The sequence below is a fragment of the Phodopus roborovskii genome, unplaced genomic scaffold, assembly GCF_943737965.1.
Source record: "Phodopus roborovskii unplaced genomic scaffold, PHOROB, whole genome shotgun sequence".
Taxonomy (NCBI): Eukaryota; Metazoa; Chordata; class Mammalia; order Rodentia; family Cricetidae; genus Phodopus; species Phodopus roborovskii.
The window spans coordinates 10,159,786-10,301,427 of record NW_026126546.1 but is presented as its reverse complement, the minus strand read 5'-3'; the positions used below and the strand labels follow the sequence as shown (position 1 = coordinate 10,301,427).

The following is a 141,642-nucleotide window of genomic DNA, read 5'->3' as shown; positions in this document are numbered from 1 at the left end:
CCAGGACAGGCTCCAAAGCTACAGAGAAATCCTGTCTCAAAAAACAAAACAAAACTCCCCATGTCAATGTTTGGGAGCAGGCTGGCTGGACAGAAAAAGACTTGTTACATGCCTCCCTCCTTTCCCCCTTCTTTCCTCTCTTCCTCCTGTCCTCTCCCTCTCTCCCACCCTCTTTTCTTCTCTCTGCCCCTCCCCTGTCTGTGCCTTTCTATCATTTTTGGAAGGCAGGAAAGCCTTCACAAGAACCAACATCCTAACCTTGGAACTCCCAGCGTCCAGAATTATGAGCAATAAATTGTAGCCCATACCTACTTCTGAGTAATTTATCATAAGAACACTATGGTGGTTTGAAAGAAAATGGCTCCCAAAGGGAGTAGCACTATAGGAGGTGTGGTCTTGTTGGGGAAGGTATGTCACTGTGAGGGTGGGCTTTGAGGTCTCTTGTGCTCAAGCTTCCCTCAGTGTGACAGTCAGTCAACTTCCTGTTGCCTCTTAAGTCAAGATGTAGGACTCCCAGCTCCAGCACATATGCCTACATGCTGCCATGCTCCCCACCATGGTGATAATGGACTGAACCTCAGAAACTGTGAGTCCTCTCAATGAAATGTTTTCATTTATAAGAGTTGCAGTAGTCATGGATCTCTTCACAGCAATAAAAACCCTAACTAAGGGGCACAAAATGGACTGAGACCCCTATTCAGAGCCACAGCTAATATTTCCTTTGCCAATTGCTTGATCTTTTTATTATTGAATGACCTTACAGTTGCATAGAAGGAAGGATGGCGATATTCTGCCTTGGCCCCAGAATGCCAATGCCTTTGCTTTGTAATCTGCAAGTTCCTCCTGGCCATTACTGTTGGTAAGAAGCTTGACTCCAGAGTCCTAGTGTAATACACACACACACAAATAAAAGACCTAGAAATAGATATTGGGGGTTCAAGCATCAAGCTGAAGACTAGGGAAGCAAAGTAGCTAAGCCAGTAGATCTTACCTCTACCAAACTGAAATGGCAATCCTGTCTCCACAAATCCTCAGAGGCAAAAGTTTCCCTCCTTATAGTCCTCTCTCCCACCCAGCCATATCACTTCTGTCTCTACCTTCCTAGTGCTGGTGATGAACTAGGTCAGAGGCAATTGTGTCCATGCCTGTGGTGTGTGCATATACATGTGTGCAATGTGGAATGTGTGTGTTCTTAGAATCAAATGTGTGAAGCAAATTCTCTTCCACTGAGCTATATCCCAGCCTTTTGTGCTATCTGTCTAGGACTATTTGGGCACACACATTCTCAGTTAACTCAGATTTGCCCCTCTGATTACACCTGTGCCGAACTCTGGCATCCTGGATGACCTTACATCTCTGTCCCAATTCAGGTGACTAACAGCCTCACCAGGACCACCAAACAAATTTAGGGCCTCAAATGTAAATGAAGCAAACAGTTCCACCCAAGGGAAAGTCCATGTTTCTTCAGTCTGTAAGTCTGCTTCAGAATACACCTGCCCATAGATGAGGAAACGGAGCAAGAAATTGTCTGAAGCCGCACAGCTTATAACTAACTGGGTTTGAAACCTGGATCCCAGGCCCGGTACCCTTTCTTTCCATACTGTGATAGTTATTTGTAATACAACTGTCACAATATTTGTTCATCTCTGCCTCTTACTGTTCACAAATTTCTTTAAATGAACTCATGGATTTTTAAAAATTGTTTTTAAATAATTAAATATTTATGGGAAGGTAAAACGAAATCCATAGAAGTTCCGATTCTCTCCTGCACAGCTTCCCCCAATGTTAGCACCCTGCAAAATGGGACTGTAATAACAACACCAGATAGCTAACATCACTGCAATCTACAGGCTGATTCCAGGCCTGGAGAGACAGCTCAGTGGTTAAGTGCACTTTGTGCAATTGAGAGGTTCAGAACTTAGTAATTCAGCACACACAGAAGCAGCCAGGGGTCTTAGTGAGGGTTTCTATTGCTGTGAAGAGACACTATGACCATAGCAACTCTTTTGGGGGGAGTATTGGGTTATTTTACTTTACTATCCTAGGTTACTGTCCATCATGGCAGGGGAATGAACCTGTCAGGAGCTTGAAGCAGCTAGCCCCATCACATCCACAGTCAAGAGCAGGGGGGAAGCAAGTGAGTGCATGCTCGCTGGTGTTTGGTTCCACTTATCTTGGGTTCTCCACTCTTTAAAACGAAAAAACATTTTCTTATTGATTTATTTTTTTACCCCTCCCTCCTCTCCCCCGACTTCCCTCCCACCCCACCTCCCATCTGCTCCTCAGAGGGTAAGGCCTCCCCTGGGAAGTCTACTGAGTCTGTCCCATCAACTCGTCTCACTGAGGCAGGACCAGGCACCTCCCCGCCCCCACACCTGTGTCTAGGCTGAGCAAGGCATCAACACTTGGTCCCCAGTTGGTGGCACTGTTCGGAGAGGTTTGGGGAGATGCAGCCTTGCTGGGATAAATATATCACCTCGCTTTCTGCTTCATGGCTCTGATTGAGATGAGCTCTCTCAGCTTCCTGCTCCTGCCACCATGCCTGCCACAAGAACCCCCTAGAACCATAAGCCAAAATAAACTCCTTTCATCACAGTGAAAGAACACCCAGGTTCAGGGAGAGACCTTACTTCACAGGACTAGGGAGAGAGTGAGGAAGGACATGCAGCGCCCTCTTCTGACCTACACAGGCACCCACACTCCTGCATTCACAGACACGTACGTACGTACACACACACACACACACACACACACACACACTAGGATATTCACTTTGTCTCCTTCTGTGGCACTGACCACGCCCATTGGGGGTGGAGCCAAGGGCGGAAGTGACCTGTGGAACTAGGTCTGAGGAGGAGCAGAGTAAAGCTCTTGCTTGCAGCACAGGGAGAGGAGCACTTCCAGAGGTATCCTTGGGACCAGGAACCTGCTGCTGGTGTTAATCTGTCTAGTTGTGAGTTATTTCTCCCTGAATAAGCATCTGTTTGGCCTAATTGTTTGTCTTGATCCTTATTAAAAAACAATACACACACAGTAAACAAATAAAAAAAAACTTTAAAAATGGGAGGGGGGTATTGAGACAGGGTTTCACTGTGTAGCCCTGGCTGTCCTGGAACTTGCTTTGCAGATCAGGCTGGCCTCAAACTCACAGAGATCTGCCTGCTTCTGTCTCCAGAGTGCTAAAATGTGTGTGTGTGTGTGTGTGTGTGTGTGTGTGTGTGTGTGTGTGTGATGTATGCAGGTGGTCTTGGAGGCCAAAGGAAAGTGCCAGATCCCCCAGATCTGGTGCTGCTGAGCCAAACTTTGTCCTCTGGAAGAGCAGTGTCTGTTCTTAACCACCCAGCCGTTTCTCCACATTCTAAATAAATCTCTTTTAAAAGAAAATGTTGAACCCTATGTGATGGCATGCCTTTAGTCCCTGCACTCAGGATGAAGACACCGGTGTATATTTATGAGTTTGAGACCAGCCAAGGCTACATAGTGAGATCCTAGCTTCAAAAATAAGTTGAGGGGATGATTCAAACTTGTCTACTTTTCCATTGACTTGTGTGCGTGTGCGTGTTCTTGCTCGCTCATATGGCTGTATGCAATTTTATAACACATGTAGCTTCAGTCAGTATACTTAACTATAGACCACAAAGCATTCCCTACCTCCATCCCTAAGCTCTGGCAACCAATAATTTCGCCTCCACCCCTGTAATTACAAAAGTCACATAAATAGACTCATGCAGCACGCATACTTTTGAAGTTGACCTTTTTTTCCTCACACACACAGCATACCTTTTCTAAGGCTCATCCAAATTACTGACTATGGTCGGGGTTTTTTGTTGTTTTGATGTTTGGGGTCTTGGGGGTCAATATGAGTAATACATCATGGTGTACCCTGTACATTGGAGGGGTTTCCACTTTGGGTCTGTTACAAATAAAGCTGCTATGCATGTCTGTAGATGTTTCTGTAAGGAAAGAAATTATAATTTTTCTAAGCTATATGCCTAAGGTTACAATTTTTGGGTCATGTTTTTAGTTTTAAAAGAAACTACCAAATTATTGTTGCATTCTATGTTTTTTTTTTATTTTTTGGGTTTTGTTGGTTTTTGTGTTTTGTTTTTTACTATTTATTTATTACTTATTTTTTTGCATCTTATATTCTCACTAGCAATACTGGAGCCCTTTTGTCCACATCCTCAATGCCATTTAATGTTATCCCTATTGTGTTGGCCACTCTTATCTACACACGCATTACAATTGTAGCTCTCACTTATTCTCTCTTGTAGCTAGGACCATGAATACCCTCTTCAAGCCTGTGTGTACCCTTTGGCTGAAATGCTTGCAAAATGCTTCTTATCTATTTTCTATTATATTGTTTGGTTTTAGACACTCAGTTGTTTTTTGCTGTTGTTTGCTTGCTTGCTCTTCTTATTATGTGTATTGATGTACGAGGAATGCAGATGTTCAGAATGGCCAGAGGAGGACATGGGGTCCTGTGGAGCTAGAGTGATAGATGGTGTGAGCCTCCTGTTGTGGTGCTGAGAATTGAACTAAGGTCCTCTGGAAGAGCAGTTTGTGTTCTTACCTGCCAAGCCATCTCTCCAGCCCTTTAAAATAGACAGTTCTGAAAATTCGGGGTTTTTATTTTTTTATTTGTCTTGGAAGGAACTACCCTTGGGCATGCACGTGGAGGTCAGAGGAAGATGTCATTCCCTTGGGATAGGGTTTCTCACTGCACCTAAAACCTTTCCCATTAAGCTGTCATCCAGCAAAGAACTCAAGGAAGAGCCTATTTCTGCCCACAGTGCTGGGATTACAGGCAGGTGCAAAGCAACACCCAGCTGTAGATACCTGAGTGCTGGAAACTCTAATTCAGACCCTCATCCAGCAGAGATGCACTCTTAACCCCAAGCCACATCCCAGCCCCGAAAACTATATATTATAGAAACCACACCTCTGTCAGATACATGACATTTCCCCCCAGCCCATATTTTTTTTCTTTTCATTTCCTTATCAGTCATGCATACAGATTTTTTTTTTAAATTCTAGTGAGTTCAACATCCTTTTATCTCCTTGTATGGGCCACTCTTATGTCACACCTAGTAACGCATTACCTAGTTCTTCCCAGGATGTCCTTCCGCATTTCCCTAGAGGTTTTATGCCTTTGTATTGCACATAAAGCCATGATCCTTTTAAAGATAATTTTATGAGCTCTTAAGTTTAAGATCTGCCTCTTTCTTCCTTTGTGTTTTGGTTGGCAACATTTCTTGAAAATAGTCTCTCCAGAGTGGGCTTGATTTTGCTCCTTGTTAAAACAGAATCTCTCTAGCCACAGGCTGGAGAGGCGGCCAAGTAAGTAAAGTCCTTACTATGTGAAACTGACAACCTGGGTTCAAACCCTGGAGCCTACATAAAGATGTAAGGAGAGAAATGACTCCATGAAGTTGTCTTCTGATCACCATGCTTGCACCATGGTGTGCATGTGCCACCTCATACGTCACTGACACGTGCACAAACAATGGTAGAGTGTTTGCCTCCATGCACAAAACCCTGGATTTCATCCCTAGTAGCACCAAAGAGAAGGGGGCAGGAGCTGGGGTGGGGCTCGGTGTAAAGTGCATGATTTACCACATGGAAGTCCCAGGATCACAAGAGCTTTCTGTTGTGTAATATTATTTTAACTATGCAAAGATGTATTGTATTTGCTTATGCTGCAGGATATTACTGTGTTAAGGTGTGTTACTTCTGTTTATGTTGCATTTGTTTCAACTTGCCTGCCTAAGGCACCTGATGGGTCTAATAAAGAGCTAAACGGGTAATAGCTAGGCAGAGGAAGAATGGGCGGGGCTGCCCGGCACAGAGAGTAAATAGGATAAATCTAGGCTGGAGAGGAGAGAGAAGGAAGAATGAGAGAAGCGAACAAGGGTCGTACCTGGGGCAAGAAGTCAGGCAGAAGCCAGACAAGAAGCTGTGAAAGTAAGATACAAAGTAAGGAAGGCAAAAGGCCCCAAGGCAAAGGTAGATAAACACAAACAGGTTAATTTAAGTTAAAAAGAGCGAACCAGAAATGTGCCTAAATTAGTCCTGGCATTGGAAACTAAGAAGTCTCTGTGTCATGAATTCAGAGCTGATGGTGACCTAAAAGAAAGAGCCTGGTCCAGCTTCCATCAGGTCACAGTTTGTTGCACCGACTCCTCCTAGCGCTACAGTGCCTGAGTGTTACAATAAGTTACCCTGTCCTGGAGGATGAAGGACAGCTTACCAAGGCTTGGACGGTACTTCTGTTAGCTGGAAAAATGAAGTCACAGAAAAGGGCCTACTGCATAGAGCCTTTCAGTTCCTGAACACAGAGTGACTTCTTTGACTTTTTTCCTCAAACGGTTGTAATTTTTACCAGACAAGTATTCATTTTTTCTTAACAAGACTTATACCAGAGTATATCTCTTGTATGTGTGTGTGTGTACACAGGTGATAGAGCGTGTGCACATGGGTGCACATGGGTGAGTGTGGATGTGATGTGTGTATGGACACCAGGGGGCTATGGTCTTATTCAGTTGCTCAGCATCTTATTGAGACAAGATGCCTAATTGTATGTCTAACAATACATGTCAAATGACACTTTAATAGAGTGACTTGTATAGTTATAAAAAGAGAAAGGGGAGATTTTTTAAAATTTTATACTATTATTTTATGTATATGGCTGTTTTGCCTGTATGTATGTCTGAGTAGCACACACTTGCAGTGTTAGTGGAGGCCAGAACTCCAAAATCCTGGAGTTCCAGGATCTGAGCCACCATGTGATGCTGGGAATTGAACCCAGGTCCTCTAGAAGAGCAGCCAGTGCCCTTAACCACTGAGCCAGCTCTCCAGCACCACCACACATGGATGGGAAGGGGGATCAGGTTACAAAACCGCTCCCCCAAAACAAACAAAAATTTGATCACTGTAAGTGGCAAGTGGGTTGGTGTGGAAAATACATTCTGTGACTAGTCATGCCTAAGTCCCAGTGCACTAACGGTCCATGGAGTGAAAATTAAAGCCCAACTTTCACAATCACTACCTCAAAGGGTTCTTACGGAAGTCAAAATGGATTGTATTGCTTCGATACTCCAAAACTTAAATTCACATTTCCACCACAATTTTTTTAAAAAGGTTTGACACACTTACAACTAGAAAAATGTAGCATTTTATCCCCTTCCGTGATTCACGTGTGCTTTCGCCTGCACTCCGTCTCCCCTCACAACCTACTGTTTCCCCCTTGTAGACTAAGCCAGGTGCGGTGGTGCACACCTTTAATCCCAACACTTACAGGCAGAGGCAGGTGGATCTCAGAGAGTGAGGGGCCAGCCTGGTCTACAGAGCTAGTTCCAGAGCTGCATAGTGAGACCCTGTCTCAAGAAAAATTGAAAAAAGAGAAAAGAAATTCTAGACTATACTCACACTTGGGCCTGTTTACATGTTCTTATGTGTATTCCCATGTAAACATATGCACACTATAGGTTAAGATCTGAGTACATGGTTTTGGTTTTTTTCTTTCTGAGTTTGGATCAGTTCACTTAATATTCTATTTTCCAGGCCCATCCATTTGCCTGCATATTTCATAATTTCATTTTTCTTTACTGACAAATACAATGCCATTTTCCATATATGCATATATGAAAATGTTTTATATATATAGTTGTGTGTATTCATTATCGTTTCATGTGTTGTTGGACATCTAGGCTGATGCCATTTCTTGCAATGAACACAAGTGTGCAAACATCTCCATGGTAGAGTATGGAGTTCTTTGGGTGTAGTCAGATTTTTCTTTGGGCTGCCAGCTCACAAATAATGACACAGAGACTTATTATTAATTATGAAAGCTCTGCCTTGGCTTATGCTTGTCCCACTCGCTCGTATAACTCAAATCAATCTGCTTTAATTAACCTATGTTTTACCACATCTTACCTTTCTTTCATGCTGTACGGTCAGCTCCCTCCAGCTCTCCCTGTCATCTCTTCTGTGCCTCAGTTATCTCCTACTTCCTCTCTCTGCCCAGCAGTCCTGCCTATATTTCCTGCCTAGCTATTAGCCATTCATCTCTTTATTACACCAATCACGGTAATACATTTTCACATAATGTAAAATATCCCACGTTTCCCCTTCTGTCTAAATCAAAAGGAAAGGTTTTAACTCAAATACAGTAAAATTATATACAATAAGAATAATTATCAAGTGCTCTTCCCCACCCGGGAAAGAGCCATGGAGGCCGCTGGAGAAGAAAAAGAAGGTTCCTGCTGTGCCAGAGACCCTTTAGAAAAAGCGAAGGAGCTGAAGGTGAAGCGCTTCCAGAAATCTAACCCTAACCCTAACCCTAACCCTAACCCTAACCCTAAACCCTAAACCCTAAACCCTAAACCCTAACCCTAACCCTAAACCCTAAACCCTAAACCCTAAACCCTAAACCCTAACCCTAACCCTAACCCTAGAGTTTGCACTGAAGACACTACGGAAGGCACGGAGGAAGCTCATCTATGAAAAGGCAAAGCATTAACACAAGGAATACAGGCAGATGTACCGGATGGAGATTCGCATGGCTAGGATGGCAAGGAAAGCCGGAAACTTCTACGTGCCTGCAGAACCCAAGCTGGCATTCGTCAACCGAATCCAAGGTATCGATGGTGTGAGCCCAAAGGTCCGCAAAGCGTTGCAGCTGCTCTGTCTTCGTCAGATATTCAATGGCACCTTTGTTAAGCTCAACAAGGCTTCGATTAACATGCTGAGGATCATAGAACCATAAATTGCATGGGGGTACCCCAACCTGAAGTCAGTAAACGAGCTCATCTACAAGCATGGCTATGGCAAAATCAATAAGAAGAGAATTGCCTTGACGGACAATTCCTTGATTGCTCGATCTCTTGGTAAATACGGCATTATCTGCATGGAGGATCTGATCCATGAGATCTACACAGTGGAGAAACGCTTCAAGGAAGCCAACAACTTCCTGTGGCCTTTCAAACTGTCTTCTCCACGGGGTGGGATGAAGAAAAAGACCACTCACTTTGTGGAAGGTGGTGATGGTGGCAACAGGGAAGACCAGATAAACAGGCTTATTAGACGGATGAACTAAGGTGCTGACTGTGGTATTTTTGTACTCTGGTCAGTTAATAAACAGTCACAGCTTGGCAAACTGAAAAAAAAAAAGAATAATTATGAAGTAAGAATTACATTCACAATGTCCAGTCCATTTGTGTTTGTCAAATTTGGAGAAAATTACTCTATCTTATCTTGATGAGTCCAAAGTTTTATACCTAAACCATTTTCTGTCATAACTTGTATTACCATCTTAAAAATATCTTTTCAGACCTAAAAATATCTTGGATAAACAATATAAACTTTTATGTTTCTCAACCTTATAAACTTCACATCTTTTATGTAACTTTCTTTTCTGCATTTAAATGGTAACAAGGAAAACCGTAACTATAAAAATCTAGTCTTCTTCCAGACTAATGTGGTTTGATCAAGCCAGACCGCCTGAAACAGAGTACTAGGTGATCCTACATTCAAAACAGCTGGACAAAGCAGCCTTGCAGACTACAGCCAGGATTTCTGCATCTTCTTAGAATCCCCCATGACAGCGCCCCTTATCAGCAGGAAGTAGTTTGGAAAGAATGATGCCCAAATTCCCAAATATTGTCTATAAATGTTTTTTTTCATTTAAATGGACTTGGTTATAAAAAAAAAAATCTAGTCTTCAACCCTATCAAAGACTTGAAAAGGATATAATATTACCCAATGCAGAGCAAACAATTCCCAAAACTATAAAAAATGACAGAGACATTTAGCTATGTGGACAGTCACCTCAAGGTTTCTCTACAACATTGGGGCATCCATATTTGGCCTGCAGGCCTAGACTATCTGACAGACTTTTCTGTGAAGCAGGAATATTGAAGGACTGTCTTTTCTTGTCTTGGCAAAGTCCAGCAGTCTTCCTCTTTTGTGTCCTGTTTGTCCAGTTTGGACAGTAACTGTCAGCAGTTGAGGCAAGGGCAGTTTCTCATCCAGTGGCTAGCTTTGCTACATTGAAAGCATGCTTCATATGGAGGTTCTTCAATGCCCATCATCCTCCTTTGAAGTAAACTGGTGCTACCAGGAGCACTCGTGAAAAGCCTTGTCTTACTAAAACATTTAACTAGACCATATTCTATAGATCTCTGAATTGTTTGAAGACCATCTATCTATCTAAAATATATTTCTGTATGACCATAAAAACATAACTAACATGACTACAAGTTTGGTTGTTATAGATGACTAACTACTAACCTGCATTTTTTTTTGAGACAGGTTTTCTCTGTAGCTTTGGAGACTATCCTGCAACTAGCTCTGTAGACCAGGCTGGTCTTGAACTCACAAAGATCCACCTGCCTCTGCCTCCCAAGTGCTGGGATTAAGGGCGCATGCCACTACCACCCGGCTAACATGCATTTCTTAATTATCCTAAATGGTTTATAATAATAGCTTTACTGGACTAGAACTTTACATTACATTTTAAAATGAGTTGCATAGGTACAATACCATAAACAAGAATAGAAACATATACATAGTATGTTATAGCAAAAATAACCTTCAATTTCTATCAGTATATAAAACTCCACACTAATGAAAAATGTTTGAGATTACTAGTTGCTTTTTAGTTTAAAGTAGATTTAATAATAATACCTTTTTATCCTACCATCCTTATATCCCCCTTTTTCTTTGCAGAATGAGATCCCTGAATCTAATCTCTTTTGTTCAGCTTTCTCCCTGACCAACAACTTGTAAACAACCCTCTACATGAGGACAAACACCCATAATTCACAGGACAACCAAACAGCACCCACCTCGCCTCTTGGGACTATGGACATCATGTTTTCTAGGTTGCTTCCTGTTATCTGGGGGCAACGGCACCTTTAGGGGACTATGAGAAAATTGGGATAATGGTCAAGTCCTGGGAGAGCTAGTCGTATTATGTTTTGTTTAGTGTCTGTGTGATGGGAAAGTATAGGAGCTTATCTGAAGACTTGGCTGGAGTAGTCTGTGAGACTGGACCATCTCAGCTAGCAGCTTTGAAGTTGTTCTGGAAAGTGTAGAGCTTATCTGAAGACTTGGCTGGAGTAGTCTGTGAGGCTGGACCATCTCAACTAGCAGCTTTGAAGTTGTACTGCAACAGAAGCTCTCTGAGAGGCTGGATCACCTGGACTACTTGTTCTTTTTTTCTGAAAACATAAATTTTTAAGATAACATATGTATCTGTATTAACACAAGTATGGAATGTGTGGTGTACACAAGTCAGCTAAAGGTGATTTTTGTTGTTGTTGTTTTATGTTTGAGCAGGTGAAAGGCATCTGCCAACTTTATTAGTCTTTTTGAACTGTGTAACCATCCATGTAATAGGAAAGGATGGCTTTTAATAATAAATCATGAGGACTCTGTAGCCAACAAGATTTATCATGTCTCATCCAGTCTCAGAGCTGTTCCCCTTGTCCTACATAGTCTCCTTTGCTTTTTTTTTATTATGTCTATAGCCAAGATTTTTCAGGACATCTCCCCAGTCAAATCTGATCTTAATTAATTTTGAAGAGAACCATAACTTGTTGTTTCCCAGAAAGAAAGGCATAACCCAATCAATGGTCCTTACTCACCCTCAACATTAATGGTCTTAACTCACCTATAAAAAGACCGACTAACAGAAAGAAACCATCCTGAATGAGGTAACCCAGTCACAAAAAGAGGAACATGGTATGTACTCGCTCATATATGGATTTTAGACCTAGAGCAAAGGATCAGCAGCCTACAATCCACACCACCAGAGGAACTAGGATACAAGGTGTATTCTAAGAGATTCATATAAGGTCCCTCACAGAAGGGGAAAGGAACAAGTCCCCCAGAGCACAGGGGAAGTGGGGGGGCAGCGAATGGAGAGAGAAAAGTAGGAGAAAGAGAAGGGGAGGAGAGGAAAGCACGTGTGACTGGGAAGATTGAGTCAGGGTAGGAATAGAAGACAGGAGAGAGAGAGAGAGAGAGAGAGAGAGAGAGAGAGAGAGGGAGAGAGAGAGAGAGAGAGAGAGAGAGAGAGAACATAAAAGAGGGAGCCAATATTGGTTTGAAGAAAAAACTGAACCTAAAGAAAGGTCTAGAGACCTACAAGACTGCTGCCAACTAACAATTTGAGCAACCGTGGAAAGGCTACCATAAACGCCCTTCCTGGACAGTGAGATCAACAACTAACTTATCTACCATAATGGAGCCCTCATCTAGTACCTGTTGGAAACAGAAGCAAACACCCATAACTAAACACTGAGTCGAACTAGAATCCAGATGTAGAGGGAGAGGACAAGACCAGGCAGCAGAAACACATAGAGACAGCTGACCTGAACAAGGAGGAGCTAACGGGCACCAGACTGATGGCTGGGAATCCAGCATGGGACTGACTCAGGCCCCCCTGAATATGGGTCTCAGCCAGAAGGACTGAGCAGTCTAAGGGACCTCAGACAGTGGAACCAGGATGTATTCCTGGTGCACAAAAGGACCTTGCAGACACTTCCCACATGGAGGGATACTGCCTTAACCTAGAGACAGGAGAAAAGTCCTAGTCCCTACTTCAAATGACCTGTCAGATCTACATGACCCCAACTGGATGGCATTGCCCTACATGTGGAATTGGGGTGGGGGGATGGGAGGGGAGGGTGGTCAGGGTGCATGTGAGGGGACAGAGAGGGTAAAAGGGAGGGAAGGAGGGAGGGAGCGGGAACTGGGATCGACATGTAAAATAAAAAATACATAAATAATTTTTTTTAAAAAAAGTGTTCTGTATGTAGAAAGGAAAAGAACATTGTTGTAAATATCAGATGGTTTATGTCATGTCATGCCAGAGGGAAGACAATAAAGTAGGACCATATTCTGAAAAAAAAAAAGAAAAAAAGAAAAAAAGAAAGAAAGAAAAAAGAAAAGAAAAAGAAAGGCATAACCTCTCCCCCAACACAACATATTTTACTTCCATTCTGAAGTGAAGCCATTCTTAAAGTATTTAGGTTTGATTCTGGGTAGTGGTGGCACACACCTTTAATCCAAGCACTTGGGAGGGAAAGGCAGGTGGATTTCTGCAAGTTCAAGGCCAGCCTGGTCTACAGCATGAGTTCCAGGATGGCCAGGAACCTTGTCTCGGAAAATACATTTTGGTTTAATTTAGCAGTTTCAGTTTCCGTAATCCAATGTCTCTCAGCAGCTAGTGTTTTTTTGTACATTAACATTTAAGAAATTCAGAGTCAACAAAGCACCAGGATCCAGATACCCTGTGTATTTCCCCTTGTGGCTTTTTCTTTTTATATTACTTTATATTTATATTTTATAGACTTTATAAAAGTGTATATATATATTATACTTTATAGTTATATAATTTTACTCTTTTCCTTTTTTTTTGAGGGGAAGGGTGGTATTATAGGTTTTTTTTTTTTCCAGACATAGATTCTCTGTCCTGGCTGTCCTCACTTTGTGGACCAGACTGGCCACAAACTCACAGAGATCTGCCTGTCTCTGCCTCTGGAGTGCTGGGATCAAAGGCATTCACCACCACTGCCTGACTACTCTTTCTTTAAAGACTTTATTAGTTTTAAACTATGTTTTCTATTACTATCTATACCCATTTTCTTTTTCTTTAACATCTAAGCACATTTTTAAACACATTGTTGCCTGTTGAGAGGTTTTGTCAACCTGGACCTGGTTTTGTTTTGTTTTTGCATGTCTGCAGTCCCCTCTGACCACATGAACCAAACCTTAAGTTGCTAAGGGATGGCTAGGTCCTCTGCTGTGTGCCTCTGCTTAGCACATGGCCTGGAGGCTGGCTTCGGGTTGTTGAGAGCAGAGTCTCATGCCAATAGGTCCCAGCCTGGAGCCACTCTTTCAGTGGGCATTTCTACCTGGTCTCCTGCCACTGCATAGCATGCTGCCTGTCACTCATAAGCCCCATTCAAGGGCTCAGGAGCTGGGTCTCTTAACAGAGCCTTGCCTCTGTATGTGCAAGCACTGAACCCACTCAGAACTCATTTTGTTGTTGTTGTTTTACCTTTCTCAAGCCCTGTGTGGATTTACATGCTACGCATCGGGCACCAGATATAATGAGTTTTTCTGCCCCACCAGCCAGCTCCCAAATAATGACACAGAGAGTTAATTGTGAAAGATCAGCCTATAGCTTAGGCTTGTTCCTAACTAGCTCTTATAACTTACATCAACCCATTTATACTAATCTTCATTCTATCACATGGCATTACACCTCTTCCATCTTTCCCCTTCTGTTTCCTCTCCTTGCCTCCCAGCATATCCCACGTGCCAAAATTCCTCCTGGAATTCTCCCTGGAAACCCTCCCTATGCCTCCCGCCTAGCTATTGGCCATTCATCTTTTTAGTATACCAGTCACAATACACTCCACACAATGTACAGATATCCCATAACATTTGGGTGTTACAGGGAGCCCACCAGACATGACCACTCAGAGAGTTTATAGTCTATTGAAAATCTTTATTCCAGCTGGCTGGGGCTATTCGGAACTAAGTATAGTACTAAGTATCCAGAGCACAGGGTTTTGAAAGCAGAAACCATATCCTGGAATCTCTCTCAGCAGCTACAGGATGGAGGTGGGGGCAATTTAAGGGAAACTAAGATGAGTGGTTAGTCAGAGGGGGTTCAATTTAACAGAACCCCTTGACCTCAGTTTCCTAAAACAAGAGTTGGGTAATTTTCCACTGGATTCTCCGTCAAGGAGAGCACATTCTAGTTAAGCCTGAAATGGCCTCTGCAGGAATAAAAGATGGGAGAGTCTCTGAACCGTTTTGCCTGTCACATTCCCCACTGGTTCTATGGACACCGGTCAAATCATTCACGTGTCCTGTTCTAGGGGGCGTAGTTGGTCCTGAGTTTATCCTCTGTTTCATGTAATAGGCCATGCAGGTGAGGCTGCAGGGTCCCACCATTAGCCTGATCAGAATAAAAATCAGTTGTCCAGCTATCGTTGACAGTAAGGGTCAGCCATGGGAACCAAGTGATCAGAGACCAATCTATGCCTCCTTTCTTCCTTTCTTCAAGGTTTGAGCTGACCATGGGCAAGTTTTCCCTAAGGACCACTGATTGGTTGGCAAGTTTCTCCTAAGGCTGCATAAAGTTCTCTCTTTCATAAAAAGGAGGCCTGGCCTCCTTACGTTCTGCAGGACTACCTTGGCAAGGGAGTCAGCTTGGCTCTCCAGCCTACAGATAGAATTCTCCAAACGGCCTGGATCTAAATCTCTCTGAGAACTGAGTTCCCGACAGTTTGTTCCTAACGATCAAGGCTGAGGTGCCTCTAGCAGTTGCACTGGCTGTTCTTGTCGCTACCAGGAGCAGGACTAGAACCGGGGTCCCTCTGACTGCAGGTCAAGGCCAGTACGAGCACTCCCCTCTTTTCCACCATAGGTACGTAACTGGGTGTTAACGTAGCGTAGGGGTGTGAGTGTCCAGCGAGTCAGAGGAGGCACATATAGCCAAACTCTTCGTACAAGCCAAGTAATCTGAGGACATGATGCAGGTACCTTGTCCTTGGCAGGACAACTCATCATTGACAGGCATGCATAAAATTGTAGTTCCTGAAGACCCTTTTCTAGCCAGTGTTCTCCACAACCTGATTTAGTGACTCCTGTCCTCCCCTGGAAGGGACATAAGAGAGCAGAGGTATACCCAAAAGATAGATTGAGACCATCAAGAACAGTTCATGCTGTCAGCTTCTTTTACCAGCAGGGTGATGGCAGCTATTACCCTTACGCATGCCAGTCATCCGTCTGCAACCAGGTCAAGTCTCTTGAGCAGCTACGCCCCCTGTCTTTTCTAGGGTCCCAGAGTTTCCATGAGGACCCCCTAGGCAATGTCTCTGGCCTCATCCACATACAAGTGGAAGGATTAGTAATGTGTGGATGGGCCAGGGCCAGAGCAGATACCCGAGCCTTTTCCAAGGCATTGAAGGCCGCTCAGTCTCAGTCCATCCCAAAGGCTGGATACTCCCGGTGCAAGCACAGAAGGATTTGGCTGTCACAACAAATCCCGTTAGTCTAGCCACCAGTATCCAACTGCCACCAGGAATTCCTGTGCTTGTGTTGATTTTTGTTTTTCATGAGGGGACAGGGTGTGCTGGATAGTTTTATGTGAACTTGACACAAGCTAAAGTCACCTGAGGGAGCCTCAATTGAGAAAATGCCTCCTTAAGCTCGGGCTAAAGGCAAGCCTGTAGGCCATTTTCTTAGTTAGTGATTGATGAGGAAGGGCCCAGCCCTTTGTGGGTGTACCATCCCTGGGCTGGCGGTCCTGGGTTCTATAAGAAAGCAAGCCATGAGGAGCAAGCCAGAAAGCAGCACTCCCCCATGGCCTCTGCTTCTACGTGAGCTTCTGTCCTGACTTCCTTTGATGAAGAACTGTAATATGGAAATTTAAGCTAAATAAACCCTCCCCTCCCCAGGTTTCTTTGGTCATGGAGTTTTGTAACATTAATAGAAAACCTAACAAAGACAAGCAGGGTATTTGTAACATTAATAGAAAACCTAACAAAGACCCCCTTGTTTTGGGGAGGGTTGTGGAAGAACTTTGGAAGGCGGGGCTAGTAAAGCCATGAGTGTCGAGAGCTCAGTGGGATGCTCTGTAGGAGTTTGTTGAAAGCAGTGCAGAAGATGGAGATCTGGCTCGTAAGGTTTCAGACAGAAGTTTAAAGACTATCAGGGCCTTTTGCTATTTTGAATTAAGAGTTTATTGTTCCAGCCAGATGGGGCTGAAGAGAGCTGCCATCTTAGCCATGATTGACAAGAGGGCAGCATTGTTGAGGTGAAACCTTTGCGTTACTGGGCCAGCTGATAGTGGTTATCTAGAGCTAAGAAATTAACAGTAGTTCAGAAGAGACCAGCATCATTGAGATGAAGTCTTCTGGAAAGGTTTCCTCCAGATCAGCACATGGAAGCTGTGTTCTGGAAGCAGCTGAGGTTGCCACCTCCTGTGCGTGACTGAACTGAGGCTTAGCACTGTGTGTCAGGCCTGGGGTCCCTGAAGAGAGCCCGGGAGAGGTTACTGGTGAGACGCCAGTGCCACAGGATGACCATCAAGAACAGCAGCAGCGATGATGTAAAGCCAGCCGGAGACTAAAAGACAAGCTGTGTGTGCTGCAGAGGGCAGAGCTGGAGGAGTGGCCCAGCCCCTTGGAGAAACCCAGAATATCGTGAGTGAATCCCAGACACTGGACATTGAGTTATTTACACTGTTGGAGTTAGGGCTTGTTTTATTCAGATCGTGATTGTGGCCTGGTTCTTCCCTCTTAGAAAAAGTTATTTAACTTAATTTTGATTTTTTTTTTTAAAGTAGGAACCTATATCAGAAAGACTAAACTTTTTCAAAAGATTTTGGATTTTTTAAAAAGATTGGATATTTTAAAGAGACTAGATTGTTTTGTTTCTTGAGATAGGGTTTCTGTGTAGTCCTGGCTGTCCTGAAACGCACTCTGTAGACCAGGCTGGCCTCACAGAGATTTACCTGCCTCTGCCTCTGAGTTCTGGAATTAAAGGTGTGAGCCACCACACCTGGCAGACACTGAATTTTTACATATGTTTGAATTTGTAAAGACTGTGGGTCTTGTAAAAGTTATTATGCTTTCAATGTGAGATCTTGAAAAAACTAAAGTCATCTGAGAAGAGGTAACCTCAATTGTCTCCATAAGATTGGGTGGTAGCAAGTTTGTAGGATATTTTTTCTTTTCTCTTCTTTTTGTGGTAGTTTGTTGAGACAGGGTTTTACTGTGTAACAGCCTTAGCTGTTCTGGAACTGAGAAGGAGGACCCAGGTTCAAATCCTGGGGAACAAGCCATAAGCAGCACCCTCCATGGCCTCTGCATCAGCTCCTGCCTGCAGGTTCCTGCTCTGCTTGAGTTCCTGTCTTGACTTCCTTAATGATGTGGAAGTGTTAGCCAAATAAACCCTTTCCTGCCCCAGTTGCTTTGGCATGGAGCAGGAAAACATGGTGTTTCATCATTTGTAAGCTAACATGTGGAGGATTTGCAGGATAACTGAAATATGGTTGAGGGAAAGCAATGGCTTTCCTTCCTCCAGGTTGTAGCCTAGGTATGTGACTTGAGGGACACACAGGTGAGTCTTCTTGGCTCAGACTCTGTACTCCAGGGATTGGAAGCTTTCTAAAGAGCCTGTCCACATTCCTCCACAGTGGTGGAAGCTATAAGGAGGCCATCTATATACTGGAACAGGGTACTTGTAGATATTTTTCTCTAACTTTCAACATACAACGCTCAGGTGAAGGTGGGGTTTAAATGAGTTTACCAGACCCAAGATAAAGGATAAATAGGTTTATTGGGGAACTACTTACACAGATAAGAGTAAATAATTGCTGTGGCCTTTCTGAGGTTTATTGGGGAACAACTTACACAGATAAGAGTAAATAATTGTTGTGGCCTTTCTGCTCCAGAAGATGCAGTCTCTGCCCTTCTGACGCTCTCCTCGACCCAAGCGAGCATGAGCCACATACCTTAAAGTGATCACATCCGAACCTGAAACCACACCCAAAAGGTGTGGCCACTTCTTCAAGTGCATTGGCAAGGCAAGACACCACTACAATTTCCCTTTTTGTCTAAAGAAGAAAGTTTTAAGCCTGATGCAAAAACTATACACAATGATAACAAATGTCAAGTATATTCCAGGAGAAAGAAATGTAATAACATGCACAAATTTAGACCTACAACCAGAAAGAGCAACAGTGAGCAATAGACACATTCTACATGTCCAGTCCTAAGGTAATGGCATATAACAGAGATTACTCCGATAGTTGTTCTAATCTGGAAAATCTTGTACATAGTATTTTCTATCTAAGAGAGGATATTAGCTGTGACTGTCTAGTCTTTAACCTCATTAAAGACCTGAGAAGGAAAATAACATTGCTAGGGTAGGCAGGACGTGCAAGCGTGAGACTTCCTAAAGGTGCAAGTAAAGAGAGAAACAGCAGGCTACCCGGACAGTCACCCAAGGTCTCACAGCAACATTGGGGCAACCAACTTTGGCAAAGGCCTAGAGTACCTGACAGACCATCTCAGAAGGAGGGAAACTGAAAGACTGTCTTACTCTGACTTGGCAAGGTTCAGCAATCTCTTTAAGTTTATTTCCTGCCAGCCCAGTCAGAACAGCGTGTCCAAAGTCAGCGGTTGAGGTGGGGGCAGTTCTTTGCCCAAGAGGCCAGCAGCCGAGAAGAGAATGAACCCCAAATAGAGTGTCATCCGTGCCCATCATACTCTCAGGGATAGCTCGGTGCTGTCAGGAGCAAGTGTATCTCATGTCAACAGAGTTCTAAACTATTAAAACATTTAAGTGCCATATTCTGTAGGTCTTTGAAGTGTTTGAAGATCAAATATCTATGTTGGGTACATCTCTGGGCACATATAGAACCTGACTAACATCATTAGGTATAAGAAGCTTGGGTAACCATAATCTGTAATTCTCAGAAACATAATTGCTCTGTGACTGAAGCCTCCCAAATAATTTAAACAATCTTAAAACAGATGTGTAGCATAAGGACAATGGCCTCAAATTTTAACTATATACATATATATATGTAAATCTCTAAAATAGAGGTAGAATTGAAATGTCTTGGCCAGAGGAAGAACTGTGTAGTGCCACATAATTGTATCAATATACAAAATATCTTAAGCATATGAAGAAGCATACATACATACATACATACATAGAAAATGATAAAGATAGTTTTATATTTGTGCACAAAACATCATAAACAGAAAGAAGAGCCTACACGGTATGACAAATATAATACAAAACTTATCCAAGACAGGAATACAAAGTTAATTTTACATAAGTTTCAACATATAAAAATCTATAACAATGTAAATTATCTATACCTAAAAGATGCTAGGTAGTTAAAAGAAATACGTTAATTTACCTATATCCCATCCCATCTATACCATTAAACTTTTCTAAAAGAGATTCCCGAGTTTGACCATCATCTTCTATTCCCAACCCTATACAACTTAAAACCAACCCTAAACAGGTGATAATAATTCCTTTTCTGGGAGGGGGGGGAACAAAGTACCACGTAAGCCAACTGTAGGGAAAGGGGGCCTTGTTTTCTTAAAATTACCTGCTGCTGTCATGGAGCAACAGTGATTCTGTGGGATCCTGTAGAAAAGAAGAACTAAAGCAATGCTTAGGTCTCAAGAGGACTAGCTGTAACATTTGCATCCAGTCTCCTAGTGGCCGGCAATGTTTGTCTCAAGTTCTATCTGAAGCTCTGGCCAGAGTGTTATAAGAAGGTGCACTATCTCAGCTAGCTAATCTGGAATTATCTAGAACAGTATTAGTCCCAAACTGATACTTGAATCAAATGGAATTCATGTTGAGGCCCCATCTTCTTTTGGAGACTTCTAAGACTGTTGTTGGGAAATTTCATTGTTTACTGTTCAAGACTTAAACATGAATATCAACACAAAAAGTTTAACCTTTATAGGTGTGCATACTGGGAAAGGTAACAATAAAGATGAATATAAGTATGAGGGAAATTAGGATTTTTGAGAGATAATAGAGTGTTGACAAAAATAGTCCCTAGATTTTTGTTGTCTTTTATCTCACGTCAGTTGGCTCTTATGAAATGAGACAGAAACTCTGAATTTTTCTTTTAACAACATGCTTGGATTTAGAGAAGGAGAGCCAAATCCAGTTCCAAAGCCCACACTGATTTTTACATGAGTTGGGAGTATTAGTATTGGGAAGTAAGGAGACATCAGCATTCAGGTAGAGAGATTTTGCCCTAAGTAGACATTGGTACCATAAGGCAGATTCTTTTTTGTTTGATTATTCTTTCTGGATAGTTATCCTTTCTTCTTTAGGCATCAACACGTCTGATATCTTGGCTTCTTGAAGATGAGTGGTCTTTGTTTTCCTGTAAAGACAAGAATAGAACACTTCCCTAACCTTTGTGAGATTACCTTACAATTTGTGGGGTTTACCTTGGTGGATGACCTATCATTTCTCCTCATCAAGATGTTTTTCAAATCGGATCTTGATCAATTTTTATGGTACCCACCGCCCAACCCCAACCCGAACCCAACATAGCACATATCCTGGTTTCCATACTGAGGTCAACACATCCTTGAAGTATACTGGCTAATTTAGCTTAGAAGTTTTTTCTATTGTCCAATGTCTTTCTGTGGCTGTTTTTCCTTTCTCATTAGCATTAAGAAAGTTTGAGGTTAATAACGCATTATGCTATCTGTTTTGGGGAGTCTTGGTTCCCCCTGCCTGTTTATAGAGCATTTCCTTTAAAGTGTGATTAGATCTCTCAACTGCTTGTCCTGTAGGACTGTATAGTATACCAGTAATATGCTTTATGTTGTAATATTTTTTAAATTGTTTTAATTTATTGGAGACATATGCTGGAGTATTCTCAGTTTTTATTTGTGCAGGTATACCTATAATAGCCATCACCTCTAAAAGAAGTATAATAACAGAATCAGCCCTTTCAGAGCTCAGAGCAGTGGCCCATTGAAATTCTGAAAATGTGTTTAATTTTCCAAATTCTGCAAAGTGAAACACATCCATTTGTCAAATTTCATGTCTATGAATACCTTTAGGGTTACTACCTGCTGGTAAAGGAGTTTGGTTATAGAACAAATAAGTAGGACATTTTTTTTACTATTTCCTTAGTTGACAAGTGATGGAAAAATCCATTTTTAAACCTTTGTTATTCACATGGTGTTTTTGATGAAATTCCAAGGCCTCCAGCACACTTCCTATTAATAATCAATCAATTTTATCATTACCTTGTGCTAGAGGACCTGGCAAACCCATATGGGAGGTGTTTTTTATATATAGGATGAGTCCCATTTCTGATTATTTCTTGTAATTGTGTAAATAATGACGTTAATTCTATATAATCAGGAATAAATTTAGCAGTTTTGGTAACTATATTAAGAGGTTCTGATTGTGGGACCTCACCCACATTGGGTGCCACCTGAAGGTGGGGTTTAAATGAGTTCACCAGACCCCAAGATAAAAGATAAATAGGTGGGGGAACTACTTACACACATAAAAGTAAGTAACCACCATGGCCTTCCTGCTCCAAAAGATGCAGTCTCTGTCTTTCTGATACTCTCCGAGACCGAAGAGAGCACATGCCCGAAGCTACTCTACCTTAATTGATCACATCATCCGCACCTGAAACCACGCCCAAGAGATGTAGACACTTCTTCAAAATCACTGACAAGGCAAGATGCCACTACACTCAGGGCCCCATCCAACAATGCTCCTGAGTCCTGGAACTCTTCTCCTGGTCTCTTTCCCCCATTTCCTCTCTTGTCTGTTTTCCCAAGATCAGCAATCACAGCATGGGAGAGTTTCCTTCCCAGTCTGTCCTCATCTGGATCCCAGATATTGTAAACTTTCAGAGCACTTTCCAACGGTTGAGACATATTCATCTCTTTAAGTCCCTCTACTGTCTGGAGATCTCCTTATGCCTGGGGCCAACTGCATGACAAAGGCCATATTAGTGGCTTTCAGGGGCATCTGGGACTAGGGGGCTAAATACCTGATATGTCTCTAGAAACCCAGCCAGAAAATCACTAGGTCCTTGCATGACCTGACTTATCCTCTCTATAATGTTTGGTGAAATAAAAATGTACCTTCCTTAGAATGAGGATCCCAACTGGGTTGGGTGATGGGAAGATCCATTATATCTGGGCTTTTGAGTCAAGGAGTATCCTGCTGCCCAGCTCCTGAGCCAACTTCCTACTTCCCAGAGGGATTTGATCGTGTTCCTCAGCTGTAAATAGGGAACCCAGGAGCTGCTGGCAATCATCCCAAGTCAGCAGATGTGTATAGCAAACAGTTTCTAAAAAGGCAGGCTAGGGGGAAAGTAGCGAGTGTGTGGCTTGGGGATCTATATCTCCTCACAGAGAACAGAACCAGGATCTGGACCTCGAGTGGGAATCAAGAGATTAAACAAGCCATAAGTCAGTAAGTGCTCCAGAGCAGGAATGGGTGGGCGCGTCCATTTCCTGAGGCAGGGCTGAGAGAATAGATGGAAGTTTTGGGGTTTCTCTAGGCAACCTGGCCAAGCTAAAAGGATTTGGGTCCCCAACAAGAGGGCACAGGTCTTAAGCAGGTGGGGTGGGGGTCCCACATCAGAGGAAACCTTTGCAGGAAATCATGGTCGGCTGGAAGGGGTGGGGTGGGGCCTCGGGTGGCTCACTCCCCTTCCATTTTAGATCTGTTTCCCCTGCCACACAACTGGCCAAAGAGGAAGATTCCTCAGCCCCTTTACTGCTTACCTTTCCTGACTCTAACGCCTGAACCATGTGACCAAAGCTGCCAAGTTCTGCTTCCTGCTGGGCTGAAACCTGGCGATCCTTGGACTGTGTTGGCATAAGGTTTCCTTGTTGTCCTTTAGGAACAGATAATTCCTTAGGCTTTTTCTTTTCACAAGTGGCAGAATTAGCTGAGGGCAGCACTCCCTTTACTTCATTTTTCCTTGTCTCTTTCTGTGGCACAAAAAAATAAGACCCAGAGATTGATAATGGGGTCCAAGCTTCAAGCTGAAGATCACAAAAGCAAAGCAGCCGGCCACTAGCTCTTACCTCTACCTCAGACAGAAAGGCGATCCTGGCTCCTCACACTGCAATCCCAGACCGCTGTGCTCTCCTCAGTGTGGCTGGAGAATCCTGAGACTGAATGCCAGCTCTGAGACCTTGAGATTAAAGGTGTGTGATGCCTGGCGCTGGGATCAAAGGCATGAGCTATTGTTACTCTTCACTCCTGTGTAGCCCAGGGTGGCCTTGAACTAACAGATCCCTCTACCTCTTAATACTGAGTCCTGGGATTAAAAGTATGTACTACCACTGCCTGATCTCTATAACCTCAGACAAGGTTTACTATATCATAAATAATATGTCACCACATCTTTCAGAACAAACCAAGGCTCCAACATTACATCTCCTGGTGCTCTTTTTCTTCTCAAACTGTACATTTTTATTTATTTATTTTTGCCCCGCTTTGTCTTTCTCGTTGTGGATCTGCATAAAAGTGATCACTGATTGCATCGCTAACCGCATGACAGGCGGTATGTAATGAGTCCTTCTCTGTTCTGCCAGCCAACTCTCAAATAACATCAGCGAGACTTACTATTAATTATGAAAGCTTAGTCTCAGCTTTGGCTGGTTTTTGTCAAGCTCTTATAACTTAAATTAACCCGTTTCTATTCATCTACGCTTTGTCACAGACCACCTATCCTGCTTCCTCCTCGTCTCCTGGAGTCTCTTGTGTGCCTAAATTCCTCCTCTTCCTCTCTCTCCCCCTTCTGGTGGAAGCCCCGCCCCCTGTTCTGGTGGAAGCCCCGCTTCTCTCTGTCTCCCCCCAGAACCTGCCCCACACAGAAAGCCTGCCAAACATCAGCCCCTTCCCTCAGAAAGCCCAGCAAGAGCTAGCCCCTCCCCAGGGCTGTTCAAACTGCCTCCCTTCAGAAAACAGACACGGCCCATCTCCTCTCTGGAGGACCAGAAAAGCATCCTGGGGGCGTTTTAGCCATTAAACCTGGACCTTCTCTAATCTGGCTTGATTTGGTCTGGTTTGGAGTGCTACTTTGGCAGAGAGGCTTATGCGGGTGCGGAAACTTTTCACCCAGAAATCCTGTCGATACCTCCTGCCTATATTGGCCATTTATTTCCTTATTAAACCAATCAGAAGGTGCCTTGGCAAAGACACATCTTCAGAGTGTACCAAAAGATTATTCCACAACAGTGTTAGGCTGTCTTTTGTTTTATTTAGGCTGTCTTAAAATCTTCTTTGATGGTGAAATCGGTCCAAATCTCTTTAATTTACTCTCAGGAAGATTATTAGTGAATGTGAGGGGGTATAGTAAAAAATCCAAAAATAGATGTCCATGGGTGAAAAGGAAAAAGTTTATTCCAAACTGTCAAGACTAGTCTTAGTTTTAATGCTGTGAAGAGGCGCCATGCGCACAGCAACTTTTTTTTTTTTTTTTTTGAGACAGGGTTTCCCTGTTTGACTGTGCTTTGGAGGCTGTCCTGGAACTAGCTCTTGTAGATCAGGCTGGTCTCAAACTCACAGAGATCTACCTGCCTCTGCCACCAAGTGCTGGGATTGAAGGCGTGTGCCAACACCGCCCGACTGAGCACAGCAACCCTTATAAAGGAAAAGAATTAATAAGGCGGCTTCCTTCCTGTTCAGAGGTTTAACCCATTACCATCATGGCAGGAAACATGGTGGCATACAGGCAGGCTTGGTGCTAGAGAGGTAGCTGGGAGTTCTAAATCTAGTTCTGCAGATTGCAGGAAGACAATGCCACACTGGGCGTGACATCTGAGACCTCAAAGCCTGCCCCATAGTGACACACTTCCGTACTTCCTAATAGTGCCCTCCCTAAGAGCCCATAGGACCATTTTTATTCAGAGCACCACACCACACTGTCTCTCAGGAAAGCAGAGAAGCAAGGGGAACAAATCTTCAGAGGTATAAGGGGATCGTTACCTAGGAAGAAGGGAGCCAAGGTGGGAGGCTTTGAGGTACACAGCAAGTATTTGTGAGTATGGCTGAGGAGGCCTCTATGCTAGCATGGACATTGACATGCTGATAGGAACACAAGAACGTGTTAACGGAGGGGCATGTGTCCCTTTTACTAAAGGAGACTGACTCCTTTCCTTTCCTTTTTTTTTTTTTTTTTTTTGAGACGGGTTTCTCCGTGTAGCCCTGTAGACCAGACTGGCCTTTAACACAAAGAGGCCCGCTGCCTCTACCTCCCAAGTGTGGGACTTAAGGTGTGCGCCACCACTGCCCAGGCAAGAATGACTCATTTTGACAAGTGGGAACTAGCTTCCCAAACCCCTGAGGGAATGCTGGCTTTTGTCTAAACGTCAGAATTTGGGAAAAGGAGTTTCTTCAGACCTGACAATTAGGACAAGGGCAAAAAACAGCCACATTCTTTGCCAAAAATAGCACATAAATGGTATCTAGCCCAGTTGCTAATATTGCTCCACTCTGAACTCTCGAGTTATGTCTCCATTGTCCACATTCCTCTCAGCATCCCTGTCTTCTGCTTACAGCTTCCAACCACTTTTCTGGTTCAAATCCCAACATCTTCCATATTTCTCCAAAATACAGCATGGTCAGGCCAGTCACAAACAATACCCAGTCCCTGGTACCAACTTCTGTTGTTTACTGTTCTATTGCAGTGAAAAGACGCCATGGCAGCAGGCAGGCAGGGATGGTGTTGGAGAAGGAGCTGAGGGCCACATCTGATCTGTGGGCACGAGGCAGAGAGAGGCAGAGACAGAGAGAATGAGTCAGATAGAGGCAGAGAGACAGAGAGACTGCGCCTGGGATTTTGAAACCTCAAAACCCACTCCCAGTGACATACTTGCCTCTAGCAAGGCTGCATCACCTAAACCTCCTCAAATAGCACTACCATCTGGGAACCAAGTATAGCATGACTCCTAAATGGTCTTAATAATAAAAGCCTGAAGTCAGAAGTCAGTGGGCGAAAGCTGAGAGATCAGAAGACACTGTGCTCCTGTCTCCTTCCGGCCTTATCTCTCTCCACCCAGCCCTATCGCTTCCTGTCTCTGCACTGTCCTCCAAACCTCTATGGTTACCTGGTAGCTACCTCCTCCCTCTGATCTGGAGGCAACCTTTATTTATTAGAGTACAATCAAGACATCACTACATTTCCCCTTTTTGTCTAAATTTTTTTTAAAAAAGTTTATAACTAATATAAGAAAAACTATATATAATAAGTAAAATAGCTATATACAATGTATACAGGCAATAAACACATCAACAATGTCTTGTCCATTAGCAACTGACTAATTTAGAGAAAATACTTCATATCTACCCTACCTTGGTGAGTCCAAAAGGTTGTACCTAATTCACTTTCTATCCTAATTGCATTACCAACACAAAATTATCTTTTTATTTCTCTCAAGCTTATACACTTTACATTTCCTTAGTAAATTTCTTTTCTGAATCTGGTAACAAGAAAAACTACAACTATAAAGTCTTCAACTCCATCAGAGACCCAAGAAGAAAATAATATCACCTGAGTAAACAGGAAGTGCAAGCAAGAGATTTCCAAAAAATGTGACAAGTGACAGAAAGAGCTGACTGCCTGGACAGTCACCCAAGGTTCCGCTGTAATGTTGGGGTATCCATCTTTGGACTACATGCCTAGCATAGCGGACACTTTTCTGTGAAGCAGGATATTCTGAAGAGCTGTCCTACCTTGTCTTGGCAAAGTTCAGCAGTTGCTTTCTTTTATGTTCTGCTTGTCCAGTTTGGACAGCACACTGTCAGAGTCAAGGCAAGAGCACTTTCTTGTGGCTTGCTTTTTTGCCACAAAGAAAGTAAACTCCATGTGTAGTTTCTTTGAAGCCCATCATCTCCTACAAGGTAGATTGATGCTGCCAGGAGCAGACATGTCTTATTGTCATTAAAAAAAAAAGGAAAGAACCAATGTTATTAAAACATCTTAATGCTATATTCTGTAGATCTCTGCAGTGTTAGAAGATGACCTGTCTATCTGTTTGACCTTGAAAACATAGCTAATATGACTATAAGTTCAATTGTAATAATTGACTAATTACTAACCTGCATTTCATTATCCTATATAGTTGGTAAGAATAAATTTCAAGGGCTAAAACTTTGCATTATTACATTGTTAAATGAGTTGCATAAGTACAATACCTTGAACAAGATTGGAAATGCATGTACAGGGGCTGTAGAGATGGCTCAGAGGTTAAGAGCACTGGCTGCTCTTCCAAAGGTCCTGAGTTCAGTTCCTAGCTCCTACATGGTGGCTCACAACCATCTGTAATGAGATCTGGTGCCCTCTTCTGTCATGCAGGCATACATGCAGACAGAACACAGTATACATAATAAATAAATAAATAAACCTTAAAAAGAAAGAAAGAAAGAAAAAGGAAATGGATATACAGTATGTTCTGACAACAATAATCTTAAATTTGTATCAATATACAAAAATCCATATCAATGTAAAACATTTAAGACTTGCTTTTGTGGTTTAAAAGTAGATTTTATAATCTATTCTTATATCCTACCACATCTATATCCCTTTTTTTTTAAAACAAAAATTCTGAATCTAATCTCTTTTGTTCAACTTTTTTGCTGATCATTACCAATAACAACTTGTAACCAACCCCCCTAAACAACAACACATATCCATAACCCACTGAACAACTAAAAACCACCCACCCACCTCTTGGGAATGTGGGCATCATGTTCATAAATTTACTCACTGTTGTCTGGGGGAAATGGCATCTTTGGGGAATCCTGAAAAAAAAATTGGATTAATTGTCAAGTCCTGGGAGAGATAGCTGTATCATTTGCTATTCAGTCTCTGCATAATGGGAAAGTACAGGGCTTGTCTCAAGTCCTGGCTGGAGTAGTCTGTGAGGCTGGATCATCCCAGCTAGCCACCTTGAAATAGTCCTGAGCAGTTTGAACTCCAAAGCCAGTCTCCAGGTAGTGCTTTTCATCTTAGTGGTGTTATCATAGGTCTAGTGGAATAGACGCTGTGGGGCCCCATCATCTTTTTGGAGACTTCAAAGGTCATGGTCATGGTTCACTGCAGAAAACTTAAACATTTTAAATGTCATGTGTAGCAGATCTCAAAGAGGTTGAAGGGTTAATATTTGATAGGTACATCCAGAGTAAAAAACTAAATTCCTAGTTATCTGATAGAGACTCAAACCTGAAATCATGTACAGGAAGATAGATGAAGCCTTTCATAGAGTAAGTTAGTACTCTGTATGACCATTAATGTCATGACAAAAAAAGTTTAAATATATATATATATATACATATATATATGTATATATATATATATTATAAATTTTGAGATAATATTTATACCTTAAGAAGCTTTTAAAGGGTCAAAATAAAACCCAAAAATTATGTGATTAGTGGTAATACTTACTTTTTGTTTTTCTTCTGTCCCATAGCAGGTGGCTCTTCTGACAAGAAACCAGGTTTCTCTGTGTAGTTCTAGCTGTCCTGGAATTCACTCTGTAGACCAGGCTGGCCTCAAATTTAGAGATCTTCTTGTCTCTGCCTCCCTGAGTGCTGGGATTAAAGTCATATGCCACCACCACCCAGTTTCATTTTGTTTTGTTTTCTAATGTATATGGACAGATAGTTTTGCCTATGTATATGTCTGTGCCCCTCATACATTCAGTGCCCATAAAGGCCAGAAGAGGCCATCAGGTTCCCTGGGGCTGGAGTTACTGAGGGTTGTGAGCCACTGTGTAAGTGCTGAAAATTGAACGCTGGTCCTGTAGAAGAGCAGCCAGTAGACTTAACTGCTGAGTCCTCTTCCCATCCCTGACCAAGGTCTTTTTTTATTAACATACATCTCAAGGCTATATAGTCTACTTTATTTTTTGTAATAATTTGTGTCTCTTTGATATTTTACCACCTTTATATGCATGCATAATTACTCCTTAAGCATACTTCACAATCTGTGTTAGGGCAGGGTATGGTAAAGTCCTCTTTCAATCCCAGGACTTGGTAGGCAAAGGCAGGTCAATCTCTGTGAGCTCCAGGCCACAGTGAGACCCTGTGTCAAAAGGGGGGTGTGGGGACTGGTGTAAGCTCAGTTGATAGAGGGTTTGCTTAGAATGCACAAAGCCATGGGTTAGAGTCCCAATATTGCATATACTAGCATGGTGGCACATGTCTATAAGCCCAGAACTTGGAGGATCAGAAGTTTAAGGTCACCATCAACTTAAGAGAAAGTGTAAGGTTAGCCTGTGTAAGCATTTCAGTGGATGGGATGTGATGGACAGGGATGGGTTATGGCCCTCAGGAGTCAAAGAATACTGAGTGTTACAGCTCAGATGGAAAGGTACTCTGGCACCCAGGAACTAAGGAATACCACAGTCACAGTAAGCATAGCAGCTTACAGCCCTGCTTCTGGGAAATCTTCCCCAGTGTGTCCAGCAGGAGAGGGTTTCCTGGGAAAGTTGTTACAGTTCGGATCCAGTTGCTTCAGCAAGGGAAGGTTTCCCTGGCAAAAAAAAATGTTACAGCCCTGCTCAGCTCTGCTGGCTCTGCTCTGCTGCAGCAAAAGAAGATCTTACCCAAACCTTGTTCAAGGGATTTATTGGGAGGAATGAACCCAGGAACATGGCCACAAGCTGAACAGAGGGTTTATATAGGGATTCTTAAAGGGTGGAGTTTTCCAGGGAGAGTGAGGATTGGTCAGATTTCAATCCTTAACCTCAGACTGGCTAGATCTCCTGCTCAGGGATTGGTTGGTTTTCTGCACAGGTTTAGGGTCAGGTTTGGCTCTGGTTTCAGGGCCAAAGTGTGTTTCTTTCACTGGTCCTTTTTAGCCTTTTGGCTCTAATTTTATGACCAGGGTGTATTTCTTTCACTGGCTCTGATTCCAGGGAAAAAGTGTGTTTCTTTGGGTCTGCTCAGGATGTGTTTCTTTGGTTGGCCCTTTTCCCCTATATCCCCACACTACTTGAAACCATCTCAAGCCAAAACAACGAAACAATTAATATAAGTGATGAGAGCACTCTAGCCTAGGCCTTCCATACCGTCATTTTACCATGTAATAGCTGAACACCTTGATAAGGCGACAGTCTGACAGCAGCCCGTTTCCACCCTCTTGTCACATGCCATGGCAGAACACGGCTGTGCTCCAACGCTGACCCGCTAATGCAGTGGTTCTCCACCTGTGGATCCCTTCAGGGTCAAATTTCAGATGTGCTGCATATCAGCTATTTACATTGCAATTCATAACACTAGCAAAATTGTATCATAAGTAGCAATGGAAGTAATTTTGTGGTTGGAGATCAGCGCAGCATAAGGAGCTGTGTTAAGCGGTCGCAGCATTAGGAAGGCTGAGAACCACGTGCTAATATAATTGCTGGTTTTCAGATGCTGTGACTAGTCGTCTCACCTGGAGCGGCATCCCTTTACACGTCACACCGGTCAGCCTTGTTCCCTGTTTACTCCTCTGCTGATCTTCTTACACCTGGATCCTCTGCCTGCTTACACATCCACGTGCCAGTACCCACTCATCTGCTGCCTTAGCATCCATGCTCAGCTGTTGCCAGTGCCATCCTTCACACAGTTGATGCAGATGTATTTACGCGCATGCCTGTTCGCGCATGTGCAGGTGTATATGTGTCGGTCAGAAAATAAACAACCTCTGGTGTCATTCTTCAGGTGCCAGTGTCTCTCCCTTGTAGTCTGGAACTTGTCATGTCAGTCAAGTTGACTGTTCAGTGAGCACCAAAGATCTGCTTGTCCTTACCTCCCCAGCACTGGGACTGCAGATACTGGCACTCCAGTTCTGGGGATCGAACTCAGATCTTCATGTATGGAGCACTTTACCAGCTGATCTGTCTCTGAAGTCCTCTCTCTCTCTCCTTCTCTCTCCCTTCCCCTCCCCCTTCCTCCCCCCACTGCTCTCTTCTCACTGCGTAGCCCTGGATGACCTCAAATTCACTACACTCCTGATTGCATCCTTCTGTGTGCAGGATCACCAGTGTGTCCCACAGTTGATTGTCACTAATACATTTCCACATTTCGATGATTATAAGTTCACCCAATTCCACGCTTCCCTGTGTACACAGCCAGGTGTGGTAGGGTCGACTGGTAGGTGTGGAGTGGATTTCTGAGACTTCAGTTTCTAGTCCCAAGTTCAGCAGTCAGCTCCTCTCGCCTCTGGCTTCTGCCTCGTGCCTGCTTGCCTGGCAAGAGGCCCTGCCCATGCCCTTAACAGTTGCCAGCATATTTCCTGTGCTCTGCACATTTTTGTGGAATTTCCCCCCCCCCCTTCATTTCCACGTCACTCTGGAAGAAAAATAGGTTAGAGAACGTGTGCATTCATGGCCCGTGTGTGGTGTTCTGTGCATATTCTCCTCCTCAGTCATTTTGGCAAGTGGCCTGGCTTCAGATGGCTCTGAATCAGGGCTGATTTTCTTTCTTCTTTCTCTTCCCTTTCCTTTCCTTTTTTTAACTTTTATTTTAGAGAGAGAGTCCTCACAGGCACCACAGTCCATGTATAAGGCTGAAGGACAATCTCCTCCCACCACAGAGGTCCCGGGGATTGAACTCAAGTTTTCAGCCTTGGCAGCAAGCACCTTTACTTCCTGGACCATCTTGCCATCCCTAGAGTTGCCTTTTAAACTGGTAGATGCTGGCTCTGTGGGGGGCATGTTTGGGCTCTTCTCCTGGGGGAAATGCCTGAGTCTGGTGGTGGGGAAAGGGAAGCATGCTGGGCGGAGGTCCCTAATCATATCCAGCGTCCAGATAGGCCTTGACCACTCTACATCTGTCTTTCCTTGTGTGTCAGTGTGGGGAGACACAGAGGCACAATCCATGGCTGCCTTTACACTGGACCTCCACACTCTCACTGAGTGCTTCCCAATCTGAGGAGACTCAGTCTCTCTGTCTCTCTCTCTCTCTCACTGGACTAAGATCTGTGAAGACATTCTTTGTCTCTCTCTGTCTCTCTCTGCCTCTCTCTGTGTATATCTGTCTCTCTGTCTCTCTCTGTGTATCTCTGTCTCTCTGTCTCTCTCTGTGTATCTCTGTCTCTCTGTCTCTCTCTGTCTCTCTCTGCCTCTCTCTGTGTATCTCTGTGTATATCTGTCTCTCTGTCTCTCTCTGTCTCTCTCTGCCTCTCTCTCTGTGTATCTCTGTCTCTCTGTCTCTCTCTGCCTCTCTCTGTGTATCTCTGTGTATATCTGTCTCTCTGTCTCTCTCTGTCTCTCTCTGCCTCTCTCTCTGTGTATCTCTGTCTCTCTGTCTCTCTCTCTCTCCCAAACTGGACTAAGATCTGTGGAGACATCCACACACCACTAGAGAAGTCTCATAAAAGCTGCTGGGCACTATTCTCAGACCCGGGTTCCTCCCACTGCCTCAGAATCATTCCAGTGTTGGTTAAACATTATTGGGCTCCAGCCCAACTCCAGGCCTGGGAGTCAACACAGAGCAGTTTACAGAGTCGCCCACATGGGGTGGTGGAGGCAATATCCCCCACAATCTGTTCTCCGCATAATGGATTCTTGTTTATCCTCCACTGTGGACTCCAACATCACCTCTATCGCGAAGCTTCCTTGATTAACCCACAAAGAATTCATTGTCTCATTTCACATTCCTCAGGACCTGACCCAGGACTCTGCATGTGGTAAATGTTCATATTTAAGAAGAAAATCGTGGTTCTGGGGAGATGGCCCAGCTGGTAAAGTACCCGGCAGCCAAACACAACACAAGAACTTGAGTTCAGAAAACCAGCACCCACAAAAACAAACAAACAAACAAGAAAAAAAAAAAACCAGGAGCCTATAACCCCAGCTGCGCACAGGAGTGGGTGAGTGTAGATAGGCAGATCTCTGAAATTCATTGGCTAGTCAGCCTAACCTAACAGATAAGCTTCGGGGTGTCGTGAGAGACTCTGTTTCAAAATAATAGAGGGGAACACAAAATACTCAACGTCCTACTAGAGAGACACTTGCTCAGCCATGCTCACTGCTGCTGTATTCATAATTTCCAGGAACTGGAAACAGCCCTAGATGTCCATCAACAGATGAATACATAATGAAAATGTTGTACATTTACACAACTGAATATTAATCAGCTGTTAAGAAAAACAAGATTATGAAAATTTCAAGTAAATGGATGGAGCTAGAAAAATATCCTGAGTGAGGTAATTCAGACTCCCAAACAACAAATATTGTATGTTTTACCTTGTATGTGGATTGCTGTAGAATAATCCTCTTGTACAGTGTAAAGCTTTGTCTCTGAATTGGTTTAATAAAATGTTGTTTGGCCAGTAGCCAGCAAGGAGGTTAGGCAAATGATGGAAGAAAAAGGGCGGGTGGGAGGGATCTCCAGCAGATGCAGAGGAAGCAAGACGGGCGTGCCCTACTGGGAAAAGGTACCAAGCCATGCGACAAAGCATAGAAAGAAATAAGGTTAATCTAAATATAAGAGCTAACTAGTAAGAAGCCTGAGCTAGTGGCCAAGCATTCATAATTAATTCATAATTAATTAATATTAGAACTCTACGTGGTTATTTGAGAGCAGATGCCAGCACAGGAAAACTCTGCCTATGGTGGATGTTATCTTTCAAACCTTTGACATGTGTGCTACAATCTGAATAACCACAGAGGTTAGGTATCTAGTGAGGGACCAGACAGGAATAGACAATCTCCTAAGAAGGAACTTGAATAGGAAGACTATGTAGGGCAGGGGAAATGGAAAAGAAGGATAAAGGAAGGAATGCAGGGAGGGACAACTAACATCACAGGCCATTTGGAAAATCATATGGAAACCTGCTGCTGTAGAAGCAACCTAAAATATACACATATATGAAAAGAATCTAGTCACCACATAAAAAAGGGAGACGATGCCTCAGCTAGACATCTTATGCCACCAAGTAAAACCTCCAGAGCCAGGGATGGGTTACATCTTGTTGATCCTTAGCAAAGGGGCCCCATGGAAACTACCAAGCAGCACAGACTATTACCAAGATAATTGGTTGTTCTCTGTGACCTGATGCAGAAGACAGTGCTTACATATGTCATCAAACACAGAAGAGTCCGGCTGGGACCTAACTAGGAGCTTTGCCCCCTATTGACTAGCTGTCATGGTGCTGGGAGGTACTTTGCACACTACTGGAGGAAAAAAGCAATCATCAGTATCACCCAGCTACAAACCCTGAGACCTACAACAGTGACTTGCCTGTAGGATACACTGGTGCAATCGTGGCACAAATGTTTTAGGAGTTACCAACTACTTTTTGATTGGATTCCATGAGATGGAACCCATACCTGACACTGTTAAGTATCCAAGAACCTGACAGTAAATAGGTCATGGGCCTAAGAGGAACCCTAATACTATTATTCTTCTAAAGGAAATAGAAATAAAAATGACTCTTCATGAGAGAGGCTTCTTCTTGACATAGGTTGTAATTAATGTAGAGACTCATAACTGGACAATGTGCAGAGAGTGAAAGACTTTGTGTCACCCAGTCCTAAACAGGATGTCTAAAACAAAGCCCTTCCCCCACAGCTCAGGGACAGAAAGATTCTAAGAGCCAGAGATGACGGATGACCCCGAGGATTGATGCAGAGACAGTGGCAACATGTACAGGGCCTGCACAGGTTCAAGCCAGATGGGGTCCCAGCACTGAGAGAGGGTAGTGGATTGGAAACATGGGCTCCCATGTCTCTCCTAACCAAGAAGCTATCTGCAACTGATACCTGCTGGCCAAGAGAATTTTAGTTTTCTCCAATAGTCTCACTAACGACATCTCAGGGCAAACCCATGCCCACAAAACAACCTCAGTGGGGTTTTGTAGACTTTCAGCTTCTCCCCTGGGAAGGTAACAGTCAGAAATGAGAGACCCTTTTTAGTCTAAGTCAGCGGATCTTACCCAGGGTTGATTTCCTGGGAACATATGGTAATGTGTGGAGATGTTTGGAACCACTGGGGAGGGGTTAGTGGCATTAGCTAGCAGAGGGAAGGAAAGCTGTCACAAACCTCAGGATACAGAACAATCAAGCCCTAAATGACAATAGCAACTTAATAGGTTGACCCTGACTTAGGCTGTCACCTGGAAAGTTACACAAGTCAAACACATTTGTGGCATGAACAATTTAAATGCTGACTTGAGTGTTAAAGCCTAAAAGATCATACACACTATTTCTGGAAGCTTCGGGCTATGGGGTGGGGTTTCAAGAATTCTGCACTCTGTGAGGAATTTCTAGCTAAATGCAGAGAATATAAACTGTGAGGCTAGAGTTTGTGTTTTATAGAGTGAGGTCCTTGTCAAACTGGCTAACAAGACCTACTTCTGGGAGGGAAAAAGTTTTTAATTTAAAAAATAAAACAAAGAAAACGCTCTTCACCGTTGGTACAGCCTGTGTCCAGAAAAGCCAGGGCCTTTGATAATCACAGAGAGCCAGATCTGGTCTCCTGGGTACTCAGTCTGCCTTGGTCTTTTGACTCTGTGATTCACTGAAGACAAAACTTAGAAGCAAGATGACGTGATATGGCTTTTGCCACCCCAGACCCAGAGTCAGGCTTCAGTAGTTTCCCTCAGCTCTGCATCTGGCCAGCTGTGTGTCCCTGGAAAGCCACTTAACCCCTGTGAGCTCTAGATTCCCCTAAGGATGTATAAAATGAAGATAATTATAGTACCAACCTCATAGGGCTATGATGTAAATTGGAAGAGTTAGTATGTAAAAAATGTTTGGAACACTGTCAGGACACAGTAAATACTATATATAGGGTGGCCGGCTCGCCCAGTTTGCCTGGAACCACTTGGTTTTAGACTGAAAGTCCAGCTTCTCAGGAATTCCTCCCCCAGCCTGGTGTGGCTCCACACATCTTTAATCCCAGCATTTGGGAGGCCGAGAAAGGCACCGTCTCTGTTGTCTGTGTGAGTTATCTTGGTTATATGTGTTCAACTTTTCTAAAACAAACCAGAAACCTCTCAGACCCGGGGTGTCCCTCAATGGTAGAACTCTTGCCCTAGGACATATGAAGCTCTGTGTCTAGTGCCAAAAATACTAACAGTGTTGAGGGGTGTGTGTGTGTGTGTGTGTGTGTGTGTGAAGAGAGTGAGAGGGAAAAGTACAGAAAAAGTTGGAAAAAAATTGAAATCTATCACTATCATTTGAGCCTAGAAAATTGAAAGAGCCATCCAAGCTTAGGTATGGCCCTCCCAGTCTGCTTGTAACAGCCATTTACTGTGAGATTATTTCTAGAAACCTGGTAGTCCCAAGACTTCTCTGGAAATCGTCTGAATTACTCTTTAAACCCCATACTCTCCTTGTTAGACATTCTTTATGTAATAGCCCAGAGGAACGGAACAAGTACACACAGACACACTCCCATCCTTACACACACATGCACACGCATACACACCACACCCCTCGGCACTGTTAGAACAATCTCCGTGAGTAGCAGGAGATAGCTTTAAGCTATTTTCGAATGTTGAAACTCTTGGTTTTTTCTACCCATTCCCAGGAGGCACCCAGCATCTTTATGTGGAAAGTGCTTTCAGCAGTCGCTACTTACTAGTTTGTCTCCAGCAACCAAAGACTCTTCCTTCAGAACATATACACTCAAATAATCCTCTGCTGTGGCCAGAATTTCCCCCAACAAAGCGCCTCAGAGCTCAGAGGAAATTTAGGAAATACAGAGAGTCTTCCATATCCTCGGACTGAACCAACCTCAGGTCAAAAGGATTTGAGGGAGTAGGGCATAGCAGTTTGTGCTGGTGCATGTCTTTAATCCTAGCACTGAAAGGCAGAGGAGGGCTGGCCTCTGTGAGTGCAAGGCCAGCCTGGTCTACATAATGAGTTCCAGGACAGTCAGGGCTACATAGTGAGACCAGAGAACCTGAATTTGGCTTGAAGCACCCATATCCGGTGGCTCACAACTGCCTATAACTTCAATCCAGTGGGTCTGATGCCTTCTTCCGGCCTCTTTGGGGGTACCTGCACTTACATAAATACACACACACACACACACACACACACACACACATTTTTTGCTGTTGTTTTAAACAACAGCAAAGTCTCGCTATGTATCCCTGACTGTCCTAGATTTCACTATGTATGAGTCTAGGCTAGCCTCAAACTCACAGAAATCCATCTACCTCTACTTCCTAGTGCTGGGATTAACCATTGCCAGTCATATAAAATTAAAGCAAAAACAAAAGAAAACATAAAAGCTTAGGTGTCCAGTTAACACAGTAGGTATTACATTAGCCTCAAAAAAAGATGTATCTGTTATGGGTGGAGTATTTGGGGGAGTGGGGTGTGGTTCAGTGGTGATGCTTAAAGTCCTGGGTTTCTGTTCCTGGGTTTTGTCCTTAGTGCTGCAATAAATGAATAAATAAATATTGGAGAACACACCTGTGCTGTACAGACAAACTTTGCTCTTGGCATGTTCCCTAAACAATACCGTTTGACAACCATTTGTATACAATCTGCACTGTAGTAGGTACTCTAAGTTATTCATGATGCTGGTGTTCAGGAGAATGTGTACAGTGACATGCAAACACCACGTCACTGTGTATAAGGGACTTCCAAACCCATAGGCTTTGTTGTCCGTGTACTTACGGGTGTCTTGGAACTAGTCCCCCGCAGATGGAGAGCACAACCATATTTAGTATCATTGTGCTATTTCCCTCTTGGGAAACTGAGGGTCAGAGAGACCTGCTAATTCCCCCCCCCCCCCAGGTGACATGTAAGGAAAGATCTCCCTGGAACTCAGGTCCATGCTGGTTCTTGCCCAAGCAGCTGTCCTCTGGTGTGTGTGTGCGTGTCTGTGTGTGTGTGTGTGTGTGTGTGTGCGTGTCTGTGTGTGTGTGTGTGTGTGTGTGTGCGTGTCTGTGTGTGTGTGTGTGTGTGTGTGCGTGTCTGTGTGTGTGTGTGTGTGTGTGTGTGTGTGACTATGTGGTTTTCCTTGGCTCCTGACTGCCAGGATACGTTCCCTTCAGAGCCATAACACTTACACAGGGTTCTGACTCATGGGCCTCAGCTCTCCCAGGGATTTTCGGGTGGGCTCTTCATAGCTTCTTAGAGAGCTGCCTGGCCAGGCGCTGGAGAGACGAAAGTCCACTGGGGAATCCCCGTCCTCTTAACAGCCTTCTGTGACCTCCTACCACTTGGCCTAGACCTTGAACAGCCTGCACAAGTCAAGCCAGTCATAGAAAAACTGTTGGTTTTGTTGCTGCTGGTTTTTTGTTTTTTTTTTTTTTTAGAAACAATTAAATTATAAGAGTGACACATTTTCTTCCCTGAAAATTTTCATACCATGAAAGTTAACTTTTCTCTGAACCGTATCTCCCGTCTGGGAAAAGTAAGGGAGGGGCCCTTTAAAAGCCAACGGTCCTACTGAAAAGCCCATTCACCCAGTGGAACAAACTGGGTGACTCAGGACATAAGTAAGCTCCTGTTTGTGGCTTAGAAAGTGTCACTTAAAAAGATGCTGTCATTGGGGTCACTTGACAGAAGTGCAGACAGTCTAGGATGGCCCTAAGGTGGGCCAGCCCCCACGGAGCTGAGTGGCTGGGACAAGGCCTGCTAAAGCAGACAAATCCCTAGAAAACATCCTGGGTTCAGCACGAATATGGGGGGTGGCAGGGACAGCAAACAGCAGAGGGAAAGCAAAGCCTTTGTCTGTGGTGCTCTGGTCTGAGGCTTAAAGGGAGTACCAGGAGACCTGAGCTAAGTCCCAGAACACAGGGGAAGGTCGACATCTGATTCTCAGCCACTCACACTGCAGCCTCAAGCAAGTTCCTATACCTCTCTGAACATCCACATAGAAGTCGTGAAGGGTTAAAAAAAGGAATGTTCCCTCATTTCTTCCAGTGCTCCAATGACTGGAAATGGCTGCAGATTTACTTGTTAATGACCTACTAAGTTTTTATCTGGGGACCCCAGTCCTGAGCTTGGTCCATCCCACCTGTATACAAGCAGTGATATCTGATACCAGGTATAAGTCAGCTCCCATCACTATTAAAGATGCCTCGGATGACTGAACTTGGAGAGAGAAGAGGTTTCCCTTGGTTGCCCTGTGGTTGTTGATGCAGTCAACTAGCTAGGGTCTAGGATCACCTAGACAGCAAGCCTCCAGACACACGGGCAAACAGAAGTTTCTATCCCACAGCTGTTCAGTACCAAATAAATACATACAGGCTTATATTAATTATAAACTGTTTGGCCAATGGCTCAGGCTTCTTATTGACTAGCTCTCTCTTAATTACTAACCCATTTCTATTAGTCTGTGTATCTCCACATGATTTTGGCTTACCTATGAAGTCTGGGCCTCTTTCTTGCTCGGCAGCTACATGGCAAACAACTCACTCTCTTAGTTACTCTTCCCAGAATTCTCCTGGTCTGGTAACCCTGCCTATATTTCCTGCCTGGCTACATCCTACCTGCCCATTGGCTGAAACAGCTTTATTCACCAACCAAGAAGAGAAATATCCATTCACAGCATATAGAAGGACATCCCCAACAGGTAAAGTATTATCTAGATTAAGGCTATGCTTTGAGAATGTCCATAAGGGATTATCTTATCTTGAGGCTGGCAGGACCTCTCCCTGGGCAGCAGATCCTAGACTGTATAAACCAGAGATTGGTGGTTGATTTTAGCCACTCATGGCTTTCTGCTTCTGAACCATGGGAGGCTGCCTTTGCGGGGCCCTGCTGTTAGGGCCAGCCAAGCAGCCTCAGGTTCATACCTGATAGAGGGGGTGTGAACTAAAGAAAGGCTAGCTAGGGGCTGGAGAGATGGCTCAGAGGTCAAGAGCACTGGCTACACTTCCAGAGGTCCTAAGTTCAATTCCCAGCAACCACATGGTGGCTCACAACCATCTATAATGAGACCTGCTGCCCTCTCCTGATCTGCAAGTATACATGCAATGAATAAATCTTTAAAAAAAAAAAAAAAAAAAAAAAAAAGCAACTAGCTACAGATGGTAAAGGAAAGGCAGGCTATTGGTGGCACATGCCTTTAATCCCAGCACTCAGAGGCAGGAGGATCTCTGTGAGTTTGAGGCCTACAGAGCTAGTTCCAGGACCCAGGACAGGCTCCAAAGCAAAGAAACCCTGTCTCAAAAACAAAAAGAAAGGAGAGATGGTAAAGGAAAGGCAGAGAAACAGAATAAAACCAGGAGGGCAGATTCAGTTAATACTGAATGCCAGGAGTTTATTTTTCACCACGCTTCTATACCTTAGCCACGAAGGGGACCATGGTAATATGTACATGGAGCAAACAGACTTTCCTTCCTCTTTTCTCTAAGGGTTCAGTAACCACACCTTAGATTCGATTTCTTGCTACCTCCTGGCCTTGAGGATCAGGAGTAACCACACTTCAGACCAAGTCTGTTGTTATTTGGAATAAGACAACCAAGGTCAAGATCGAACACCCTACTGTAGCCACACCTTTGACTTTTAGGTTTTAGGATTTGCTGAGGACAGTTGTGAATTCTCTGCCCTTGAGCCAAGATGGAGTAGAGTCATCTTTGTGGGCATTGACACTGAATCATGGCTGCAAGATGGCCAGCTGTTTCAAGCTCTTGCTTCCTCTAGTCTCCCCTTCCCCCTCCAGTTACTTTTGTCAAGGTGTTTTATTACTGTAACAGAAAAGCAACTGTCCTCCATAGGTCTTGTCAACTTGACACGAACTAGCTAGAGTCATCTTGGAAGAGGAACTTATGTTGAGAGATCACCTCTGTCAGATTGGCCTGCAAGTAAAGACCACATGGAAATACACAGACTAATAGACTGATGCAGGAGGGCTAGAGTATCAATGTGGGTTCCATCCCTGGGCTGGTGGTCCTGGGTTCTATAAGAAACTATAAGAAGTCAGGCTGAGCTAACCATGAGAAGTAAGCCAATAAGCAGCACACATGCATAGCCTCTGCATCAGCTCCTGCCTCCAGGTTCCTCTCCTACTTGAGTTCCTGTCTTGGCCTCCCTCAATGAAGGATCAGTATGTACAAGGCAAATAAACCCTTTCCTTCCCAAACTGCTTTTGGTGATGGCTTTTTTGGTTTTTTTGTTTTGTTTTGCTTTGTTTTTTGTTTATTTTGGTTTGATTTGGTTGGTTGGTTGGTTGGTTGGTTGGTTGATTGGTTGGTTTCCTCTCTATAGGCTGGGCTGTCCTGGAACTTGCTCTATAGACCAGGCTGGCCTCAAACTCACAGAGATCTACCTTCCACTAGCCCCTACTTCTTAAAGGTGTCATCATTGTGCCACAGGCTATGGACCGAACCTTAACACACAGGCCTTTGGGAAATGTTTACCACCCAAACTCAAGCACTGGGGAATGTTGAGCATAAGATGTGGGTCAGTTTGGTTCAGTCTCCAGGAACTCCACACACCATGAGACCTAGCTTAAACCCAGCTTTGCCTTTTCTTAGCTCTGTGCCAATGGACAAGTGTGTTCAGTGTCCCAGCCAACACACACACACACACACACACACACACACACACACACACACACACTTCAGTGCTGGCCTTCCCGACATGCTAGACAAATGTTCAACCAGACCACTTCTCAGGGTCTCTGGAAGAGGTTTATGATGCCCTGGGTGGGGCCACAGTGGTTGGGCCAGGACTGTGACTCCTTTAGTTCCAAGGTCTTTGCTGTCTGGGCACCAATAGTCAGTGGTGCTCCCCAGTGCCTTCCCGCTGTGATCCTCAGGCCGCCCTCAGTTTCCTATAGGACTCCCACACCACAGTCACAGTTCGGATCTCACTGGGCTCTCACAGCTTCAGTCCCACAGTAATAGTTGCTCGTCTAAAGGACATTTCTTTTTCTCCTGTAGAAGTCCAGGCTGGCGATGGCAGTTCCCACCTGTAACCCTTGTCCTTGGGAGGAGAGGCGGGAGGAATAAGAATGTCTGTGTGGGACCTCTCTTCTGTCATCTCAGTACTCCAGAGGCTAACAACAATGATGAGAGATGCTTGAGACCTGCCTGGGATACAGTGTGAGCCCCTGTCTCAAAGCAAAGCAAACTCAGATGGCTGTAATGGCCTCACAGCTTTACTAACGTGTTAGAAGTCATGGAACTCTACTCTTCTAATGTGTTTTATAACAAGTAAAGTATACCTCAAAGCAATTAATACGGAAAAACAGAGAAAATGAATATATATCTATTATGTGTGTGTGTGTGTGTGTGTTTGTGTGTATGAAAACCCTTCACATTAACCTGAATGCATAATGAATAGATATGCCAAGGCCCGTCTTAACAGTTCCTCCCCACATTTTTGACACCTGATAATTATGTTTTTAAAGATAGGGTCTTAGGCTACAAAAAGACCCTGCTCAAAAGCATGCAGGTTCTCATGATGTAGCCCAGAATTAGAATTTGCCCAACCTGTGCCAAGATCCCAGCCTTCATTCTCACAGCCCAGAACAAAATGTAAACTATGGGTGGGAGCCCAATGGCTGGGGGACATCAGAAGATAGCTCTGTGGGGTTGGTTCTTTTTCTGCCTGCACATGGGTTCCGGGGTCACCAGGCTGAACAGAAACTCCGTTAACCACTGAGCAATCCCACCACCCACCCCCATTCTCTTCCACAATGATTAGACCAGGGGTTTAGGCAATTTATTTCTTACGAAGTAAACTGTGTCTAAATTAGAAAGACTTAAGGAATGACCTTGTCTAGTCCTTTTGCTCTTCTGAGTGGGAAACTGAGGGAGGGGACAGAGCTCAGTGGACCCTAGGCCTAAGGCCGAAGTCCAGGTCTAGCCAAGGCTCCCAGCGCCACCCCCACACTGCGCTCTGAACAAATTGTTTCGTGTCTCCAGGAAAGGGGAGTTTATAAATTTGGCCACATTTTGGAACAACAGAGCCATAAATGGCCATGACTGAGGGAGGCTGGGACGTACCTGACCTTTGAGGCTTGGGAGTGGGGGGCAGGGAGAACTGAGCAGGCAAGGCTGTACCACAGCCCAACTCCTTCACCAAGGGGAAAGAAAAACAGGGAGAGGAGCTAGCAGGGAGGCTGCCCCAGGCGGAAGCAGGGAGGAACCATGCAGCTGCCTGCCTTCCAGTGCCTTCTCTGCTCCGTCCAGACCGTGGGTAAAGTGTCCTCACCTCTCAGAGCCTTCACGGCCCCCAAACCTACAGGGCAAGAAAACACATAACAAGTGTGTAGAACACCCACCTTTGGGCTGGAGAGATGGCTCAGCCAGGAAAAGCAAATGTGTGTGTGTGTGTGTGTGTGTCTATGTGTGTGTGTTGTGTATATGTGTGTGTATGTGTCTGTGTGTGTGTGTCTGTGTGTGTGTCTGCGTGTGTCTGTGTGTGTCTGTGTATGTCTGTGTGTGTGTGTCTGTGTGTGTGTCTGTGTGTGTGTGTGTCTGTCTGTGTGTGTGTGTGTGTATCTCAAGTTACAGTCAGGCACTTCCAAGAACTGCCGCAGGTAGCTAGCTTCTTTCTAGAAACATGCGGGTCTAGTCTGCTGAGCTAAAGCAGAAGGATGGTCAGAAGTGCACAGCATCAGGGCACCTAAACAAGCTCCAAGGATCAAGACTCGCCACTCTGGCCTGGGAAAGCAAGACCAAGCTGCTCAGCACAACATCCACGTCCTCCAATCAACCTCTCCAACAGCCTCTTCACCTGCAGCTGTTCTGCACATCTGTCGTGGGGGGTTTGGTTTGCTTTTTTGTTTTTGTTTTTGTTTGAGACAGGGTTTCTCTGTGTAGCCTGGCTGTCCTGGAACTCACTCTGTAGACCAGGCTGGCCTTGAACTCAGAGATCTGCCTGCCTCTGCCTCTGCCTCTGCCAGGACTAAAGGTGTGTGCCACCACTGCCAGGCCAGACCCTAAATTCTGTACTCTGTGGTTCTCTTCCATATTCACGTTAACACACCGCTACGCACACTTTACCTCCTTCACGAAGCTCCTAGGTATCTACCCACCCAGACTACATCAGCATGTCCTCTGGGATCTCTCACTGGCGAGTGAGTGAATGAAATCCTGACTAGCTGGGCTGTAGCCCTGATACTCAGTGTATAGCCAATGTTCATGGACAGACAACGAAGCCTGGGTTTTCTGAGGCAATTTTGTTTTGGTTTTGGTTGTGGTTTTTGTTGGTGGTAATACTGGTGGTGATGATGATGGAGGTTTGTGTTTATTTATTTTGAGGTTGTTTTTTATTTTATTATTATTTGTTTTCTTTTTTGTTTTGTTTTGTTTTTTTAGATAGATTCCAATTCTGTAGCGGAGGCTAGCCTCTAACTCAGAATCCTCCTGCCTCTGCCTCTCAAGTGTTAGTATCACATTGTGCACTGCCTAGCTCTTGTTTTATCTTGAAACAGAGTCCCCATCTCATAATCCTCCTGCCTCAGCCTTCTGAGTTGTGGGGATTACAGGCATATACCACCACACCTAGATCTTCTGAGTCACTCCGGTCTGAATACAATCATTGGACAGTTCAGTCAACAAGCATTACCAAGAACCTACCATGTGCCAGGCATGTGCAAACGACCCAGATCATCCCAGGTGTCATACAGGTTATGAGCTCTAAAGGAAAGTGAGATTACGGGGTGTTATTGCATAAGGAGCAGTCATGGAAGTCACTTACAGGAGATGGCGTATGAGCTAGGACCTAAAAATAAGATAGGGCTGCTTGCAGAGCCCGGAGACTGGCGACTTGATTTGGAGTTAAGCAGCTCTCCGGCCAGATGTAGTGATGCAGTCTTGTGAGCAAGAGGAGTGGCCCAAGCTGAAGGCTATGTAGAGAGTTCTAGACCACCTACTTGTCCATCAAGACTGTGCTCCAAAAGAGGAGTCTTCTCCACAGTGAGTGGTGGGTGAGAGCAGTGAGCAGAGCCAGTGATTAAAAGAGGTGGCAGGAGAGAGACAGAGACAGACAGAGACAGAGACAGAGAGGAGAGAACAAAACCTTCAGAGCCCCAGCATTTGGCTAACACCCAAAGAATGTTTATTTATTTTTTTATAGCTATGTTTTCCCACTGACTCTTCAGTTTTGTGTTTCTAGCAGCTGGAATCCTCCCAAGGGAACAAGTTAGCTGGGACAAACAGCCTTCCGCTCTTGTCATTGTCCTGTGGATCACAGCTTGTGGCTGCTAGAGCCTCATTTCCTGTGGCCTCAGTTAGGACAGTCAAGGCGAGGTGTGGGGGCTAGATCTTCCCACGGATGCAGCTGGGTCAGCCCCATTTCCCGGGAGGCCACTTCACTGGGGGAGGAGGGAAGTGAGGGGAGCTGTCCCTTCCCCAGCTCAGGCCAGCAGCTGGTCCAGCAGCTTTGTTTAACAGCCCTTGGAGGTAAGGTTCCTAGGCAAGCCCACAAGAAGAGCCTGCTGCCCTGAGAAGCCCACCAGAAGCCTAGACCACATGGTTTTAAAACTTGGCAGATTCAGGCCACTTGACCTGAGAATGTGGTGAGGCTGGTCTGAGGCTGTGGGGGAAATGTCCCCACATTTCACATGAGTGCTGGAGGCCCGAACCCTGAGACAGAAGGTTCCAGACATGGGGACCAAGCACCCCACATTTCTCTCTCTCTCTCTCTCTTCTCTCTCTTTCTCATCTCTAGTTATATTCTAGTTTCTTTTATTGATGTTACTGACAGGTATCCACACCTCGGGGCAAACAAACTATCAACTTTTCATCAGGAATATGTGAGACACTGTTCCTTACAGACTCCCTCCAGGCAGCTCTGGAACCTCCTCCTGGCTTTGTCCACATTGTTCCCCTACCTGGGTCACAAAGGCAAAGTGTCTGAGATGCCACACTGCTTTAACTCTTGGAGCTAATGCCAACAGGCTGGATGGTTTACATAGCCATCTGTGTGATGCCGTCTCCTTCCCAAGTTCTGTCAAAGATGCATGGAGACAGATCCGGAAGAACAGCCATCTGTATTAACCAGCCAGGCCAGGAAGCACCACACATCCTTTCAACTTTCCTCTCATTCTGATGTCTGGAATCAGTGTTGAGGCCCTTCCTAACCGCAAGGGAGGCTGGGAGGTGTAACCTAGATGGATTTGAAGGAAAATACTGATATTCAGGCGTAGACGATCCAGACTTCCCTGATAGAAGAAAAAGGTGATGGAACCCTGGCAGGAAAAAAATCTTGCTGTGCACTGTATATGACCTCTGTAACCTGTCCCCAGGCGAAGGGTCAAGTTCCCTGGGCCTGCATCCTCCTTTCCTGTGAATGTCAAATGAATTGGTGGTCAGCTCCTGGAACCAAATGGCCCTGACCTCCCTGACAATCACCTCTATTCCTACCAGAGACTAGCTGCTGGGAACGCCTGTGACAGCAACTTCCCTGCATCAGGAAGCATTGGGATGAAGGGTAAGAACCTGTATAAAGTCCCCAGCCTCCTTAAGCAGCTCATGCCTCTGACAGCTCCCTAGAGGGGGTCAGCACAACGGCCCCGAAGCAGTAGCCCTCATCATGTTTGCTCAGCTTCCTATATGGGTCCCACGTCCTTACAAGGAAGCCCTGGGGTCTCCTGCTGGTGCAGATTCCTGAGTACTAGGCTGACAAGTGTGTACCCCACGTACAGCTCAGCTCCACCGTCTCCCTCTTTCGTGAGAGAGCATGGTCTGTGGGTAGCATATGTTAGTCTTGAACTCACTAGATAATCAAAAATGATCTTGACTTTGTGCTTGTGTGCCCGTGAGTGCTGCTGTACGCTTGTGGAGGTCAGTGAGTGCCTGGAGGCCAATTTGTGAGCATCAGCTCTCTTGCCAGCATGTGGGTTCTGGGAATCAAACTTGGGTCATCAGGCTTGGAGACAGAGTCTAAACCCGCTGAACTGTCTCACCAGCCCTCTGCTTTGTTTCTTTTTTAAGGTTCTATTTAATTATGTATGTATGCATTATTTGTGTGTGTGTGTGTGTGTGTGTGTGTGTGCGCGCGCGCGTGCACACACAAGTGCAGATGCTCATAGAAGCAGAAGACAGCATCAGATCCCCAGGAGCTGGAATTATCTGTTGTCTTAGGGTTTCTAATGCTATGAAGAGACACCATGACCTTGAAAACTCTTAGAAGGGAAAACATTTAATTGGGATGGCTTACATCTTCAGAGGTTCAGTCCATTAACATCATGGTGTGACCTCGAGGCATGCAAGCAGACATAGTGCTGGAGAAGTAGCCAAGTGTGCTACATCTTGACTTGCAAGCAATAGGAAGTGAACTGTCTCACTGGCATGGCTTGAGCAGATGACACCTCAAAACCCACCCCCACAGTGACACACTTCCTCTACCAAGACCACGGGCCTACTCCAACAAGGCCACACCTCCTAATAGTGCCACTTCCTTTGGGGGCCATTTTCTTTCAAACCACCATACATATGATGAAAGCTGCCTGGCAAAGATCCTGGAAACCAAACTCAGGCCATCTGGAAGAGCAGTACTTGCTCTTAATTGCTGAGCCCTGTCTCCAGCCCCTTCTTTATCTTTTGAGGCAGTTTTCTCAACCTAGACTGGAACCAGCAAGACTCAAGAGTCTGACTGTCTGCCCAGCACTGGGGTTATAGACAAACACCACTGTGCTTGGCTTGTTTTATGTGGGTGCTGTGGGTCTGGACTCTGAGTCTCATGCCTCTGCCTAGGTGTTGAGACACAGGCATGGCCCTGTGTGTGCTGCTGGGGACAGAACTTGAGACTCTTGTGACTGGTGAACAAGCAACCTAGCAACCTAGCAAGTGAGCTGCATCTCTATCCTCAGTCATCTCTTTCAGTGACTATTCAGAAGCACATGAAGCACATGTCCGTGGTGGAAACTCATGGCCAAGGCTTCTGCCAACTTACCAGGGAGAAAGTTTCATGCACTTGGGAAAAGGGCCTGGAGGACTTATCTGTTCATCCTGTCTCTCCCACACACAGGAAATCCTGAACAGGTCCTGAGCCGGAGAAGCATCCAGCAGCCGAGCCTCAGGAACCACCTCCACATGAAATGGAAATATTCGGGCACCATGGGGGAACCGTGAAGCAATGCTCACTGCCCAGAGACAAGAAAGGCTCAGCGTTGGCTGTTCTTGTCCCTGCCTACCCTCATTCCAGTTCATAGTGATGCTAAGCTTCCCTGTCTTAGGGTCCCTCTTGTGAATACACATATAGAATAATTGTGCTTTTGGGGTACTCTCATTCCCACACTCAACCCCATCTGGCACATTATTTCACTTGTGATTCAAGAAGTCAAAGAAGTTTTAGTGTGTTGGAAGATAATGTCAGCAGCCATGAGAAAGAACTAACCTACAGATGGAATTTTCCATGGGAAAGAAAGGTTTTTTGAATATATGCTTTCTTGGGCTAGGAATGTAGTACAGTGGTAGGGCATTTGCCTAGCGTGGTACCTGCATCCTCTTTCTTCTGTCTCTAGACTCAGCCCCTCCTGATTCAAGACCCAGCATCACAAAATCTGACCGAGGAAACAACAGTGAGCATTTCCGTTTTTTTAAGCCTTCTGCAGACAGGTATCAGGGATAAATTAGTGGGTATTTCTGGCTCATACCATCTATGAGTTGATTTGTGTCCAGATATTAACTTAGAAACATAACTGAATGGCAATGCAGATAGGTCAAATGCCATTGAAAGTCAAGTTTAAGCCAGGTGGTGGTGGTGCACACCATTAATCCCAGCACGCAGGAGGCAGAGGCAGGTGGATCTCTTGAGTTCGAGGCTAGCCTAGTTTGCAAAGTGAGTTCCAGAACAGCCAGATCTACACAGAGAAACCCTGTCTCAAAGGAAGGAAGGAAGGAAGGAAGGGAGGGAGGGAGGGAGGGAGGGAGGGAGGGAGGGAGGAAGGAAGGAAGGAAGAGTCAAGTGTTTATTCCTATAAACTAGAGGCCTGACATGGCCTGAAAGGCCCAGAGGGAAGGCCCAGTGCCAATCATAAGGCAGAAAGAGCCTCAGAAAGTACAGGCCACAGCCCCTGCTGAGGGTTTCATGGGAAAGCAGTGCAGGGTAAATAGTTTAGGTCTGGACACACTAGATCATTGCATTGGCTTTGAGGGCTGTTGCTAATTGTTGGGCTTGATGAAGGCTAGAGGTAATAAACTATAAATGAGATGGGGAGAAAGATAGGCATGACATCAGAGGCCTGCAATCAGTGTTCAGGAGGCAGAGGATACGCGGGTTTGAGACCGGTGGCTAATAGCTATAATCTGAGGCAAGAGAAGAATTGCTATGAGTTCAAAGACAATCTGAGATTGAACCCCGAACAGATTGAGACTCTGTCTCAAAAAAGAAAAAAAAAGGAAGGAAGGAAAGAAAAAAGAAAGGAAGAAAGAAAGAAGGGAAGGAGGAAAGAAGTAAGGAAGAGAGGAAGAAGAAGAAATGAAGGAACGAAGGAAGGAAGGAAGGAAGGAAGGAAGGAAGGAAGGAAGGAAGGAAGGGTAAGCTCACTAACAAGTTATTACCAGCCTGGGCAACACAGTAACACCTTGTTAAAAAAAATTAAAAGAAGTATAATTAGTAGACTAATGTACCCAAATCCAGCACATGGCCATGATTCCAGCATTTGGGCAGCTCTTAAAATTAATTCAGGAGAGTCATAAATTTAAGATTAGCCTGGGCTATATAGCACATTCCAGGCAAGCCTGAGCTATGTAGTATGACCATATATCAAAAAAAGAAAAAGAAGGGGGAGACAAGAAGGAGGGAGGGAGGGAAGAAGGGAGAGGGAGAGGGAGAGAGGGGGAATGAAGCAAGAAAATAGAGAGAGAAGGAGGGAGGGAGGGAAAGGGAACAGTAGTAGAAACAAATGACAGACCACCAGCTTTTGGTAAAGTCAGAATGTTGGCTGTAGCAATTCTTTCTCTGTCCCATCAGCCAGCTCCCAAATAAGGACATGAAGATTTATTATTAATTATGAGAGTTTGGCCTTCAGCTTAGGCCTGCCCCCAACTAGCTCTTATAACTTAATCTGTTTCTATTCATCTACATTCTATCAAGTGGCTTTTTAGCCTCTTCTCCATTTCTGTATGTCCAACTTATCCCGTGTCCCCTGGCATCTCCTGAATTTCTAGATTCATCTCAGTTTCCTCTCTCTCTCTGCCTGGAAGTCCTGCCTATATCTCCTGCCTAACTATTGGCCATTTAGCTCTTTATTAAGCCAATCAGAAGGTGCCTTAGGCAGAGACACATCTTTACGGTGTAAGCAAATATTCTGCAACAGTTGGCCCATGATGTAGTCACTCATACTGTGGCCCATGCCAGGCAAGTCAGGGCTAGACGTTGTGGGAGGACTTGGTCCCTCCTCATTTGGGTCTCACTCAGTATCCTTACAACATGGCAGCTGGCAACCAGCTTGCAAGCTTCACCTAGAGTGAGTAAGAGTGTGAGGCATTTGTGAGCCACCCTGGAAGTCCCTCTCTGAAATGAGTCACTGAGTCCAGCCTACATCCAAGGGAAGGGGATGAGTCTCTGTCATTGTCTGAAAGAAGAGATGTCAGAGGACTTTAAGGAAATTAGTTTAAAACCACCAGGTCTTCCCTGATGACAGCAGTGTGGAAAGACGAAGGAGACAGAATTGTCTATAACAGCTTAAGTCTATTGTGATTCAACACCTGGGGCACAATAGCAAGCCAGAAAGAAGGAGGAAGGCTTACAGGGAGGTAAGTGAGCCTGACCCACACCGAAAGTGATCAACAGGAAAAAGAACTGGTTACCACATAGGTGTGCACCTGGTTAACATCCCATTTAACTCTGCACTTTCAAAAGGTGTATTTGGATTATTTTTAATTACGTGTAATTGTGTGCACATGAGTACAGGTACCCTCAGAGGCTAGAGGCGTTGGATCTATTGAAGCTGGAGTTCTAGGCAGCCGTGAGCTGCCTGACATGGGACTCAAACCAAAGTCCTCTGCAAGAGCAGGACCAGTTCTCACCACTGAGCCATCTCCCCAGTCCCTTAATTCTAATTTTTATTAGCCAAATCCAGCACCCCAGGAGGGGATATTGTTCTTTAGAGGTCACTGTAAGAAACCATGAGTGGGTTTCTTAGGAAAGGGTCACAGACTGAGGCCTTGAGTGGTCAAGAGAGGAACACATAGCTCAAAGCCTTAGGCAAGTCTAGGGTCAGAGAAGGAGAGGTGATGTCACATCCAGCCTGGCTGAGATCTCTTTTGGACCCATTCACTCTTCTCTGCTGCCACCCCCTACTGAGCATCCACCACTGCCAGCATTGCTATCACCACCATCTGGTCTACCTCAATCCATTGCCGCTGTTGCAGGTCAGTAGTGCACTGCATGCCTGAGAGTTCCTGGGTCCCATCCCAGCACTGCAAATATACACATAATTAAAAATAAATAGGTAAACTAATAGGGTAAGAGATGTAGCTGGATTGGTAGTCTTCCTAGCACACATTGGAGCCCTGGGTTTGATTCTTAACTTTCATAGAGCAGACATGATATACACCTATGATCCCACACTCAAAAGGAGTAAGGATAAGACTCTAGGTAGGTCAGAAGTGCAAGGTCATCCTCAGGAAAGAAGGGATTTAAGGCCAGACTGAACAACATGAAATTCTGCCTCAAAAATATGCTTTTTACCTTAATCGGCTCTGCTTAAAAAAGGAATTAGTAATAATTGCAGAGCCAAGAAACTGTAAAGTAGAAGCACCCCCCTCTTCATCAATCTGAAAAGTAACTCCTATCACTGAAGTGGGGCTGAGGATCCTGATGTAAATGCCTTTGAGGGCTATGGGAATTTGTGTGCCCTCAGGGAGGTCCTTCCCCCTCCGAGCCTCCCATTCCTTAACCAGTAAGCAAAGGTTTATATAAACTGTGGACAAGGACCACAGTTTACTTGGACTGCATGTTTTCCTCCCCAAAGGAAAAAAACAGAGGAATAAAAAAACCTGGGTGAATCCTCTCATCCCATCTCCAAGCCAAATTCAGAAGAAATGTCCGGTGTGACACAGATTTAATATAAACAATGGTGCATTAATACTCACAAATACCCCAAAAGGAGTCCTAGATGGGCTATTTTTAGCCCTTAAAACACACACACACACACACTCAAACACACTCCAGTCTCCATCACCCCCACTGGCTAAGTCTCTCCAATTGGTTTTTATAAGAAGACAGAATTCCTGTTAAAGGAGCTAATCAAACAGCTTCAACTTGAGGCAGAGGGAGGATGGTAAGAGCCTCCTGTCTGGGCATGATGTCACCACAGTCGTGTGTTTCTCATGACCCAACAATGTGAGTGTTTGCATTGCACATTGGAGCTGGTGATAGAAGCACAGCTGGTAAACAGGCCCCAGACAGGCAGGCCCTGGGATAGTCCTGGTTGCAGAAGTCTGGCCAGGGCCCAGCTTCAACTTAACTCCCTCCTGGCCAAACTGACTGATGAGCCACTGTGGTTTGGCCAAGGAACCTCCTCTCCCCAGGCCCTGCCGTTCTCCCAGACTCAGACCTTGGTGGTGACAAGCCTTGAATGAGGACTCACCCAGCCCTATTTTTCTACCCACTCACACCTCCTGCTCCCAAGGGTCTTGAGTATGTGACACCCCCACTCCCTGCACTGATCCTCACGTTCACATGGGGGATGGAACCAGGTCCTTAACCTTCCGTTACACACCTATCATCATTAAGAAGCAGGCCTCCAGAGGCTTTCTTACACACTCAAGGGATGCTCCTCTGAGACAAAGCTGAGGGCACTGAAGGACCATACGAATGGTGCTACACATCTAGCTACTCAGGAGGCTGAGGCGGGAAGAACCCAGGCAATTAAAATTAGCCTGGGCAACATCATGAGATCTGGTCTCACCGACAAACCAGTAACAACAGATAATAATAATGATGACTTCTAGATACAGAATTGCTTCTTGGAGCCACCAGGTCACTTTTTGTTCATTTATTATTATTACATATAATTGTGTATGCATGCACAACTGAGAGCACAAGATATATATATATATATATATATATATATATATATATATATAGTGTGTGTGTGTGTGTGTGTGTGTGTGTGTGTGTGTGTGTGTGTGTGTGAGTTAGAGGAATCCGTTGTCCTTTTCCAGACTGGGTCCTGGGGATCAAACTCAGGCCATCAGGCTTGGTAACAAACACCCACAGAGTCACCTTGCCGGCCCTTGTTTGAGACAAGGTCTTGCTATGTATCTCAAACTAGACTCAAATTCCCAAGTACTAGGATTATAGCCTGTACCACCACGCCTGACCACCCCCACCCATAGCTCTTTTAAAACCCAAAAGAATTTTTTGAACTTTGAAATCCATCCAGCCTCAAGAATGTTGATCAGGGCTGTTAGGCCCCAGGCTCCTGCCTCAGGAATAGGATAAACTTTAAAAGTGGCCGCCTCCTGCCAGCATGTCAGCCCACCAAAGATGGAGGGCTCTCTGCCCGTATCTCCAGCAGCCACTTCCACCCAAGAGCCACGTGTCCTGTCAAGGCTATAGGGGTGGAGATGATGGGAAACTGAGGCCTGAGCCTCCAGCCTGGCCTGCCCTGGATCTTTTCCCACACACGGAGCTCTGACTTCCCCAAAAAAGGTAGCTGTTCAATTTCTCTGCAGAGTTCTCTGCTGGCTGCTCACAAGCAGCTCCGTGACCCCCCTCCGACATTCCAAGGCAGCCTCCTCCCAGCTAGCTGGTTTTTGGGCACTGATGAGTTTTCTTTGGCAGAAAACTCAGCTGATATTAAAAAAAAAAAAAAATAGAGTGCGTTAAAGCTGTGGGTAGGGAAAGATGGCCCCAGGGGAAAACAAGGAGGGTATCAGATAAATCTGATGACCTGCCTGGGACCTCCAGAGCTGTTTCGTTTGTTTGTGGATTGTTTCATTTTGTTTTATTTGATGGGGGTGATATTTGTTGTTAACATATCAACTCATGTAGCTCAGGCTGACCTCTAATTTGCTATGTAGCCAGGATGACCTTGAACTCTGCTCCTTCTGCCTCCACTCCCCAAAAGCTAAGGTGACTGGTGTGTACCACTGTCCCCAGCAAGGTTTTCTTATTGGTGATAGACCCTGCTCCTGTCAGACAAGCTCTCTGTCACCAATTGGCATTCAGCTCTTTCAACCCATTCTAGGACTGTACATGTGTCCACCAGGCCCTGCCTTAATCTTTCCTGTTTGTTTATTTGTTTTGTTTTTCAAGACAGGGTTTCACTGTGTGGCCCCAGCTGTCCTGGAACTCACTCTGTAGACCAAACTGGCTTCAAATTCAGATGTCTTCCTGCCTCTGCCTCTGCCTCTGCCTCCTGGGTGCTGGGATTAAAGGTCCGGCCTTAATCTTAACTCTGGAGAATTATCCTGAACCACGTGGAGTCACCAGGAGGGTTACTGTGGTTTAACCTTCTTCCCATAACTGTGGGACCCCAGATGAGTCCCTCACTCTCTTAGAGACCCCACCAAGTGCACCAAAGCTGAGGCCATGAACGCAGACTCAGCCTGTGCAGGAATACTAGGTTACAGAATGCTGTCCAGATGAGTACATTCCATGACAGAGACATGTTGCCTGACACTGCTCCCAGTGGATGAGTCTCCAGAACTGCTGAAAACTTAGGCACACGGTGTGGTAAATGCCTTATTGTCAGAGTACCCATTGGGCTCCAGCGATAGTGTGAAAGTTTCACAAGTTCTGCTCCATAGCATCCTCTGAAACCCTTCCAACAGGCACTGGCTGAGGCCCAGAGGGGCAAAGTGACCCTCAAAGGCTGCAGAAGGGGATCTGTCAGGCTCTAAGTACTTCATGCCACAGCTTCTCTGAGCACATGCTCAGTTCCTTCAGGCAAGCAGGCTGCCCCTAGTGAGGCCTAGCCTTCCCCACGTGAAACAGACTTTGAACTAAGTCAGGTACACTAAAAACCTGGGCCAGGCGGAAGCAGGGAAGGATGAGCAGGATCCCAGAATAGCTGCAGAAGGGAAGGGGAATGAGGGGCTGGGAAGGCTGGGTAATTAAGGGGGCCACCGGCAAGGCGTGGTCCCTGCTCCTGCCTGTGGCCTGGCCTTCTAAACTGTGCCCCTCCCACTGGTGCTTGGGAAGTTTGTCCTAAGGCCAGGAGTGGTGGCACCTGTTTTTAATCCCAGAACTCAGGAGGCAGAGGCAGGTGTGTGTGTGAGTTCCAAACCAGCTTGGTCTATATAGTTAGTTCTGGGCCAGCCAAGGCTACGTAGTGAGACAAACAAACAAAACACTTAGAAGGAATCAACTATATCACTCACCATTCTGGAGGCTGAGCACTCCAAGACGCAAGTGCCAACAGCTCTAGTATGTGACATGGCCTAGTCCACACAGACAGTGACTTCTAAATGTCTTTGAGTGGGAGAAGGAGGTATGAGCTCCCTTGGGCCTCTTTTAATTTTTTTTTTTTCAAAGTGATGGGTGGGACAGGATCTTGCTTGAATCTCTCTATCCTCTTAGCTCAGCCTCCAGAGCATGGCAATTGTACACGAGGCATCTTTCAAAAGTGTTCTAACCCCATTCAGCAGGTAGAGCCCTCATCAGCTAAGCTCCAAAGCCCAGGCTCCTACTATCCCCACATTGCAGGTTGAATTTTAACATACACATTTATGAGAAGAAGGTGGGGTAGAGCCTGGTCACAACTGTTCCCAGCACCCAGAAAGTAAAGAAACAAGGATCAGGAAGGAGCTCAAGGTCAGCTACATGACAAGTCCAAGGCCAGTCTGGGATGTATGAGACCCTGCTTGTTTCAAAAACCAAAAATAGGATGGCCAAGATAGTTTATCAGATAAAGACACTAACCATGGCAACTTAAGTTCAATCCCCAGGATCCACAGGGTAGAAGGGGAGAAATGACTTCCACAAATTGTCATCTAACCTTCACACACTATGGCATGAGCACATGAATATATACACACGTGTGCTGGCAGATTTACATGCACACACTCACACACTCACACACACACACGCAAAGCTTAAGAAAACAAAAAATAAATAACTTAGTTAAGTTGTGAAGAACACACTAAGGCTGTTATATGTGTGGATGTTGGTTGAAAAATTACCTTTGGCACCTGGTCTTCAATGCTCAGAACTTTCTAACCTAGAAGAATATATAAAGTTTCTAGCATAAGTGGCTCCCTGAGAGGGTGGATGGATCAATCGAGTCGATCGACGAATGAGTGGATGAGTGCATGAATGAAGAAAAGGAAGGGATGGAGGAAGGGAGAGATGAATGACTTCCTCCTGGTCCCATGGTCCTGAAGGATCATGCAGGATACTAGAGGGTGAGAAGGAAATGGGTATAGAAAGGCTGTCCAAGCAAATGTACGAAAGTAAGGCTTGGAGTTGAGATTACTGTAGCATGGATGAGAGACTCTGGTCTTATATTCATTTTAGCAGCTTGTAGAACAATATCCTAAGGAGAGGTGCTCTGAATGGAGTCTCTCTCAGGGTCTTCTGGAACACAGCCAGGATGCTGAGAAGCCATTAGGGCCCCAGAGCCCAGTGAACAGGCAGCAGCAGGCCCAGCCTAGGATCTGGCCTTGGAGAGCTAGGACTGGCCATATTTGGTTTCCAAAGAATTGAGAGGCTGTTCTCTGGCTCTGCTGCCCACACACAGGAATAAGGCCACCCACAGTTGCTGAGTCAGGGAGGCAGCTAGGGCCAGAAAGAGAGGCTCCATAGTGAGATGACTACAGTACAGTGTTCAGCCTTAGTGTCAAGGAGATGTGGGGTCAGGGCTGAGGGTACAGCTCAGTGGTAGTGCACTTACCCTGAATAATCACACTACCAAAAACTATGATGCGGGTCAACGCCTACCCAACTGCTGATGCCTGTAGGACTCCGGGCTACAGCATCCCTTCTTAGAAACTCCATGTTGTCTCTAAAATAAAACAAGACACGGAAAATACGTACTGTTAGTGACTTACCACGAAGGTGTGCCTACCATGCATTGTAGGTACTAAGCTACCTCCATTGTCTTGTGCAATTCTCACCAAGCAAGGGGATGCATTGATTGCTTGACTGATTGACTGACTGACTGACTGACTGACTGACTGACTGACTGACTGATTGACTGAGACAGGGTCTCACTCTCCCTTGCTGGCCTGGAACTCACAGTGTAGAGCAGGATAGACTAACACTTACAGAGATCAACCTACCCTTGCCTCCCCAGTGCTGAGATTAAAGGTGTGGGCCACGGCACTGGGACATTTCTTTTCCTTAAGGTCAGAGCCTCGTGTAGCTCATGTCTCATTTTGTAACTGAGCATGGCTTTGAACGTCCAATCTCCCTGCTTCCATCTCCCAAGTGGTAGCATTATGGTGCTAGAGATAGAACCCAGGGTCTTGTGCATGATAGGCAAAGACACCAACTGGGACACATGCCCAGTCCTCTCTGGCTTTCTCTGTTTTAGACACAGTCTTACATAGCCCAGGCTAGCCTCAAACTCACTAAGTAGCCAAAGATGACTTTGAACTTCCGACCCTCCTTTCTCCACTTCTCAAATACCAGGGTTATACGCATGTGTCACCCCACCCAACAAAAAACATTATTTTTGTTCCACAAAACATATGGGGTCCATGCCTTTCATCTATGTCACAATGGTTTTAACTCCAAGCCCTTGTTTATGGAGGACGCCTATCTGGAGGCTCTTCCTCTGCAATTTTTATACATCCTTCAGTGACCATTGTGAAATAACCAAAGAGATACTGAGTGACCACCAAAGACCACAGAATACATTTCCAGAGAAGGAAATAAGGGAACTGTGATGTCAATAAGAGACAGGACTAGGAAAGTCTGTGGCTTCTACTGTCTTTCACCACCAACCCCCGCCCTCCTTAGGCAGCCTCACTTTGTAGACCTGGCTGGCCTGGAAGTGCTTATGTAAGTAGATGCTGGCCTCAAACCCACAGAGATCCACCTGCCTCTGTTTGGATTAAAAGTGTGTGCCACCATAACCTGTCACTCTCATTTGTTGTGGGATATTTGTACACTGGGTGAAAAATGTACGGTTGTAATTGGTGTGATAAAAAGCTGAACAGACAACAGCTAGGCAGGAGATATAGGCAGGACTTCCAGACAGAAAGAGAATGCTGGGAAAGAGGCAGAGTCGCCAGCCAGGAGGAAGGAGCATGGGCAGTACAGAGAGATGAGGTAATCAGCCATGAGGATATAGATGAAAATAAATGGGTTAATTTAAGTTATAAGAGTGAGTGGGACAAGCCTAAGCTAAGGCTGAGCTTTCATAATTAATACTAAGTCTCCATGTCATTATTTGGGAGCTGGCTGATGGGACAGAAAAAGACTCATGCTGCCCCTCAAACATCCCAGACTGGTCTGTGAGTAATACTTGGCACTGGTTCTGCAAACTTCCTGCTTCCACACTGTTGCCAATGCCTTTTACAGTCTTTGGGATACCCTTGAGCCAAGTATAGGCTAGCAGGATGTGCCAATGCAAGGCTGTAGCACTCAGGAAGTTGAAGCAGAAGGATCTGGGGCTCCACAACAGCCTGGGCTTCACAATGACATCCTGACTCACAAACAAATAATTCCAGTGCTTATAATCCCAGATCTCAGAGGCAAATAAAGAAATAAATAATGAAAACTGGGAAGGGGGAGGTGCTCAATGTGTAAAGGCACTTGATAGGCAAACATGAGGACTTCATGAATTCAGATCCCAGGCACCAGCATAGAAGTTCAGTGTGGCAGCCCACACCCAAATGTGCGCACATGCATGCACACACACACGCACACATGCACACACACACAGAGAGAGAGAGAGGAAAAAGTAGGTTAGATGGTCATCATTGTTTCACAGATAGGGAAACCGTTGCTTGGAAAAACGAAGGGAGTTGCTAGAGAAGTCAACAGCCAACCAGGAAGAAACCAGAGGCAGGCCACAAGGCCGTCTGGCTCACATTCCTGTGCCCTTTGCCCCCTGCAGGAACTGGTCTCTGACACCCCTGAGAAGGGAGGCTTCACCTCTCCCCTCACCCCTACGCAGATAACCAAGACAGAGGAGGATGCTAATCTGCAATCTACCTGAGAGGTCAGAGGGCTGAGATGTGCGGCTCTGGGGTAGAGTGCTTACCCATGACTCGCACGCACGCGCCCTTAGCTTCTGTCCTCAGCAATGAGAAAGAAGTGGGGGGGGGGGGGCAGGCAAGGAGGGCTTTTTTTTTTTTTTTTTTTGGACATTTTTGAAATAAATTAGGTCTGCTTTGAAAACTCATAAAAGATTTGGGTGAATGAACAAGCTGGAACCGTTCCGAACCAGATCTCCTCCGCATGACAGTCAGAAGGCCAGAACAGCTCTCAGCCCATTAGTTCCTCTTGCTCATCTCCTGGCCACACCTGCCCACCAGGCAGTGCGCCCTAGAGGAGCTTTTGCCTGGCAGTACCTCCCAACTTTGGGATGTCACCTCCTAGAAAGCTCCCTTCTCAAACGAGACTGACACCGAGGGAAGGGAGAGAAAAGTCATTACTTTGTACTGTTACCACCGTCTCAGAAAACACAATAGCAGACATTGATCTCAGCTGTAACTAGAAAAACTACCTATGTAAGTAATTCGCCATCTTGTCTCAATTTTCTCAATATGCAGGGCCAGGGAGAGCATGAGCTAAGATGGGCATCCCTCAGTCCTCCCATGAGGGAGACAGGCAGACCATTGCATTCACTGTCTTTGGGTCAGGAGCCACAAAAAATGTTTCTGGCTACCTTACCTTTAAAAAAGAAAGCTGTTGGAAGGAAGTTTTAGTGGAGTACTCTTTGGACCCTGGCAGCTAGGTTGCAGCCACAGGAATATCTGCCAGGGATACAGTCCCTGTGGCAAGGACAGAAGAATAAGTGAAGGAATCAAGAGCACGATGGCCCACTCCATGATCCCAATGACTGGGAGGTGGAGGCAGGAGGGGCCCAAGTTCAAGGCCAGCCAGGTGTACCGAAGACCCTGTTTCAAAAATAGCAATGATGGTAACAATCAATAAGAAATAAATCAAAGCATTTTTTTTAAATAGAAAGGCCAGGCTGTATGTGGTTCCATAGTATTGTGTTTGCCTAGCATGAGTGAGTGAGGGTCCAGGTAATAGACATGCAGAGGTGCTATGGGTATCCAGGGAGGAAGCCAGCAGAAATCAGGGCAGCTTTTTGGAAGTGATAGCATTTGGACTGGGCTTTGGAGCTGAGAGCAACAGTCTTAGATGTCAGGTGAGAGACCAGCCCCAGTAAGTGTGAAAGTATTGGCTGAAGATCTATATATTATTGTCTTAATTCATCAAGATCTGTAAAGTTTAAAAAAAAACTGAGACAGACTTTACATATTTAAAAAAGGGTAGACACAGTAGTTCATAGCTGACCATAGCACTCTGGATATTAAGGCAGGAGGATTGCCATGAATTTGAGGTCAGACAGGGCTAAATAATCTGTCCCAGGCCAGCCTGGGTTCTAGAGCAAGACTCAACAGCAAGAATAACACCATCAACAAATCCCATAAAAAAAAAGATTTCATTTAGTTTGGGTGTGATGAAGCTTACTTGAAATTGCTTAGTGGGGCAAAGAGGCAAGAGTATCATTAGTTCTGGGCTAGCCTATGCTACATAAAATCCTGGTCCATGGGACTGAAGAAACAGCTCATTGGTTAAGAGTGCCTACTGCTCTTTCAGAAGACCGGAGTTCTTAGCACTCACATCCAGTTGTTCAAATAGCCAGTAAATCCAGCTCCTGGGGTACCACACTCTCGTTTGTCTCCCCCCATCGTGTAAGTTTCAGGGATCAGACTCAAGTTGTCAGGCTTGAGGTCAAGACCCTGCCCCATTTGTTTATATTTGAGACAAGGTCTTGCTCTATATCCCAGGCTGGCCTCACTCATGGTGATCCTCCTGCCCCAGTCTGCCAGGATCACAAGCATGAGCCATCATGGTGGACCACAATCATATTTTAGTTCTTTCCATTTTTATTCAGATTGCACCCAGAATTCCACCCTGCACCTACTGATGTCTTCCTTGCCTCCAATCTGAGATGGTCTCTCTCTTTCTGTTATGACCTTGACTCCCATTGCTCTATTTAAATGACGGAGGTGGTTCTCTTGTGTTTAGACCGAAGCTTTGCACATCTGGGAAGAATATCAGGGAAGCGATGGTCTGCCCTTCTTAGTGCATTAGGTCAAGAGCTGCTCTCTGTGTAAGATTTATTATTAGTCATGTGAACATTGATCACATGGTTCAAAGGAGGGTCAACTGGGTTTCTCTTTTGCTAAGTACCACTTTGTAATTAATGTCTTGAGGTGGGGGTGGAGGAGATTATATGAACACCCAGTACAGATAGGAATTTCTCATCGTGAAAATTTTTTCAGTGTGTTACCAAACAGCACACCTTTTTCTTTTATCCCACAAACGTCACCAGCTTGTTCACTGTGCTGTGCGGCAGGCCCTGTGGAGTGAGTGCTGAATTGAAACTCATGGTGTGATTACGTGTAGCTCCATGGTCTTAGTGGCCTTCATTGTTCTAATCCCAAGTGGGAATGAGTACACCTACAGTGGTTTGAATGAGAATATCCTGTGATGGCTAATTTTATGTCAACTTGACTCAAGCTAGAGTTGTCTGAAAGGTAGGACCCTTAATTGGGAAAATGCCTCCATGATCAGGCAGCAGACAAACCTGTGAGGCATTTTTTAAAATTAGTGATTGATGGGGGAGGGACCAGCCCACTGTGGGTGGGGCCACATCTAGGCTGGGTTCTATAAGAAAGCAGGCTGAGAAAATCAGGGGGAACAAGCCACTAAGCGGCACCTCTCCATGGCTTCTGTATGAGCTCCTGCCTCCATGTCCCTGCCTGTCTTGAGTTCCTGTCCTGACCTCTTTTAATGACAAACTATGATTTGGAAGCGTAAACCAAATAAACCTTTTCCTCCCAAGTTGCTCTTGGTCATGGTGTTTCAGCACAGCAATAGTAACCCCAACAAAAACATCCCTCGGAGACTCTGGCATTGAAACACTTGGTTCGCAGTTGGGGGGCACTGTTTGGGAAGGACTAGGAGCTGTATTTAGCAATCAGGCAGTACATTAGCCCGACCTCCGGGTCCTCAACTGCAGCCACTGAGAGCGCCCCCTGTGCGCATGCACTGGTAAGTAGTCAGACATTTACACTGGCCAGCTCAGGATCCTGACAGAATACATCATCAGCTTCAACTGCTATGTAGAGCTCTCTGTGTGCCCATGTTATATCCCTTTATAAAAGGCAAGCCCCTCCTCTCCCTCTCTCTCCCCTCTCTTTCCCCAGAGGCCTTTTCTGCACCCTCTCTCTTCTCCTCCCCCAGTAAACCTCCGACATGATTTTGTTGTATAGTGTGACTTTCCTTCCTGCCAAACAACCACAAGCTATGGCATTTTCTGGAGGAAGCCTCTCAGCATTCCCAGTTCTCTCTCTGCATGGTTCATGATGTGAACCCTCTGAGTCCTGCTCCTCCACCATGGACTCTTACCTTCTGGAATCTTAAGCCCAAACAAACTCCTTATATATAAATAGCCTTGGTCGTGGTGTGTGTTGTTTGTTTGTTTGTTTTGTGTGCTGTTTGTTTGTTTTCCACAGCAAGAGAAATGTAATAAATATACACCTTACTATTACTCAGTGTTGGTGATGCTAAAGGGGATTACCATTATTAGCTACAGCCCCAGCCCTGGCCTGCACCGATCTGTGACCTGTTTGCATCTTGCCTTTGCTCATGCCCTCAAGCTTCTGTCTGTCCTCACCAGCATGATTTCCTCCTCCTACTGGCCAAGCCTTCCCTGTGATGTCATTCCATAAGTCTGGGAGACACAAGAAGAGTCCTGTCGAGACTAGTTCCTGCTGGAGCCTCGTCAGCAATTAGTCAGTGTGCCTTAAGGTGCTAAATGACACCTGGACCCTGTGGGTGGTGGACAGTAAGTGGCAGTAAGTGAGAGACATAGACATTGCGTTCCTCTAACAGTGTTACAGCAGTGAAAAAGGAAACTGCTACTCTCTGTGGAGTATTTCAGATATGTTTGTTTTACTACAAGAGCTGCTGTGGTAGCCAGAGGTGGTAGCCACAGGCCTGACTCTGAACCTAAGATCGAGAGTTCGAGGCCAGTTTGTCTATATTGAGACTCCACTTCAGAGGGAGACAGAGATATAGATGTCTGATATGTGTGTACTTAGCTACAACACAAGAGGATGTGCTTACTTCCACTAGACTGGCTTCACCTTGAACTTTTGGAGACATGATTTTCTAATAGCATCTCATATGGTCCAAGTTGGCCATCAACTCACTCTGTAGTTGAGGGTTTTCCTTGATCCTGATCCTCCTGCCACTACCTCCCAAGTGCTGGGATGACAGTGTACGCCACCACGCCCTGAGCAACAGTTTTTAAAAACCAAGAAAAGGCAGGTGAGATGGTATAGAATGTAGAATTTCTTGCTCAGCAAGCCCCAAGGCCTGCGTTGAGCCCCAGAACCCAGGTAGAAGGAGAAAGTGACTCCTGAAAGTTATATTCCAACCTCCACAGATGGCCTGCATACTCCCTTGTCTCTCTTCTGTCTCTGTGTGTGTGTGTGTGTGTCAATGTGTCATAATAATTTAAAAAATAATAAAATAAACGTAAAAACAAACATTGGAGGTACAGTATCGGCCTCACTAAGCTCAGCTTGAGTCCTCTGGGTCTGAGGATTGGAGCTGGCCCATGCCACCAAAGCCACTCATGCCACCAAAGCCACTCATGCCACCAAAGCCACTCATGCCACCAAAGCCACTCATGCCACCAAAGCCACTCATGCCACCAAAGCCACTCATGCCACCAAAGCCACTGCTTATTCTTGGCTTTTTATCCAAGGTTGTGATGAAGGTGAAGGTACTTTGGACTCCTACAGGGCCAAGGAATGTCAGCTACTCCTATCCTGGGGCTATGGAGCTGAGTTCTGGGAACTGTTTACTCAAAGCTCAGATAGCGTCAACTCAGTGGTGTCTGACATCAACTCGGGGAGGCTCTCAACAACACACAGGAAGCTCTCCCTCTCAGCCAGTCAGATGACTGGGTTTCCCAGGCCCATCTCTAAGGGAGGGAAAGGCAGCTATAGGCTGGGTTTCTGCCCAGCTAGCACCTGAGCAATAACTGTTGACAGCAGCCTGAGGCTGACTTTTATTGTCTTCTCCAGGTGGGCCCTAAAAAACTGCTGGAATCTAAAGCCACAGCCCTTCCAGAAGGCTTAAGAACCTTTGGCCTCAAACTCCCTGTGTACCCAAGGCTAGCCCTGATCTCTTGATCCCAGCACTGGGAAAGCAGAAGCAGGAATGTCTGTAGAACCCAAGCTAGTCTAGTCTCCATATTGAATTTGAGAAGAACTTGGGTTGTATAGAGAGTCGTGTGTGTGTGTGTGTGTGTGTGTGAGAGAGAGAGAGAGAGAGAGAGAGAGAGAGAGAGAGATAATGTGTGTATGTGCGTGTGTGAGTGTGTTTATGTGTGAGTGTTTGTGTGTGTGTGTGAGTGTGTGTGTATGTCTGTGTATGTGGGCAAGTGTGTGTGCTCACGAGAGAAAAGCGGAGAAATAGAGAAACATGCCACCCCATCGCCTCTTTCTCCTTTTTATTTATCCCTTGTGTCTTTCACATCGTGCATCTCCCTCTCATTTATTTCTCTCCACCCCTGCTTTGTACCCACCCTCGGCCCTTTAACCTCCCCCAAAATAAAATAAAATTTAAGAGGAAAAAGAAAAAAGAGAAGGAAAAATATCAATCTCCACCCATGTTTTAATCCCAAACCATAAACTATAAGATGCGTATGAATGCGTGAAGAATCTTGTCAATACACAATTGTCCTTCCTTACCTGTGGTGAATAGTTTCCACGATCACCATAAACCATGTTTCTAACTCTGTACTTTCTATGATTGTTGTCATGTGTGCTACAGAATATAATGCACAATAAAAGAGTAAAACCAACAACAATAAAAAGGTAACTGGCAATAGACTGCAGTAAAATTGTCAGCATTGTTGCTTTTGTGTTTGGGGGACATTATCAAGAAAAATAAGAATCACTTGAAAGCCAAGCATGGTGGCACACACCTTTGATTCCAGCATTCAAGACACAGAGGCAGGCAGGTCTCTGTGAGTTTGAGGTCATCCTGGTCTACATCATTAGTTCAGACCCAGCCAAGGCTACATAGTGAGAGCCTATCTAGAAAAAGAGTTACTTGACAGAATTGTAGCAGGGCTAGGGAGATCAGTGTCAGTAAATAGCCTAGCTCAAAAGCAGGAGGCCCTGAATTTAATCCCCAGCACCCACATAAAAAGCCGATGGCCTGAGTTTTTAATCTCAGTGCTGGGGAGACAGAGGCTGGGAAATCCCTGGTGCTCACTGACCAGGCAGCCGAGCCAAAGCACCAGCCCCCAGGTTCCAGTGAGAGACCCTGCCTTAGAAAACAATAAGGTGGGCGGCTCCTGAGGACCACCCCTGAAGTTGACCTATAGCCTCCACACACACATGAACATGCACAAACTCTCGAGTACACACACACACACACACACACACACACACACACACACACACACACACACAATTTCTTAATAAAGAACTGTGACAATATGACAGATGATCTGGTAGCATAAAGTAGAAAGTATCCCATACAGCTTGTATATGCTGAACAGAGATGACTTACATTCAGGACAGGATGACCAGAGATCTCATTAGCTACCCAAAATGATGCACAAACAGAAAGTGTTTGCTTCTGGTGTTTTCCATTTAATATTTTTGGGTAGTTACTAACTGGGGACAACTGAAATGCAAAGAAGGGTAAACCATGTATGATCCTGACTTAGGAGACCTACTGTGAGGTCTGAGAAAGGAGGTGTCAGAGCCAGGTGTGGCAGAGTATCTTTGGATCTCTGTGGGTTAGAAGCCAGCCTGATCTACAGAGTGAGTTCCTGGACAGCCGGGACTGCATAGTTAGACCATCATCAACAACAGCAAAAAAGATGTAATGTTAGAATACTATGTCATTGTTTGTGAGCCCAGACCTAAGTGCCACCACATATCATTTGGGAAATGAGTTTGCATCAAAGGGTGTTCCGATCCCTTCCCTGCCTCCTGTCTAAGAATTAGAGAGTCCAACTGCAGGCTTTCTCTGTGACCCTCTCCCACACACGAGAATAAAAAATAAAATAGGACTCCCTCCCCTACAACATAGGCTGATTCTTTCTCTCTGTCTCTGGTGCTGGGGTCTGAACTGGAGTCTCTGTCATGCTGTTATCCCTTGGTCTTCCATGGCATTGATAGTTCTTCTAATGTCATTGTCCCCAGTAATCTGTCTCAGTGTCCTCTTAAACCACCTGCCCCATGCAAGCCTTGAAGGCTGAGAGCTCACGTTCCAGCAAGGATCTACTTCCAATACAGCCTCTGAGTAACTGGCTGATGAGAAGGAGGACTGGAAACCGAGAAACTGGAGCCAAACTGAGAGAACAGGAACAGGAGGTTTGCAGGGATGGAACTCGGGGCTTCAAAAATATTCCATATTACCCCACCACTGAGCTACACACTAGCTCTAGAAGTGTCTTTTTCAGTTACATGCATGTGTGCATTGGGAATTGAACCCAGAACTTCACACAGGCTACGCATGATCTGTTTCACTGAGTTACACAACCAGGTCAGATCCGAGAAAATAATTTTGGGTGAACTAAAACAATAATAAGTTTGTGAGAACCTGCTCTCTCTTTTCCTAAAGACTTAACTTTTTTAGGTTTTTGTTTGTTCCTTTGTTTTGAGATGGGGTTTCTCTGTGTAGCCCTGGCTGTCCTAGAACTCAATCTGTAGACCAGGCTGGCCTTGAACTCACAGAGTTCCCTGCCTCTGCCTCCTGAGTGCTGGGATTAAAGAGGTGTACGCCACTGCCTGGCTGACTTGCTTTATTTTTAATTGTGTATCAGTGTGCCGGTGGGTGCAGGAGACTGTGGAGTGAGATCCCGCCTGGATCAGGAGTTACAGGTGTCTTACCGTCAGGAACCAAACTTGGGTCCTCTGGAAGATCAGGGCAAGCTCTCAACTTGACCACCTTTTTAATTTTGAAAGTATTACCTTTTTATATATTATTTACTTAATTGTATGTGTGAACATGTATGTGTACCACATGCATGCAGATACACACGGAGGCCAAAAGAAGGCATCAAATTCCCTGAAGCTGAAGTTACAGGCAGTTGTGAGCTACCATGTGGGTGCTGGGAACCCAACCCAGGTCCGTTTCAGCAAGTGCTTCTAGCCACTAAGCTGTCTCTCCAACCCCGATAATCATTTTTGTTTGTTTTGTCTTGTTTTAAGACAAGTCTCCTGTAGCTGTGACTGTGTAGGAAGCTTGATGGGGTTTATTTTCTTCTTCAGTTAAAGAGCTAAGAGACAGGAAAATTCTCAGACACAGCAGGCAATGACAGGTGACAAGCTTTACGAAGTGTATCTGTACACACAGAGAACAAGACACACAAAGACTTCCTGCGAGCAAAGACAGAACTCAGAATTTAAAAGCCATGTTTTCCCTGGAGGGGTTTTAAATGGTTTTTTTTTTTTTTTTGGTGGCCTGGGAAAGAGCCCCTTCCCTTAATTTTGGATTGTTCAGCTTAAAGAAAGGGGAACTGAGATCCTCAGGGCCAGTCGGAGTCTATCTAGCTACCCTGGCAGGGCCATCGGGAATCGGGCCCTGTTGGCCAGAGAAAAACCCTGCCAGGCCATTGTCTGGGGTCAGGAAGATGAGAAGAACCCGGGACTTCCTATTGTTATTAACTATCTGTGGCCCCCGTTCCTCTCTGCCTGTCAGGGATCTGCCTGCCTCCCAGTTCCTCTTTGCCCAGGTGATTCTCAAATCCCTGCGAACTCTTAGCCTTCCTTCCTGCTTTCACCCCCAAGTGCTGGGATAGCAGGCATGTGCCACCATGCCCAGCTGGAATTTCTGCAATTTTGGTGCCACTTCCGATGGTGGCCTTCCAGTGAACACCCGCTTTTGCCCAGGGTATTACAGGGAAGTTTCTGGTATTGATAAACAAAAGTGAACTAGGTGTGGTGGCACAAGCCTTTGATCCCAAGACTTGAGAGGCAGAGAAAGGCAGGCAAGATCTCTGTGAGTTCAAGGCCAGCCTGATCTACAGAGTGAATCCACGAAAGCCAGAGAAATATACAGCGAGACCCTGTCTCACAAAAACAAAACAACACAAAAAGTGGTTCTCCTTTGTTTGTTATACTTGGCACTAGAATGGAGGATAGGTTCTACCTGTGGCCTTGCCCATGGTTACTAGACAGATTCTCTGCCCAAGAGCTATGCTTCCAGTTCAGAACCTTCCTTAACAAAGTGCAGTGTCCTGGAGAGTAGAACAGTGTGACCATCCCCACCCTCTGAAGCCTTCTTAGGCACACTCACTTCTTAAAGGGACCAAAACCCCTTTAGGAGGCTTCTGGGCGTTTAAATCTCTTTCAGTAACACAGAAGGGCTTCCCAAAAATTATCCTGGGGATTACTCATGGCCTCCCCTCAGTATTTTCTGTGGTGGCTTGAATAAGAAAGGCCCCATAGACTCATACCCTGATGCTTAGACATCAGGGAGTAGCACTATTTGAGAAGGATTAGAAGCATTAGTGGGTGTGTCCTTGTTGGAGGAAGTGTGTCACTGTACTGGGCTTTGAGGTTTCCAAAGCCCACACCAGGTCCAGTCCACTGCTGTCTCAGATTAGGGTGTAGCTCCCAACACCTCTCCAGCACACCATGCCTGCCAAGCTCCCCACCATGGTGACAATGGACTAAACCTCTGAAACTGCAAGCAAGCCTCAATTAAATGCTTTCTTTTATAAGAGTTGCCTTCATCATGATGTCTCTTCACGGCAATAGAATAGTAACTAAGATGCCCCATTTCTGGGATCCCTGATTCCTCTCCCACCCCTCTTTGCATCAATCACTAGTGACAAATTGTTCTCTAATTGCAAATGAGCTGACCGGTCGCAGCTCCCACCCTCTCCAAGGCGGCAGCAGCCTGCCGGGAAAGGCCTTTGAGAATCCAAGCATCTCATGTGCTCCGCAGATGAGAGTTGTTCTAGTTCTTTAATGTCAGGCCCTGTTCCAGACCTGTCTTGAGAAAGACCAGTTTACCACTGGCTTCATGGAGACCCTTCCACTGTTGGCTTCATGGAGATCAGAGTCCAGTCCAAGGGAGCAAAGGACAATTAAACTTGCTCTGGTAATAACCACTGTTGATGAACTGAGGGTGCACATACTAATTCTCAGGAGCTTAAGGGAGATGCTATTTACTTTTTCTGTATGAGTGTTTGCCTGCGTGCATGTGCACCACATGAATGTGTGGCTCCTGCCAAGGTCAGACAAGGGTGTCGGATCCCCTGGAACGGAGTTCCAGACAATTATGAGCCTCCATGCCCAACTAGGTCATGCTGTTTCAAGGTCCCAAATTCAGCTGTCTGGTTGGGATTAAGGCAGAAAGACCCAAATTGTCACAGTGCAAAATCCAGACCTAGGCTAAGACTGAAAAAGTAAGAGTTGTTATGTGAAATGCCTTTTTATTTATTTATTTATTTATTTATTTTGGAGGAGTTGGTGCATGCTGTGGAGCTGCTGAATGCCTACGGGGAGGAGGAGCCAGAGGATGCTCAATGAGCCTATAATGACACACTTTGCCCTGGCTGATATGTGCCCCAGGAGGAACATACCACCACAGGCATATATTGACCCACTGTTTATGACTCAAAGCTAGGTTGGGAGACACTCTGTGCATAGTGAAAAACGCATCTTCCTCTGGGACTGGGTAGGCCAATCTCAGGAGAGAGGAATTCCACAGCCAGTGTGCATTTCTGTACAGTTGAATGATCTTTAGTTAGTTCGTCATCTGTCTGGACTTCAGCTTGTGCTGACATCAATTTGCACCCAGTGAAGGAAGATTTTGAAGAACCTTGAGGGTCCATCTTGTCAGAGTTTGGGTTGAGCCTGCTACAGAGCAGGAGCTGCTGAAGGCGGCTTGGAAGGTAAAGGGGGAACAGTGAAGCAGGTCACCTGTGCAGAGAAGCACATGCTCTTCCATGTAGTTTAGTGCTGACAATCAAGGCTTATGCAAATCAGATCTAATCAGACCTAGCTCAAAAACATTCCCTAACTCCTAGCAGCCTACAAGCAAACTCTGCCTTCCTTTCTTCTTTCTTTCTTTCTTTCTTTTTCTGTGTAGCTTTGTAGACCAGGCTAGAAGCCTGCCTCAGCCTCCCAAGTGCTGAGGCTAAAGACGTGCACCACCACCACCCAGCTTTCTTCTCTCTCTCTCTCTCTCTCTCTCTCTCTCTCTCTCTCTCTCTCTCTCTCTCTCTCTCTCTCTCTCGCGCTTGTTTTTCAAGATAAAATTTCTCTATAGCTCTGGCTGTCCTGAAACTCACTCTGTAGACCAGCTAGCCCCAAACTCACAAAAATCCACCTGTCTCTGCCTCCTGGACTGTTGGGATTAAAGGAATGCACCACCACCACCCAGCCTAAAAACTCTTTTTTTCTTATCTCTGTCCAGACAGGACTGGCTTCAAGGCTGTGCAGATCACAGGCCCAACACAAGTTAGCTCTCTGTTCCTCCATCTTGGAATTCTTACTACCTTTATTTGATTCATTTATTCAGTTGATGAGTATGTGTAAGGTGTGTAGGGAGGGGTCAGAGGACAATTTGTGGAAGCTCTCCTCTTCCCCCACAAGGATTCTGAACATCGGAAGTCAAGTCATTAGACTTGGAACAAGCTTGCTGAGCCATCTTGCTGGCCCAGATTTTTCGTTTTCTGAACTAAGATCACCATGTTTTGTAGGCAGCTCTGCCTGCACGACCCTCACCTCTCCTACTCACACCCCACTTCCCTCTCACCCTCTGAACTCGGAGAAAACAGAGGTAGTGTCTTATTAGGGTTCCTGTTGCTGTGATGAGACACCACGACCAAAAGCAAGTTGGGGAGGAAAGGGTTTATTCAGCTCACACTTCCGCATTGCTGTTCATCACTGAAGGAAGTCAGGACAGGAACTCAAGCAGGACGGGAACCTAGAGGCAGGAGCTGATGCAGAGGCCATGGAGGGGTGCTGCTTACTGGCTTGCTCCCTTGGCTTACTCAGTCTGCTTTCTTCTAGAACCCAGGACCAGCAGCCCAGCAAAGGGCTGGACCCTCCCCAACAAGTCACTGATTAAGAAACTGCGCTACAGGCTTGCCTCCAGCATGACCTTATGGGCGCGTTTTCTCAGTTGAGCGACCAGGTTCCAAATGGCTTGGGTCAGTGGTTTGAAAACTGTCTGATGCGGACAGAAGGTTCTCCCATTGCCCAGACAAAGCTGGAGACCTGGTAAGGAGAAAATCCTGTTTTACAGCCTAAGGACCAGCCTCTCTCGACACACCTGTAGATATGATAAGAAAAAAAGAACGGATGAGCCTGGAGGACTAACGTTCTGCCTGATGAGATATGTGTTTACTGCAAAGGCCTCTCCCTCAACACAGGCTTCTCACTGTGGAGCCTGCCTACAGAGAGAGTTCCAGGCCAGCCAGAGTTACACAGAGAAACGCTGTCTCATAACATAAACAAACAAACAAGTAAGTAAAATTGGCAGGAAACATGGCTGCCATTGCTGCAGCCCTCTATCTCCCGTGGCTGTGTGCTCTGCCACCCAGCGGTGATTCTGGGTCCTGAATCTGCCTGCTTCATAACTTGCTGCTGGTTTGGTGTGCCATGAATGCACCAAGATATCCTAGGCACACGTGGACAAGTTGAAGAGCCACACAGAGAAGCCAATTCACTATAAAAGCTGAGCCATGAGCCATGTAGATGGCTGGCTTCTGATTCACAGAGAAGGATCCCAGTGCTATTTAAAACACTGGCTGCTTGAGCTGGCAAAAAAGCTCAGAGATTTAGAGCACTTGTTCCTGTGGAAGACCTGGGTTCTATTTTCGGCACCCACATGATAGCTCACAACCATCTGTAACTCCAGCTCCAGGGTATCTGTCGACCTCTTCTGGCCTCCTGGGGCATTGCATGCACAGACATACATGCAGGCTAAACACCAACACATGGAAAAATTTAAAAATGAAGTGCTGGCCCCTAGGTTCAGAATTAGGGCAAGTGAGGGTGTTGTAGATCCCACATCACACGAACAAGGCTGGACCAAGAGGGTATGAGGGAGTAAGGCTGTAACTGCCTCCCTTCCTGCTTCTGCATCACAGAATCCACGGCCCTGTGCTCCTGCACCAGACGTACCTAGCTGGAGAGCGGATGGCCCTGGTCAGTGACCCTGAACTCAGACCTTTGGAGCTCTTTAGTGGATGAGAAGAACCAGAAAGGAATTATAAAATAGAAGGTAAAATGAACAGTACTATCAGCATCCGCCATTCCACAGGGTAGGAGGTAGACTCAAGGAATTTGTCAAGGCCACACAGCAAGAGACTTGTCTTATTCCAGAAGCTAAGGTACTGATGTCTAAAGCATCCTGGGTCTGGGCCCCAAATCCCACCACCATAGCTGTGTCTCCTGGGGCAAGTCATTCCTCTTTCTGATCCTTATTATACATCTTAACAACTTACACCCTAGCTCTAATGCTGTGGGACTTCCATTGGAAATTGTTTAGTATGCCTGTGGGCAATAAATACCCTTGTTTCCGCTTAGCACAGGGCTCAGAGGGACACAGCACACAGGGGACTGAGCAACTGCTGGCTGCCAAATTTAGTTGTCATCGGGGCAAGTTGCTTAACTGCGTGGCTCTCGGGCACTCTGTCCATCAAAAGGGCGCATAATCACCTTATCCCACTGAGTGGCCATGAGGAATAAGCGGGTGACTGTAGGCTGAGCTTTGATTTCCCATAAGCACTTTCTATATTCTGAGGTTCTGAGGGCTATTCAAGGCCAGCATGAGATGACGGGGCCCAAGCCTTCCACTTGCTATAGCTGGAGCACTGCCTTGTCTGCCATTTGGCTATTATTAGGCTCAAAGTCCTCATCTCAAATCCAGATGGGGAGTGAGAGGAGCAGGCAGGGCCTGGCTGGCAAGCGAATGTCTGGGAGCACGGAGCACGGGAGCTCGGCGGGGAGGCTGGATGTGGGTTTGGGCCCCACCCTGCCTGCAGCTGGTCCAGCAGCCACGTCTACACTTGGCTCTGAGGTTGGTGCTAAGCATTCCCTCCCACCACGGCCGCCTGGCCCTTCTGCAGTTTTTGCACTTTCCTACCAGCCCCCAAAGGGTCAGACCTGCACAGAAGCTTGCAGTCTAAACTGCTTGCTTCCAGAGCCTGTGAGGGAGCCATCTGCCTTCCCATCTGTGGCTCTTCATGGATCTGCTGAGGGAGAAAAGCCCACACATCTGCATTCAAATGCCCGACCTCCATCAACTTGCTAAGTCAACTTGGACAAGGACCTCTCTGTCTCTAAACTTCAGTTGTATTTATTCTGTAAAATGGACACACCCCACCACCTACTTGACAGAGCTGTATCCAGGCTTAAACAACTGAAGTGTACACAGTAGGTGCTCAATATGTGCCAGGATTGATGCTATTTCATGCCTGGGTGAATCAGACCCTGAGAAAAGAAAGGAGTTAGGAGGCTAGGGTCAATAGTGGCTCTACTCTTGACTCACTGTGTGACTTGGAGCCTGTTCCTTGCTCTTTCTGGGACTCAGTTTACCTACCTGTATCATGAAGTGCACATCTAGAACTTGGGATGACGAGACCCAGCTCCTGAATTCATAAGCAGTAAGAGAACTAGTTTTAAAAATCTGACAAAGTATCACATGGGCCAACCTCCCAAAAGGCGTCGGGTTAGGGTCTAAGTTTGAGTTGTGGGTATCAGAGGCCTTAGCCTCTCTGGGACCACCTCATCTCTGTAAGGGTGATATCTCACAGGACTCAAGCTTCAGGGGCCCTTATGATATAACTGCCTCACATGTATTGTAGACCAGGGTCCAAATCATATGTATCCCAATGAGCCCTCCTCTCCCAGGACCAAGAACCCCTTACAAGTCCTAAGAGGCCCAGGTTGGCCCCCATGAAGCCCTCCCCTTTATTTCTGTTCTTCTGCTGCCCTCTCTGCCAGCAGGTGTTCCATGGCTCCTCCTTTCCTCCAAGGCCAGAAGTTTGTCAAACACAATTGCCCGGAGACACAACAACTAGATGACATCATGGATGGGATGACCTTGACAAACCGGTTTGAGAAACAGGTCATCAGTGTTGCTCCTCAAGCTGCTGGCTGTGACCTTGGGGGCCTCCAGCTCTGCCCTTATAGAGGAAGGGCCCAGCCGGCTCCATCAAGTGCTCTCTCAGAGCCTTGGTCCAGGGTCATTTGCCTGACTATTCCCTGTTAGTCTCATTCACAGCCTCCTGCCCTCACCACAGTCTGCAAGCTGCCTTTCCTCCAGCCTCCTGGACACCAACCTAAGCTTTGCTCTCAGCAGCCTTTGGAATCTAGATACCTTCATGCTTCTGCTGAACCATCAGCCATACGCCAATCTCTCACTCCCTCCTAGACCATCTTGCACTCCAAAGGTCAGGCCTCAGCTAGCCTTACAGCCACTTCTAGGCATAGCCTAAGGTTAAGATCTTCCTGAACGGCTTGCACATTGTCCAGACTGGACAGGATGCTTAAGGACCTCCCCCCCCCCCAGAACACCTCCATTGCGCACAGAAAGAAATAAAGGTTCTGAGAAGTCTGGGCCCTGGAATAAGGCAGAACCAGGACCAGAAAATGTAACTTTTCTTGCCTCTTGCTTGGCCCCAGGTGTGGTGGGAGCTGGGGGGGGGGGGAGCCAGAGTGACTCAGGGAACTGATGCTGCCAGCTTGGTAAAAATCATCATTTTTGGACTTGGGCTTTGGAGCAAAATATTACCCTTGGCTCATGAGCTGCTTCAGCCACTCCTCCCCAACTCTGCCAGGACAGGGTTGGACGTGGAAGAATCTAGAGCCTTCCTGTTATAGCACTTTGGAGGACCAGGAGCCAGTCAGTCCATCATCAGTCAGTCCTGCATTTTTTAATAAATGAAACTCTGGCCTCCCAGGTGCCTTCAAAATTCATTCATCCTTCTCACCTGGCACTCAGGGCCCTTCACAAATAGCACCGCCCTTATTTCCTACTCTACCCACTCACGAGCCTCCCAGCCTTTGCTCATACATGTTCTCACCCGAAAAATGTCCTGTTGTATGTACTTTGTACTCATCTTCAATAATATTTAGTACGTCACCATCTCTGAGAAGCCCTCCAAGATTTATTCCATTGTAAAAACAACAAGGTTAGGAGAGGTGCTTTGGCAGAATCCCACTGTGATGGCTGGCCCCTGAGCCTCCCTGGGTTTCAGCTTCCTGCTTGTAGAATCAGGCTATCTCACTCACATCGTGGCGATCTTGGTGATATCTGATGTAGAGCCCCTGCTGGACATTCTTCTTCCCTGCCTCTGGTTATAAAATTCCTCACTACCTTCCCTGGGACACTCTCTGATTCCCAGATCACCCTCATCACCACCAGACACCCCCTTGCATGGCACCATTCCTTGCAAGAAGGAAGAAAAAGAGGCAGAGTAGGTCAGCCTGGAGGCTGGCCAGGGCTTGACATGCCTAGGCCAGTGTGAGAGAAGAGCACAAGCTCTTCTAAACAGGCAGTCCGTGCATTAGTGCCGGGCAGGCGGTTCACTGGAGCAAACAGCTCCCACTCAAGCAGATTGCAGACTGAGGTGTGTCCAGAGGAAAGGGTCAATCCCCAAGGACGCAATGTCTTCAGTACTCCCGATCTGGCCTTGGATCTAGAGAGTTAGCTGCCATCTAGGCCAGGTGGACAAGGCTTGCAAGGGACGCCAGCCTCCAGGCTGGGTACTTACTTCGTCCCCCTGACCCGCAATGGCTTCCTTCTCTCAGTCTCATTTCCCAATATGTAAGATGAGGACCACCTCTTGAGGGGTGGAAGGAATCGAATGACACATAGAAGACTCTCAGAATGGCCACGGGGACTCTCTTCAGGTGTGCACAGGGTGGTCTTGGAAAAATCTGACCTGGAGCTCTCCGAGACAACAGGACCCACCTCAACTCCCACAATTTCACATTATAGAGGTTAGAAGCACAGACTGGAATCAAGGCTAGGTGGTATGAACTGTAGCTCCGTTACCTATAGGCTTTTATCCTCATCTGTATAATGGGACAATTCAAATCTCATTCAGTTGCCATGGGTATTATAATCTGGCACATGACACACACAAAGTAAATTGGTGCTTTTATAGTTTTTATTTGACTTAGTTTTTACTTATCAAGCAGGATTCCAGACTCTATCCGACCAGGCTCCACCCCAGTTTAGGGTTCACCCTATTTTTGTCTCCACCAAGACCAGTAGGGCGGCTCCACAGCCTCCAGGGCCGGACGCGCAGGGAGGTTTTCTCTACTGGGTCTGAGCTCTTGGGTCTTATGGCTGACTCCTTATTTGATCTTAGGAATATTGGGCTCCTTGGGGGCTTCTGTTTTCGCTGTTTCTTGAAGGTTCTGAAGTTCATAGTTCCTGTTTAGGGCTACGGGGCTCTCAGAGGCAGACTTCAAAGGGTTTGGGAGAGCATGTGGTTATGGGAAGGGGGGGGGGGAACGGGACCTACTACCGATATGATTGATCCTGTTCCACTTCAGAGGTCCTTGGACTCGATACAAGGTCAAGATGCTGCTGGTCACCCAGTGCTTTCCCTGGGATGGCAAAGACCAGGTGTCCCGAGAGCACTCTGTGAGCGTTGGCGGAGCAAGCCTGTGTACTGGGCCAGTAGTGGGTGGAGTCCGGAGAAAGGATGTGGTCTCAGGAACAAAGAGGAGGGAGGGGAGGGGCGGTCGGGACCTCTCAGGGCTTATGAGGTCCCCGGCTATTTGCTCGGCTTGTGGCACCCTCCTAGACTTCAGTTTAGAGCTTGTGTCCTGCCAAAGCCCACCCTAGGAGGTCAAGGACACCGCGGCGGCAACCCCAAAGACTACAATACCCAACATCCCTGGACAGTGCGGGGCAGGAGTTTAGCGAGGGCGGGACCTAAAAAATTGAATTTTCCCAATAGGACCCGAGCAGGGGAAGGACCCAACGGGGAATTGGCTGGGATGGATTGTCTGGGCGGGGCCAGCCAGCTGGCTGGCGCCGCGGGACAGGCGTCTGCGGCAGAGTCCAGGGGACGTTGCTGAACCGGCTTGGGATCCCGGGCTGTGGTGCTTCCCGCCCGCCCGCCTGCCCCGTCTCTTCTGCATCTGCCGGGTCCCGAGCAAACTAACAGGAACCCTCACGGAAGAAAGGGTCGGACTGAGAAGTGGGTGTGAGTATCTCGGGGCGACCCCAGGAGCCAAGATGAGTCCGGAGGGCGGGCTGCGAAACCTGGATATCTGGACAGTGATTCTGGAACTCTCAGGTCCGGAAGCCCCAAACAAATTACTGGAGCTTCAAGCCACAGGATTAAGGTTCTGAGACCTTGGCGAAGGCACCTGTGGATCTCGAAGAGGTTCCACGACCCCCAGCGACACTTTAAAAAAACATAATGTGTGGGGAACTGATACCTTCAGGGAGTTTTCCCAGATCGACCCCACTCCCGCAGGGCCTTGACAGTCTCCAGGACCTCAAACTGTAGCACGAATCCATGGGAATGGAAGCAAGCAGTGACAGGGATTTCTGAGCAAAGTGGTCCTAGGAACACCTTTGTCCAACATGAGGAACCACAGCATGTCCACAATATCTAAGACTGGTGACCATTAAATGACATTGGGGAGGAGGAGTTACCCAAGACAGAGTAGCTAGAGATCAGGAGGCAAAGACCCTAAGAATGGTTGGCAAGCTCAAGCTTGAACAGACGGGGTTCTTCAAACTCCAATCAGTGTGCATTAGGGCTCCCCCAGACCCATTCACCGGATGGGATGACTCACACTAAGTGACTGTTGTAGAGAGAAGGGATGATTTCGGCATGAATCAAAGGAGGTGGGGGTCCTGAGGCCATTTCAGACACAATATTAACTGACATCCAGGTGGGCTAGGTCATGGGTTCTCCAGTTTCAGAGACTCCTGAAGGAGAGGTGGGCTACAAGACTGACACCAGTTTTAGGGATCCATTTTGATGGACAGCAATTGGACAGGAAACAAACTTCCTGGAGTCTTGGTGGCATTTTGGGGAAGGGACTTCCGAAGGCAGGAGTAACCAGGATTCGTACTAGACTTCCTGCCCGTGAAGCCTGAGCTGAATCTCTGGCCCTCTGGCATCCTCTCAGTGTGACTGAAGTCCAGGGCCTGGGTGGGTCAGTTTCCCAAGGCCCTTCAGCTGAGAAGCGAACTGTAAGTGAATTCTAAGTGTGTGAACTGACAGGGAGAGCTGGACACCTGGTTCAGGAGGTCAGGTCAGTTGGTGTCACAGGGAGGAAAGGAAAATGGATATGCGCAGAAGGCTGGCTCCGAGAACTGATGACACAAGTAGCTCCCTGTACCTATGGGATGAGTGGCAGTAGCAGCAAGACTTGGATGCCCAGCTTGTGGAGAGAGGGCAGGTAGAGGGGTAGGCTGGGCAGGCCTAAAGATGAGTGGCCCTGTCAGGAAGCTGAAGAATGGCTTGCACCCCCTGGTGGTGAACGGCTTGGGTGGGCCTTGCTGATTCCTTCTTCAGTCCAGGGCCATGCCCTCCTTGTTTGGGGCTTAGTCAGGATGCCAGCTTAGACCACACGGCAGACTGGCAGCCAAGCTGGTAAGGCTGGAACAGGAACACCTACTCTTGGCTAGTGAGTTTTTCAGTGTGGCAGCTAGTGAGTTTCAGGACAGAAACTAATGCTGGAGAGGGAAACCAGGGCATGAAACCCAAGGGATGGAGATGGCTACACGCTCCAGCAATCTAACTCATGTCTGCTTCTTGCAGAATTCTCTGAGTGCCACCAGGAGCTGACACACTTAAGGAACTAGAGGCCAGCATGATGGCAGATGAGGCCTTAGCTGGTCTGGATGAGGGAGCCCTCCGAAAACTGGTAAGTAGCTCTATTACTGTACTATGGGGTGGGCAAGAGGCAATCCAGACAATCCAGGGATATAGGGCCACTGTGTTTTGTACCTCTCAGCACTTAGGAAGAGGGAGGGGTTTGGAGGAGAGGTTAAGGGAACAGCCTCAGGTTGGTTCCATTTGGCTGATCCAGAGGCCCTTGTGGCATGTGCCTGTCCGTGTCTGGTGCTGAGATCTGGCCCCTACCCACCCCCAACTGTCATCTCCTGTTTAAACAGTAACTTCTGGGGACTCACCCATGGGCTACAGGTGTGGGAAGGCTGGAATTGCCTCTCCCCAGCAGCCTGGGCACTGCCCATTCCTGGAAACCTGCCCAGTGATAATGGTAGCAGCAATAGGGTGCCGAGTATACCATCTTACAGAACGTTCACATGCTCCAAAAGCCAGGACATTGCCACTCTGTGTGGTGAAATCACATGCCCAAAAGCTCCAGGTTAAAAGCTTTACTAGGATCCAAACTCCAGAGGGGATCTTGGGATATCCAGAGTCTGGAAGAACCATGAGAGAGAAATAGACTGAGCCGTTATAGGTTCTGTGATGTCTAATGTGTAGTCTTCTTCTTTAAGCCTCAGTTTCTTTACTTGTTTAAGGGGAGGGGGGGTTTGCTAATGTCAGTATAGGGGTTAAACAGGGTAGAGGCTGGACTAATCCGTTCCATCCTTGTTTACTGCCTTCTTCCTACTCCCATGTACAGACAGGCAGGCAGTAGGACAACACAGCAGGCCAGTAATGTGTCCCTCCGCAAGGCCATACAGTAGCCCCACCATCCAGGGCAAAAAAGTAGAGATTTACTTTCTCTCCAAGTGTCCCACACCACCAACAATCCTTGTCCCTAAAGGCCACTTGTCTGGGGCCACTTGGCCTAGTTGCCTTGATCTCCCCTAGGCGGTCGGCCTGTGTGTCCTGGGGCCAGCACCTTAACCTAGTCTTAAGTTCACTGAGATGGGGTTGGGTCTCCAAAGAGACCCGCCCACCAGCCAGCCATCTTCACCGCCCCTCAAAAAGTCCTCTTGAGGGTCGCAGACTGAGGAGCGTTTTCCAGAGGGAAAGCCAGGCTGGGTGTCCACGCACTCTAATCTCTGGGATTCTCCAGTATCAGACCCCACTCACGCAAGGTTTGGGAGCTGGAAAAAGTGATATAGACGAGAACTGAAGCAATGGTTCACCGAGGCACTTCCTCCCAGCCCTGGGGCCTTGGAGGAAAGGACAAACGAGACAAATCCGGTCTCGGATCCGCGGCCCCAGGTCCACCCCAGCCCTGCAGTTCCACCCCTCCGCGCCCGCCATTGCTGCGCCCCAGAGCTATGAGGGTCCCACCCTCCGGCCTCGTGGCAGGAACGGGGGCGTCCCAAGCCCGGCTCCTCCCTGCGGGTCCCGGCCTTATATGGGAAAGCTGTGCCCAGCTGACTCGGGGAGCCGCCACTGCTTCCGGCCCCGCTCCCGCACATTCCTGAGGTCGGGGTGGTGGGCTGTGCGGGACAGGGGCACCCTGGGACAAGCACGCCGCGTGTGCTCTTTGCCACGTGTCTGCACGCCTTCCACCTCCCGGCCGTGTGACCTAGGAAGGCAGCTTAGGTGCTGTGAACCTCCCTTCCTTTGCAGATGGGACGTTAAAGCCGGCAGTAGCGGGGGGCTTCCTGCCGGGCTCCTAACAGCGGCGCCCGGCTGGAGACTGGGTGGGTGGGGCGTGGGCGAGCCCCGCGCTAGTGGCCGCAGCGTGCGGACCTTCAGCGCCCCCTGGCGAGGCTCTCACTGCGGGCAGCTCTGATCCTGGATTGAAAAGAATCGCTTCTTGGACAGGTGGAGAGACTGAAGTTATGCAGATGCTGGCTTGGCCAGCCAGACGCCCCAGGAGCAAGAGTAGAAAGCGCAGGCTCCCCAGTCCCGTCCCCCCGCCCTCCTCCAGCCTCCCGCAGGAGGAGGAAGCACCCTCTTTCCTCCCAGGAGAATTTCACTAGGCAGTTTCGGAAACCGTCCCCTTCCCCCTGGTGGACAATAGCTCTTTGTATTTCCTTCCCTCCCTCCCTCCCACAGTCCCCTCCACACACATTGGGGGTGACTGAGAGGGTGGGGAACTCTGGATACAGTAGGAGCACTGTGATATGACCTTTGGTATTTGAGAGGGTGGGGAACACAAGATACACAGCAGGGACACTGACCAGAGCTTTGCCCATGGTCCCAAAAGGAAGGATCATGCCAGGGAGTGGCCAGCAGAATGAGGTCCATCTCTCAGCCACCCATCCACTTAGGGGATTCAGAGGGAGGATCTCAGTTTCCAGGTCGAGACAGTGAGGTACCCAGGGGTTGCAGAAATGGCCAAGTTCCTATCTTGTTCTTTTTTTCCAGGGTTTGGGAATGGGAACCCATGGTATAAGGGATTAGTTATTGTATCTCTGGGCCTTTTAAAGTCTGGATCAGCTGTCCCCCTAAGGTCACTAAATCTCTAAATATCTCGGGGAAGTGAGCTTCATTCCCTTGGTTGTAATAAGGTCTCCTAAGGCTTTGACGTTTCTAGACCAGGCTAGAGGGGCCTCCAGTACAGAATGCCAAAGTTCCCACCATGACAGATACCCGGCATTGCAGTATGGTCAGTCTTAGATAAGTCTTGCAGTCAGAGAGACTCAAGTTATTTGACATAAACAAGACACTCATTTCCCTCTTATCAGATAGAAATAATGTATCAAGAGTAGGTAAGGGGCTGGAGAGGCCCAATAGTTAAGAGCATTTGCTGCTCTTCCAGAAGACTCAAATTTGGTTCCCAGTACCCACAACGGGTGGCTCACAACCACCAGCTCCAGGGGATCTGATGCCCTCTCCTGGCCTCCACAGGCACCCATACACATGAAGCATACTTCATACACACACATGCATACACATATCAAATAAATCTTTTTTTTTTAATCCCTCTGGAGGTAGAGGCAGGTGAATCTCATTTCCAGGCCAGTGTGATCTACAGAGCAATTTCCAGAATATCCAGGGCTCCACAAAGAAACCCTGTCTCAAACAAACAGAAGGAACAAGTGGGGATTTAGTGCAGGGCTTGCATAGTTTGGGTCTCAAAAAATATACCAATATGTTCTGTCTTTCCTTCACCTTTTCCTGGCTGACCAGAGCCAAGAGGAGAGGCTGTGCGTTTTGCATATTTGCATATGTATATTGTGCATGCAGAGGAGACCACCCTGAATCACCGCTTCCTCTCTAGCTTCTCTGTCCTAAAGGCCACTGTCTAATCTGGAAAGTCAGGAAGCAATAACAGGCTAAAACATATGCCCTGACTGTAGAGTTAAGCCTGGGACCTGATTCGGGGCTTTGGCTTGAGCTTTAAGAGACTGACCTTCCACGGCTCCTCAGGAATGTGGATCGTGGAGGACTGCCCCCCAAGGCAGATTAAGACAAGCTGGTTAGTGGCTAAACTGGACCAGCTCACACTCCCTACTGAAGCCGGTTTATCTCTGCCCACCCTCTCTCTGCCTGCACCTCCCAGCTCCCCAACCGAGAAGGAAAGAGCAACTAGGAAGACTGGGAAGGGAGAGTTTATCACCCTGCCTGCCGGACCCACACAGGAGGCTTTAGTTCTGCCACTGCTCTGTCGGCAAGCCCTGAGCCAGACCTCTTCTGTAAGATCCCCTTTAAGGGGACACTGTGCGGGGTGGTGTGGGGAAGGCACCAGGATTGCCCTCACACCACAGAGAAGTGTGCTTTTCTGCCAGGTCCCCAACATCTCTTGAACTGCTGGGCTGGGAAGCAGCGGATGGGAGCTCCTGGGGTGGATACTTCTGGGGGCTCTAGGTAGACCCAAGTGCTAGCTGCCTTATGCTCATTTCCCTAGGAGATCAGCCCTTCCCATTCTGGGTCTTGTCTTCTTCTGTGATGGCTAGGACTAGTCCAAAGTCAGTAACGGGGGGAACCCTCAGCCAACCAGAGAACTAGGACTCTACAGCACCTGCCTCAGTTTCCCTATCAGTATCTTTCCTAGCAGGACCCTGCTACTCTGGGACTAGATCACGAGGGGATTTCAGCTATCTGAAATCACCTTCTCTTTCCAGGGACCCCTGGTAGCTCAGAAGGGTGACCACACTCTTCCTGCCATCCCTGGTCTAAAAGGTTAACGAAAGACTTGGGAGAGCAGGTGTCAAGTCGCATAAAGGAGCAGCGTCTGACTGCTCAGCGCTTGGCTTGGGTTGGGGGTTGCCAGCTCCACATTCACAGAAGGTGGTTGTGTACCCCAGTGCGTAGTGGGCTCCTCGGGATGTTGGGCGTCGTGAGCTAAGTCTTTCCTAAAGATCTTGAGTGGGAGGTGGGCACGTGGAAGGCTTAGGGTAGAGAGACGGGAGACAAGCCTCTCATTGTGCCCCAGGCAGAACTGTGGGCAGCTGGTGCCAGTCCTCTGCCCCTGACAGAATGCCCTACCCCTCACTCACACCAACATTGCAGCTGGAGGTCACAGCCGATCTGGCAGAGCGGCGGCGGATCCGCTCCGCCATCCGGGAGCTGCAGCGGCAGGAGCTGGAGAGAGAAGAGGGGGCTCTGGCATCCAAACGTTTCCGGGCTGAGCGGCAAGACAACAAGGAGAACTGGCTACAGTAAGTGGCCGAGGGGGCTGGGTCTGCAAGTGCGTGTGTGCCAGGGATGACCTCGTGTGGGGGCAGGCACGTCTGTTACCTGTGAGCATTGGGATGCACAGGGTATTTGTGGATACGGACCCAGTTCCAACTGTGGTTGTGCGGTATGGATAGCATGGGGCAGTAGTGCCTGTGTGCACGTATGCATAAAATGATGTTTTCTCAGAGGTTCTTCACAGCTCCTTGTCTCTCTGTCAAGGTTTGAGCCTTTTTCTTTCTTTCTTTCCTTTGGTTTTTCGAGTCAGGGTTCCCCTGTGTAACTTTGGAGCCTGTCCTGGAACTAGCTAGTCATAGATCAGGCTGGCCTTGAACTCACAGAGACCTGCCTCTGCATCCCAAGTGCTGGGATCAAAGGCGTGTACCACCACTGCCCGACTTCTCTGACTCTTTTCTTGAGCTCGCATCCTCCAGACCCTGTCACGCAGTGTTAGTTACACTCATGATGTCTCTGCAGCTCTCAACAGCGGGAAGCTGAACAGCAGGCTGCCCTCGCACGGCTGGCAGGGAGGCTGGAGTCCATGAATGATGTGGAGGAGTTGACCACACTGGTGAGGCCCAGGGCAGGCGAGGGATAGGGGAAGGGTAAATGAAGACCCAGACTCCACAGTCTATCCCCTGTGGCCTGCCTGTCACCCATAGCTTCGGAGTGCCGGTGAGTACGAGGAACGTAAGCTGATCCGAGCTGCCATCCGCCGCGTTCGAGCTCAGGAGATTGAGGGTAGGTGCCCTGCCCTAGACCCACCCTTGCCCTGCAGACTGCTGCCTACAGCCTCTCAGTCACTTCTTGACACTTGCCCCTGCCCTTCCAGCTGCCACCCTGGCTGGGAGACTGTGCAGTAGACTTCCTAGTGGTGACTCCCGAGAGGAGGGCAGGAGGCAGGCAGCTCGCAGGCTGGACCCTGGTAAGGTAAGGAGTATGGAGGTGGAGGGAGGATGATCCAGTGTCTTGTGCCTCCTGATGCCAATAGTACAGGGCACAGTGCCCGTGTTCCTATGCTGCACTGCCATTTGAGTGGGAGATGGCCCTTGGCCAGTCTTTGAGGAAACCCTGGAGTTCATTTCTTACACTCTCAGGAAACTCCGGTCATATGCCTTCCACTCCAGCCCTTGAACTCGGGCTTTCCTTTCAAAGCCAGCCTGTCTACACGGCTCCAAGTCACCATTCCTACTTTCCAGCCCTCCCCCTACCTTCCCATCCCCACCCCCACCCCACCTTGTGCTCAGCAGCCAGAAGGATGGCCTAGAAATGCAAGTCTAGTCCTGGTACCACCCCTGCTTAAACACATCCATGCTGCCCCTTACCCTCCGGACAGCCCATGTCCTTACCTCACCAGGGCCTGCATGTCAGTGCCATCTCTAGTCTTCGGGTAGTGTAGATGTCAAAACATACAGTTTCCACTAATGGCCAGCAGAGGATGCTAGCTGCCCAGCCTGCACAACTTGGCTTCTCTCTGATTAGCCAGTCTGAGGCCAGAGCTCTGTTCTAGAGGTCCTTTAGGAACGGGAGTCCCCAGCAAGCTTCCTGTTATCACCAATCATTGACATTAGGATCTGGTCATTGTCAGATCACCTTTGGCACTGACTAGCCTTCCTAATGCAGGTGTGCCCTTAGGAAGCCATGCCCAGCTCCTCTGCTTTGCATGGCCTGCTCTGTCAGCTTGGCCCTCCGTGGGTGGGGGTAGCACTCGGAGTCAGAGAAGCCTTGGTTGCATCCTGTGGGTCCGCTGCAGGTACCAGAGCAAGAGCAACAGAAGCAGCAGACAGACGTGCCAGAGCCAACCCCGACCCCATCCCCACCCCCTGAGGACGCCAGCCAGGATGTGGCCACAGTGACACTCCTGCTGAGGGCCCCAGCCGGGGGCTCGCCCAGCTCGCCTGCCTCACCTGCCAGTTCACTCACCACTGCTGCCCCTGAGCCCCCGCTAGAGCCTGCTGGAGCCCACTGTCCTGCTGCTGAGGCTCTGGACGGCTCTGAGCCACTTCCTCAACCTTCAGGAGCTCCCAGCCCTGAGCCCCCCACGTCACCAGCACCCCCCAGCTCTCGGGGGCAGGTCGTCAGCAAGGTGAGTTTGGTGAGAGGCAAGGACGCCAGGCAGGTGAGTTCCTTGGTCTGAGAGCCTCTGCTTATGTGGTGTCTCCTTTGCAGCCCCTGTCTGACCCCACAGAGCCCTCCACCTCCTTGGGTCCCACCAGAGGCTCTTCTAGCACTAAGAGAGCAGGTGAGGATCCCTGTGCAGGCTCCTGCTTTCCCCTGCCCCCTGCTTCCCTTTCCCTGCCTGTAGGATGGGTCCTGATGCTTCAACAGCTCTAGCTTCTTCAGGTTCAGGCAGTCCCTGACCCTCTCTGCCACTGCCCCTGAGGTATTCCCGCCCCTGCCTCCCGTGGCCAGAGGCCTCCTTACAGCCTTGAAAGGCAACAGGCCTCAGGCACATTCTTCTCCCCAATAAGGGAGTATACCCATCACCCAGCTGGATCTATGGGCAGTACTGACTGGAGGTGGGGGAACTGTCCCCTAGTCCCATCAGTTAGGAGACTCTGGATACCTTCCTCTGGCCCAAACTTACCCCTGGCTCCTAAGAGCGCACACGTCATCCTGGGTCAGTGCAGGCGCAGGCGCGGAGGGAGCCTGCAAGCATTGCAGCTGAGTAGACGGCCTCGGCAGTGGGTGTGCTGAACATGGTAGGAACACTGCACAGGTGCTGATAGATGTGACATGGACACCACCCCACCATCCGTTTTCCTTTCTCTTCCCCCGTATGGCTGCCGCCTACTCACCAACCCACCAGATCTGGCTGAAGCGCAACCCTGCCAACGCTCCCTATCTGTGCTCAGTCCCCGACAGCCAACCCCAAATCGAGGTACTGCCCATATTTACCATCCCCGGGTTCTGGGCAGTTCCCATCCTACCCAGCCACTGACAGCCTTCTTGTCTCCTCCAGAGCCAGTTCTCGCACGATCGTCCCAGTTCCAACGGACTGGCTCTGTGAGAGACCGAGTCCGCAAGTTCACATCTGATTCTCCTGCGGCTGCTAGGCTCCAGGATGGCCCACCCCGGACAGCCCTCACTCCCCTGACCCCCGCAAGGCTCCTGGGCTCCTCCTGCGTCGGTACCACCCCTGCCTCCTCCTCCAGCAACTCCTCCTCTCCAGGCCCCAGTGACACTGCCTCCCACAAGAAGCAAAGAGAACTTGCTCATTCCCTGGCCCAGCTTCAGAGCTGCCCTCGAGAGGAGGGCCCTGGGGGGCGGGGCTTGGCTCCCAGGTCCCTTGAAAACAGAGCAGGGGGGCCCAAGCCCTGCTCAGAAGAGCCCAGCACCCCACTGCCTGTGGGCATCGGCACTGGGGAACCAGGGAGCAATATGAAGACTGCCACTTTTACCATTGAGATCAAGGATGGCCGTGGCCAGGCCTCCACAGGCCGGGTGCTGCTGCCCACAGGCAACCAGAGAGCAGGTAGGTTTCTCACTGCTGGGGTGGAGCCCCTCACTCCCAGTTCTGCATGTGAGGCCGGTGCTACGGCCACGGTCCAGGGTGTCACTCACCTTGACTGGCACTGCCCTAACTCCACCTGGCCCCAACAGCAGCCCTTGTCCCCAACCAGAATTGACACTGGGACTTCGGACGCCCCCGACCCTCCTCAGCACCAGCAGTGGAGGCAGGAGCACCATCACCCATGTCAGCAGCCCTGGGACTGTGACCCGACTGGGCAGTGTCACTCATGTCACCACCTTCAGCCATGCCTCCCCTGGCAACCGAGGAGGCTGCAACTTTAAGGTGAGCCTCTCCTCATTCCACCAGCTTCACCCTTCATCGCCTCCAGAGGCGGCTAAGGGTGCTGGAGTAGCAGGCTTTCTCTGCTGCACTCTTCCACTGTGCCTGTAAAGCAGCCAAGGCCACAGGTAGTTGGTGGCTTGGCTCAGATAGACCCCTGTGTCACCCTAAGGCCTATCTGAAGGCATCCTTCCCATGTGCTGATCTTTTGTGGTTTAGTTTGTTCGCTGTGGCGTCCCTTGTACCCTGGGTTGGCAATGGTCTTAGTACATAGCCAAGGATGAACTTGAACCTGCCTCCACCTCCCGAGTGCTGGCATTACAGATGTGAGCCCCCATGCCTGGATCCATTTGCTGACCTCTGATCCTGGTACCTAACTCCATCAGTCCATTCTTAATGAACAAACGTAAAGACAGGCTTGGAGAAGGTGGTAAGGGCTTTCGCATTCTTCCTATAGCAGCCCTTATACCCGTTTCCACCCAACAATGTACACTCCAACATGTAGATCGAATCACAGGCTAACGCAAGCTCAGCCCAGTCCATTAGGAGATTGTTGATTAGCATCTTCACTGTGGGGATAGAGCAGAACCACTGATGAAGACAGGCAGGCAGGGGGTGCACCAGGCAAATGAGGCATCAGCCTAGCAGGTGCCACGGGAACTGAATACGATGTATTCCTTCTATTATTCATTCCCAAGCCCAGCTGGGAGCTGAGCTGGGGAAGATTCCTAGTGGGCTGTCCAGGTAATGCTGGCTATGCTGTATGAGAGGCTGGATGCGACTTTGACTGAGGTGAGGTAGTCAGAGAGAGCAAGCTTTGGGTCTTCTGAAGGGTATTAGATGATAATGGGACCACGGCAGCCTTCTTGCCACAAAGCAGGACCCAATGGCTTGGGATGGCTGTCAGATGAGGCTTTGGGGGTGAATGGAAGGTGTCAGGGTAAGATGGCTCTGGCAAGCCGGGTGGTGATGGCACACGCTTTTAATCCCAGCACTCGGGAGGCAGAGGCAGGCAAATCACTGTGAGTTTACAAATTGAGTTCCAGGACAGCCTGGGCTGTTACACAACCCTGTCTTGGGGGAAAAAAAAAAAAGAGTACTCTGGCACTAACAACTCACCTGTATCCTCATCTGAGGAGAGCAGGCGATGTGACCATATTGCACTTGCACAGCGTGTGGGGTTGGATGTGAGCACCTAGGCTGGGCTAGAGGACGTGTCTCTCAGGGCCAAGCCCCCATTCCAACAGACTGCTCAAAATCCCACCTCTCTGTGCCTCCACTTCCCTGACTTGTTCAAAGCTTTCTAAAACAACGAGGCCTGAGAGCAGAGACATACGGGAGAGCAGCAAATAAAAGTCTCCCAGCTAATATGCATCGTGTTCCTACTCCCTGCTTCCATTTTTCTTCTTATAGGCCATGGGGCTCTGGTCTTGGTAATCCTTGAGACATGCAGCAGGCTGTCTGCCTGTTTGGGCAGGCTACCCATCCCCCTCCACCCCCTCCATAGAGCCCAGAATAGGTTTCTATTTGGGCAGTTGCTCCAGCTGGCTGGTGGCAGGCTGGGAGGCCAGCAGGGGCGGGGCAGGCTCACTGCCCTTGCCTTCGCCCTCAGACCAGCTGCAAAGACCGACGTTGACAGCATAGGTAGCAGCCCCTGCTACTGTCCCACCATTGTACCCCGAAGAGTCCCCGCTAGCAGTATGCCCGGAGTGCCAGGGCCTGGATCTGAGATGGCTGTGGCCTTTGAGGAACGGTTGAGCCAGGCATTACAGGAGCTTCAGGCAGTGGCTGAAGCAGGCCGGTCAGCAGTGACCCAGGCAGCTGAAGCAGCCCTAGCCACTGTAGAGCCAGTGGCTCAGGTAGCTGAAGAACTTCGTGCAGAGACAGCAGCTCTGAGCCGGCGGCTAGACACACTGACCAGGCAGGTGGAGGTGCTGAGCCTGCGGCTAGGCGCCCCACTTGTGCCGGACCTGGAGTCTGAGCTAGAGCCCAGTGAGCTGTTGCTGGCTGCTGCCGACCCTGAGGCCCTCTTCCAGGCAGCTGAGGATGCTGGGGTCCCTGTGGCCCACCCACCTGCCTTTAGTACCCGCCGCCGCAGCTCCTCTGCAGGCCCCTCTCGAAGCAGCAGTCTCGTAAGTCAGCCTGTGGGAGGGACTTTTTTAAAAGTCCAGCTCTGTAGTGTCTGTAGATAGACCAACACTGTCTCAGCCTCAGTTTACCTCACTGTAGAACTAGGCACTAGTACTCTAAGACTGGGGCAAGAAGGTGCCAGGCGCTTACCCTGGCAGCTGTCCTGCAGCTTCAGTGAGGCCAAACCTCTCTAGAGCAGCTGCCACCTTGGCTCTGCCTACCCTTATGGCAGACAGGGGCCCTGCTAGGAGAGGAGGGCTGTGGTAGCTGAGCTGGGCCTTAGCTTCAAGGGGCGAGGAGGGAGGGATTCCCCTGTAGGAGATGGGTCACTGCTGGGTGCCCCTTAGATGCTGGTTCCCAGCAAGGTGGAGAAAGAAGGGGAGTGGTATGGAGCTTTAGAGGCATCTTCGCTTGGGGTAGCTTAGTCAGCCACCTTGTTAGGAGGTTGGGACCTCATCCAGCCCCTTGGCAGTCAAGACTCGGGATCTATGCTGCCTGGGGAGAAAGCTAGAAATGAAACAAAGAATTCAAGCTCAGGAGTTAAACTACTGCAATTCAGCCTCCGGGTCGTATCACACTCACAGAGGGCCCAGCCTTAGTTTCCCCCGTGTGTCTAACAGGGACAATAAAATCCCCAGTGCTTATACAGACATTTTCTACTGAATGGAAACCATTGTTACTACTGCTACCAATTTGGATTGATATGATTCTGGATATATGGGAAACTCTATACAAGGCTGCCAATTTCACTATGGTGAGGTGAAACCAACATGGCCAACCTACATTAGCAGGCCTGGCAGGTCGTTGGTTAATTCCAGTGCTATGCCCAAAACCCCAGGATCTAATTCACTCCTACCCAGGTTTCTCCCACAGCCCTGCATAAATCCTACACCCTCTTCATGTTCTGTAGATGGAGCCAGATCCAGCAGAGGCCCCCTCTGCAACAGTGGAAGCAGCGAATGGCACAGAGCAGACTCGAGTGGACAAAGCCCCAGAGGGTCGGAGCCCCCTGAGTGCGGAGGAGCTGATGGCCATTGAAGATGAAGGAGTCCTGGACAAGATGGTACGTTAGCTCTGGTAGCCTGGGGCTGGCAGAGGGTAGGGATGGACAAGCCCCAGGTAAGCAACAACTGTTTTATCTACAGCTGGACCAGACTACGAACTTTGAGGAGCGGAAGCTCATCCGGGCTGCACTCCGTGAGCTCCGACAAAGAAAGAGAGGTAGAGAGCCAGTTGCCCACCTAGATCCAGCCACCCTTTCCTCAGATCCGCCCCTCACGCTGGAGTCCTTTCATGGGCACTCCAGCTCCGAAGTTGTCCTCCTCGTGTGACCTTCCCTCGAGCCGCCTGTCCCCTGGCCTCCTTGCCCTGTGTCCAGCTGTACATTCCCAGTCCCTCCCCTTGGCCCTTCTCGCCTCGCATCGCCCTGCTTGAGTCCAGATGACCCCCCCCCCCAGTTGCTCCTCTGGCCTCCCTTAGCCTCTGCACCTGTGTGTGGCTATTTCCCATTCCTGTTTTTTCTCCCCTGGATTTGGCTCTTCTCTCCCTCATACTCTAGATTTACTTCTGGAACAGTTGTTCTCTGAGAACAATCACTCCCCCACCCCACCCCACTCCCAGCTGGCAGTCAAATGCCTCATGCCCCCCGCTGAGCTACATGCGCCCTGTTGTCCCCTTTCCCGGCCTCTGTACTTGTTCTGCAGACCCAGCCGCTTCTTTCTCAAGTGTTCTTTCCCTGGATCTGATTGCTTCTCCCGATGCCTCTACCCACCCCTGGGTCTAGGTACCCTTCTTCCCGTTGCTCCTCTCCCCCCAAGACTAGTTTGAAGGTCCCCCATTCAATTGCTGTGTCCCCCATTCAATTGCTGTGTCCACCTTTGGATGTAACTGTTCCCTTCCGACTCAGCTGCTTATTCCCGTAGAAACTTGTTTTGAGTCCAAATACCCCTTTGACATCAGCTCGTCTACATTCCCTCCTCCATCTGCAGAGTCCATCACCCTCAACACACACTCAGCTCTGTGCCAAGTTGTCCCCCACTCTCAACGTCCCTAGAGAGGCACTGGTTTCCTGTGTCTTTGCTGTTTCTAACGAGCCGCCTCCACTCCATCCCATGTGCCCCTTGTGTCTGTGCTTGTGTGCTGTGTGGCGCCGCCCTTCTGGGCACGCATGGGGCATCCCCTGCCCAGACCAGAGGGACAAGGAACGAGAACAGCGACTTCGGGAGGCACGGGCCCGGCCAGGAGAGAGCCGAAGCAATATGGCTACCGAGACAACCACAAGGCACAGTCAGCGAGCAGCTGATGGCTCAGCTGTCAGCACAGTCACCAAAACTGAGCGGCTAGTCCACTCCAGTAAGAGCCTGAGCAGGGCGTGGGGCCCAGGGCAAGCTCAGAGAGAGTCCCAGTACCTTTCACACACTTCTTTGTCCCATTTCCTGTCCCTCCAGATGATGGCACACAGACAGCCCGCACCACCACGGTGGAGTCGAGTTTCGTGAGGCGCTCTGAGAGTAAGGCCGCCTGCTCCCTCCTCTGCCTGCCTGCCTGCCTGCCTGCCTGCCTGCTCACCTCCTTAAGTTCTTCCCTGAGCACTGTCTTCAACTGTGTCCTCATTTTCACTGATCTGCTGTGGCTGTCACCGTCCCTCCAGGCAGACTCTCCCATTTCTTCCTGTCCAGCGCAAGTCGTCATCTCACTCCTTTTCCCACAGATGGCAGCAGCAGCAGCACCACAGTCCAAACCAAGACCTTTTCCTCGTCCTCTTCCTCGTCCAAAAAGATGGGCAGGTGAGCATGGGGCAGCGCCTATGGAGGCTTCAGAGCCTACCCATTCTGCAGAGGGCAGGCTGAGGGCAGGGAGGAACCAAACGTGTCCTGCTTGCTTTGTGATCTCTCAGCCCTCAGCCACACCACAGGACAAGGGTGGAGGATGCTTGTGGAGGTTGGACACTTGGTAAGGGTTTTCACAATGAGCCTTAGAGAGTGACCTGCCACCGCCCCCTTCTAACATCTGCAAGCCACTTCTGGTTCACAGAGCATGTTGACGACTTTTGGGGCACTCATGAGGGACAGGTACACTCCACAGTACAGAGGATACGGGGCTGGAAGAAAGCAGACCACAGTGGTTCCAGGAACCCTCAATTGGTGACCTGCAGTGCAAAGTCCAGCCCTACTACTAGGTCCTCTCAAATCCTGTGAAAGAGGCCTTGATTTCCTCATTGTCAGCAGAAATAGAGATTTCTTTCACCCCATATTAAATTTATTTACTTTACTCATTTTTGTTTGGGTGTGTGTGTGTGTGTGTGTGTGCGCGCGCGCGCACGCACTCACTCACTGCTGGACATTAGGACCTAGAGCCTTGTGTATGCTAGGCAAGCACTGTACCACCGAGCTACATCGCTGGCCCCTTTTTTGACTTTGAGGCATGGTCTCTCCCTAAATTGCCTATATTGACATTGAACTCCTTCTGGTCAGGCAGGCTATGAACTTGCCTCAGCTCCCTAAGTATCGGGAATTACAGGCCTGCATTTATTTTTGCAGTGTGGGGAGCCGTGGGCACATGACAGAATCTCACTGTGTGTCCCAGGCTGGTTTTGAACTTGTGATCCTCCAGCCTCAACCACCAGAGTTCTGGGATCCCAGGAGCACGCCACCAGATCAAAGTCGCCCTGTGGTGTTTAGATAGCACTGTGGGAGGACTAAGGGCATAGCTCATGTGTAGAGCATTTGCTTAGAGACCCTGGATTCCTTCCCCCAGCACTAGAAGTAATAAAAGGATTCATAGTAAAGTCTTAGGAGGAGTGAGCTACTGCTGTTACTGTTTTATGCTGCTCACTTCACTACTCTAGTGTTTGGTTTAGGTTCTGGGGGTTGAACCTAGGGCCTTGTGCTTCTTTACCAGTAATCTACATCCCCTTCCTTTCTTTTTTTTAAGAGCCAGAGTTTCCCTAAGTCACCCAGCCCATAGCTCAGATGGTTCTTGACCTTGCAGTCTCTCTGCAGCTTCCCCGGTAGCTAGGATGACCAGCCTGTGCCACACGGTCTTGCTCACTGTTACTACATGATAATTCCCAGGTCCTGAGCTTGCCTAGAACTTGGCAGTACTACACACCCCCTAGAAAAGTACTAGGAACCAAGCGTGATCAAGCAAGCTTGGCTGCCAGCCTTCTGTGTTTGTGCCTCTATGTACTGCTGTGTGCAACAGGTGTGACATGGACACTCACTCCCCGCTGTTAGGGCTGTCCGCTACTCCCCCAACCCCGTCTTCATTTGTTAGTGGAAGTCGCTGGTGGCAGCTGACGCAGCATAAAACCTTTCCTCAACACTGCTCCATAGCAGCCCGGGAGCTGAAACCCGTGCAGCTGGACAGAGCGCCGCACCGGTTTCGGTGTTTCCAATACCAACAGCCGCAAGCTGATGGCCATGCTCTGCCGCCAAGAGAGTGGACCCCACTCTCCCTCCAATCCAACGCTCGTTTTGTCACCCTCCAGCATTTTTGACCGAGAGGACCAAGCCAGCCCACGTGCTGGCAGCCTGGCAGCCCTTGAAAAACGGCAGGCAGAGAAGAAGAAAGAGTTAATGAAGGCACAGAGTCTGCCCAAGACTTCAGCATCCCAAGCACGCAAGGCCATGATTGAGAAACTGGAGAAAGAAGGCTCTGCGGGGTGAGTGGTGGAGGGTGTGGGCTGGCCAGTGGGGATGGGGCCTGGAGCTCAGTGGATGGAGCCAGAGATGGGACAAGCAGGGTTCCAACTATGACAGAAAGGCTGAAGGCCATGGAAGACTAGACTAGGGAGGGTAGGCTGGCCCATTATTGGAGTCTCATGACCCTCCTCACCACACTACCCCCACAGCAGTCCTGGCACACCCCGTACAGCTGTACAGCGTTCTACCAGTTTCGGAGTCCCCAACGCCAATAGCATCAAGCAGATGTTGCTGGACTGGTGCAGAGCCAAGACCCGTGGCTACGAGGTGAGCCTTGGTCCCGGCTCCTTAGAATCATCTCACACCTACCATGTACTCCGGCAGGGAACATGAAAAACATGCTCAGATGGGAAAACTAAGTATCAGGGAGACCACACGTACTGCTCTGGGTCCCAGAAGGGACCGATGGAGGCCCTTTGGGTGGTTGGGCATGACTCAAGGACGGATTCTGCTCTCGGAGTCCATTCAGTGTTACACAAAGTAAATGTCAGCGAGGGAAGGGGTGACTGACCGGAGCATGACCATAGCCTTAGCTAAGTGGCACTGGGCTTCTCGGTAGCCCCGCCCCCTGAAAATCACAGCTCGGGGGTTCATAAACCGAGCTGGAAGAGGTTTATGTTTTGGCTACTCACCTAATGGATGGCTTTGAGCAAGCTACAAGGTCTGTCTGAGTCCAGTTGCCTTAGGTCTGGGATGCTAAAACATTGGGGTAGGGGGAAGGGCTAGCAAACGTGGGAAGGTTGCCCTCCCCCCGCCCCAGTGTCCTGACCAGAGCTCCTACCTCCCATAGCATGTGGACATCCAGAACTTCTCCTCCAGCTGGAGTGATGGCATGGCCTTCTGTGCGCTGGTGCACAATTTCTTCCCTGAGGCTTTTGACTATGGGCAGCTCAGCCCACAAAACAGGCGACAGAATTTTGAAATGGCCTTCTCATCTGCTGAGTAAGTATGGGCGCCTTCCTCCTGGTGTCAGCAGGGCTCAGCAGCCCTGAGACCCCATGGAAGTGGCCAGTTGTACTGTGGGTCTGCAGATGAGACCCCCTTCCCCAGAGAGTTTCCATCCCATGCCCACCTGTTGCTGAGTGTGCCAGGTGCCCACCGGAAGGAAGGAGCGGCAGGCTGGCCTACCAACCCAGGCTACAGCCCACCAGGTGGCCCTGTCCATAACTCCTCCCTCCTCCCTCCGCCCCTGTCCCTCCTCTCTCCATTTCTCTGTCCTGCTCTCTCTCCTCCCACTGCCACCAGAGCTTTCTGCTCCCACGGGATCCCGGCTGGAGATTCCAAAAGGAGGCTCCTGGCCCAGGCACCATGCCCGAGTGACCTATATAGGCCTATATAGGACATCGAAAGCCCTCCACTTTGGAATCGTTGCCCCTTCTGCACACTGCACCCAAGCACCCTCCTCCATCTCTTTCTTATTCTCCCCTTCTCTTTCTGGTCCCCTCCAGGATTCCTCCTCCTCCCCCACTCCTCTCACGCCTCCCTCACCCCCCCTCCCTGGGGCACAGCCCTCCTCTCCAACCTCGGCACCAAAGCCGCTGCCCCTTCCCCCTGCGTCCCCGCTTGCCCCGAGAGTTCTCTGCACCTGTGACTGGTTTGCCCGCCCCCCACCCTTGTCTGCACCGCACACCATTAGTGATGGGTAGCGAGCGAGCGGCACGTCCACCATTGGGAGGGGGCATGCGGGAGGCTGGCAGACTTCGGCACTGACAACATAACTGAACTCATGTCTCTGTGTGTGTGTGTGTGTGTGTGTGTCTGTCCTCCCTTCTCTCTTGGCCTCTCTCCCTCCTTTCTCCACCGGGTCCTGCCCCCTGCCCCTTCCTGGCCCCCTACCCTCCCCAGGACCCATGCGGACTGCCCGCAGCTCCTGGATACAGAGGACATGGTGCGGCTTCGAGAGCCTGACTGGAAGTGCGTGTACACGTACATCCAGGAATTCTACCGCTGTTTGGTCCAGAAGGGGCTGGTAAAAACCAAAAAGTCCTAACCCCTGCTTGGGGCCCCACGGTGAGAAATGTCGCCTCTCCCACCTGCCCGTTTCACCGGAGTCTGCTCATCAGTGCCCAGAGGGCATAGGGGAATGGGGGAAATACATTGGGAGCCTGGGAAAACCCAAAGGAGGCAGGCAGGACCCTAGGTGACATTGCTGCCAATGGGTAGTGACGACAAGGGGGAAAGACTAATAGGGTCCAGGAGGCCCCAGGCTCAGGCTTCCGGCCCAGGATGGCAATCTATAAAAAAGAGAAACCTAAACTGGCATCCAGACAGTTCAGACAGAAGGAGGATCAGGGCCAGGGACAAGAGAGATGGAGAATATAGCATAACCTGGAGGGAAGGGACTTGATGGGAGCTGGAAGGAAGAGGTCACAGCTTGATTTGAACTTCCTTATGAGGACCTGGGAGTCAAAGGTATCCAAACGGGAGCGGTGTGCTCAGGCTAGCATTCTAGAACAATCCTTAAGTGAAAATTTGTGATACTCAAGATGGAACAGCATCAGAAGCAGAGAGAGGGGCGGGGCCAGGCGTGGTGGTACATGCTTGCAACCCCAGCACGCAGGAGCCCTGTCTTTTGGTTCTTCAGGACGAGGTTTCTCTGTGTAGTCCTGGCTGTCCTGGAACTCACTCTGTAAACCAGGCTGGGCTCTGTTTCACAGAGACCCGCCTGCCTCTGCCTCCCTAGTGCTGGGAGTAAGGTGTGAGCCACCACCGCCCAGCTACGAGACCCTGACTTAAAAAAAAAAAAAAAAAAGGAAGACAGGCTCCCTGATGTGGTCTGGAGAAAGGGAAGGCCAAGACACAATCAAGCCCAGGGTGAGCCATATGGGAGTTGATGGTGACCTTCTCCAAAATGGAGAGCTTGGGGACAGGGCCAGTTCAACAGGAAGACATTTCTGGCTGGATCTTCTAAGCCATATGGCTTTCCGCCTGAACTGGCTGTCCCAGTATAGATAAGGCATTCAAAAAGCAAGTTCAGGCCACGGAATGCTTCCACACTCTCCATTTGGTGTTCCTTTTCTAGCCCCACCGCTGTATTCCCACCAGTTTTGTAGACAGAAGTAAGTGGGAGGCAGAGGTAAGATCACAGAAGAGGGCAGAGCGTTATCCAGCGTCCACAGGTGGTCAGAGCCAGGGCTGAAGTAAAGATAGAGTTCTAAAGGGAACTGGAAGGTCCAGAGGGATTGCTGGGAGATATCTGACTCAGAGATAGTCAACAAGGATGTACTGGGTACCCTCCTGGGTCAGGGTCCCTCGGGAGGAGGAACACGTGTGTACACACACTCAGAGGTTCAGGTGTGGAAAACCAGGCTTGGAACAGTCTCTAGGTCATATATGGACTTAGCTGCTGCTCTGAAGGCCTCTCTAAAGAGAAAGCGGTTTAGTGTAGCTCTGATCCAGTAGGAAAGTGTGACTCAGCTACGTGCTGTTGCTTTAGTTGCCTGGTGTTTGGCTTGTCACTTGGGTAGCCTCAACCATGTACCCCAGTATAAACAATGGCTTTATAAGGTCTCCAGGGAAGGCACCACGGCAGAAGGGAGCTCCGGACTGTGGGGGAGGGAGGCTACGATCCCTGGGAAGATAGCTGGAGTTGGAAGATGGGCCAGAGAGAGGCTGTCTCTTCACCATGGTACAGCTGGGTAAACAAGCCAAATGTGGGGTGGGGAGGACCCCAAGGGCACATAGTCCATCATCTGTAGAGCCAGGTACCTGTCACCCTGAGTACTTAGGTTGGGGATGACTAACAAGGGGGATGGGGAGGATCACAAAAGAGGGCAGTTTTATCCAGCATCCACAAGTGCAGAGGTAGAACCAGGACAAAATTTTCTGCTTCTCAGTGTCTTTGTTTAAAAAAAAAAAAAATGGTGAGGGCTGTGATCCCAACTATGCTGAAGGCCAAGGTAGGAGAATCACAAATTCTATGCTTGCCTGGGCTTCACAGTGATTTCAAGACTAGTCCCAGCAATTTATTGAGACCCCAGTGGTAGAGAGCTTGTGCCTCAAGCCTGAAGCTCTGGATTTAATCTCCAGTACCACAAAAAATGCAAAAAAAAAAAAAAAAAAAAAAAAAAAATGGTGTAGGTGAGCTGGGTTTGACCATGACGGTACCAGATGGGAGGAGAATCATGTGCTTTCTGCTTTTGCCTTCTCTGCCTAAGTAAACTCACTGAGCAACAGTAATGAGGGGCCAGTGCAAGCAGAGGCAGAGCAGAAGAGACTCCTGTCTTAGTGTGCGACAAGAGGGGTAAAGCTGAGCTTGGACACCCTCTTAAAGCTGCAGGGAAACCGGAGCTCCAGGCAGTTGTCAGTACCAGGGCTGAGGGCCTGAATCCCATACCAGGTCCCGTCCCCCGCACCCTCTGATCTGTGAGGCCGCCTTACATGCAGTTCAGAGGAGAATCAGAAGAGCGGTTGCACCCCTGAACAGTAGGGTGTAGCCGATCCAGCTGATACTGCTGGGGTCCTCATCTGCTCCCTTGTTCCACCCAATGCAGATAGATGATAAGGTAAAAGGACCACCCTGACACCCCCTCGCCTCCATTTCCAGTAGGAGACCTGTCCCCTGGGTGAAAGTAGGTCACTAGGGGATCCTGTAACCAAAGGGGAAGGCTCCCAGGGGTATAATGGCCTAGCTGAGATTCTACCAACCGAGTTATACCAGTGCATGGGCAGGAGACGGGCTCCTGAGAGGAGTCTGGGTCTTGAGCCAAAACCTGCCTGCCTGAGGTGGGGTATGGCTCACTCTCCAGCTCCATCGTATCCTTTACCCGCTTAGCCTATGGGCAGGATGGCCCCTGGGTTTGGATATAGCTTTCCCTTCCTGGAAAGTGTTTCTAATCGATGGACAGTATGGAGTTTATGAAAAGACAAGCAGGCTGTGGTAAAGAAAAGACCTCGGGGTAGAGGTGCACAGCAAAAAGCAGGCCGGCGCTGACGACAACTCCTGTGCCCCTTCCCCTGCAGGATGCTGGTGGACTGTGTACCCCTGGTGGAGGTGGAGGATATGATGATCATGGGCAAAAAGCCCGACCCCAAATGCGTCTTCACCTATGTGCAATCGCTGTACAACCACCTGCGGCGCCATGAGCTGCGCCTGCGCGGCAAGAATGTCTAGCCACTCTGCTCACACCGCCCAGCCAGCGCTGCAGGCTGTCCCCACCCCACCCCAGCACCGTCCCCCCCTCCCGCCCCCAGTGCGCCTGGCCGCTGCTGCCCAGTCTGTCGAAACACCCCTCCCGCTTGTACACACGCGGCGTTTTGATAAATTATTGGTTTTCAACGATCCTGACTTCTCTCTGCTGTCTTGGGAGAAAGGGGGCAGGTTGTCAATTATCCCTAACTCCCACAGCCAGGCAGTGGGAGGAATCATCTCAGGTTGTTCTGGAACTCCGCTAGGATTTACCCGTAGTAAAGAGAAGACCCTCAGTAACTGGCGGAAGGGGATTTAGTAGAGCTGGGGAGGAGAAAGGGAGGAATGAGAGGAATCCCCCACACACACCCCGTTTCCGTTGCTTTGGAGACTGGTGTCAGCCCTCAGCAAGGGAGATGCTCCCGGGATACTGAGCGCTTCATTCTGTCTCCAGGGCGCCGGCAGGGGGTCCCAGCTCCACTGCGGCTCCAGCGGGTTACAGGTCGGCGCGCTCTGAAGCGTCCTCGGGAGGCTTAGCGGGCGCCCACAGGTGTTCGGGGGGCACCTGCGCGTCCGGCGCCGACTTGCGGTAGAAGCCGAGCTCCTGTACCAGCTTATTGATCTCATCGCGGGTCATTTCACTGAGTGGGATGCGCTGGGATAGAGAAAGGGCGGGGTCAGCACTTAGCACCGCCCCAGGGCCCCTCCCACCAAAGCCTCACCTCTAGTTCCTGGTAATTGCGACTTAACAGCACGAGCTCGGGATCTGCCCCAGGGAGGTGCTTCATCACCAGGTTGTGGCTGGAGTCAAGATGTTAAGGGGGTCGGGGCAGAGGCAAAGAGTGGTGGTGGCTCCTGGGTCCCTGTAGCTGATCACTTACTTGGAGCCTATTGGGGACCCAATCCTCATCTGCTGTGTGATTAAGGTTCAAAGGGCCCTTCATTCCACTAATCTCTCTGGTCTATTTAATTTTGAGACTTCCTCAGAATCCTCTGTACAGTCTGTATCACCCTCTCTAGCAGATGAAAATCACTTTCCCATTTCCCTTCCCCAGAACAGAAGGATACTACAGTGGAATGTCCTGGGTGACAAAGGCCTTCACCTAGGGAGGAACCACAACATTAGAAAACAGGACCTCAAACTGGGCGGTGGTGGTGCACGCACCTTTAATCCCAGCACTCGGGAGGCAGAGGCAGGTGGATCTCTGTGAGTTCGAGACCAGCCTGGTCTACATAGCTAGTTCCGGGACAGGCTCCAAAGCCACAGAGAAACCCTGTTTCAGGGAAAACAAACAAACAAACAAAAACCCTAAAAACAAAACAAAACAAAAGAAAACGAACCTCAGAACCTTCTAGACATGGGGAAATGAGGCCTATGGAGGTCATAGAGCAAGTCAGGGCCAGTCTCCTGCCTCAGAGTACAGGAATTCCTCCCTGTCCCCCAGTCAGTAAGCACTGTTGCTTATTCCCTAAGGGACCCCTTCCTTCAAACTCACCTCCTTTAGGCGATTCAACTGTCATCCTCCACAGGTCTGGAGAGAGATAGAATGGGATACATCAGGAGTCCGACACTGTATAGGAAGGGGGCAGTATCGCACTGCCCTCAGCACTGAGCTGGGTCAGGCTGTCTGGGGGGCAGCATCAAGGTGAAGAGTAAAAGGTCCTGTGGACAAGGAGACCCCTGTATAGGTCGAAAAACTCAGACCTAGGGACACAGGGTAAAGGATGAGGGAGAAGAACTAGCTCTGCAGGTTACCTACCCAGAGCTGGCCAATGCCCAGGAGGCACATGTTCCAGCATTCTCCTTTCTGCAGTAGAGTTCTAAACCTGGCCTTTAGCCCTTGAAACCTCATGGGACAGTCAGGCCAGAAGGAAACAGTTCAGAACTGTCCTAAGGGCCTTATTAGAAGCACCTGCCATCTGGTCCCTACCCCACCCCATGCAGAGCTAGCCCTGCTAGCCACCTGCGGTCCAGCTCCACAAACCATCTGGCTACCTTTCCCTGATCAGGGAGGATGGGTGGACCAGACTCTCTGTACTCCCTGAAGGGAGGCCGCCGCCTGACAGGAAGTCCATTCCCTCACCCACCTATTTCAAGCTTCCCTTACATGCCTTTTTCTCAGGAAATAACTAAGGCATCTGAACCACTTAGGAAGACTCTAGGGGAATCCTTAGTGGGGATGGGGTGTAGTGGTGTAGGGCTGCTGGGATGCCCTCTCCTCCAGCTCCAGGCATGGTCCAGTGAGGGGAGGAGCTTAGGAGATCTTTTCTCCCCCAGAAGATTCTTGAACATCAGGCGCTAAAATCCGGTGTGTGTGTGGGGGGGGGGGATAATAGGGAAAAGTAGGGTTATCAAGGGGAGGGGGAGTTCTAAGGAGCAGTTTTAGAAAAAGAGGGGACTGGGTCTCCAAAGACCCACATTATGGCCAAATCAGAGCAAGGGTTCAGAGTGCCAGGCCGCAAGGTCTACGACTATTGCTCGCACAGAGTATGCTGTACATTCTGTGGCTGGAAAATGGAAGGCATGATGCCGGCGCCATGCAGGAGGGAAAGGGGGAGATTCGGGGATTCTGCTATTCCTGAGGCCTGAATGAGCTGTATTCCAGGGTTGAGGGGCCGCGGGGTTCTGGAGCACTCACCTCCACCCGCCCCCTGGCCAGGCCTCGAAGACGGTTCCAGTCCGGTCGGTAGGTGGTGGCGGCGGTGGCTGGAGCCACAAGGGCCGTCAGAAGCAGCAGCAGCGGTGGCGGCCACACTAGGATGTTCATCTGTGCCTGGTAGGAGACGTTCTGCAGGCTGCACCCAAACTCGGCCGCAGCGCCACGTCTGGCCCGCAGGCTGGCCCCGCCCCAGCTAAAAGGCTCCGCCCATCCATAAACCACGTACCCAGAGCTAGAAACTGGCTCCGGCCGACGCCTCCGACTAGCCACCAACCCTGTCCCAGATGCTCTCTGGTCCTCCAGAATTCACGTTCCCAGTCCTGACAATTTCCTTACTGAGTTTGCCCAGAGTGTAGATGTTCCCGCAGGATGCCAGGAGACAGCTCCACTTTGTGACACCAGGGGGCGCAGGTGGGTCGCAGAAGGACACAAAGATTTCTGGGTCAGACTTAAGGAAGCAGAAACCTAGGAAAATCTCCTTTATATTCTTTTGATGTCTTTGAACAAAATTCCGATTAAAGCTTCAATTCCCCAAAGCGCACGTTGTAGAGAGGACTATTACTTATGGCCTAGCTCTAAAAGACTCAGTGGGTGGAAGCATTTACCATGCGAACCTGACACCTGAGTTTGATCCCCCTCAACTGCAAAAAGTGAACCGAAAACAGCGGCTCCCACAAGTTGTGCTCTGTCTTCCACACGCGCCCCCGCTAGAGCACCTTGGCATGAGCGTGCCTGCACAGATATAATGTATATAATAAATATATTTATTCAAAGTGGTGGAATAAGCTCAGGAAGGTAAAAATACCTTGGATCACAGCGCACACATAATAATAAATAAAATTCTTTAACAAGGAGTATTACCTGTCATGTTTACCTAGAAAGGTTAAAAGGGTTAAGTACGTAATACATCTCATTAGAACAGTATCTGGTCAGAGAAGGCGGGGGAGGAGGGACTGACTATCCCCGCCTGTCCTTGAGCTGAAAGCAATGCTCCTGCCTCAGCCTCCGAGGGCTGGGATTATTAGGACTTGCCTTCCATTATCCGTTCTTCCCACTCCTCACCAAGATTGCCCCTTCCCCAATGAACTCCGTTTTGCACATTAGGAACTGTTTCAGAAATGCAAATCAGACCAAGTTACATCTTGATCTGGGTTTGAACCCCAAAGACCTCTGCAGAACATTTTACCGGACCAAAGATGATGCAGGCGCCACTGCACCTCCTCACGCCTCCAGCAGACACAGAAAGTACAGTCAGCTCTCTGTCACCCTGGATTCAACCAGGCTCAAGTTGGAAATATCAGGAAGTAAAAACTGCCACAGTACTGAACATGTACAGACTCATTTCTTGTCATTATTCCAACCAATAGAATGTGACAACTATTTATAGAATTTGCATTGTATTAGGTGTTATAAATTATCTAGAGATGATGTAAAGTACAAGAGAGGGCCACACAGATTTTTAGGGATTATATTAAGCCATTTTATCTATGGTTCGAGCATCCTCATATTTCGAGTCTGAGTGTGGAAGGCTGCCCTGGAACCAATCCCTGGCAGACAGCAAGAACGCACTGTGCCCTTTCCCGCTGAATCCAGAGAACCCTGTCAACATTGAGCCAAGGCTGCTTTGTGATCTGAGGTATTTTTACCTTCCTGAGCTTATTCCACCATTTTTAAAATGCACATTTAAAACAGGATTTGGGAGGCCAGAAAGATGGTCCGGTGATTATAGGCACTTGCTGCCAAGTCTGATGCCTGAGTTCAATTCCCAGAAGAGAAGGAGAGAAGGAGAGAAGAGATTCCCACAAATTGTCCTGTGTGTGACCTTTACATGTATGTGGTGTCAAACACACACACACACACACACACACACACGTAAATGTAAAAATATTGGATTTTACACTAGGGAGATAGCTTAAAGCGCAGTATCAGTTGCTGCATATTCATGAAGATGTGAGCCTGGATCCCCACACCAATGGGAAAGCTGGCCATGATAATGAAAGCACTGAGGAGATAGGGCAAGAGGAGAAGACTTCAAAGTCTTCCTCAGAGGGGCTGGAGAGTTGGCTCAGCAGTTAAGAGCACTGGCTGCTCTCCCAGGGGACCCATGTTTGATTCCCAGCACCCACATGGCAGCTCACAACTGTCTGTGACTCTAATTTCAGGGGATCCTATGCCCTAACCTACCCTATGCAGGCACTGGGGGAACAAATGTGGTCACAGACTTGCTTGCAGTCAAAACATCCACATACGTAAAATATAAATAAATATTTTAAAAAGTCATCCTCAATATCATAGTGAGTTCAAGGCCAGCCTAATCTGAAAGACCCTGACTCAAAAATACCACACATGGCCGGACAGTAGTGGTATGCCTTTAATCCCAGCACTTGAGAGGCAGAAGCAGGCAGATCTCAATGAGTTTGAATCCCATCTGGTCTACAAATCCAGTTCCAGGGCAGCCAGGAATGTTAACACAGGGAAACTCTGTCTTGAAAAAACAAACAAATACCCTGTTGTTCTTTTGCTACAGTTAATGCCTATAAAACACAAACACGAGGCGCCCATGTGGAGTTTATTGAGAGGGTAGAGAGAAAAGGGGATAGCTAATGGGCAGGAGAGAGAGAGAGAGAGAGAGAGAGAGAGAGAGAGAGAGAGAGAGAGTCAGAAAGGAGCAGAGAGAGAAGGCCAGAGAGAAAGAGCAAGAGAGAGGGATCCAGAGAGAGAGGGGCACGCTCGGCAAGCTTTCTTTAAAAGGGGGGCTTGCGCATGCGTGAGTCTTCTGGCAGCCAGGTAAAGCCTGATGTAGCGATGACATGGTCATGAGCATCCCGCTCATCGTTGGGGGATAGGGGTCAGCAGACTGCTGGTTCCCAACATAACCCCCCCACACACACACACACACACTAGTTAGAGAGGGAGCTCTGGGGTTAAGAGCATGGACGTGTTCTCCCAGGGGACCAGAGTTCGTTTCACAGCACCCACATAGCATTTCACAACCATCCCCTTCTAACTCCAGTTCCAGGTATCTGATGCCCTCTTCTGGCCTCTGTGAGCACTGCAAGCAGTGGTACATAGACATACAGACAAAAACATCAGAACACATAAATAAAATAAATCTTTAAAAATGCTATACACATACACATACAGAAAGGATTTGGCCTCAAGCTCAAGGCCAAATCTGGCTACACAGTAAGAACCCCCTACATCTCTTTCATTGGCTTGGTCGTTAAGATTTTGAAACAAGCTTAGAGCTGCAGAGCTGGCTCAGTGGGTTAAGTCCTTGCTGAACAAGCACAAGGACTCAGGTTCAGATCCCTACCACACAAGAAGCCAAGTGTACCAGGCCATGTTTGTAATCAGCACCGGGAGATAGGAAGATACTGGGGGCTTGCTGTCCAGCCAGTCTGGCCAATTCAGTGAGACAGCATATTTCAAAAACAAAAGTGAAGGGCTGTCTAAGCGGCTCAGAAAGTATAGCTGCTTGCCGAGTTCAATCCCTGAACCTCACAAGATAGGAGAGAGCTAACTTCTGAACGTTATCCTCTGACTTACACGAGCAAGCCATGGGCATGCCCACACCCACACACAATAAATACATGCAGTAAATAATCTTAAAGCTGAGTGTGGTGGTGCACACCTTTAACCCCAGCACTTGGAGCAACACAGTGTGACCCCCAGCTTAAAAAAAAAAAAAGGTATGGTTAATGAAGAGCTACTGTCATCATCCACTTCTAAGAGATGGAGGTTGGGTTCTCTGTCTCCTTCCTGATGTGGGATGTTCTTCTATATGTTGCAAATATGTGTTGCTTTTATTGGTTGATGAATAAAGCTGATTCAGCCAATGGCTAAGCAGGGTAAAGCCATGCAGAAAATCCAAACCGAGATAGAGAAAAATGAAGGTGCCATATAGCTGTCGGAGAGGCAATATACCAGGACATCACTGGTAAGCCACAGTCATGTAGTGATACACAGATCAGTATATATGGGTTAATTTATAAGAGAGAGAGCTAGCCAAGTAATAAGCCTAAGCCATTGGCCAAACAATTATAAATGTGGGGAGGGGGCAATCAGGTCTTCAGGGTCTTTGATGTGTTGAAGACTAGTTAATCAGAGTTACTATCCTCTCATATCTTAATTAAGACGTTCTAGTACAAGACTTAGGCTCCTCAGGATCAGACAGCTATTGGAATAATCTCTGTTATTTGCCAATCACCTACAGCCTGGACATTTAATATGGGTGTGTGTGTGTGTGTGTGTGTGTGTGTGTGTTTTGGTTTTTTTTTTTAAAGATTTTATTTAATTTAATGCATGCTTGCACACCAGAAGAGGGCATCAGATCTCATTATAGATGGTTGTGGGTGCTGGGAATTGAACTCAGGTCCTCTAGAAGAGCAGCCAATGCTCTTAACCTCTGAGACATCACTCCAGCCCCCAGTGTTTGTGTTTCTTGTTTGATGTTGTTCTTGTTGGTTGTAGTTCTATTTTTGTGTGTGTTATTACCCTTGCTCTCTCTTGGACAATACTTGATGTTTGTTCTCATTATATATAGATTTGTATTAAGTATAGAACACTCTTATTTAAACAAAAGGGAGAAGTGTTGTGGGAATTCATCCACCAGAAGTTTTGGGGAACCAGTCTCCAGGCCCTTGTGTGGCGGTTGGAGACCTGATTGCAGCTTCCCTTGACCCCAGGGCAGAAGACCAAGGCGTCTCTCTTCCTTACAGTTATTCATGAGTGTTCCCCAATAAATATTTGATAGTCCTTTATTTTGGGCTCTCATAGACTCACCCACACCTACACTTTCCTTTCTTCCAAACTTGCCAAGACAGAAAATAAGTTTCTTTTTTAAAATTCCCAGTAAAAGTCTCCTTATATCCCACTAATTTCTCCATGATCCAATCATGTGCTATAAGAATTTGACCCATTCTTAAAGGTGGGGACAAGGTCAGCCACATCCCAGTTCCTGCTAGAAAGTTGTAGATGGTAATGCATGGCCAACGTAACAGTCAACCAATTTTATAAACTATGTATACACAAATATATTTGACTAGATTGAAATAATCTAAAAAGGAAAGAAATCCAAAAATAAAAATGGCTACCTCTTGGAAGTTGAAACTATAGGTAATTTTTTTCCTACTTTGTACCCTTTTCTGTATTTTTCATAAGTGGATGTCAGCTAATCACAAATAATAAATTTTGTTTACAAAACAATGGAATATAACCTACTAATTCCCTCTTCCCCAACCCCTATCTCTGACTGCAGCCAGAGGCCCCACAGAGCCTGTGGTTTTTCTGCTGACACACCCAAACCCCAGTGCCCCATGGGCCCTTCTTGCTCACTGGACAGATGCCACCAAACCACTCTCATTGCATTAACCTGGATGCTGTGGCTGTTGGACCACAGCTTGGCCTGCTGAGGGTTGACCATCAGCTAGTGGAACCAGCAAGGGAGACAAGGGCCACAAATTATCAGGAACATTCTGGCATCAGCAGCACAAAATGTCCCAGGACTCTGCTCTGGTCCAGTCCAGGCCAACAGCTTCCTTGTGTAAGTTGGGACTGCAACTTAGTGTGTGTCGAATTTAGACTCATCAGAGTTACTCACAGCTTTTAGTTTAAGCAAAGATTTAAGAAGGGAGCCGGTCAGTGGCGGCACATGCCTTTAATCCCAGCACTAAGGAGGCAGAGGCAGGCGGATCTCTGAGTTCCAGACCAGCCTGGTCTACTGGGTGAGTTCAGGACAGCCAGGGCTACACAGAGAAACCATGTCTCCAAGAAGAAAAACAAGAACAAGAAGGAGAAGAGAGACAGATGGAAGATGATCGAAACTTCAAGACGGGCCTGGACTACACACTGAGCCGTTCTCAGAAGATGAATGGATGGATGGATGGACAGACAGACAGACAGACAATTATCACCACCATTAACAACACAATAATAAAACCTCATAGGTTTAGAACTAAACCTGGGATGCCGTCAGGGTTCAGTCTTTGGCCAGGAAAAAGGTTCAGCCTATGACCAGAGTTATGACTCAGTCCATAACTGAGCTGGGGACTTGGACTTCGATCAGATTCAGGGTTCCATTTATGACCAAAATAAACAGAATTTGCATGATACATGGTGAGAATTTATTATGAGACCAAGGGCCAGTCAATGATTAAGCTCGGAGCTCTGTGACCAAAAGCAGTGTTTCATCTTATAACAGAGCTAATCCATGCTGAGGTTATCACTCCGTGAGTGGGTTCAATCCTTAGGCTAGGATGGGTTGAGTCTAGGTCTGCAATGAAGGTCTCAAGTTGGGATCAGCCTTTTATCAGGTGTAGCTCAGGGTCAGTATGTGGCTCACCAAAGAACCATTTCCCAAGTGATGGTCAGAGCTCTTTTTGAGAACTGGTGTAGAGGGTTAGTCTTGGCATGGGATCAAGTCTCTGTCAATTTCAAGGTTAGAATCAAGCTGGGTATGGGGTGAAGGCCACTAACAGGTCTTATTCTGCTTCTCTGCTCTACTCTGACCTCCAGTGAAGAAGTGTTTGGAGCCCAGGGAGCCCAGGACTAGGCAATCTGCAAGGAACAAGAGTTCCCCCAGGCAAACTCAGCAGGGTCCTAGGGCTGCTGCCTGAGCTTTGCTTTGCCTGCTGAGGCCTGTGTCCTAGAGTCTTCTAACCTACATGGCTATGCTGTTTCAGGTCCCTCACACCAGAATAAAAATAGCCACTCACTTCAGAGCAGCTGACATCGGGTGCCTGGCTGCCTGGGAGGAGGGGGAGCAGAGGAGAGGGAGGAGGGATGTCTGTGCTCAGCCCCAGCTGTGTGACCTTGGGAAAGTCACTCCTCCTCCTCCAGCCCATTTCCTGGGTGGAGTGACAGCATCTGAATGAGGATAACACCCATCCGTCCCACAAAGTGGGAGTGAGGAGCCAGTCCTATACCTCAACACTTGTTACCACCCTGAGGAGTGCTCCCTTGTCCCCGCCATCCTCCCTGATGCTTACCTCCGAACCTGTCTGCACATCTCCCACATAATGCCACAGTGCGACTTCACTGACCATGCGTCAGAGTTGGGGTGCAGGGAGGAAGACGAGGGATAGAATCAGAAGAAAGAGGGAGAGGAGGAGGAAGGGGCACCGTCTCTCCTTTGCCTTCGTGTGTTTATCTGAGCCATAAGAACCCAATTTTGAGTCCTCTCTTAGGTGGATCTTCCACTCACCAGCTGTCACCTGGCTCCCAAGCATTTCTCTCTGGACTTGTCGCTTCAGACTCCTCACCAAGCAAGGCTTCGGGTGTCATGTGACCTCCTTTGTAGGGGAGAATTACCCATCTCCTTCCTCCTGAGGAGCACTGTCCACCCTGTCCTCTCCCAAGCCTCAGCTTCTCCTCTGTCACTGGGGACCTTCTGAGCAGGCTCAGGGCTCATGGGGAGAGGGGGAGAGGGACTGGAGAACTCTCCCACTCCAGGGCTTTCCCTTCCTATCCCTGACCTCAACAGTGAAGGGCACTATGAGAAGTTTCCAGAAAGCCGCAGGTTGAGCTGTAGCCTCTGCCTGGCACACTCCACAGAGACAAAGCAGGGAGCTGGGAGGGGCCTCTAAACACAAGCCGTCTCCAGGGGGGCGGTTCTCCCTGGCAGCTGCCCCCGGCCTGCCGCCCTGAGCCCCAGAGCCTGTTATCAACCTCCTTAGTCATCCTTCTAGAAACTCAAATATAGCTCCTACCAGCTCCCTTTTCAGCAGGGGTCCACCCCCCACCACCCCCTTCCCCTTCTAGTCTCTTCCCAGAATACAGTCACCCCCCAGACCTCAGTTTCAACATCCACTAAATGGGTGGTCTGGAACAGATGGTGATGATGGTGATGGTGATGACCAACCGCAGAGAAGCTTTTCTAAGAGCTTGCTGGTGCCCTGCTCCAAGCTAACATCTTCGGATGTACAGCTTACTTAACCATCACAGTAAATATAGTGTCTAGTGTTTTTTACTCTCCTTACATGGATCAGGACTCCAAGTAAATCAGTGATGGGGACAGAAACAACGTTCCCAGCAGCACTCTGGACCCAGTGAGCAGGGACAATGGGGAATCCTGGTTAGCAGATGAGTGACCTGCACACTCATCTTGTGATATTTGCGTGGTTTTCAAAGGGCCTAGGTGCCACTTTCTCAGCCCTGGGATTGGTCCTGGAGGCCTGAATCCGCACCCTTGAGCTCCTCCCAGATCGCATCAGAGGCCGGCTCTCTTAGTTACCCATTTGCAAAACAGGAGCTGGAGGACTGGACCAGGTGACTCCAGGTTCCCCCTCCCCCTCACACACCTCCATCTTCACCGCATTCTCCCAGCAGCCCTTTCCACCAATGCTACTCTCCCGCCATTGCTCTCGTCCGCCTCAGTGCCTCAGCGCCGCCGCCGGCCATGGCTCCCATCTGCCATCAGCACCTCCTCCAGGTGCACTCCCATCATTCTCAGTACCATGGTACTGTCCATCCCTTCCGCTCACCACCACTGCTGCCATCATGACCAGGCGCATTAACATACCCACCATTACAGTCATCTCCGCTGCCCTCAGGATACTTTCTATCCCACGGTTACCCTGGTCTGAGTCTTTGCCCCTACACACTCCAGCCTTCCTTACAAAGGAGCTGATCCAGACACATGGGCCTGACTCAGAGCAGGTCCAGAAGAGTGAGCACAGCCAGGAAAAGGCCTGTAGTGTCTGTTCCCAAGGACTTCAAATAGGAATCGGCACAAGCTAATGAAAATACAGAGATGGCTGTTGACTCACAAGGACTCCGAGCACAGGACTCTGAACATTTTGGGCTAGGGAGATGGTTCAATAGATAAGGGAACTTGCTGTGCAAGCTTGAGGACTAGAGTTCAAATTCCCAGAACCCATGTAAAAAGTTGGGCATGGTTGTCTGTGCCTGAAACCCAACATGGAGAGGATGCTGGGCAGAGATGGGACTTGCTGGCTGTCAGTCTAGTTCCAGGTTCAACGAGAGACCCTGTCAAAGGATTAAGGCAGAGAATGCTAGAGCAAGGCACGGAGGTCCTCTTCTGGCTTCCACATGCTCCTGCACACACATGGGCACACACCAACTACATACACCATACACAAGCAAATAAATAAATAGCACACAAACAAACAAACTCTGAACATTTTCTGCCTGACCTGGGTGTACTTCATCTTTGGTATGTTCTAGTAATCCTAGGTGAACCAGACTCCAGGGATTACTTAGCTGGGAGGTATCAGAAGTAGAGAAGGATGAATCCTACAGCCCACACTCATCTCTGGCCAAAGCTGCCCTCTCAGCCACTCTCTCTTCTTTTTAATGTATTTACTTTTACTTACAAAGTGTCTCATTTAGCCCAGAGGACCTCAATGCTTATAGCAAGAGGTGATGTTGAGCTTTTATTTCAGTTTTCATTCTGTGTGTATGTGTGTGTGTGCCATGTGTGTGGGTACTCCCATGATCAGATCCCCTGAAGCTGGAGTCACAGGCAGTTACGAGTCACCTGACATGGATTCTAGGAATCAAACTTGGGCCCTTGGAAAAACAATCAGGCTCTAGACTGCTGAACCATCTCTCCAGCCCTAGGCATTGAATTCTTGATTCTCTTCAAAATGCTGGCATCACAAGCTCAACTATTCATTCATTCATTCATTCATTCATCAAAGTTACCCCTGTACCTGCCGAGAACCAGGCCCTGTTCTGGGTCCTGATCTTTAAGGTTTGAAAGCCTAGTGAGCCTTTGGCTTGGTTTTGGTTTTGGCTTTTCTTTTAAAACTATTTTTAATGTGCGTTGCCTGTGAAAGGGTGTTGGGTCTCCTGGAACTGTAGGTACAGACAGTTGTGAGCTGCCATGTGGGTGCTGGGAATTGAACCCCGGTTCTCTGGAAGAGCAGCCAGTGCCCTTAACTGCTGAGCCACCTCTCCAGTCCCCAGTTTTGGCTTTTTGAGGGAAGTCTCCCTATGCATCCCAAACTGGCCTGGCTTTGCTCACACTATAGCTCAGGCTAGCCTCAAGCTCTCAGCAAGACCCCTACATTGGCCTTCCTGGTGCTGGGGTGACAATAAGCTTTGCAGGCCTCTTTTTAACTCTCTTGCTGAGTCCTTTTCCAATGCTGGACCCCTCTGCTCCCCAGTTTTTCTCCCCCACAAACCCCACTGGTTCAAGTTGGTTGGATCCCTGGACTAAGCCGCTGAAACTCAGAGGAGCGCCTTAGTTCAGGGGGTGACCTTGACTAGTGCCTGTCAGAGCCAGAGCAGTGAGTGAGTGCTAGTTAGAGAGAGGCTGGGATTGGCCTGGGAAGGCTTCTGTGTGGGGACTTCTGAGGGTGATGTCGGCAGAAGAGGAGGGGCTGGCGCTGGGTTTGAAAGGAGAAGACTCCAGTGGCTGGAGCCTGACTGTCTGGTTTTGGTATGGGAAGAATAAGCCAGACAGGGATGGTGTGGAGGAGGGCAAGCTGGCCCAAGGCTTGAAAATGGGGCAAGGGTGGGGGCCAAGCCAAGTCCTGAGCTTATCAGGAAGCCAGGAAAAGGACAGGGCAGGGACTCCGGTGTCCCTGAGAACTAGAAGAGGCTGCTGACCTCTGAACCACCTGTCCCTATATTACCTGAAGGTGTGCCTATGTCCTTCCCTGGAGAAAGGGTGGGTCTGGCCTACTGTCTGGAGGGTGGGGCAGACAGGGGGTCTCCTCCAGGGTCCATGAAGGATTAGGACCAGGCTGGCAGGTGCTTATTTATATTACCCACAGATGTAGCAGCATCAACAGTCAGCTTGAAGTTTTCCTAGGGTCTAGCCACTTAGCCTGGCCACCTTCAATATGGGAAGTGGGTGCCTGTGCCTTTAAATTCTCAGCAGGTTGAAATGGCTGATGACATCACTGGTTCCCGGGAGCTGAGGAGCTGGAGCCAGAACCCAAGGGAGCCAGGCTAGGCTGCTGGGGGCTGCAGACATGGAGGGCCAGAGCAGCCATGGTAGTGCCAGGCCAGGTACCGGGACTGGCCTGGGACCCTTGCCTGTGCCCCATGGGGTTTTGCAAGCTGGGGCACCCTCAAAGGTAAGAGCCCCCCAACCCTAGCTCCCATTCCAGGTCCCTGGCCTCACACTTTCCCACCACACACACACTCTGCAGGCACTCCCGGTGCCCCTGGCTAAGTGGCTAAGGGACCGGTACTTTTCTGTGCCCACCAAGCAGGGACTGGGCAAATAATGTCACCCTGGAAGGGCAGTGGTGGGATGTCCATAGAGAAATGAAATCAGCCATGACCCGGAGGCCCCCAGAAGTGCTCTGGATGGTTGTCAGGGGCCCCAGGTGTTCTTCAGCTTTGCTGTGTGACCTTGGGCAAGTTGCTTGTCCTCTCTGAGCCAATGCAAAATGAGGGGGTTTGTGTCTGAAGACTAGAACTGTGACATCTGGGGTGTCTAAGTTGTTAGTGCTGGAGGCGGTATGGTGGTTGGGGGGAGGGGGCACACTGTGGGACACTTGGAAGTATCCAAAATGCAGCCTCAAAGAGCGGAGTTCAGAGAAGGAGGTGGAGGTACAATTCAGATTCTCTGAACCGAGAAGGACAGGGACAGAGACTGGGACTGAACTGCGTCTCCAGAGCAGGATGGGGCCACCCTGAGGCGCATCTAGACCTTCTCCTGTCCTCCCTGGCAAAGGACGAGTTCTCCTGGCCTCTGGAGACTGGGGACATTGTAAACAGGGTGGACAAGGCAGGGGAGGGAGCTATTCCACCTGTCAGGTATAAAGGGCACCTATTTGCCTGTCCTCACAGGTTGGGAGAGCAGCCTGGGCACAGCGAGGGAGAGGCGTGGCAACAGACCACACTCGCTGGCCCGAGGGTGGGCTCAATCCCCAGCACTCAGGAGGTTCCAGGAAATACAGTCGCTCCCGCCCTAGACAAAGTGGTGTGGTCAGGGACCCTTCCCACCGTCCCTTTGTTCTACAGATAGGAAACAGGCTGTGGGCTGAGGAGCATTTGCCTAAAGTCACACAGAGCTGGGATGGGAATGCATATGACAGTCTCAACTGCAGGCTCATGACCCTGCAAGGTGCACTGGGAATGGACCGGCCCAGGCAGGCTGTGACCAAGGGGTCGGGTGGTGTATGAGCAGCCCCTGAGTCCGGCTTGCACTGAGAAGGAAGGAAAGGCACTCAGCAGGGTGGACCCTGTAACACCATACCCACAGGGACAGACTTGGGGTGTTGAGTCAGCTGCCCTCAGTAAAGGGTGTTGCAGAGGCTACAGTGAGAGCTCTCCTGGAAGCTGGTTAGGGTAGCGTAGGTGCCAGCCGGGAAGACCGGGCGAGCCTCAGACTCAGGTTCATGCCCTTCTCAGTCCGTTCAGGGTCCGTCTGCCCATCTGTGTGTGAAAGGCTCTTAAAGTTTAATATGGAAGCATGTCTTTTGTAACCCATCTCTTCTGAGAGAGAAACTGACCTAGAGCAGAATGGGTCGGAGTGAGATAGCGGGAAGAATTTCCTTGGAATGATACGTCCTTCTCGGCTGTATGGGTCTGTGGGGGGTCTATATGGGAGCGGAGACTCGAGCCCTTGGTAAAAAGTCACTCTGCGTCATTGATTTGTCCTCTACAAGGTGAACGCAAGTTTTCAGCTTCCAGCAAAGAACACAGGTCCAGTACCCACGGAACCAAGATTGGCTCTGGCACCTGTGGGACCACGGGCAGCTGTGTCACCTCCCTCAGAGGGGCCAAGGCCAGCGTTAGCATCTCCCCTGCCCATCCCAGCTCCACTCTGCACCCCTGGAGAACAGAAAAGGCCTCCATCCCACCGCAGCTCCAACCTGGGTTCAACATCCGTGGGCCAGCTGGTGGTATCTGCCTCTGCAGGACCAAAGCCTCCACCAGCCAACTCAGTCTCCATCCTGGCTCCAAAGTCTCTAGGGCAACTAGTAATATCCGCCTCTGCTATGCCAAGGCCTCCTCAGGCTACCCTGGGGCCCATCCTATCTCCAACTTCCAGGGACCAGAAGCAGTTGTCACCCACCTCTGTGGGACCTAAGCCAGCATTGGCAGCCTCGGGCCTGAGCCTAGCCCTGGCTTCTCAGGAGCGGCCTCTGCAGTCCCCCTCCAGTCCTTCCCCAGAGCCCAGTCCTGCTCTGTCACCCTCTCAGGAGCAGACCCTGGCTCCAGCATCTGTGACATCTACCCCAGCTTCTGAAAGACAGTTGCCAGCTAGACAGAAGGGTGCTGCAATCCCCAGGCCCACCCCCCTGGCAGAGGGGTGTCTCCACACTCCAACTCACGCAGCTGTTCTTGCCACCTCTCCACCAAGGGCCCAAACTTCCTCAGACCCCCGGCTTTCCCCCTCCTTCCGTGCTCGACCAGAGGCTCCACGTCACAGCCTAGAGGATTCTGTCCTGCCACCACCACCACAGACCCTGCCCTTGGATGTGAGCCCAGGCCTTCCAGAGCCTGGCACCCGCTCTCCTGGACTTCTGTCCCCTACCTTTCGGCCAGGAAGCTCCTTAAACCAGACTGTGCCCCCACCTCTACCCAAGCCACCTCGGTCTCCCAGCCGCTCCCCGAGTCGTTCTCCCAACCGCTCTGCCTGTGTGCCTCCCGCCCCGGAGACAGCACCCCCAAGACCTGGCGCCCAGGCTGTAGGGCCTGGCAGGTGCCCAAGCCCTAACCAACAGGCGCAAGAAAGCCCAGCCTCCACCACCACCTCACCATCTTCCCCTTGGTCAGCTCAGCCTACCTGCAAGAGTGACCCCGGATTCCGGTGAGGGGCTTTCTCTCGTGAAAAGTTACTGGCCATTCTTCCAGGGTGGTGGTGTATTTTTACTCAGTTTACCTCCCTAAGACTTTATCCTGAGGAGAGGGGAAACTGCTGGGCCCGCTTTGGGACCCTAGAAGATACTGTCCCTTTCTAAGGGACCTGCTTTTCCTTTGGTTTGTCTCCCTAGGAAGGTAGTAAAGAATGCTGGGCCCACTTTGAGTCTTTTCTAAGGGCCCTTAAATCTTTTCCTGCCTCGGCTTAACTCCTCAGACACAGTCCTGTGGGAGAGAAAGGGAGGGTCGGGAATGGTGCCCAGCAGTAAACTCGCCCACGCCCCTGCCTCCAGGATCACTGTGGTTACATGGAACGTGGGGACTGCCATGCCCCCCGACGATGTCACATCTCTTCTTCACCTGGGCGGTGGCCATGACAGTGATGGTGCAGATATGATTGCCATAGGGTGAGGAATGGTGTGGGCGGGTCCCTTCCTGAGCATTTTGACCCCCTGGACACTCACCCTCAGAAGGAATTCCTAAAGCAGCTCCTGTAATCAATCAATCGTGCATGGTTGTTCCTGTCGCACTTACCTCCCAGGTTGCAAGAAGTCAATTCCATGATTAACAAGAGGCTCAAGGATGCACTCTTCACTGACCAGTGGAGCGAGCTCTTCATGGATGCGCTGGGGCCCTTCAACTTCGTGCTGGTAATAGCACCAACGCCCTCCTGGGAAGCAGGGACACTTTTGGATTCCTGCTCCCATCTCTGAGGGGACTGCTGGGTCTCTATTGCTGGGTCTCTGAATTAGGGAGATGGGGGGCAGGAGGCAGAGGCTGGGGCGAGCTGTATGTGGAGTATCCCCAACAGGTCTCCCCTGCAGGTGAGCACTGTGAGGATGCAGGGTGTCATCCTGCTATTGTTCGCCAAGTACTACCACTTGCCCTTCCTGCGGGATGTGCAGACAGACTGTACAAGGACTGGTCTGGGTGGCTACTGGGTGAGTGTGGGAATGGGTTTGAGTGTGGCCTGCCTCATGCTTGCATCCTTCACCCTGAGACTTCACCAACCCGAGCACCAGCCATCACTAGGGCCATCCCTTTAGCCTGCACCCCTTTAGCCTGCGCCCCTTCTCGGTCCATCCATGCTTAAGCTTAAGCTTCCTCTGCTCCTTACCTGCTCTTATGCCCAGCCCAGCAGGGACTCTCCTCCTGACCCATGCCAGGCCCATGACCTGTCAAACCTCGCCCCTAGGGTAACAAGGGCGGAGTAAGTGTGCGCCTAGCTGCCTTTGGACACATGCTATGCTTCCTAAACTGCCACTTGCCGGCACACATGGACAAGGCAGAGCAGCGCAAGGATAACTTTCAAACTATCCTTAGCCTCCAGCAGTTCCAGGGACCAGGTGCACACGGCATCCTGGATCATGAGTAAGTGGGTTTGCAGAGCGTGGACTCGGTGGGTGGGTGTGGAAAGGTGGATCCACCATACTGCCTGTAGAAAAAATGGAGGCAGATAGCAGTTTTGTGGGGCAGGGTGAGTCCTGCAAAATAGAGCTTTGTTGAGGAGCACTTTCTTGCTGAGGGTCCAAATCTAATTTCTCTAGACCCTCTTACTCCTCCATCCCCATTTTCCTCCGTCCCTTGGATGACTGAAGGCTCTGGCAGCCCCCACCCATTGGCACCTCTAAAGGCACCAGTGCTATGGGGTTGGATAGGTTCCAGGAAGGATCTAGATTGAGCCTTTCACCCCATGGACACACTGAACCCCATTCCCACCCCGGAGCAGCCTTGTATTCTGGTTTGGGGACCTGAACTTCCGAATTGAGAGCTACGACCTACACTTTGTCAAGTTTGCCATAGACAGTAACCAGCTCCATCAGCTCTGGGAAAAGGACCAGGTAAGAGTCCTAGTTTCCCTCTCTCAACTCCCTCAACCTGGAACTCAACCAGCACCTCAGGTTTCTGCCCTCGGCCTCATCTGTCCCACTGTATCTCTGGTGCTGCAAAGCCCAAGCTGTTGTTCTGCCTTTCTGGACCCCCACAGCTCAACATGGCCAAGAACACTTGGCCCATCTTGAAAGGTTTCCAGGAAGGGCCCCTTAACTTTGCTCCCACCTTCAAGTTTGATGTGGGTACCAACAAGTATGATACCAGGTAAGCCGTGAGATGGGGTGGGATGAGGGGAAGGGAGCCTGTGAGAATGGGGATGCTTGACACCCCCACCCCACCCCCCACCCCAGACCCTGAAACTCAGGCTGCCTTCTCCTACTCAGTGCCAAGAAGCGGAAGCCAGCCTGGACAGACCGCATTCTGTGGAGGGTCAAGGCTCCAGGTGGAGGTCCCAGCCCCTCAGGACGAGAGAGTCACAGGCTCCAGGTGACCCAACACAGCTACTGCAGCCACATGGAGTACACTGTTAGTGACCACAAGCCCGTTGCTGCCCAATTTGTCCTGCAGGTGAGTCTTGGTCACACCTCCCCTCAAGCTGAGCACCCTCTATCCATTCAGCAATCTTTTCTGCCTGCCCTTAACAGCATCCTGCTTTTCAAGCAAGGAGGGAGTGGGATTATAATCTTCGTTTTTAGATGAGACTTTGGCTGAGACGCGGCTTCCCTTGCCCAGTGCCACACAATAGTAAGAGGAAAAGGAAGTCTTTGAACCCAAGACAGTTTGATTGCAGAGCTCGTATCTTTCCACTATCTATAACTGACTTCCCTCTTCCAAGAAATGTTTAAGGCAACAAGTTAAAATTTGAAGCAGGAGAGTCCAGAATTCAGGACCAGCCTCAGATATATAGTGAGTTTGAGGCTGTGGTATATGAGACCTTGTCTCAAGAAGAAAAAAAAAATCACATATATAATATGACCAGCAAAGTCAAAATTTCTACTCAAAGCCCAGGTAACATTCATTTCATTGTTAACTTATTGAATAAGCATCAACTTATCATATGGCAGGCATTATGAAATGGGCATTGATAAGGAAGGAGAGAGAGAAAAACAAAAAACAAAACCAAAGCCAGGCTGTGGATATACCCGTTGGCAGACTGCTGCCTAGCACGTATAAGGCCTGTATTCCATCCCAGGACCAAATTCAGTGCCACAGTCTCCACATTACAGCTCTACAAATAAAAATATGTGGAGAAAAAATAAGAGATGGCTCAAGAGTTAAGAGAACTTACTGCTCTTGCAGAGGACCCAGGCTCAGTTTCCAGCACCCAAATGGGGTAGCTCACAATCACCTATAACTCAGATCCAGGAGATCTGATGCTTTTAGCTTGTGTGGGCACCCACACATATGCACAACCCCCCCAAACACACACATATATGAACAAAGTTGTAAAAATAATTTTAAAATATGTTTTAAAAAGTGCCTATATTAATATATAATTAATATATAGACTTTTCTTGTTATTTTCCTTAAGCCATGTAGTATAACAACTATCTTCATGTCATTTGCATTATAATATATAGACATACATACTATATATATATATATGTATATATATATATATACATATATATATATATAAAACAAGGATCATAAGTAATCTAGAAAGAATTTTAAGTTTATAGAGAGATATGCAAGTTGCATGCACATACTATATACTGTTTTATGTGAGGCATGTCAACATTCTTGGGTTTTAGCGTGTACCAGGGAACCAAACACACTCAGATGCTCAGGGATGACTTTATTGTGTTTAGAGCTGAAGTTCCTAGTTGTCAAGGTAAGAGGGCAGTTCTAGAGTCATAGAAGTAAGACAGTGTAGTTTATGACTTACTCTGAGGTAACCTCATTCTCCTACCAAGATGGCCATGAGCCTCGAGTCACATAAAGGTTCAGTAGCAGAAGAAGTGGGTAGATCCCATGTTTCCAACCTGGAAACCTAAGCTGTGTTTTCTTATTTCTTGGTCTGATAAGAAGGAACCCTGCAGGCCAAAGAATGTTTCCCATGGTAACTTTGTCTCGTGATCAGTCAGTGGGCCTTAAGCCAATACCTCAGCTGGGGATGGAGATCAGCCTAGGCTTGGCCTCCTTCGAACTCTGGGAAAGGGACAGGGTGGGAGCTTTGGCTATTGCTGTTTTTAGGTTACTCCTTCAAGCTCATGGCCCTCTGACCTCTGCTTCCCTAGTGTTAGGGTTACAGGCATGTGCCACCACTCCAGTCCTTACACAGGGACCTCAGCACCTTGCCATACTACCCTGTCCTTCCTGTAGTAGATAGGGAAAAAACATTACCTGGGGCTTGAGATGCAACCCAGTTGTAGGACATTTCCCTAGCATGTGCAAAGCACCCAGTTCAATCCCAGCATTGCAAAAACAACTAAAGAAAAAAAAAAAAAAAAAAAAGAAAGACAAGAAAGCAAGGTAGCATAAGCTGAGGCTGGTGACCTATACCCATAATTCCAGGATTCAGAATAGTGAAGCAGATGGATCAGGAGTTCAAGGCCAGCCTGGGCCACATAGTGAGACCCTTGGTCAAAAAACAATAAAAAATTACATATTGAACCAAGCATGGTGGCAAATTTCTCTAAGTTTGGAGGCTGAGGCAGAAGAATTCCAAGTTCAAAGCCAGTGTGAATTATACAGTGAGTTTCAAGCCTCCCTTGTATACACTGAGACTCTGTCTCAAAAACAAAACCCAAAACTATCTACCACATGTCTTCTGCGTGTTAGGCTGTGTGCAGGGCACTTTCCATGCATTTTCCCTTGAATGCCTTAGGCTCTGAAACATCCAAAGTCTCCTCTCCAATTCACTGTTGGGAGAAACTGAGGATAGTATTTATTTTATGCATGTGGGTGTTTGGCTGTATATGTTTCTGTGTAGCTGGTACCTGTGGAGGACAGAAGAGGCATCAGATCCCTGAAACTAGATGGTGGTGAGACGCCATGTGGGTGCTGGGGATTGAACCTGGGTCCTCTGGAGGAACAGATGGTGCTCTCTACCACTGAGACATCTCTCTCTCTCTGTCTCTCTCTCTCTCTGTCTCTCCAGACCCTTGCTTTGATTTTTTTTAAATTACATTTATTGATGTGCACAGGTGTGCACTCTCTGGAAGAGGTCAGAGGTCAACTTTCAAGAGTTGGTTCTCTCTTCCCAAATGTGGATTCCAGGGATTAAACTCGGGTCATCCTGAGGATAAATCATTTTATGCACTGAGCCATCTCACAGGACTTGCTTTTTTGGTTGTTTGGGGGTTTGTTTGTTTGTTTTACTTTTCTTGCCCTTTTGAGAACAGTCTCCTGTAGCCTGATCTGACCTCCATCAAAAATCCTAGAATCTGATCCTCCAGCGTCAACCTAAGTACTCAGGTTGTGGCCCTAGACCACTGTGCCTTTGCAGGGATTGTGACCTTGCAAAGCCTTGGAGCACATTTCAACCTGTCCTTCTGTTAGCAATCTGGGACGGGGAAAGAATGTGCTCGTTTCTTCTGGAACAGCTAGGCTCAGAAGCAGAAGGAAGGAAACCTGAAACCAGATCAGACAAAGGCCTGAGGTTGGCACCACCTGAGCTCTCTCTTAGGGACACAGGTGGCCATGACTCTGGCTGCTCGCCACTGCAGAAACTACCTATTCGGGTGGCTCTCTAGTGGTCCAGGCTGCTCTTAGGGATAATCTGTCTCCATGTACTGATGACAAAGGCAGCTATTAGTGGGCCCTTTAATAGTAAGATTCAGATGTGGGGAACTGAGTTTAGGGATGGCTAGGGTTTTGTCTGTGGTCACACAGCAATTTAGTGACAGAGCTAGAAAATGAACTGAGGTCTCCTGGGCTTTTGTTGGCTCCAGGAAACTGAGTTTATCCCAGAATCCCATATACCACAGGACTTTACTTACCTGCCTTGCTAGCATTTAAGCAGATTATTTAGTGAGCACCTAAGCAATATGAAAGAATATGTTACAAATTGCATTTCAGGGTTTCAGCAGTACAGGCCTGGGTATAAAGCAAGAGCCTTGAGCACTGGAGAGATGGCTCAGGGGTTAAAAACATTCACTGGCTGCTCTGCCAGAGGAACCAGGTTCAATTCCCAGCACCCACATGGCAGCTCACCACCATCTGTAACTCCAGGTCCAGGCACACACACAATGCACAGACACACATGCAGGCAAACAGGCATGCACATAAAACAGAACTTTTTTTTAAGACAAAAGCCTCTGAGTTCACGGAGAAAGGCCTGCCATTCAGAAAAGCCGAGGAACTAACCCATTGTGTAACCAACAATGGCTGAGCCAAGGCCAAATCTAGGACTGGCTGGCTTCAGGGCTGTGTTCCACTCACTTCCTTAGAGAGCTGAGGATAAAAAGGGGCCCAGTATGGAGGTAGGAACTTTTGTTTTTTTGGATTTGGTTTGGTTTTTACCAAGTTTTTGGAACAGTTTCACTATGTAGCCCATTCTAGCCCACAACCTGCTGTGTTGCCCAGGCTGTCCTCAAATTGTAAATTCTCCTGCCTCGGCCTCCAGTAACACTGTCATTACAAACATGGGTTTCTACCCCCAAGAGCCCTAGGAATGTGAGATGTTAAAGGGCATCCTCTGACATTGTCCTCTGTCCCTGCCTTGCTTGGACAGTTTGCCTTCAGGGATGATGTGCCTTTGGTGCGACTCGAGGTAGCCGATGAGTGGGCACGACCAGAGCAGGCTGTGGTGCGGTACCGCATGGAAACAGTGTTTGCTCGGAGCTCCTGGGACTGGATCGGCTTGTACCGGGTGAGAAGGGCAAGAGTCTGGGGCTCTCAAGGAAGGAGGGGCCTGCAGGCCCCCCTGGAGAATCACTGGCTTGTCCCCTGTTTGCTGCTCCGCTGAGACGCTTCTGGCATTAGATGTCCCAACCCTAGTTCCTCTTTCCCTAGGTGGGTTTCCGCCACTGCAAGGACTATGTGGCTTATGTCTGGGCCAAACATGAAGAAGTAGATGGGAATATGTACCAGGTACTTACAAGGAGTGGAGGGCTGAAGGTCCCATTGCCTTGGGGACACCAGAATTGTACGTGGGGGAGGGGTTCCTGAGGCTACCCCTTGGCCCCAGCTTGGGCCTCTACCCCTGTGCCCACCAGGTGACCTTCAGTGAGGAATCGCTGCCCAAGGGCCACGGAGACTTCATCCTGGGGTACTATAGCCACCACCACAGCATCCTCATTGGCGTCACTGAGCCCTTCCAGGTAAATTGATCAGACCCAAGGGCCAAAGCTTGTCGACGAGTCCCGATCACGTGTCACGTCTTCTGTGTCTGTGACCTCAGACCAGTAGCCCAGCCCCTCTGGGTCTGCCAACATGGAGGGAAGCGGGCTAGAGTGGGATTGCCCCAGTGGCCCGTGTTCTCTCCAGATCTCGCTGCCTACCTCAGAATCGGCCAGCAGCAGCACAGACAGCTCAGGCACCAGCTCGGAGGGCGAGGATGACAGCACTCTGGAGCTGCTTGCACCCAAGTCCCGAAGCCCCAGCCCTGGCAAATCCAAGAGACACCGTAGCCGCAGCCCCGGCCTCGCCCGCTTTCCCAGTCTTGCTCTCCGTCCTTCATCCCGTGAACGCCGCGGTGGCAGCCGCAGTCCCTCACCCCAAAGCCGCCAGCTGTCTCGGGTAGCCCCTGACAGGGGTCACAGTAGTGGCAGCCGAGGTAGTAGTGAGGAGGGGCCCTCCGGGCTGCCTGGCCCTTGGGCCTTCCCACCAGCTGTGCCTCGAAGCCTGGGCCTGCTTCCAGCCTTGCGCCTGGAGACCGTAGACCCTGGTGGTGGAGGCTCCTGGGGACCTGACCGGGAGGCCCCTGACCCTAACAGCCTGTCTCCCAGCCCTCAGAGCCAACTGGGGCTAGAGGAAGGGGGCTTGGGGCCCTGAGGTGAGTAGGCAGCTGGACCTGGACAGCCTCACTCTGCCTCCATCTTCCATGAACCCGCCTGCCTCTCTTGCTGCTGCCCCAGTTGTTAACCACACCTGCCACTCTGTCTTGGCCAGGAGTGGCCAACTGGGGCTCCCCAAACTCAGTCCTGGCACCACCTCAACTGTGACAATCAGCAAAGCCTCGCCTGGGACCCCATCTTGGATACTGGGGGAAACGCTGGCAGATGTTGCGATCTTGGAGGTCATCCATTAGGAATTAAATTCTCCAGCTTCATTCCTGGCTCTTTCCTGACTTGTGAGCAGTCTGCAGATGGGGGTGATAGGAATTAAAGATGTGAGGGAGTGATAGAACTAACAGATATTAGGCATCAGCTGAATATGGAAACATGTCGTCCCCTTTAATCTTCTCCGTAATCCTGTGTGCTCAGTGCCATTTTGGACCCATTTCACAGATGGACAAACTGAAGCCTCCAACAGGTCCCATCAGCATCTCAAGAGCAGGCAGCAAAGCTCAGCCAGGCTATGCACTAAAGGAAGAGAATGTTTACTGGTTGTATGTGTGTTTATTAATTTACTTACTCCTCAGCAGCCCTATGAGGTAGTTCATGTTTACTGGTCCCCTATTCAGGCTAGGGGTGTAACTTGGTTGCATGCTTGCTTAGCAACCCCTGGTTAAAGGGTTGAAACCTAGGTTCCATCCCTAGTACCATATAGAACTTGGTGTGATGGCTTATTCCCGTAATCCAAGCCCTTGGAGGTAGAGGAAGGTGGACCAGAAGTCCAAGGCTACATTAATATATGCAGAAGAAGCCAGCCTAGGCTACAATGAAACCATGGCTCAGACAAAAAACAAAACAAACAAAGAAAAAGCCCTCCTATTTTCAGAGGAGGAAACTAAGGCTCAGAGTGGAGGAAGAAGGTTTCTAACTCAAGGGCACAGACAAGATTCCAATTTAGAGTTAGACTAGCAGAAAGATTAGTTGAGGCCAGGAAGGGCTCAGCTGCTATTGAAAAGGGGTCTCCAGTGGGGAGAGTTGAGAACATGCTCCATGCTGGATTCAGATCTGGGTATTTCTACTGTACCCCACCTGCAGCAGTCAGGTGCTGAGGCTTCTGCAGGCAAGTGTCAGGATATGTTAATTTTGTAACAGGGGTAGTCAGGCACCTGCTTCTGGTACCTCTGCAATCAGTCACTCCCCATTTCCACCGTGTATGAAGTTTCCTGGCAAGGTCTAAACCCAGGGCTTCAGAAGGAGCCTCCTGAACACCAAGTCCAGGCACAGCAGACATGGTCCAGCATTTAGGCCTTGAGGCCTCCAGTTGCCCGTGTGAGCCAAGCCGTTCTTCGAAGAAGAGGCCAACTCTCTCAGAATGTGGCAGAGCCAGGCAGGAGGTTCAGGCTGGTGCCCAGGCTATTTTTCCTGAGGTCATGAGCTTCAGAATGTTTTCTCTCCACCTGGTCTCCAGATTGCTTGGGTTAGTTGCAGACACTGGCTATAGAATGATGTGGCGGTCCTTGAAGGCTCCAAAGACTGTGCCAGAGTCCCATCTGTGTCTATATCCCAGAAGTGGAGTCTTTGCTGCTGAAGCCTCTGCAAGTGCCGAGCTGACACCTTGATGGCTCTGTGGCCTCTGGAACAGCTGTGGGAAGAAAAGGGGTCAAACTCAGCAGAATCCCACCCTACTTTGAAAATGGAACCAAGGTCCAGAGAGGAGGAGGTGTGAGGTCAGGGTCACCAGCAAGGCAAGGAGGGCATGGCTATTCCCAGATGAGGCAGAATTAACCTAGGCTGGTACCCAGAGGTCTAGGTTTCATACTGAATGGTTGTGGAAACCTGAGCCAATAATTGAGCCTCCGTTTCCCTATCTCCGTATCGAGCAGGTCTCGAGTTATATAGAGCACACCCACTATTTCCTTGTCTTCTGCAATCTTTTTGTTTGTTTGAGACAGGATCTCTCTGTTTATCCTAGACTGGCCTTAAAATTGCTATCTATCCCAGCTGAGCCTCCAAGTACATTCTCCTGCCTTGGCTTCCCAAGAACTGGGACTACAGGCATGTACCCTACATCTGGCTTTCCTGTAGCCATCCTACAGGCAAGGAAGTAGTAGAGGGTTAGAAAAGTGAATCACTGTATCAAGGACATATAAGAATTAAATCCTGGCTGGGAGGTGGTGGCACATGACTTTAATCCCAGCACCTGGGAGGCAGAGGCAGGTGGATCTCTGTGAGTGTGAGGCCAGACTGGTCTGCTGAGCGAGTTCCAGGACAGCCTCCAAAGCAATACAGAGAAACGCTGCCTTGTGGGGGGGAGAATTAAATCCCAGAGCCCAAGGCACACACATCCCCCACCCATCCAGGCCTGCTGCAGAGCTGGGCCCAGGGTAGCATGAGTCAGAGGGACAACAAACGGAGTTCAGAGCCCCTCTGATACTTTTCCAGGCCTCTTGTCCCAGGCACACAATTGGTCTCTGTATAGGCAAACCCAGCCCCTTGGCAAAGGCCCCCATCCCTCCTGACTCTGCCATCACTCACCCTTTGCCTTCAGCACAGTGGAGTTGGGAGGCCAGCTTGAAGCAGGTAGTTCCCAGGAGCTCCCAAACTTTGTTGGTGCCTGCAGGTGGGCTGTGAACCCTCAGGAAACGTGCCAGACTGAGGGTAGATGCAGGCTCAGGTCCATGCCATAACCTTACCAGATGCCCCTGCACAGATCTGGCAGCGGGCAGCCCACCCCCAAGCCCACCCAGCAGGCCTCACCGGTGTGTGCAGTTACAATGGAAAAGGGGCATCTGGGCACTGTTGAGCAGGTGGAACTTGGTTTCCTGGGGCTTGATCTGGTGCTCACACTGGTCCAGGCGCCGAAGGGTTCGACAGACTCGGTGGGCACCTGGGGACAGATGTGGAAGAAAGCCCAGCCTTGGCGATGGCATATGCCTTTAATCCCAGCACTTGGGAGGCAGAGGCAGGAGGATCTCTGTGAGTTTGAGGCCAGCCTGATATACTAAGTGAGTTCAAGGACAGACTCCAAAGCTACATAAAGAGACCCTGTCTCAAAAAACCAAAAAAAAAAAAAAAGGAAGGAAGAAAGCCCAGCCCACCTGGGAGGCCTTACCCTTGCCTGCCACCATCCAGGAGACACACTAGTGCATGTGCTTGGTTACACGGTCCTATTTTGTATCCTCCCCTATGTTTACAGACTGTTACCCGCATAGAATGAACTGCCCTCCACCCATGCACAGTCACTGTCTGGAGAGCCCAGATAAGGCTTCCTGGACACGGAGACTACAAATCTGAGTCTGGGAGAGAAAAAGAGAGAGCGAAACATGTGCCAAACAAAGCTAGCGGTAAAGGGAGGTTGTGAGGGCTTCGGTTTTGTTTCTGCTGGGCTTGAGCATGGATGGAACCCGGGGGCCGTGCATGTGGCAGACAAACGCTTCGCCACTGAATTCATCGGGCCAGGTACATTTAGCCCTTGCAGTCGCCATTTGAGGAAAGATCTGTGAAGCTGAAGTTTCAGCTAGAGGGTAGAGTCCCTCTAGCTGTAGGGCCTGAGGGTTCTGAGTGCTAATTTATGAGAGGTGAGGGACTCGACAGGGAATGGCATGGTCCAGCTTATGGAATGAAGAAGTCCCTGGCTGTCAGGATCTGATGAGGAAAGTTGGGGTGCCCTGGGAGGTGTTAAGAACAAGAAAAGAGTGACACCTACATTTGCACACAGAGGCAAGAACACCCACTCAACCCACCCACTAAGAACATGGTTTTAAACTCACCTTGACGTTTTGGGCCATTTTGATAGGCTGGGTGGGGGACTCCTGGCTGGGCTCTGGGGACCATATCAAGCCTGGAGGTGGCCACAGGGGTCTGGAGGGCCATGCTGGGGGTTATGCTTTGGTGCCTGGCTTGTGTCTGCTGTGGGCGCCTCTTCTGGGGGTGTTCGCTGGGAGCTGGACTCTGAGGGTTGGGAGTAGGTGAGGTGGCTGTAGTCTTCCAAGAGGCATTATAGTAGGTCCTGGGCTGAAGATGAGCAAGGGGCACTGAGCCATATGCCCTGCACCTGAAGGGGACAATTCGAGGCAATTGATGATCCACAAATTCTGTTCCTAAAGGCTCCAGGGTCATAACTACTGAGGTTAAATCGCTGCTAGTCCCATCCCCAACCCACTGGGTTGTGGGATATACTCCAGCAGGGTCCAAACCCATAACCTTACCTTAAGGAAAAGGCAAACTCTACAGTGCATGGCTCCTAGAGGACAGACTTCCCTCCCTCCCTGGTCTTGGAATCCAAGTTGCCCTGCTGGCTGGGCAAGGACTAAAGTGGAACAGCCACATACCCGCCCCACCAGTACCAAGCCACACAGGCCTCCTGCTCCTTCAGCACAAAGCAGGGGATCTCCAGCACGTTAAAGAAGGCCACGCCCGTGATGTCAGAGATGGAGTCACGCTGGCTCCTCAGGCATTGCTGAAACCTGCCCCCAGAACCAGAATTCAGTTCCCAGGACCCCGCTGAGCCTCCTGGTACCTTCTGCGGCCCACCCCACCAGATGACCATTCATTTTCTGGGACCCCAGTTTCACCCACTTGCACTGAGGGTGGTCGGGAGAGGAAGGGGTCCCCCACTTCTGAACTCTCTGGATTCCTAGTGCCTACACCCAAGAACAAGGTAGCTCTGCTCTGTCCCCAAGCCCCAGGCCCTCTCTGACTGCTGCCAACCTGGCATCACATTCACAGTGAGAGATGGTGTGGAATCGGAAGTTTCGGATGCCATAGTTATACTGCAGGGGTGAGATGGTTTGTGGGCATTGGTCGTGTTCCCGGCAGCAGAGGTCAGGGCCATGGAACATACCTGCATGGAAGAGGAAACAAACTAGAGCAGGGTCCTGGATACCGTGGACCGTGGCCACAGTAGGCAGAGTTTACCCCATTCTCATCCCAGCCCATGGGTGGCCTCAGGCCAGTTGTTCTCTGGATACACAACACCCATAGCTCCAACATTTTCCGAGAAGACCATCCAGGCTTGCAGCCTCCTTTGCCTACTTCTAGTGCTGGGAAGCTCTCACACCAGCATGTGGACATGCCTTCCTCGGAACTAGAGCTGACTCACAGAGTTCCCAAGCTCACACCCAAATAAAACTCCCAGTTATGAAAGTGTGTGTGATGGAATGACAGGCAGGTGGGGCGCAGCATTTTCTCTGGTACTGCAAGGAGCTGGGTGGCCAAGATGCCATCCTGATCTATTCAGGTCAGGTCCTGAGCCAGGGGCTGCATGCAGATAGATACACAGCAGACTACTGTAGCCCAAGCAATAGTGACTTTCATAGGAGTTCCCCAAAAGCCAAGCTCACAGAAGGGGAAGTGGCCCATTATCTTACAGATAAGGAACTTGGAGCTATAAGAAGTGTCAGTTCTTGCTTAGCTGTGATCTGAACCCAGATCTTAGGGGCTCTCTCTATTAAAGTAGAGGCAGTTTAGAGCAGCAGAATTGAGATCTCCCCAGCCTGCCTCGTACCTCAGATGATGATTCACGAGGACTCTGGGTTTGAGTAAGACCTTACCCGTCTGTGACATCACTTATGTGTCCCATGAAGAGCTACTCATGTTCACCCCCATTTTACAGACAGAACAATTGAGGTTCTAAATGCCCAAGTCACTTCTCTAAGGACACCCCCTTCCCCCACACACCCGTGGCTCACCCAGGTCTGAGGAGTTCTCAGCAGAGTTCCCAACACCACACCACAGCGTGCCAGGAATGGTCCAGCCTCTCCTCCTTCGACCGTGCCCTCTGTCAGGTCTTCCCCTCTGCCCAGTTGCTCGCCTCTCCCTGGTTCCTGCAGGACTATCCTCAGACCCTTGGCAGGCCTCCCACTGGCTCTGCAGGATGGTCAGCGTTCTCTGCAGCTCAGGTCCAGGGCTGTGGATGAAGGAGTGCCTCCAAGGCTCATCAGTACACAGGGCCCGGAAAGCTCTGATGAGCTCAGATTCATCCTGCCTGATACATACCTTCAGCCTGTAGTGTGCATCCCAGAGGGCCTGGAATAGGGCCAGACCTTGGGCATCTTTGCCTAAGAAGCTCAGAGAGCCCAGAGGCTTACCAGAGATGGGCTTGACCAAGTAGCAGGAGGTGCTGTCCCAGTGAAGGGCAAGGGAGCCCCCTGGAGCAAGGAAAGCCAGCATCCCCAGCAGGACCTCCAGATTCCCCATTCTGTCCCAGCTCAGCCTGGTCAGACAAAGCTCCCTGGACGCCTGCCTTTGGCTACCCACGAGGCAGCTGCTGAGGCTGCATGGGAAGCAATGCCCAGCAGGCCCTGGGTGTCTGTCGGGCCAATGAATGGAGCTGCGGGAGGAGGAGGAAGGCAGGAGTATGGGGTGATCTTGGGCTTGTAACCAAATCCACCGGCTGGGCAGGCTGCTGATTGGCCGAGAAATGCATTGCTGGGCCCACGCCTCCACTCACCCTGCCCTTAGAGCTGTCCAGTCACCTGCCCTATGCCAGTCTGTAAGCATGTGTCTGTGGGATCCAAAGCCTTGGGCTGTGAGGGTGGGGGCTGGAGGGGAGAAGCCAAGGAGGAGTTAGTTGTGTCTCCTTTGGAGTGAGAAAAGGGTGCAGGCAGGGACTTAGAGGGGACCCCCAGAACCTGTCCTTGTGTTCCTAACCTAGCCCCTAATCTATGAGATTGGCAAGAGGCCATGGACCTCACTCAGCCAATACAGGCAGAGAAGGTAGAGCAGGTTGGGGCTCTGGGGCCCACCCTGGGAGTTCCCAAGTCTTCTGGGAAAGGAAGCTTGATTCTGGTACTCTTTCCAACTCCTGGTTCTCGGAAAGACTGTTGGCAAACTCAAAAGCCCCAGGACCCCTGGGACCCCTGGGACCCCTGGGACTTGAAGCACAGATCTGGACTGATGGTTGGAACCACAGCCAGAGTAGGACCTGAAAACAACCTGGGGTAGAGCTAGCACTAGATATTTGAGAGACAGGGTCACCAGACAAGCAAAAATGGCTCAGAGGGCCAGGTCTATATGCCTTCTATTCTAGGAGTGTGGCCACCTAGGACTCAAGACATGTGTGTCTCCTAAAAGATGTGGGTCTTTCTTTTAGGGAGGGGGTTTACTCAGCACTGTTACCCATGCCCACAGGCTGATGTGTCATTCAGCTTCCAACCGTCTGGTGAAGCTGGTACTTACACCCATTATATAGATAAAGAAACTGAGCTCAGCTGGGCTTAGTGGCACACACCTTTAATTCCAGCACTTGAGGGGCAAAGACAGGTGGATCTCTGAGTTTGAGGCCAACCTGGTCTATATAGTAAATTCCAGGACAGTCAGGGCTACACAGTATTGGGGGGGGGGAGAAAGGAAGAAAGAAAGAAAGGAAGGAAGGAAGGAAGGAAGGAAGGAAGGAAGAAGAAAGATACTGAAGCTCCATAAGGATGATAAAAATGCAAATTACATTCAGGCCCCATGGGGCTGGGGGGGATTTAAAGGCTCAGAATTAGGGCTGGCTGAGCCCAGCCCCGCTCCAGCCCCCAGCCTACTCTCCCCAGGAAGTGGGATCCCATACAGGGAGTTCAGTTCAGTGTGCTGCTTCAGGGGAGTGGACACCAGGTCATGAGACTCATCTTTGTGGCTTCAGAACTAGCACCAACCTGGGGGAAAATAGCCAAGGACAAGGAAAAGGAAGTGAGTGTAACTAACCTGGTCGCGGAGAAAGGAGGCGCAGGGTAGAGGGAAGGGCAGCAGCGCAGGGAGAGCGAGGGCAGGGACACAACAAGCCCAGTGGAGCCTTTCTGGGGAAAAGTCTGGTATCGTTGCGGCATTTTCTTTGGTCCCAGGGCCCGACTTCCAGCTCAGCTCCCTTTTCCACATTCTACGCCTTTCCTCACCCATCACCTGGAAGGACCAGCTTCGGAAAGAGCAGACAGACCCAGCTGGGGTGGTGTGGCACTGGCCTTAGAAGTCAAGGCTTCTTGGTCTCCCCTTCTGCATGACCAGAGCAATTCCCAGTTACCTATAGGATGTTAGGCAAGACTGACTCTTAATGTAGGTGCAGCTCTGCTGTCTAGAACACTCACTCATGCATGCCTCAGGGCAGCAGGAAGCAGCTTACTCAGGAGAAAGCAAATCCTAAGGTTTGAGGGGGGGGGGGGACAGTGTCTGTATCTACCCACTTTGGGCAGGGTCTATGGGACTGTGGCTGGGACACTGCCTCACTGGGGAACTTTGTCTTCGCTAGGTCCCTGGTTTCCTCCTCTACAGTGAGAAGTACCATGGGGAGGACTTTTGAGATCTCTTCCTGTCTTGGCCCCACGGGAAGGCAGGCTGGAGTGGCACAGGTCTCAAGGATTTCAATCACTGGGTTTCTATTCCCACTTCATCTGGATGACCACATCAGTCTACAGACAGGAGCTGTACCTCGTGCCCCTCAGAGAACAGCGGGGTCCAAACGAGCAGGACAGGACAGAGATGAAATTTGCCTCTGAGCCTCCACCACCCTGGCTCAGTCCTCCTTTTTTCCCTGTTCAAATCACCCCTTCCTCTCCCTCTCCTTCTTCCTTGGTGGGGTCTTGCTAAGTAGCCCAGGCTAGCATCAGACTTCCTGCCTTAGCCTTCTGAATGCCGAGGTTACCAGTGTGCACCAAGCTCCAGCTCCACCACTTTGGTTTCCCGATCACATCCCATTTGCCTGTGGTCTGACCCCCATCTTCCTATCTCCCTGACTTATCTCCACCTCTTTCCATTTGTCTCAGGAACAGCAGACCCTTGAAGGGCAGACCACCCTGCAAACCAGGGTGGTTATCTATGCTGCTAAGGCTGGGCTTTGGATATGAAAGGTCATCACTTGAGAACTGGTCTCAAACAAGTAAGAGCCTCTTTGGACCGTCTGGTACAACCAGGACTGCTTAGGCAGGTAGATGGTTGTCCCAATTCTTCCTCAATTTAACCCTAAAGCTGGTTAGGCAGTATTGGTGCAGGCCTTTAATCCAGGCACTCGGGAGGCAGAGGCATTGGCAGGCAGATCTCTATGCGTTTGAGGCCAGCCCACTAAGTTCCAGGACAGCTAGGAATACACAGAGAATTCCTGTCTCAAACCCCCCACACTAAAGAAACTAAAGCTCATGTCAGTACTCATTGAACCCCTTATCTGTTCTTTCAGTGTTGGTTATATAGTTTTTCTCTGCTACTCACTGTTATCTGTATCTTTGGGGAGTTTTGTTCTATCTTATTTGAGAGAGGATTTAGAATTGTATCTCAGGATGACCTTAAAGTCACTACGTGGACCATGCTGGCTTGCGACTTGCAGAGACCCACCTGCTATTGACCTTAAAGTCACTACGTGGACCATGCTGGCTTGCGACTTGCAGAGACCCACCTGCTATTGACCTTAAAGTCACTACGTGGACCATGCTGGCTTGCGACTTGCAGAGACCCACCTGCTATTGACCTTAAAGTCACTACGTGGACCATGCTGGCTTGCTATGCCTTCCCAAGTACACACCACACCTGGCACATAGAGGGAGCACACCTTCCCAGGAGCTGGAGTTGCTCCTCTGTTCCCCCAACCCCTGTCTCCCCACCTTAGACTCTTCCTCTCCACTAGCCTGAATGGCATCTCCGGACTTCAGAGCTGGCGCCCCCAGCTTTACCCAGAAGGCGCCCGCCGTGTGCTCTGTGCTCTGAGAAGGGGACAGGCTGTGCCCAGCTTCAGAGCATGCGATTCACTTAGAAACAAAAAGTCACTGCATTTACTGTGTGCCTGGCACAGGATGAGACCCTGGAGAGAGCATGCTTCTGAGAGCTGTGGGAGGTGGGGGTGGGGAGCTCAGGGGGAGGGGGTGGGAAGGGAACGCATTCCCCTGGGAGAATGGGGGCTGGAAGTGGAAGAGGGACTGGAGCCTAGTGTCAGTCGGCTCCTCCAGGAAGCCACTGCCAAGACCGAGTTAGAAGCAAAAGAGATTTACTGGAGGAAATGCTTGGATAAAGATAAAAGGAGAGGATGTATAACTGGGCAGGGGAACCCTTCAGGCCACGTTTCAGCTCTGACATCTATGGGAAGAGGGAAAGACTGGGGTGAGAGGAGGTTAGCGGGCCTCAGGCAGCCAAGAGCACTGGTGTGAAGATTTCCTGCAGAGGACCCCCATTTGGACCCAGCCAGCCCAGCCCTAGTGACACAGTTGTTCTCTCAATAGCTGGAGGCTTCCCAAGAAGACATTGGTCTCTGCTGCAGATCCTGAAGGAGCTGAAGCTTTAGGCTCTCAGTCAACTGCTCTCTCACCGGGATCAGAAGAGACCAGGGAGAGGGACAGAGGCCTAAAAGACAGTCTTCTCCCTGGAGATCTCAGGCCGCAGAGAAAGGAACCTTAAGATTCTCAAGTGTGATTCCATCCCTTGCACTCCTGACCAGAAATGTGCCCGGCTCCAAGTGTGAGGAAATAAAGAATGAAGCCCAACGAAACAGCTCAGCAAACACATTAGGGAGAAACACATTAGATCTGATGCTGCAGCTGTGGTGGCACATACCTGTAATCCCAGCACTTTGGAGGTAGGGACAGGAGGACCAGACTCACCCTCCTCTGCTACATAGCAAATTCAATATCAACCTGGATTGTATGAGACTCTGTCTCAAAAAGAAAGAAGAATTAGCCGGGTGGTGCTGGGGCACGCCTTTAATCCCAGCACTAGGGAGGCAGAGGCAGTCAGATTTCTATGAGTTTGAGGCCAGCCTGGTCTACAGAGAGAGTTCCAGAACAAGGTCCAAAGCAATACAGAGAAACCTTGTCTCGAAAAGCCAAAGAAAAATTGAGGAAAAGTAAGAGGTTATTGTAAGAATTAAGACCTTGGCTAAGAATTCACTTCCCCCTGATGCCCTCAGGGTAGGCAGCTGTAACCCCAGGAAAATAAGAGACATGTTTTCCAATGCAAAATGCTAACACTTTTTTGGCTTCTGCAGCCCTGAAAGCGCCCTAACTGGTCCTTGGAACCTGAGATGACTAACTGCCCCCTCCGCTTCCCCCTCCTCCATCTGGTTCCGGGGTATATAAGCTAGCCCTCGAAGTAAAATAAGATTAATAAACAAAAGCCTTCTTAACATCAAGCAAGAGTCCTGTGTGATCAACCTCAACACCCTCCACAGTTTCTCAGGCTTCCACAGCAGTGCGGGCGCCACAATTATAGAAACCAATGAACCTCACTAAGCACCAATAGAAGCCACGATGGTTCAAAATTATGCACACAAATTCTTTGATACTCTTCCCTTCAGAAGGAGGAGCCTGAAACCTCTCGGTTGAGTAAAAGCTGTACTTAGAGACTTGCTCTGGCAATAAAATGTGCTGGAAGTGGCAGACCTCCAGCTTTGAGAATGTGCTGTTTTCCTCTTCTCTTTCTCTGGAATTGCTCCCGCTGGGAAGCAGTGCCCGTCATTGTCATGGGGGCAGCCCTATGAAAAGGCTCCTGTGATGAGAGGCTAGCAGAAAGGTCTTGGCAGCATTCTGTGTGTAAGCGACTCTGAAGCAGTTCAGGTTTCACAGGAATACCTCTCTCTCTCTGTCTCTCTCTGGTGTGTTTGTGTCTGTGTGTCTGTGTGTGTGTATATATGAATGCAAATGCCATTCAGCCAATCCACTTAAAGTATACAATGACTAGCCAGGGTGTGGTGGCATAGGTGCCAATAATCCTAGTACTCAGGAGGCTGAGGCAGGAGAATTGTGAGTTTGAAAGTCAACCTGGATTATATAGGGAGACTCTGACTTAGAAAAATAAAGCAAAATAAATGTTAAAAAAAATAAAACAAAGTATACAACATCCATATCTGTGCGACCAGCACCACTAATTCCAGAGTATTTTCATAACCTTCAAGAAAAACCCTGTACCTAGTAATAGTTTATACGGCTTCCTTCGAGCACGCAGCAACTGTGAATCATCCTTCTGTCTCCATGAAGTTATCTGTTCCGTACAGTTCATGTCCAGTCATGCTGTATTAACAACGAGGGTACGTTCTGAAAAATTCCTGGTTAGATGACCTTGTCATTGTGCAAACGTTATGGAGTGCTCTTACACACACTGTGGGAGCTGAGTCAGTCACTTGATGCACAAAGAGAGAAATAAATGAAACCGAGGAGGCTGCTACTCCCGAAACAGAGCACGCTGCTTTTACAGTAAATTTTTTTGTAAGTAGGAGGAGTAGACTTTAAAATAACAATAAAATAGTACAATAAATATATAAACCAGTGACGCAGCCATGTGTCATTAACTATCTAGTGCTATTTACTATGCATAATTGCATATGCTATACTTTCGGAACTCGTGGTGCGGTGGCTCTTTGTACCACTGTCACAGAACATGAGTCATGCACTGTGCTCAGCACTGTGAGTACAAAATCACTAGGCAGTTGGAATGCTCCAGCCATTTCAATCTTTTTATAAATGGTTTTATTTTTCTTTTTAATTATGTGTATGGGGGATAGGGTTGGGCACAAGAGTATAGCTGTCATTGGAGTTCAGAAAACAGCACTGGATCCCATGGAGCTGTAGTTAAGGGCAGTTTCTGCCAAATGACATGCTGGGAACTGAGCTCAGGGCTTCCCACAACGAGAGCTCTTAACCAACAAGCCATCTCTCCACTCATATAGGATGGGGAAATGGGCAGTGTACCACACTGTTATGTAGTGTGGAGAATGGTATACATACAGAGGCATATGATGTAGTATTTATGACAGGCTTCTTTCAATTGCATGTTTATAAAAGTTTACCATGTTATGGCATGCTATAGTAGTCCATGCCTTTAAATTTTAAAAGTTTAATTTAAATTTATGTATGAATGTTCTGCACTACATGTACGTATGAGAGGCATCAGATCCCCTGAAATTGGAGCTGCCATGTGGGTGCCGGGGATCAAACCTGGGTCCTCTAGAAGAGCAGCCAGGGCTCTTTACTACTGAACCATTTCTCCAGCCCTGTTCCATTATTTATTATAACTAGATAATGTCCTGTTTTATGGATGCACCACATTTTACCTGTCAGGTGGTGAACATGTGAGTCATTTCCACCTTGGGACTATTATGAATAGTGATTCCATGAATGTTCATGTCCAAGTTTTTGTATAATTTCTTTCTTTCTCTTGAGTATATACCTATCAGTGAACTTGCTCAGCCATGGTCACACTATATGACATTTTAAGGAACTCCGAAACGGATATATGATTTTATGGTCTCGCCAGTAGCGAGACTTTTTGCCAGCACTAGTCGCTGTCCAACACTGTAACCGCCCTATCGTGGAGTGGCATCTCATTTACTTGCATTTCCCTGATGGCTCAAGTAGCTGAACATGTTCCCAGAGCCTGTTGCCCATTTGTACGTCTGAAATCTTTGGAGAAATATAGCTGACATAACATTACCGCTGTAACCTCATGAGTCTTGAATCAAAACCACTCAAGGAGGCTTCTTGAATTCCTGAACTTCAGAAACTGTAGCACACACAGACACACTCACACACACACTCACATACACACACAGACACACACTCACAGACACACTCACACACATACTCTGAGAAGTGCCGGGGGTGGTGCTAGGGATTGAATATGGACTTATGCATTTTAGGCGATGGTGTGTGTGTATGTGTGTAAACTCAAACATCATTCAATCCATCCACAAACCTATGCTTGTTGTGCACACAAAATGCATGATTTTTTAAAAAGTTTATAGATTCATACATATATAGAGTTTTATTTATTTATCTGTTTACTTAAGACAGGGTTTCTCTGTGTAGCTGTCTGTCCTGGAAATAGCTCTGTAGACCAGGCTAGCCTTGGACCAGATATTTGCCTGCCTCTGCCTCCTTAGTGTTGGGACTAAAGCTTAGCCTGGCTAAGAGAGAGATTTTTTTAAACATAGCAATAAATATCGAACACAGAAACATTCTGTTGGAATAGAGAACACAGAATTGGAGAGATGACTCTGCTCTTCCAGAGAACTGGCTTGGATTCCCAGCACTCACACAGTGGATCACCCTTTGTAATCCCAGTTCTGGGAAATCTGATGACTGCTAGTCTCAGTGGGCACCAGGCATGCAAGTTGTACATAGACATACACGCCAGTAAGACATCCATACACATATACATAAATAAGTAAATAATAACAAAATAAAATGAGAACATATCATAGATGCCTACAATAAAGCAGGGACTCTGCCAATGCAATGACATAAGGAAAAATATTTTAATGTAAATTTTGGAAAGGAAGAAACAAAACTGTCATGCTTCTAGATTGATTTTTTTTTTTTTTTACCTAGAAACTCCTGAAGTATTGGCACAGGGCGGGGAGGGCTCAGTTGGTCAAGTGCCTTTCACACAAGTTCAGATCCCCAGAACTCATGTAAGAAGCTAGGCATGGCAGCACAAGACTGTAACCCCAGGAAGGAAGGGAGAATGGAGGGCAGAGAGCAGGGTGTCTCTGAAGATCATTGGTCAGCCAGCCTCGCTGAATCAGTGAACTTCCAGTTCACTGAAAGACCTTGTCTCAAAATATAAAAGTAGAGGGTCTGGGGAGAGATGGCTCAGCAGTTAAGAACACTTGCTGCTCTTGCAAAGGACCCAGGTTGAGTTCCCAGCTCCTATGCGGTGTTCATACTGAAAACATCAGACATGCACTTAGAATGAATACATTCAAACAAAACACTCACACATAAGATAAAACTCTTATGGTGGGGAGCAACCGAGGAAAGATATGCATCAGCCACTGGCCTCCACACCCATAGGGACATATGCACCTAGACCCACACACAGACACACCAGCCCTCCAACCCTTAGAGTGTATCAGGCATGGTGAGCCAGGCTTTCCCTAAGGCCCTGAAATGTGGAGAAGGAACAAAGTCTCTTTTTTTAAACAGTTTGGCTTTATATATATATATATATATATATATATATATATATATATATATATTACGTATGCCATGTTCTGTCTGCATGTATGCTTGCAGGTCCAAAGAGGGCACCAGATCTCTTTTGTGATCCACCATGTGGTTGCTGCCAGTGCTCTTAACCTCTCAGCCATCTCTCCAGCCCCAGAACATAGTCTCTCACCTAAAACCAGGAGCATGCTTTGCAGACCCCGTAGTGTCCAGGGGTGGGGACATTTGTAGGGCTGTGGTTTCAGACCCTGGGAACTCAACAGCCCCATCTCACTTCCCCACTGCCCCTTGGAGGCCTGTGATTATCAAGGCTGCTAAGCGTGTGGCCTGTGACACATTTGAGATGTCCTGTGTTCGCTGTGTGTAACATTGCTTGACTAACTTCCTGCTGACTCTGTCTGTCTCATTTTCCCCAGCAAACTGTACACAAGATGTTGTACTTCTTGGCATAAATGAATTTGCTTGGCATAAGTTATCAGCTTATGCAAGACTTCCCGGTCCCAACTTTCCTATCTTCTTTATTTCCTCATCCCTGGTCCTCCTGCTAAGGACACTGTCACTGAAGAAGACCTGCTTGGTCCAGATCATCTAGGGAATAGGGAACAAAGTGTAATGACAGGCCAAAATAATCCCAAAATGAGCCTTAGTTTGAGTTCAAATTTAAAACTTTTTCCATTTTTTTTTTATTGTGTGTATTTATTTGAGAGCTGGGTGGTGGATCCTCAGAGAGTAAAAAAAAAAAAAAAAAAAAAAATCAACTACAGACACCCAGTCCCATTCCTGTCACTGGAAAGCCTTGGGATAGCCACTTCCTTGACTTACCTATGATGTATTGAAATGCTTGCAGCTGTGTTCCTGGGGTATCAGCTTACCACCACTGACAAAATGCTTGTGATCACTTAAAAGGAGGAAAGTTCCATTTTGGTTCGTGGTTTCAGTCCATTGGCCCTGCTGCTTTGGGCCTGTGGCAACAGCACTTCATGTTGTGAGCATGCGACAGAGGGAGTCTAGAAGTCACAGCTTCCACTAAGATTAACACCTTCCCTTTTGGCGGGAAGCTTGCTAAAACGTAAGATGTTAAAGGGGAAAAGAAACAAGTTATTTTAAGGGCAACTGAAATATTCAGCAAGGGAAGTTCACTATGCTTGGCAAGTAAACAATGCAATGGCTTTAGGAAGTCCCTGAAACTGACCGGATTCACTAGACCCCTCCCTCCCCAAGCGTATGTGAGTAGTAAGGACTGCTGAGAGATGCATCCAGACAAGCTGAGTTGCCTAAAGCAGGCTCAGACCAGTTGAATTGGAATTGCCTAGGAGAAGTATAGACCAACCAAGCTGCAGACCCAGACCGTCTGAATTACCCGGAAAGGATACTCTCCATCCTGCTGAGCTGAATACAGGTTGTGTTGTGTGTTCTGCACGCTGGTGTGGGCTGATGATACAGCTTTGAGTTATTTCTGCTCCTGTAACTAACCCCTCACCCCTGTTTTCATAACTTCAATAAAGCTCAATGATTCAGCAAGTTGAACTTGGGTGGTATTCTCATTGAGGGAACAGTTTTACATAGCACCCTCCTGGAGCCAGGGAGAAAATATAGGAGAGGCCACATGTCCAAGGTCCCTTCAAGAACAATTAACCAGTTCTGTTCCACCAGGCCCCAGGGCTTCCACCATCCCCCAGCAGTGGCACAGGCTAGTGACTGTAGGACCCAAGGGGAGGAAAGGAGCTCAGTGAGAGAAAACTTCCAGTAACTCAAGAGTTATAAGGAAAGTCAGAAGAAACGTGTGTTAGCATGTCCCTGAGGTACTGTACAGCTGGACAATGAGCTACAAAGGCCCTGGCGTATGGACCTGAGTTACACAGAATGTAAAACTTACAGCCTTCCTAGTTAGATAGCACTTAAGACTACAGTCCCACCATGCACCATTGACAAAGGAGCAAATGAAATAGAAATTCCAGGTTACATTCTCATTACCTGGAAAACTCAATAGCATTTATTTAATGTGTGTGAGTCAATTCTTTCCTTCTACCATGTGTGCTCCGGGGATCAAACTCAGATATAAGTCAGCTTGGTGGCAAGCATCTTTACCCATTGATCCCTCTCACTGGCTCACCAGTAATATTTTTGTTATTTGGGGCTAGAGAAGATGGCTGGGCAGTTAAGAGTTCTTACTGCTCTTGCAGAAGGCCCAAGTTCAGTTCCCAGCATCCATGACTCACCTCAGACTTCTGCTCCTGGGCAATCTGATGCCTCTTCTAGCCTTCTGTGGCACCTGCACCCACATACGAATACCCTCACCCAAACACACATGCACAACATGATTAAAATAAAAATAAACCTTTAAAATATGTTTGTTATTTTAAGTTATAGTCAGCTGGGTGTAGTGGCACATTCTTGTAATCCCAGCACATGGGGGTTAGAGAAAGAAGATCCAGGAGGTCAAAATTATTAAAAAGTTACAACTTATCCTGTGGTTTTACTGATACCTTACTCAGCATCTGTGAGGTCTTTTAAGAAGTTCTAGGATCCTCAGTTAGGCTAAGCCTTACCTGTCATCTTTTTGGAGGGCAAATAGAGTCTGGTGATTGGTGTCTTTGTGTAACCAGAACCCACAGCATCTTGATGGTCTGGTGATCACATTTATTTATGGGGCTGAA

General features: G+C 48.4%; 4 protein-coding genes and 1 pseudogene across 9 annotated transcripts; 3 read left to right on the top strand and 2 right to left on the bottom strand.

Moving 5' to 3' along the window:
• Positions 1-8,512: 8,512 nt before the first annotated feature.
• LOC127233810 (60S ribosomal protein L7-like) lies at positions 8,513-9,157 on the top strand (annotated as a pseudogene).
• Positions 9,158-77,663: 68,506 nt separating this feature from the next.
• On the top strand, positions 77,664-100,018 carry Smtn (smoothelin). 5 transcript variants are annotated; one of them, XM_051200434.1, is made up of 21 exons: positions 77,690-77,799; positions 79,375-79,480; positions 83,947-84,095; positions 84,589-84,682; positions 84,774-84,852; positions 84,944-85,041; positions 85,865-86,197; positions 86,281-86,353; positions 86,921-86,992; positions 87,074-87,586; positions 87,735-87,907; positions 90,945-91,097; positions 91,180-91,255; positions 92,222-92,386; positions 92,482-92,544; positions 92,745-92,820; positions 94,524-94,697; positions 94,887-95,004; positions 95,528-95,679; positions 96,583-96,747; positions 99,700-99,849. In XM_051200434.1, exons 2-20 carry the CDS (start codon positions 79,427-79,429, stop codon positions 96,725-96,727), a joined length of 2,760 nt encoding a protein of 919 aa, XP_051056391.1. In that variant the 5' UTR covers positions 77,690-77,799; positions 79,375-79,426; the 3' UTR covers positions 96,728-96,747; positions 99,700-99,849. The 5 variants fall into 5 exon arrangements, with proteins under 5 accessions (XP_051056392.1, XP_051056390.1, XP_051056394.1 ...); XM_051200433.1 differs by lacking the exon at positions 96,583-96,747 and having other exon boundaries at positions 77,668-77,799; positions 94,890-95,004; positions 99,700-100,018; XM_051200432.1 differs by lacking the exon at positions 96,583-96,747 and having other exon boundaries at positions 77,672-77,799; positions 99,700-100,018.
• A 185-nt stretch (positions 100,019-100,203) lies between these two features.
• On the bottom strand, positions 100,204-102,867 carry Selenom (selenoprotein M). Of its 2 annotated transcripts, XM_051200442.1 has the most exons (5): positions 102,505-102,867; positions 101,362-101,397; positions 100,934-100,968; positions 100,588-100,666; positions 100,208-100,520 (listed from the first exon to the last, which is right to left on the bottom strand). In XM_051200442.1, exons 1-5 carry the CDS (start codon positions 102,631-102,633, stop codon positions 100,362-100,364), a joined length of 438 nt encoding a protein of 145 aa, XP_051056399.1. In that variant the 5' UTR covers positions 102,634-102,867; the 3' UTR covers positions 100,208-100,361. The 2 variants fall into 2 exon arrangements, with proteins under 2 accessions (XP_051056400.1, XP_051056399.1); XM_051200443.1 differs by lacking the exon at positions 101,362-101,397 and having other exon boundaries at positions 100,204-100,520.
• A 10,128-nt stretch (positions 102,868-112,995) lies between these two features.
• Positions 112,996-124,363, top strand: Inpp5j (inositol polyphosphate-5-phosphatase J). The gene is made up of 14 exons (XM_051200431.1): positions 112,996-113,132; positions 113,372-113,573; positions 115,116-116,263; positions 116,607-116,720; positions 116,855-116,963; positions 117,138-117,254; positions 117,509-117,684; positions 118,043-118,154; positions 118,301-118,410; positions 118,530-118,713; positions 122,825-122,962; positions 123,106-123,183; positions 123,309-123,413; positions 123,580-124,363. The coding sequence occupies exons 2-14, from the start codon at positions 113,469-113,471 to the stop codon at positions 124,084-124,086; spliced, it is 3,003 nt and encodes a 1,000-aa protein (XP_051056388.1). The 5' UTR covers positions 112,996-113,132; positions 113,372-113,468; the 3' UTR covers positions 124,087-124,363.
• Positions 124,364-125,516: 1,153 nt separating this feature from the next.
• On the bottom strand, positions 125,517-130,569 carry Pla2g3 (phospholipase A2 group III). The gene is given in 7 exon segments (XM_051200221.1): positions 125,517-125,730; positions 126,624-126,740; positions 126,846-126,975; positions 127,859-128,142; positions 128,420-128,554; positions 128,799-128,931; positions 129,779-130,569. Coding segments are annotated over 7 exon segments (1,521 nt in total). The 5' UTR covers positions 130,287-130,569.
• Between the last annotated feature and the right edge of the window lie 11,073 nt (positions 130,570-141,642).

What these genes read in the sequence shown, in the direction of transcription:
- Inpp5j (XM_051200431.1), top strand. Translation starts at nt 113,469, where the DNA reads ATGGAGGGCCAGAGCAGCCATGGTAGTGCCAGGCCAGGTACCGGGACT. An exon ending in CTGCCCAATTTGTCCTGCAG is followed by an intron (nt 118,714 to 122,824) that starts GTGAGTCTTGGT and finishes TTGCTTGGACAG; the next exon opens with TTTGCCTTCAGGGATGATGT. An exon ending in ACTGGATCGGCTTGTACCGG is followed by an intron (nt 122,963 to 123,105) that starts GTGAGAAGGGCA and finishes CTCTTTCCCTAG; the next exon opens with GTGGGTTTCCGCCACTGCAA.
- Selenom (XM_051200443.1), bottom strand. Translation starts at nt 102,633, where the DNA reads ATGAACATCCTAGTGTGGCCGCCACCGCTGCTGCTGCTTCTGACGGCC. An exon ending in ACCCAGGACATTCCACTGTA is followed by an intron (nt 100,667 to 100,933) that starts GTATCCTTCTGT and finishes TCTTGACTCCAG; the next exon opens with CCACAACCTGGTGATGAAGC. An exon ending in GCAATTACCAGGAACTAGAG is followed by an intron (nt 100,521 to 100,587) that starts GTGAGGCTTTGG and finishes TCTCTATCCCAG; the next exon opens with CGCATCCCACTCAGTGAAAT.
- Smtn (XM_051200432.1), top strand. Translation starts at nt 79,427, where the DNA reads ATGATGGCAGATGAGGCCTTAGCTGGTCTGGATGAGGGAGCCCTCCGA. An exon ending in AGGGAGCCCTCCGAAAACTG is followed by an intron (nt 79,481 to 83,946) that starts GTAAGTAGCTCT and finishes CCAACATTGCAG; the next exon opens with CTGGAGGTCACAGCCGATCT. An exon ending in CACAGGCAACCAGAGAGCAG is followed by an intron (nt 87,587 to 87,734) that starts GTAGGTTTCTCA and finishes GTCCCCAACCAG; the next exon opens with AATTGACACTGGGACTTCGG.